Here is a 144,179-nt window from a genome sequence, read left to right on the forward strand (position 1 = left end):
TTTCTATTTTGTTAAATGACCATACTTTCCCCTGTAAGAATATTGTCAGTTTTGCTGGGTAGTTGATTCTTGCCGGAATATCGTATTCCATTCCTTTCTTTTTTTCAGTGTGGATGCATCCAGATCCTGAGTTATCCTCACTGTGGTTCCTTGGTATCTGAATGATTTCTTCTTGGCAGCTTGTAATATCTTTTCTTTGGTCTGATAGTCCTTGAATTTGGCTATAACATTCCTGGGTGTTGTCAGTTGGGGATTAAGTACAGGAGGTGATCTGTGGATTCTATCAATCTTCATTTTTCCCTCTTGTTCAAGGATTTCGGGGCAGTTTTCTTTAATAATTTCCTGTAATATAATGTCCAGGCTTTTTCTTTTGTCATGGTCTTCTGGTAGGCCAATAATTCTTAAATTGTCTCTCCTGGAGCAATTTTCTAATCCTCTGTTTTGTGAATGAGATGCTTCATATTTTCCTCAATTTTTTCATTCTTTTGGTTTTGTTTTATAGTGTCTTGCTGCCTTGTGAGTTCGCTCGATTCTAGTTGTTGTATTCTGGTTCTTAAAGACTGGATTTCACCCTTAGTTTTTTTGGTCGTCCTTTTCCTTTTGGTCGGATTTTCTTTGGAGGTAGTCTTTCATCTTCTTCACCTCATCTTTCATCTGCTTTGCCTCATCTTTCATCTCCTTTGCCTCATTTTCCAGCTGGTTGATTTTGGCTTTCAAGACACTATTTTCTGTTTCCAGATGACTTATCTTAGTTTTTAAGTTCTTTTCCCAATTGTCTTCAGCCTCACTTAATTGTGTTTTGAATTGCATTTTGAGTTCTTCCAAAGCCTGTATCCAATTTGCTGGGATTTCTGATTTTTCCTTTGCTGGGTCCTCCCCCTCTGTTTCATTTGTTCTTTGCTCATTACCTGTGCAGAAGCTGTCTATTGTAATTTCTTTCTTCTTTCTCTGTTGTTTGCTCAAGTTTACCCCTTCTTTGCTCCCCGTATTTGGCTGTGCTCTTGCTCCTCTCATTTTGTTTTGGTTTTGGGGCTGTCAGTCTCCCCTCTTGGAGCTTTGTCAGATATCTTGTTACAGTCTCTAGGGGAGGAATGTTAGCTTCCCTGTCCTCTGGAGGCTTTTGATTGGATTGAGTTCAACTGGGCTGGGATGTATGTGGTATGAAGCTCTGAGGCTCTGAAGACTCCTAGAAGGCTGGGCCACCCAGGCTCTCTCCAGCTGCTTCTCTGCTGTCCACAAGTGCCTTTGCCTGCCTCCCTAAACTCTGAGGAGTTCTGATGAGATTAGATTTAACTGGATTGGTCTGGATATGCCCCGAGGCAATGGTGAGACTGGAACCCGATGGAGGGACCCAGCCATTGTCCATTTCTCCCTGGCTTCCTCCCCACTGTCCAAGCTGGATGCTCCGAGCCTGGTGCCCCGCTGCTTACAAGGTAGACTCTGCAAACCAGCACCTTTGCCCGCTCAGAGGTTCCTGCTGCTGCTGGGGGCTCAGCCCTCTGGGTTGTGGGGGGAGGGGTCCTGGGACCTACCCTCTGCCTTCCCCTTAGCCCGGAGCATTCTCGGATTCTGGCTTTTGGGGGTTGTACCTTTTGATTTGAGTCTAGAAGGAGGGTTCCCCGCTTCTGTCCTGTTGTTCAGATTGAATTTCGGTGCCCTAGGAGCATTCAGTCTGTATTGGTCAAGAAAGGGTCTTCCACAAGGTCTGAACTTTTGCTGCTTGCTAAGCTGCCATATTGACTAACTAGTGGAACTGTGGTGGTTCTTGCCTAGATACCACATAAGAATTTTTATCACATCCTATAGTTTGCTGTTAATAGGTGGGAGAAGGTGACTGATGTTTCATAATGTTAGCTGAATCATCTATCAATCTTGGGAACACATAACCTAGGCAGTGAGATATCAAAAAATAAACTCCAAATACTTCTAACTTTTAATTAAGGTAAGCTTTATATTTTAATGAAGTAAGCATGATTTTTAAAAACAAGTAAAACAAAGTTACAAATATATTGGAATATTATTTTAAAAGTTTTTAGTAATGACTATGCATAGCTTTTTACAAAAGATGTCCTCCTTTCCCTCAGTCTATATTTTATGGCTATTGGAGGATAACTAGCATTTGCTAAAATCAATAAATATATAGTAAATATAGTAAATATGAGACCAGAGAGAAGAGATCATTACCAAAATAAAAGACCAGGAAATATTTCATATTTGAATTGGGCTTTCAAGTATACTGTGATATTTAAAATGGTTGAGGTCTTAAACTGTAGTGAGTTAAAATGGTGGAAGATATAAATTGTGATAGATATAAGAGAGGGTGAGTAAATTTGACGGCAGAAAATATGTTTCACTACAGTGTCTTGGATTTTAAATCAAATATAAGGTGGTCGCCAGGGAAATATTCCCAATTATTCAAATACCCAAGTCAACTGGGTTTTATAGAGATTTTAATTAATGCAAATGTGGAATTAAAGAAAAGAGAGAGAGGGAAAGGAATAATTATGAAGGACCTCAAGCCAATATGGCCTAGACCTGAGTCTTAAGAGAGAGAATCAGTCAGTCAGTCTTTTAACACTCACCATAAGGTCTGCCTAAACAAGGATTCTAGTGACACCAGGCCAGCTCCATCTCAGCTGACTTCACCAGAGAGAGCTCCAGCAAGACCTCCTTAGAGATTGTTCTCCAAGTGCTTCCCTTCTCCAGAGCCTCTCTCAAGAGATTCTTCCCAAGAAATCCTCATCAGAGATCCTCCAAAAGGAATTCCTCCAAAAGGATATCCTCTCAAGAGATTCTGCTTTTTCTTATATAGGGGTTTTTCTCCCATGTCACCTCCTCTAAGTCCCTACATCTACCAATCACTGTAGACTCTTTCCAAAGGACTGCCCATCTAAATTCCTGCTAAGTTGATCAATCTCCTCAGTAAGTCTGAATCAGAAAAATGCTGCTGTGTCGGCCAATCTCCTCAGTAAGTCTGAACAAGAGAAAACACAGCTGAGTCAACTAATCTCATCAAGAGAAAACTTGCCCGACCCTTTTAGGTACCTAGCATCCCATTGTATCAATTCTAAAAACAGGCCTGGCTCAAAGAACTCCTTGCCTTATTATAAGCATGGGTCCAAGTACTTTCATTGTTTAGCAAGGAGTTTTCTCTCCTAAAGCAGTCTTAAGTACGGTTGGAGTAGAGGTCCTCCCATTTCTGATCCTGGTGAGTTCTCACATCAAAATGGGGAATGTTTCTCAGTAGGGAATTTGTTCCAATTAAGAATTCCCCTATGGGAAATTTTTAACATTCACAAGTCTGAGAGATTTCAAGATTTACAATATATAGAAACATCACAGGTTATTAGGGAGAGAGTGTGATTAGGAAGAGGAAGCTAAGAAAGTTCAGGACATGTAAAAGGGACAGAGAATAAGTCTAGTGTGGCTAGAGTGCAAAATATGTGGAAAAATATGAGGTAAGTCTGGAAATAAACTATGCTTATATATTTTTGCTCATATTAGTCCACAAATATTTTCTGCCCTTAACCTCAGATAAATTAGTTCATTCACTCTCCCTTCCTGAGAGTTACAATCATCCTCTCATTTTTTGCACAGCCTCCATTAAAGCAATCCTTATAGCTTAGAAAATGGCCTCATGTTCTAAAATTTTTATATAGTTACAGTTATGTACACAGCTTGTTCATGTTAACAAAAATATCATAAAATTGAATAAAATCTGTTTTTCTTCATACCACTTATACAACTTAGCCTGATAACTTAAGCTACACACACATACATATATAAAATGCAGAAAAATTCATGTGCAGTTTATATGTACCCCCATCCATATAACCCCTCTTAAATCACTGCCTTTTGGTGGAGGAAAATGAGGGGAGAACTAACTTAAATCCAAAAGCTAAAGACTTTTACCCCAGAAACCCTATAACACTCAAAGATACCAGTCTTGGGGATGAGTTTATAATAGATCAATACCAAACTTCCAATACCAAACTTCTAGTCCTTGAACTAGAGACTGCAAAACAATGTAAGGGAGTGGGAACAGAAGACTCTTTGATAGAGAAACCTCATCCAAGCAGTTCTCAAACTGAAATTAAAACAAACACAAACCTTTCCTCTGAGCAAGCTGTTAGCTCATAGACAGCAGTGGTCCAAAGTGATACAGTGCTAGTTAATAATAGTGGATTGAATAAGGGTGGGATAACTAAGGAGGTTATGGTAGATTGCACTATAACATCTACAAAACCTGAAACATCTACTAGTTATACAAGTGCATTACAAACTCTGGGACAAGAAAGAAAAAATGATAATAGGAAATCTGTGTATGTAAACACCATAATAGCTAATTTACAAGAAACTCCAGAACCATATTTTGGGACAGAAGTGGGAGAACAAAAGCACAAACCTCTCACTGATATAGAGGCAAGTGGATCTGTATTGAAGTCATTCCCAGAAGATACCACCATAGAGGGAAAGGTTTCTATGTCAACAGATTCACAAGAGGGAGTAGATACACAAGAACCTGATCCAAAAGATATGGTAGAACCTGTGCACTCCAGTAACATAATAGCAGTTCTGCAGGAAGCAGTAAACCCACAAGAATCAAATTTGTCACCACAGAACACAGAATTAGAGCATATTACTGGGCAACAGATAGAAAAAGGATTGGGCAATAACAGAAATCACTGAAATAGGGTCAGACCAAGACACAAAACCTGGGTTAACAATACCTGACACAGAATTACAACAGGTCACTGAATGAAAGCTAATGAAAGACCTGAAGAGTACAGAAAGCAGTGACCAAGAGTCAGACTCAGACCCAGATGATACAGTACCAAATGGTACAATAATAATTGACCAAAACAGTGGAAGAACAGGAACCCTATGAGTACATAAAGCTCTATGATAAAATTCACAAAGATTTAGATGAGTGGGACACAATTAGCATAGTGAACACCTGAATTCAGAACAAAAAAAATTTTTCTGATTCTGATTCTGATGAAGCAATTGAAAACATAGCAAACTCTTTATCAGTAAAGGAAATACTGTATATTTCAGGAGTCAGTAGTTATGAAGAATTTTGTAAGAAATATGACTTAGGGGACAGTGACACTGAATTGGAAGTAATATGATAGAGAACTTGGTACCAGGACTGGTTTGAGTTCTATAGGGTAGCAAACAACACAAAACCTTATAAGAACCCAGATTGGTACTAGGCATAAGATCTGACACATGATCCATGAAGAAACTTTAATAAAATCAGAAAAACCCCTAAGCCCATAATGACAATTGCTGGCTAAAAAAAAAAAAAACTGAGACAAGTCCATAAACCCCAGTAAATGTAGATAAGAAATATCCAAGATGCTATTGGAGCATCTTACCCAAACAAAATTATTACATGAAATCAAAAACAGAATAATACACAAGACAGATAGTATAAATTTGGGTTAGTTAGATCAGGGAGGATTAGTGTAGCCTATGAAACACAGGAGAAGCAGTTCCTTGCAGAACCTGGAAGTTTATTTGGGTGGATTTAGAATCCCTTAGAATTATTAAACCTATATATAAATTTGAATCTCAAGCCTAGACTAAAATATCATTAACCTCTACATCCAACCACATGGGTATAGAATAATCACCTTACAATCACACATTAAGAAAGTTACCTAACATTCATTACATTAAAAAAAATCTCACTTGCACATATGAGGATGGCACAAACATCCTGTATAAAGTTTCAATCACATGCATCAACATATTTACTCTTACATGCACGCACACATTAATCTTACACACACGTGTGATCCTGTAGTTCTGGATACATGAGATCATCTTTCAAGGTGAGATGACAGGCAAGTATGTATCCTGGAAAGGAGAAGGCACCCAGGACCTGTGAAAATCTTCAAGCAATACCAAAGGATGGAACATACACGGACAACTGGAAAGAAGTTTGAATCAAAGACATTATGGGGAATAAACTTCAGGAAAATGGGTGACGTAAGATTAATCGCCGATCACATTAACTTCACATATAGGGAAGTATATCCACATATACATTGTAATAAATATGCATCCACCATGACATATCTAGAACACAAACAAATTTTATACTGATATTAGGGGCTGTGCCATAAATAAGGACAACCCATAAATTGTATAACTGTAAATAAATCTCTAATACCAGAGGATGTATATGCATATACATATTTAAATAACATGTGACATATGTAAATGTATACAAATAGTAGACATATATATATACATATATATATATAGCATAATAATGATCTAATCCAGTAATATAGATAGAAAAGAGAGTTAAGATACTAACCATTAATAGACAGGGACAGAGTAGATTAGGGTAGAAAAGGGAATATTGTAACTAGAGAGATAACATAAGGACAGAACAAATCAGATTTCATTAGATATAAGTTAACATATATATATATATGTATATATGTATACATATATACCTATAAATGTTATGAATTGTTACATTGGAATTAGCATTATATAAGGCATAGGATAGTTCAATTTTACTTAAGATTTAAATTTTATATTGATTGCAATAGGAATGACTTTGCATTAAGAAATTGTTATATTGTAAAAATTTTGTTGGTACATAATCCTAACCCTCTTTCCACAACTCAGTCTTAGCATAAGATAGGAATTTATATTAGCAAATAGACAGATTAGGATATGATTTATTATTTTAGGAGGGGGGATGGGAAGGTTAGATGGGAACAATAAGTAGCATAGATAGATTAGAATAGACATAAAAGAGAAGTAACTGGTGTGGGACAGGGTGGCACCACACGAACAACAGGAAATGGAGGATTTGTGATAGAGGCTGGCACTAGAGAAAAAGTGCCAGACTGAAGAGTATGTGAAATTGATCACCTCGACAGGGGAGTGGCCCCAGGAGTGGATTCCAGAGGAGGAGGAGACTCTGGCTTGGAGAACAGTGAGGGTCTCTCGGTCTTGAGAAGCCTAAGAGAGAACGTGGGAAAAAGACTTTCTCCTGAGGGTTACCCACTTTTCCTGCTGGTGACTGGAAATCTTTCCTCCCAACACTTCCCAGTTGAAGGGACTTTCTGAAGAGAAACCCGAGCAGACTTTACCTCAGCTCCTGTTGCCCAGGGGTGAATGAAGCTGACTTTCTCTCAGGGGACTCAGGCTGCCAAGACCTGAATTCCCTCCCCCCAAAAATTGAGGTTGGAGGGGAAAGGGTTTAGATAGAGACAGGGACCCCCTTTTCCCACATTCCTTTTCCCATTCTTCCCTGCCCGTTATTCCTTTTGTATTACCTGACTGAGTTGTCTCCCCTGAACCCCGCTTTGAGAAGGGGGTTCTCCTCTCTCCTTCTCCATACTGAAAGTCCAAGCTTCCCCAGAGGTATCAAAACTTCCCTTCTGTTATCTTGTTTTTGATACAGTTTGCACAGTTACTAAGGACCAAAGACAAATCTCAAAGGTGCAATAGATTGTACATGAGTTAGAGACAACTGTTCTTGTCAATTAACATTCAAAAAACTGTCCATGACCTTGACTATAAAATATATGACTAATGAGCACTCAAATATTCAATATCACTTGATGTGTAGGCAGTTTGCTGATAAGGCTCAAAATCAAGCAGAGCTTTTTTTTTTTTTTTTACTGCATATGCCAGAGGAATCTAATGTTAAATCAAATTGTCACCAAAGACCATTCTGAGAATTATACACGGAAATAGGGATTTGTATCAGGATGGAAAATGCTTGCAAGGAACATAAGAAACAGGCCTGCAGGTAGGTATATGTTCTTCATCCAAAAATACTAGGGGATGGGTTATTGACAGTTCCTACATTCCTCTTTTATCTCATTTGGAGGTTCATTTTTTCTGGCAGACACTGGAGTGTTTTGCCATTTCCTTCTCCAGCTCATTTTATAGATGAGGAACTGAGGCAAACTGGATTAAATGACTTGCCCAGGATCACACAACTAATAAATGCCTGAGACTAGATTTGAATGCAGGAAGATGAGTCTTCTTGGTTAGGTCCAGCACTCTATCTACTGAGCCATCTAGCTGCCCTTATAATTAGTACATGATTAATATAGGATTAGTATAGGACAGGAATTTTTTACTTAAGTACAGATAATCCTTACTCGCTTCCTTCTTTTCTTCCCCCCCTCCTAACCTTCTTTCCTTTCTTCTGTATTATTTTTTATTATTCAGTTCCCATCTCCCACTCATCACTGAACCATTCTGATGAGAAAAAAAAATGAAACAAAATCAACAGACAAAACAAATACTTGTAAAAAACCTCTGGAACATTTTTCATCCATAGGCCTCTACCACTGTTCTAAGAGAAGGCAAAAGTGTTTCATCCTCTCTTTTCTAAAATATGGATTTTTCATTGGAAATTCATCTGAATTCAGCTACCTTTCTTCTAAAAAATAAATGCTCTTCTTTCAGTTCAACATGTTCAGTCTAAAACAATATACAAGCATTGGCAGTTAGTTTATTTTTAAAAAGTAAAGGTGCTTTCATCAAGACTCTGGCACCTATTTGCAGTCCTCTATTTTCCTAGATTTCCTAAATTATTTCTCTTTCAAGAAGCAGTTTATTTTTTTTTCCTAACTGAAAGTGCCTGAACTATTATACATTTACCCATGTCTGAAATAGTCAATTCAGTGCATTTTATTTTTATCTCACAAACAATGACCCTGGTTGAAGCTATATCAATCACCCTGGTTACCAGCAACTTTTTGGATTAATCACCATGACCACTTTATCTGAGATCTTTTGAAACCATTCAGCTGGAGTAGAATCTCTCTAAGTCTCTGGAGAGTCATTGGCTCTGGGAGGCAAATATAAGCTTCCCAGATCTTTTTCTGGAATAGAATTTGGCTATATAATCCATTCAATCTAATTTGACAGTGCCTAATGAATGCAAAGCATTGTGCTTAGATCTAGGGCAAGAGAGACTTTAGGTAATATGTGTTTCCTGTCCTCATGAAGATTATATACATATATTCACACTCATGAGCATATATATGTATGTGTATATATTATATATACAAGCTTGTTTATATGCATATTGCATGGGTGAGTATATATACATATTATATACATACATACATGTGAGGAGGGGTGTATGGGGTGCTCAGGGAGGAGAAATATCTTTGGTATGGAGGGCTTGTCGTGCCCTCCTAGGGCAGCTCTCCAGCCTCTGACCCTCACCTGACACCCAGCTCTCATTTGTGGCTCCTAGTAGCTGCTAGCATGCGGCAGCGTCCACACCCCGGGCAACAGCTTCGACAGGCCGGCTAAACCTTGTGAGGGTAGCCATCGGGTCGTCGACCCCTGGTGAACCAGGGCTTTGCTCACCCAGCATGTGAAGACTGCTTCAGCGGAACAGGCGGAAGAAACCAACAAGAAGGTTCAACGGCTGAGATGGCAACGCAGCGAAGCACTGTGGAGTGCTTAGGGCGTGTTGGAGCACAAAGGACAACATGGCCATCCAATGCAGCTGAGGAAGTCTCCAGGTGTAACGACTTTTCGTGCCACTGGACCCAGGCTTCCAATGCCGAGAGAGTGGGACTGTCTCTGTGCACTGACTTTTCCACTTAAATCTCCTTCACGCACAAGTGTTTTTGTGCACACTCATCTACATCACAGATGAAAGCACACAAAGACAATCGTCATCCTTGGTTACTGAGAGACTACAAACTGAACTGAAAACATGTGAGGAAGTGAAGAAGCATTTATTAAGAGCTTAATGTATGCAACGAGAGAGAGGTGGGAAATACAGGGCATGTTCAGGAGACAGAATAAGCCTATTTTGACTAGAGTGCAAAATACGTGGAAAAATATGAGGTAAGTCGGCAAATAGATTATATTTACATTTATTTACTCCTATTAATCTATGGATATTTTGATTCCAACTTCAGCTGTTAGTTCTAAAATATTTATCCTTTTTCCTGATTTTTATAGTCATCCTCCCATTTCTTATAGTATATATATATGTATGTATGTATGTATGTATGTATGCATGTATGCATATGTATATATATATATATATATATATATGCATATATATACACACACATCCCTAAAATATAGAAGTTTGTTTCTGGTTCCACTTTCTCAAGGCCATTCTTAGTTATTACATTTAATACCTTCCCTATCATCCCAAAATGCCCAGATTATCTGGGGAATTTGAGGGAGAGTTCTTTCCTTTGCCATTGCCTCATGACTGGGTCCCACTCGCTTTATGAACCCAGTGACTAGTACAATATTTCCACGTAACCACTTAATATCAGATTAGTTACTACAAAGAAATATTTACTTTCAAAGCTATAGCAAGAACAGGGGGCAGCTGTAGCTCAGTGGATTGAGAGTTAGGCCTAGAGACAGGAGGTCCTAGGTTCAAATCTGGCCTCAGCCACTTCCTAGCTGTGTGACCCTGGGCAAGTCACTTGACCCCCATTGCCTAGCCCTTACCACTCTACTGCCTTGTAACCAATACACAGTATTGACACCGAGATGGAAGGTAAGGTTTTTAATTAAAAAAAAAAAGAACAGGCATACAAACATTTCTCCCAACATTTGGGGGTTATTACCCTAGTGCACCTCAGTATTTGTGGAAAGGAATTCATTTCACAGGTTAACTCAGTTCCTACACACCATTAGATCCACTCAGTTGAGGATCAAAGTCCCATTGACTATCATTCAGAACTCTTGCTTCTCAGAGTTTTGCTGATCAATGAGTTACAACGTCTAACCCAGACTCCTGGTCTCCCAGATCAAAAAGGTTCAAACTCAAGGTTTGGAGATTCCATCTGTGTACCTAGAAGTGAAAAGAATAAAATCTGAAAAGGCAGTGTGAAGGAGCCGAGGCCCATTATGATATGAGATCACCTGCAGAGAATGGACTTCTTCAGTCTCAGATGCAGATGCAGTAAAACTAGAAGAATTGTTTACTCGAACCATCTTAAAGAAACAGTCAATTTCAGCTAAATATTCAATAGAAAAAGGTTACTCCCAAACACATGATAGGCAAGCAGAATATTCATACATATTCCTTTCCTCCCATCTCCTAGAACCAAGTCTCCAGCTCTTCCATGTGAAGAATGTCATTTTAGGTGATCTGGACATGTACAAAGCCTCCATCACATCTGTCTTAGAAATAAAAACATATGAGTGTATTCATAAATGTGTATGCATATATTCATCTTATATCTAGATCTGATAGCATTCCCTTTTATAAAACTCTTACAGGATTTCAAACAGTTTGGTAACATAAATTTCATTCAAACATCCAAAGCTGCCATGAGAACTCAAAAGAACTTTTAAGTAGTTGTGGCAACATTCAATTTGAATCATTCCAAGAGTTAAAAATGAAGAGTTTCTACTAAGAGAAATACTTTCAAGATGAGTTAGACATATCTACCTAGTTTCTTTAAAAATAAAGTTCATTTTTAAATAAGGAGGAAATATAGTAAACTTTGACTTTTTTTGAAGCAGAGTCCACTAAAAAATGGACTATGGTGATTTATTAAAAGAGATAAAAGTTATTCTGGATATAAATAAATATGCAAATATGCTTATATACTAAATGTACACATATATTATATATGTCCTTTTTCTGTCCTATAATGCCATATAAATATACTCAGTTATTCTCTTATACTTTGAATGATTTATCCATTAAAGACAAAAACCTTTAACACAGAAATTTCTATTATTAATTCACTGCTTCTGGAACATCACATTGGGCAGAATCTTCTATTAGGAAATTTTAGCATTTGGTTAATTACTAAGTGTTTGGAATCATGCTATTCTCTCTGTGTTGGATAATTGCTGCCTGGAGATGAATGCCTTGATAGCTCTGCATGACTGCCTAAACCTAAAATTAGAGATTTTCAATCAATTCCATCTCTTCAATATAGTTTTGTAGTTTGTATTTTTTCAAATACAAGTTTTATATGAAGTGCTGTCAATGGGGACATAGTTCCTGATTTTGTTGTCAATTTTATGGGTTTATTTAAAGGGATAATTTTTCCCCTTAAAAAGTGCTTCAGCATCCTATGACTGGTGGATTTACCATAGACAAAATGTGACTGGTATTTTTCCATACCCTGATACCTTCTACTCTTCCTCAAAAATCCTTCAGCAGAGTAATGGTATAAGGGTAGAATAAGGGTAGAAATTCAGCAGGACTGAATGTGCAAAACTTTTTTCTCTTTAATAATCATTGTTAGAGGTGATTATTCTAGCCTTTCCCTTTCAATATTCCAGCTCCCAGAATGTTGCCATTTGCTCTAGAGCAGTGATGGCAAACCTTTTAGAGACAGAGCTCTAGGCCCCACCCCTGCCCCACCTCCCAGACCAAGTTCCATGCCCACCCCCACCCCTGAGATGGTGTGCCATGCCCCATCCCAACATGCTAGGCTTGCCACTCCCCTCCCTATCCCAAACAAGGGAAGGGAAAAGCACCCTCACTGGGTTGCTGGGCAAAGGGCAGGTGAAGTAGGGAATATCCTCAGTGAATGTAGTGAGGAGGAGGAGAGTGGCCCAAGTGCTCTGCTCCCCTCCAGCTCTACCACCTGTGAGTTGCCTACCCTACTCCCTATGTGCTCCCATTGGGCTGCTGAGCAGAGGGGTGGCCTATGTGAAAAATGTCATCAGGCACAGTGAAGTGAGGGAGGGAGCAGTTCTGCCTGAGTCTTTTTGCCCCTCTAGTAATGAACTCTGGGGAGGGAGGGCTGACCAAGTGCCCACAGAGAGTATTCTGTGTGCCATCTTTGGCACCCCTACCATGGGTTCACCATCACTACTCTAGAGTGAAGAAAACAGAGTAAACAAGGAGAATATCACTTTTTAGTACTTTATACATATTGCTTAATTTGATCCTCACTACAGCCCTGAAAAGTAAGTGATACTATCATCATTTTTGAGATGAGGAAACTGAGGATAACAGAACTTAAATGAGTTTCTGAGCAAATAAGTATCTAAGGCAAATTTTAACTCAAATCTTCCTGACTCCAGGACTAATATTCTATCCACATGTCATTTAGCTGCCTCTAGGTAGAATGGATAATAGAATCAAGTAAAGGATTTTTAAAAAAGTTTTTAAAGTTATCTTACACACCATAAAAAGAGAACATTTCAATGCACATCACATAATCAAAAAGATGATATTGAATGGAACTATGAATTTCCATATCCTACTTCTTGTTTTTTTTTTAAACCCTTACCTTCCGTCTTGGAGTCAATACTGTGTATTGGCTCCAAGGCAGAAGAGTGGTAAGGGCTAGGCAATAGGGGTCAAGTGACTTGCCCAGGGTCACACAGCTGGGAAGTTGTCTGGGGCCAAATTTGAACCTAGGACCTCCCGTCTCTAGGTCTGGCTTTCAATCCACTGAGCTGCCCCCTGGTTTGGTTTTTTAAAAGCATATGACTATTTCATCACAGCAGTTTAATTCATCACAGCAGTTTACAAACTGTCCTCATTGTGTGTGTTCCTTTTGTTCTGTGGTATTCTGTGCATTTAAAAAAACATATATTACATGGTCATTTTTTTAGGCATCGCTACTATTGTTTCCCAATTAAAAAGCAAGAGAGATATGGAGAAAAAATTGTAACAGATAAGCAAAGGCAAACTAAATTAACCCCCATAGTGACTGCATCAAAATTCATGTCTCTGTGGTATCCATCACCTCTATGTCAGGAACTAAGTAACAGGCTTCATTATATATCCCTTGGAAACATAATTAGTATAGTCATTGATCAGAGAACAATGCTGCTACGTTTTATATAAATTGTTCTTCTGACTCTATGTCATTCTGTTTATACTATCTAGAATTGTTTGAAGTTGTAGTATGTATCATTTGTGATACATTTTATAAAATATGCTTGGCTCAATTGTTTTTCATGTGGCTAGATGTCCCTTGGGTAATCTTATCTCTGAGCATGATATTCTCTTCTCTGAACAGCCAAATGTATTGTTAAATCAGCAGTTTTGATGGGTTTGAGGAAGTGTGGAAATACCAAATAAGAGAATGTTTACATAGTAAAGGAATGTGTTAAGAATGTGAGCTCCCAGGGGCAGGCAGGCAGGCGGCTTGAAGGTCATTTAGGGAGAGATCATAAGGGGTATAGTAAATAACTTCATCAATATCAACTTTCACACTTCTAGGAGTTTTTCCTCTATTTTCTGTACATGGAATGTATGTAACAGAAGGGGTAACATGCCAATGAAACAGGTGGCTAGTTGCTTACAGGAAGACTGTGAATTCCTGCTTCTTAACCAAAGAGTAGAAGAAGGAGGGGTTAGGGCTGTTGCAAAAATGTATAAAAAGAAATTATGAACTTCTCCCAGGGGAAGGTGTTCAGCTGTACCCCTTGAGTGTATGCCTGTCTTCTCCTTCCCACCCTCAGGAGAGTGCAAATAAATTTTCTCTGAAATTACTTTTATATTGAGACTCAGTCCCTGAATTTTTGTAAGTGCAATGAGTAATCTGAAATCAACTATTACACCACATTATTACATAATTCAATTACATTCATATACCAGAATGTTTTCAGTCATGCCCCAATTATTTGACATATCTCTTTAGATTCTGGTTTTTTGTTTTTCATTTTCCCTCCTTTTTTTGTCTCCCTTTCAGAATCAAGAAATCTGTTCTGTGAAAGTTTTATTGAGGCTAAGTAATTTCCAGTCAGGTTTTGTAATAGAGGGGTTTTATGTGGGGGGAGAGAAGTTAAGGTTCATAAGGATTAAAGCTTTAACAGAAAAGTAAATCAGGGAAAATCCTAAAAACTAATTAATTTCTACCTCCAACCATTCCAAACTTAAGGTCCTCACGGACTGTCTTCTGTTCATTCAAAACCAGACCTTCCTTGTCTCCTTATCTATCTTACCTCAAATCTATCTAGCTAAAACTATTTCTAATTATTAGTCTTATATTATTCAGTACTGCCTCTTTGTAGTGTTCTTATTGTCTCTGACCTTGTCCTTTTGCCATTGTCTCCATTATCACCAAGTCATTATCATTATTGTTGTTGTTGCTGTTGTCATTGTGTAGTTGTCACCTTGATCCTTGTCTCCTCATCCTCCATCAACCTCTTCCCGTGCAGACATGTTGTCTGAAGCCTCTTCTCCTGCTGTCATTTTCTTTATGTGAGAACAGTGCACCCACAATGTCTTTTCTTGTACTCTGATTGCTGAAGGTGTTGTCATGAGTGTGTGGTAAGGCCCCTCCCAAGTTGGTTGTGTTGCACTAGTCCTTTTGATGTATACTAAATCTCCTGATTGAATGTTGTGTAGTGTGAAGTCTAATGTCACCATTTGTACTGATGTCCCCATTTCTTGTAGTTCTTTGACCCTGTGTTGTAATTCTCTGATATAGCAAGAAATTTTTATGTCTCCCCCTAGCATAGATATAAAAACTGGTATAAAAGTCTTTGCCTGCATCAGAGAATGCATAGAGAATCTCATAAGGTGAAATGTATAAGTCCCCTCTAGGCTGAGTCCTTAGGTAGAATAAAACTATTGGTAGAATTTCTGGTCACTTCAAATGGGTCTCTGTACACAATTTCTCTACCATAGATTTTACTTCCCTGGTCATTCTCCTGTCCAGAGCTTTGTGGATGATAAGGAACATGGAACTTTAGTGTTATCCCTAGATTCTTATAGATCTACTTTTAAAATCGAGACCATAAAGTGACTCCCTCTATCAAAATCAATTCTCACGGGTATCCCAAATCTTGGTATGATCTCCTTCAATAGAATCTTTACTACAAAGCTTGTTGCAGTCTTGCTAGATGGAAAATCTTTGGACCACTGAGTTAGCTGGTCTAAAATCACCAAACAGTATTTGTAACCTCCTGCTTTGGGCATATTGATATAATCTATCTGTAGATGTTCAAATGGTGTAAAAGGTAAAGGACATCCCCAAAAGCTTTCTGTTTGAAACTTTTTGGTTATATTGTTGGCACAATGGACAAGCTGAGCAAACTTTTGATGCAATACTGGAAATAACAGGAGCAACCCATGTTCTTTTGACTGTATCTATAATATCCTGTGTCCCAAAATGGCCTTTAGCATGTATGACCTGACAGATATGGGTGTAAAATGACCTAGAGAGAATAAGTTTTCCTACTGATGCTACCCAGATACTATTTTGCTGTGTGGCTTTGAAATTCTGCTTTCACTTTTGGACTTCTTTCTCTGTGTGGGTTTTTTCTAGATCTGTTCCCTCAATGAAAGAGAGATTCAATATGACTTTAGGACCTTGTTCTGCAGAAAATCCAGCTTCTACATCAGCCCTGTGATTTCCTCTGGCTACTGTTATAATTAAAATAGTGTTTGGCATAAACTTTTACAGATAAAAGAGTGGTTGCCTTAAATTGTTAACGCAGAAATATGGTTTCAAGACATTGTCTTGAGTTAAATCAAATATAAAGTGGTCGCCAGGGAAAAATTCCCAAATATGAAATATACCCAAGTCAGCTGGGTTTTTATGAAGATTTTAATTAATACAAATAAGGAATTAATGAAAGAGAGAGAGTAAGAGGAAACAATGAGAAAAAGGGCTAGGCCAGCCCAGGCCAGCCTAGGCCAGCCTAGGCCCAAGCCCTAAGAGACAGATCACTCAGTCTTTAATCCACTCACCACAAGATTTGGCCCAAGCAAGATTCTAGTGTTCAGAGAGACCCAGCTACTCCAACTAGTCCGAGCTCCAATTCAGCTTTGGCAAACTGAATTCTCAGAGGCCTTTTCTGACCTCCTTTTAAAGAGAATTTTCTCTTATGTCACCCCCCCCCACAAGTTCTCATATCTACCAATCACGGTAGACATTTTCACAGGAATGACCATACTTAATTCACACCTTCTTTAGTTCTCAACTTCTTTGGGTAGACTAAAACTTCTGAGTAAGTTCACCCCTCTTTGCCCCTTGCAAGTTTGCAAGTTGCCTGACCTTTATAGGTACTTAGCACCTTTTTATACTAGATCTAAAAATAGATCCAGCTTAAGTTTTTTTAGCTTTACTTTAAGTATGGGTTAAGTACTTTTCATTGTGCAGTAAAGAGTTTACAATTTTATCTTCCCCTAAAGTATGGTTAAGTATGGGTGGAGTAGAGTTCTCACATTCCTGACTAGGTCCCTTCATTGTTTAAAATGGGGAATGATCTTAACCAAATCTTCTGAAGTAAGAGAATTTTTAGGATTCTTCTGAGAATTTTTAGGATTCACACTACAAAATTCTTATTTTGTGTATGGGTCTTGCAGTGAATCACTGCTAGCTCTTTAGGAAGTTGTAAAGCTTGCAGCAGCTCATGGATAATCTGTGCATTAGCCATTGTTCTATGTGCATTAGCCATTGTTTTACCACTAAGTGTTAGGAAACCATGCTGAAGCCATAGAGAAACAAAAGCATGATATATGCCAAAAGCATATTTAGTATCTGTGTATATGGTTGTTTTTTGGATCTATGCTATGGCAATTTCACAGATTTTTTTCAATGTTATTAACTCTGTAGCCTGGGCACTAAGGTTTCTGGGTAGTGAAGCAAATCATAGTGTCTCAAACTCACTAACTACAGCTACACTGGTGTACCTTACCTTGTATGAACCATCTTTGAACAATATTAAGTCAAGGTTGATTAGGGGTATGTGTGAAAGATGTTCCTGAGGTATTTCTGCTAACTGCACTACAATCTCACAGTCATGTAATGGTTCCCCTTGCATAGGTAAGTCGGGTAACAAAGTAGTTGTTGCATCTTTTAAGAGTTATACTTTCATTCCCCAATAATACTATCTCATACTTTGTTAACCTCTTATCAGAGAAAGCTTGTTTCCTGTGTTTTAACACAAGAGCCTCAACTTTGTGAGGGCACATAACCATCAGTGGACACCCCAACACAAATTCAGCTGCTTTTGAGATTAGCAAGGCTGTGGTTGCAACTCCCCAGAGGCATAGAGGAGCTCCTGCAGCGATGGGACCTAACTGTGCTGAATAGCATGCTACAAGTCTTTGCAAAGGGCCTAAACATTGGGTAAGCATACCAGAAACTACACGCTCTTGGACATGGAGAGTGAATGGTTTTGAATAATCCAGGATTCCTAATGCAGGGGCAGATAGAAATGTTTCCTTTAGCCTTGCAATTGCCTGGAGATGTTCTGGTTTTACCTTTAGCAGTTCTTTTTCACTATCCCTTGTTAATTCTGTCAGTTGTTTTGTTATCTCCTCATATCCAGAAATCCATTGTCTGCAACATCTCGTATTGCTCTGAGTTGTTTCTTGATCTTAGGAGCATTGAACTTTTGTAGGTCTGCTATTCTCTTTTGGAAAATGTATCTGGATCCCTCTGATAATTCAAATCACAGATACTCCACCCTTGGTAAATACCACTACACCTTTGATTTTGATATTTTGTGACCCCTCTTGTACAATTCCATCAAAAGATGTTTGCTATAATGCTGACATGCTTTGTCTGTTGGTGAAGCCAGAAGCAAGTCATCCACAAAATGTTATCAATGTACTTTCCTTAAAATGAATGTTTGCAAGGTCTTGAGTTAAAATTTGGGAAAATAGTGAAGGACTTTCATAGAACGCTTGGGGCAAATGCTGCCAGATTATCTGGATCCCTTTCCACATGAATGTGAAAAATCTTTGGGGACTTTTAATGGATTGGAGTGGAGAAGAAAGCAGAACACAAATCAACTATGGTATAATATTTTTCATGACTAGGAATTGCAGATATTATAGTAGCAGGAATTGGTACAATAGGGTGCTTTTTAATTACATAGTCATTCACTGCCCTAAGATCTTGCACAAATCAATAGACCACTTTGCCATTTATATTTAGCTTGGGCTTTTTCATAGACAATATGGGGGTATTGCATTCAGAGATTCAGGGTACTATTATTCCTTGCTGTAAAAGGGACTCTATAATTGGAGTAATTCCTTCTGTGACCTCTTTGCTCAGTGAATATTGTGGGATTGCTAGTGGTGGATCTTCTTTAGTTGTTAAAATCAGGTACTGCTGATTTTAATAACCTCACATCTGTGGAACTGGTAGCCCATAAATCTTCCAGGATATCTGTTGGTATCTGTTAGATATGATTTCCTTCTCCCACTTTACTTCTTCATACAAGAATAACACTGGGAATAAGTTCAGAGATTCCTCAGGAAGTTCCAGGGATATGTCTCCAGTTGGGGCACACAGTATCATTGCCCTCAGTTTATATATGTTCTTTGGGAAATTTGGCATAAGTAAGAATGACTGTTTCACACTAAGAAGTCCCAAAGATGCCATTCTTGATGGTAACTTTTTTTCTAGTTGAGGTTTCTCTGATATACACACAACTTACATTGTTCCCACTGCTTCACATTCATCAAGAGATTTTTGCAACACAGATTTCATAGCCCCAATGTCCAGCATACAGTCGTACAAATGGCTCCCCACTTTTAGTGTTACATGGGGTTCAGTACTGTTTTGTGGGAAGTGGACCAGGATTACATGTGCCAGTACTTGAAGAATAGGAAAACTAAATTGCTATTCCTGTTCTTCACTCAGTACATCATCATTATTATTATCTTCTTCCCTTATTTCATTTTGTAAATTCACTACACTTTCTATTTCTACAAATTCACTTTGCCTATAGTCAATTCTACTCCCCTTCAGAAAACCTTCATAAGGCAGTTGTTGCTCCATTGGGTCCTTCTGTTCATCAATCTTTTGGGAGTTACCATTAACTACTTGTGAATATTTGGGTCTTGCACCTGACTTAATATAAGACTGCATATTTTCTATGTCTGGGACTGGTGCAGACTCTTGGAAAAACCTATCATTAAATTGGTTTAGGTAATTTGGTCTTCAATAACCATATGTGTTGTTGTTGTAATTGTTGCTATTGTTGCTATACCCAAAGTTTCTAAATCTAGTGTCCCAGAAATTATTGAGACCTCTGTCTCAGGTTCCCCTATAGTTTCCTCCATAATTTCTAAAATTCTGCTGAAATACCTGTCCCCATAATCTGCAGTCTCTCATTTTGTGACCAAGCCTCCCACACAAGTAGCAACAAGGGGCTTGGTTGTTGAACCCTCTAGGTGAGTTGTAACCTGATCTGGGTGGTCTAAACTCCCTAACCACTGCTACTGTTTTTTACTGCAAGTCTGCTTAGCTTAGTTTTTATTTCAGTTCTCTCACTTCTCTTTTCAGATCTTGTATTATTTTTTTTTCCTTTCATCATCTTGTTTGTCTTTGTCATTTAGGTAAACATAGTTAGCCACATGTCTAAGTTCATCAAGCTCCATATCATCCCATTTTGGACAGCTAGACATAAAATAGTTTTGGATTAGAGGGCATGCATTTTTAACAAATTTTCTCCTGATGTGACTCACATCTTTATCTTTGCATATGTCCAAACCTATCCAACGTTCCACTAAGTCAATGATCTTGTCTAGAAACATGAATGGGGTCTCTCCCTGATCTCATTTAATTCTTTCATATTTAGACCATGTCCCTGATCTCTTGGAACAGTCTTTCATTATTTGTATAACTGCTTCTCATGCCCTGATCAATTCCCTGTATCCTGCAAAAGAATTTGCCACCCAATTTGGGTCAGGAATAGATTAAGAATTACATGGTTAACTATGATCCAATAGGGTAGATTGCAACTACCCATAGAATCACAAGGGGGGATTATTAGGAGTATTATTAGGTTTTTGGATTTATTATAATTATTATATTATTATTATTTATTATATTATTATATATATTAATTATTATATTATAATTTATTATAATTTATATATATATTATAATTTATTATAATTATTATTATTATATATTATATATATTATTATATATTATAATAATTATTATTATAATTATAATATGGATTATAAGTAACAGGAGTAAATCCTATTATCCTTTCAGACTGTCTTGAGCTCAGCTTGGAGTTTGGATCTAACACTTCTGCTAGAATTCTCAGGTGGATATAGAGTGGGAAGTTTCCAGCTGTTGCAGGGGACTCTCTCTCTCTCTGAGCTCTTTGGGCTAAGGAAGGTACAGAAGGCAGTTTTTCCTTAGCTCTCTGGCAAATTCCTTGTGAAACTGGAAGAGAGAGGTGACTCTTCGGCAGTGGCTGAAGTGAAAAGACTGACAGAGAGAAGAAAAGATCTTTTTTCTCTGATCTCTGTGGGAAATCAGAGAGAGGACAACCTTTGACCTATCAAGTCATGTAGCCATTCCTGACTCAACCAGAACCAACTTTTGGCTAGGCTGGCAGTATAGTAGTTGCAGAAAAACAGAAAGAGAGGCAGTTGGAAAAAGGATTTTTTTTGAATACGTGATAAAAGAAAAAATAACTTAAATAACATTAAGATAATACTTCAGAGGAAAGGTATAAAGACAATTTATTTTCACATACCACTTTAGCAGATGACTAGCAGGCAGAAAGAAAAACTGAAATGATGGTAATAAAAGGTTAAAGAAACACATAGCAATAGTCTATCTATCTTCCAGACCTGACAAAAATAATATTCTTTAAGGATTTTCCACTGCTTACTATATTGGCTATGTTACCACTGTTGACTAAAAGCAAGAATTTCTTAGCCTGGCATAGCAGCCTCTCTACAATTAGAGTACAATTTGCTTTGTTTCAAAAGATTCCCCTTCAAAAGCACTGTACTCAAGCAGGTAGGGACTATTCATTCCTTGACCTTGTTATAGTCTTTCCTACCTCCAAGCTTTGTTCATAGCTTCTCCTGATACCAATACTTGGAGGTAATACTCAGACATCTCTTAGTTTTTTGATCCCCTCCTATGTACTATACTTTGATTTGTCTTGCCATTTATTTGTTGTTCTAATTTTTTTTCCATCTCTGACTAAACTATCTGTATTAGGTGGTTCCTTTACTGGGTTGTTTATGGTAATTGGAAGTGCTGGGCAAACACACTGAGAAATAAGGTAATGGGAAGACAGAATTCTTTCCCTCCTCCCCCCACACCAATTTCTACTGTCTTTTTCAGTTGTACTCAAGCTGGGATCAGAATAGGTAAGTTGACTGAAATTTTAACAGATAACACTCTCTAAAATACCAAAAACCCGGATTTATTTCAAAGGAAGGAGGAGTAAAGGGAATTTGGATAGGAGAGAGGGAATTTAGGATTTCCCTAATCTATTATAAATCTCAAGATGAATAAAGTTGTATTGTCTTTAAGAGGGATATTATTAACAGTTTTCAAAGGTCTTCAAAGCCAAGTTCCAAATCTGTCAAAGAAAAATCAATAACCAGAAAGGCAGAGATCTCCTTTAGCTCTTTCTCCTAAAGTCCCAGGAAAAGGAGTAAGAAACAGTTTGTGTCTCCTTGTTCAACTGCCTTCTCTAGGCCATATTCTTCTCTGGAATTTTCCTTGATGGACAGATCTTCAAGCTTCCATTCATTGCATCTGCTTTTCCAGGTTTTCTGTAGCATTAATCTCTTACAATGACACTAAACTATCTTCATCACCATGAGAATCTCACTTAATCTAGATGAACTTCAGGTTTTAATCTCTAATACGTCCAGTACTTACCTAACAGTATTGTTTTAATGATCAGATGAGATAATGCATATGATGGTTTTTTTTTAAAGTACTATACATTAGCTCCTGCTATTACTAGTCTCATTAATTTTGACATTCCTAGCAATTATACAGATTTTAACTCATCTCAGCCTACCATTCCTGTATGACTCTTGATCATGTGTTCCTAATAGTTCACCATAGTAGATCCACCAAATTTTCAAAAGCCCTTCCTCACTAACTATTGACATCACAAAAGTACCAGTGGAACACCATGTCCACCTGATATCCCTCATTCTAGCCATGTAACCAATTCATCTATTCCTACTATACAATTGCTTGATGATACCCTTCACTCCTGCTCTTCAGAATTTTTATACATTGCAATATACCTACTATCATTTACTCTATACCTCCCTATTGCCTTCTGTTTGATAGTCATCTTTAGCTCTTCAAATGTAGTAGCATTTCAGGTCTCACTGCCATTTAGCAACACTGTTAAAATTTTAGTATTGAAAAGATGGACTTCTGCTTTCAGTGGAAGTTTGTAGTTAGTAAAAGAACTTTGTAAGTTCTCAAAAGCAATCTAGCCTACTCTACTCTACTCAACTCTATGTCCAACCTGTCATTCAGCTACACTTTCTATCCCAGAGATACATATTACTGGACAATAGAATTTTTGCACTATAGAATTTCTAACCAAAAGCATGTTGAAATCTGGGTAATAGTCCTTCATCCTCTTTGTTTTTACTGTATGGATCACCAGGATAAACTCCTTTGTGTGATTAAAGATTTCTTTCAAGAGGTTCTATAATATTCTAGGGCCCTTGTGGTGAACCTATGGCACATGTGCCAGAGGGGGCACTCAGAGCCCTCTCTGTGGGCACATGCACTATTGCCCCAGCACAGAGTTCGCAAGAGTTTGTTACTAGAAAGTCAGAGGGATGAGGAGCCTGGCTGGTCCCCTCCCCTTTCCATGAGCCTGAGAAAATCACCCACCCCTCTAACAGGGTTCACCATCACTGTTCTAGGGCTTGATATAGTCAGCACAATGTCATCTACAAACAGTAGCGCTGAAGGATCGTACCACCCAAAGGGACTCTGTGCTGGATCTCTTCTATTATAGTGATGAATGCTTTTGTTTTGCATACATATCCCTAGTTTATATCTTGGGATCTTATTACCAGATGTTATTGAACAAGGTCATTCCTGTTCTATTTTTTTTTAACAGGTACAGCTGTTTTTATTTTTCTTATAACTTTTGAAAGAATTCCAGGAATAACACAATAAAATCTGCTGTCTTCAAACCAAATATTTACTATTTTTATTAGATTGTATTGACATTTTTCAGATGGATGACAACTGGAAAGCCCAGGTTTAAGAACTCAGAAAACAAAGTCTTCCAAACTACAAGAATTCCACAGGGCAATAATACTCTTCCACCACAGCTGCACAATATATGTCTGTACCAGACAGATGCAGTATAAATCAACATTATCGAGTATTCACCACATCATCAATCTTGAGAATGCTTCGGACAGTTTCAGTAGCTAGGGTCAGAGCACTGACAGAGAACAACAAAGGCTGAACTACTAGCTCCTCCAAAATGTTGGAAATTCCACTCTTTCGGACATTAATGCCTGCAGTAGTCTCTCCTTGAGCATGCCGATTTCTTAATTCTGTTACAGTGGAAATGGGATTAAGGCCTGCATTTTCAGCCAAAGTAGATGGAATGACTTCCATAGCATCTGCAAAAGCACGGACATAGTATGACTCCATCCCACTCAAAGTGCATGAATATTCTGTTAAACGCAAGGCCAGCTCTATCTCTGGTGCACCACCTCCTGCGATCAGTGCTCTCTTTTTTACCAAACAGCGAATAACACATAAAGCATCATGAATTGAACGCTCGGCTTCTTCAATCACCAATTTGTTAGATCCACAAACAACAATAGTAACTGTCTTTCCAGGGCTTGTGCAACCTGTAATTTTGAGCAGCTTGCCAGAACCGTTTAAATTGACCTCCTCTGCCAGTTCAGCAGAACCAAGCATTTCAGCAGTAGACTGGTCAATATGAGCAACTGGTTTGGTTCCAATTGTCTTACAAATAAATTCAATGTTCTCTCTTTCAATTTTCAAATTTTCAAATTTCAAAAAACAAAATTTTGTTTAGGAAATGTAATGCAAGATCACTGAGGGCATCCCTTATAATAGATTTCTGTATAAGGAGTACATTACATCCAGATTTCTTAATCTGCTTCACTAAATTGAGAATATAAGCTCTCTCTTCCCGCAGTACTCTGTCCATTTGAGCATAGTCAGAAACTACAATTTGATTATCCATATCTGTTTTAGGAGCTGATAAACAAAACTGAATGAGACCAATCTTAGCTTTCTCAACTCTGGTTATGCCAGTATTTGCCACTTTCTGAGTTAGGACCAATCCTTCCACCAGTTCACAGTCGTCAATTGTCCCACCAAGTTTCTTAACTATTTTAATGTCTCGAAGATCTACACTAGTAGCTGTTGTTGGGTCAATCACCTTCATCACAGCATCTACACTCATTGGAGAAAGCAGGCTTGAGTACTGAGATACAACCTTTGAGTTTAGTGAAGTGGTTGCCCTATTTAGTAATGTTTCTCTGTCACTCAGTTCCACTGGCTGTGACATTTTAGTTAAGACTTCAACACCTTGATGCACAGCTTTTTGGAATGATTCAGAAATGATGGTTGGGTGAATCCCCTTTTGAAGAAGTTTGGTACAAGAGTCCAAAAGAGATCCAGCAATGATAACAACAGATGTGGTACTATCACCAGCTTCAATATCTTGTACTTTTGAGAGCTCCACCAACATCCTAGCTGCTGGATGCAAGACCTGCATTTGTTTCAAAATTGTAGCACCATCATTGGTAATAGTCACATCGCCTTTTCCATCTTGAATCATTTTGTCCATTCCTTTTGGTCCAAGGTTAGTTCTAATAGCATCTGTAATCGCTTTGACTGCAGAGATGTTGCTGAAGCGGATCTGGGCCGGTTTGTCCCGATCCTGGTAAGCGCCTCTCCCTCGATTGCCAGAACCTCCAGTAGGCCCGTTGTTCCTGGGACCCATGTTCTCCGGCATAATCAGTCAGACTCGGCGCAGTTCTGTGGCAACTCAAGAGCCCTGGATGGACGCGGATTGTGTCTGACCCGTAGACTAAGGGTGAGGGACCAACACTTCCATGAAGCTTCCAGAAATCAGTGCCTGCGCCTGAGCAGAGGAGGGCAGAGGTGGGCACAACGGGTTCTGCCTCAACCTGTTCTATTTTCTAATGAATTTCAATTGATGTTGATTTATATGAATCGTAGATACCTTGCTTTAAGAAATCCTGCTACGTACATTTTTTTTTAAAGTGCTACATACATTAAGTAAATAGAAGACATTTTTTTAGAATTGAATATTGGGTTTGAAATATTTTAAGGCAAATATAGAATGTATTAGAGCTTTTAAAAGATCATTTAAAAAAAGTTTTGGTGGGATGGGACAGTTGACCTGCTCTCATCAAAAGAGAGGATATAAAGTAATATTTATTATGCAGCAGCAAAGATGATAATGCTAATTCATATTTCTACAGCACTTTAATGTTTACCTATAGAGTAAAGGAGAGAAATATGGTTCGCATAAATAAGCTAGAGCACATTGCCACTGCATACTGACATATGAAGAATGTTATAAGAGATAAGAGAAATATGTCATCAAAGAAGGAGATGAATTGGTTACCAAACATTTACCTCTGGAATTTCTTATGATTCTGATTAAGGTATCTAGCATGTCAAGTATATCCTCCATGGTGGATTTATGGAAAGATATAAAGGGAAATTACACAAAATGGGTAGCTTGAGAATCAGAGGGCTTGGGTTGAAATCTTGCCTCTGACTGTTACTAGTTCTGTGACAATTCAGTCAGGCTCTTTGGGCTTCAGGTTCCTCACCTGTAAAATGAAGAAGTTAAATTAGGTCATCCTTGGAGATCCCTTCTAGCTCTAGATCCACAATCCTGTGTTCCTAAGGTAGAGAGAGATTGCAATTTATACCAGTAGAACACTCACGTGAATGCAAGTTCCTTGAAGGCAGTAACAATTCCCTTTTTATTTTTGAATCCCCAGTCCAGAGCATAGTACTAGCATATAGTAATTGCTTAAAAAATGTGTGTTGACTGATTGATTGATAGGATCATATATTCATAAGAATGAGAAAATCTAAGCTCAGAAAATGCTTTCCTCAAAATAGCCCTATGAGGTAGGTTGTCCAAGTATTATTAGCCTCATTTTGAGGAAATTGAGTTTCAACATGGTGAAGTTGCTCACCCAAGGTCATGTAATATAAACAGAGCTAGAATTTGCATCCAGATCTTCAGGCTTCAAACCCTGGGCTTTACTGTAGCATTTCATTGTAAATTGAAACTAGTTTTTATTTCTTAAGAATTCTAAAAGTCTACTGAGTATGTTGATGTTGAACAGTTGCTTAAGGCCCATTTTGGCTCACTTCTGACTTCAGTGCATGAGATTGCCTAATTATCTATTTAAATCTAAGGACAGCTGAATGTTACTGTGCTTATCTCTTGACAAATGTGCAGCATCAGGGAAGTACATTTACTAAAACTGTGTAAAATGTTCATAAAAATGACCTTGGGAGTAGGCAGTAAGGATTCATTTAGTTTGGAACAGATGGCCTTTTTTTTCCCTCTGAACAATTGTGTTTATTGCAACTCTTGCTTTATTGGAATGCTGTGACTGCAAGGCATCTGCTAGTATCTGGAGGTATAAACTGTTTGAAAGAAGTAAATGCCTATACATTGTTTGTACTCAATTTGGTGTTCCAATTCTGAATCACAGTGTTCTCACAGTAAAAAAAAAAAATGTACTGGATGTAAAGCAAGAACAAGTACAATGAAAACTACTTTCCAGGTCATTCCAATGGTTTTCTCATCATAGTTAATGGCTAAGTTAATCAGATGAGTTGCTGTTCCATAATTTTCACCTTATCTGACTCTTTGTGATCTTATTTGGGGTTATATTGGCAAAGATACTGACGCAGTTTAACATTTCCTTCTCTAGCTCATTTTAGAGATGAAGAAACTAAGGCAAACAGGGTAAATTGTCTTGACCAGGATCACAAAGCTGGTAAGTATATAAGGCCAAATTTAAATTCAAGAGGGTGAGTTTAACTTTGAGCCCAGCAATCTATGCACTGCACCACCTTGCAACTTAGAACTCAGATTACTTGCTAAGATTAAGCAACTCACATGAACTATTTTTTTCCAACCATGATATACATGTCAAAAGCTTTTATTTGCCACTTAGAGCTGGTGACATTTATTTGGGAGGGATAGACTAATATTGGGAAAACCCTTCCTCTGATAGCTATTAGATGTCTGACTATGGACTTATGATTTATTCCTTTTCAGCCCCTTTGCATCCCAGCAAAACTGGAACATTTATTTGCTGTTCCCTATATGTAACATTAGGTCTACTCTTTAGTTGCCTTTGCACAGAATATATCTCATGTTTTGAATAATCTATTTCCTCACCTGCATCTCTTAGAATACTGAGCTTCTTTCAAGGCTTAGGTAATGTGTCAACTGCCACAAGATGCCTTTCCCAATATCTTAAGGTTACAAGGCAGGGATTCAAGCTTTCTCCCCACCCTCTTCCATTACCTTGTATTTATTTTGTATTTAGTTATCAGCATATATGTATTATATATAATATAAATGCATATAAATATACCTCATGTAGAATATAAGCTTCTTGAGAACAGAGATATTTTCTTCTTTTCTCTCTCCCTTCTTTCTCTTTCTTCTTTCCTTTTCTTCTCTCCCTCTCTTCCTTTTTCTTCTCTCCCTCCCTCTTCCTTTGTTTCTTTTTTTATGTTTCCTTTTTCAGTGTTTCACTCTCTTTTTCTGTCTGTACACCCCTAAGCTTTAGGGACAACCTGTGCAAAAATACAAAAATGGGAGGAGTATGCTAAATGAAACATGGCAAGGAATCTACTTCAACTTGAGCTCCAGAAAGGTAGTACTATATAAAAGGGATGAAAAAAATCTATTAGATCAAAGTTGTAAAAACAATTTATATCAACGTATAAAAAAATCATCCACTAAAATTCTTATTGCATGCTTCTGTGGAATGTAGATAAAATTCTTGAAGTCTATAACATCAGAGCATAAACTATGGACAGTCCTTCCAAACTGGAAAGGCTTAGAGTAAAAATCCTGTGAAAAATTACTTCCAATCTAAGAAACAGCTTGAGTTTAAAGATTATCTAAAATTAGAATCCATCTCCCGAGACAAACACAGGAACTATATGAACACAACCACAAAACACTCGCCACACAACTAAAACTAGACTTGAGCAATTGGAAAAACATTAACTGCTCATGGATAGGACAAGCCAATATAATAAAAATGACCATCCTACCCAAATTTATTTATCTATTTAGTGCCATACCCATTGAACTCCCAAAATATTTCTTTATTGATTTAGAAAAAAACCATAACAAAGTTCATTTGGAATAACAAAAGATCAAGGATATCCAGGGAAATAATGAAAAAAAAAACACAAATGATGGGGGCCTTGTAGTCCCTGACCTTAAACTATATTACAAAGCAGCAGTCATCAAAACAATTTGCTACTGGCTAAGAGACAGAAAGGAGGATCAGTGGAATAGACTGGGGGCAAGAGACCTCAGCAAGACAGTATATGATAAACCCAAAAATCCCAGCTTTTGGGACAAAAATCCAATATCAGATAAAAACTGCTGGGAAAATTGGAAGACAGTGTGGGGGAGATTAGGAATTGAACAACACCTCACACCCTACACCAAGATAAATTCAAAATGGGTGAATGACTTAAACATAAAGAAGGAAACCATAAGTAAATTGGGTAAACACAGAATAGTATACATGTCAGACCTTTGGGAGGGGAAAGACTTTAAAACCAAGCAAGACATAGAAAGAGTCACAAAATGTAAAATAAATAACTTCGAGTACATCAAATTAAAAAGCTTTTGTACAAACAAAACCAATGTAACTAAAATCAGAAGGGAAACAACAAATTGGGGAAAAATCTTCATAAAAACCTCTGACAAAGGTTTAATTAATAAAGAGCTAAATCTATTGTACAAAAATCCAAGCCATTCTCCAATTGATAAATGGGCAAGGGACATGGATAGGCAGTTTTCAGATAAAGAAATCAAAACTATTAATAAGCACATGAAGAAGTGTTCTAAATCTCTTAAAATCAGAGAGATGTAAATCAAAACAACTCTGAGGTATCACCTCACACCTAGCAGATTGGCTAACATGATAGCAAAGGAAAGTAATGAATGCTGGAGGGGATGTGGCAAAGTAGGGACATTAATTCATTGCTGGTGGAGTTGTGAACTGATCCAACCATTCTGGAGGGCAATTTGGAACTATGCCCAAAGGACGATAAAAGAATATCTACCCTTTGATCCAGCCATAGCACTGCTGGGTCTGTACCCCAAAGACATAATGGACAAAAAGACTTGTACAAAAATATTCATAGCTGCGCTCTTTGTGGTGGCCAAAAACTGGAAAACGAGGGGATGCCCTTCAATTGGGGAATGGCTGAACAAATTGTGGTATATGTTGGTTATGGAATACTATTGCTCAAAAAGGAATAATAAAGTGGAGGAATTCCATGGAGACTGGAACAACCTCCAGGAAGTGATGCAGAGCGAGAGGAGCAGAACCAGGAGAACATTGTACACAGAGACTAATACACTGTGGTATAATCGAACGTAATGGACTTCTCCATTAGTGGCGGTGTAATGTCCCTGAACAATCTGCAGGGATCTAGGAGAAAAAACACTATTCATAAGCAGAGGAAAAAACGTGGGAGTAAAAACACCGAGGAAAAGCAACTGCCCAACTACAGCGGTTGAGGGGACATGACAGAGGAGAGACTCTAAACGAACACTCTAATGCAAATACTAACAACATGACAATGGGTTCGAATCAAGAACACATGTGATACCCAGTGGAATCACGTGTCAGCTATGGGGGAGGTAGGAAAAGAAAATGATCTTTGTCTTTAATCAATAATGCTTGGAAATGATCAAATACAATATTATTTATAAAAAAGATTATCTAAAATTGACCACCAGATTATTAATTTTTTTTTATTAATGACATATATTAAAGAGAGGTCACAATATGCATTGTCAGAAGGAGTAGACAGAACTGAAATCATGGATCCATGATTTATTGAATAAATAAATCATAGGAAATGGGATAATCCCTTAAAATATTTGATAGTTCATAGGGCTTTACTAACATATTTTCTATATTTATATTTTTGTTCATGATAAGCTAATATTTCTAATTTTTCTCAGTCTCTTGAAAATAGGCAACACAAAGCAGTGTATGTTTGCATATGACATTTCAATCATGGCAAATGTCATATGCAAACATACACTGCTTTGTGGAGGCATTGGAAGGAAAATAAACTTATTGTCACCTTGGTAGAAAGATACAAAAGTCCTCCAATGAGCATGCAATATATTTAGAAAGAGAGAATATGCAAATTTTTGCAAATAAAAATTATTTACTAGTTAAAAACTTCATATCAACAAAATGTACTGAAAGTGAATTGTATACATGATCAGGGGACAAAGAATAAATTTATCATGATGAGTTAACATCAAAGAAGGCTCCCTAGAAATACATTGATTTGGATATTGGAGTTGATGAAAGGTATTTTTTAAAAAGGAATTTAAAAACCTTAGAATAATACCCTTAGACTCAGCTGGTTTTGTTTCTAAGGAGGTCAGGGGAAAAGTAAAAGAGCCTCTATGTTCCAAAATATTTATAGTAGCTCTTTTTATAGTGGGAAAGAATTGGAAATTGAAGGGATGTCCATCACTTGGGGAATAGCTAAATAAATAGTGGTATATGATTATAATGAAATACTAATGTGCCATAAGAAATGGTGAGTAGGTTAATTCTTTTTTTTTGAACTTGGAAGGACTTACATGAAATAATGAAGAATAAAATGAATGGACTCAAGAGAACAGCTATAGAATTCATATTTAGAGAATGACTTTTGAATTTCCATCTCCAGAGAAAGAGCTGATAAGTAGAAACATGAAAGACAATTTATATATAAATATTTTTTGTCTAGTGCATGGAGGGGAAAGAAGGGCTGTGATATCTGAGAATAAAATCTATTAAAACTTAAAAAAATTTTAATATAAAAAGGAATAATAATAAATTGCTTTAAAAAAGTATCTATGGTTCAAATAATGATATACTTTTACCCAGAAAACTTACAGAATTGTTCTAACATACACATATCTTTGGTAGATATGACTCATGGACAATGGTCTAGGGCCACACTTAAGCATCAATAAGAGGACAGGCTTGATTGCCTTTAAGAAATTTTATATTTCTTTTAATGACTCCTGCTTCTCTCTGAATGAAAGTTCTATCTTTTTATGTATTTCTAAGCAATTTCTTTCAAGTTCTGAACTTAATTGCCACAAATATTACCATGTAGAAAACATCCCCATTACATATCACTTACCTGTTTAAAATATAATAATAATAATAATAATAATAATAATAATAACAGCTAAGTAATAGGACAGATAGAACATAAGATTTGGAATCAGGAAAGCCCAAGGTTTTAAATCTCATCTCAGATACTTATTAACTGTTTGACCTTGGGCAAGTCACTTAACCTGTGTGTCTCAGGTTCCTCATCTGTAAAACAGAGATAATAATAGCAATCGTAAGGTATTATTATGAGAATCAAAATAATATATGTAAAATGCTTTGCAAACCTAAAAGGATTATATAGGTATTAGATATTCTTATTATTCATAATAATAAATCTCTCATGTTACTTTGAAAACTTGTTTATGCTTCCTCCTGAATTGTCTTCTTGCCTATAATTTTTTTTTCTTGGCATCAAAAAAGGGCTAACCATCATTCCAACTCCAATTTAAAAACTGAGGAAAAGGAAAAAAATATATAGAAATAAACATATTCAGGTGAAGTGAATCCAAACAGCAACCATGTACAAATATAGATAGATAGATAGATAGATAGATAGATAGATAGATAGATAGATAGATAGATAGATAAAGATATATATGTATATATATATATATACACATATAAATCTTTCTGTCCCCTTGAGTCAATCATCTCACTATTAGAAGGCTGGTAACATGCTTCATCATCAGTCTCTGGAGACCTAGTTAGTCATTTTATTGTTCAAAGTTCTTAAGTCTTTCAAAATTATTTTCCTTCACATTGAGTGCTATCTTTGCTTAAATTTCCCCCTAGTTCTGTTCACCTCACTCTGCACCAGCTATTACTATCCAAGATTCTCTGAAAGTGTCTCTCTTATTATTTCATTGCACAAAGATGTCATATTTTTTCATATGCTTATTGTTCAGCCATTGCATAAATGATAAACACTCCCTTAAAATTCCAATTTTTTTGCCCCTTTCCTCTTTTTAATCCTCCCTCTCAAGATCATGAAATTTGTTTTTCTTATCTTCCTCTTAAATACTTTTTGTTTATAGTGGGAGTTGTCAGGTCTTTTATGATCCTTTCTGTGGTTCCTTGTATTTTCTAGCTTCTTTCATTTTCTTTTCTTTGACCTGGATGTGCTGGATTTGGAATAGGTTTGGAGTTTTAATTCTGGGATTTTTTTCAAGTGGCAAATCTGTCTTCACTTTGCTTTCTGACTCTGATCATTCTAGGCAGTTGTCATTTTTTAATTTCTTGAAATACAATGTACAAAGGTAGACAGATGCCTCAGTGGATATAGTATCAGGTCTGGAGTTGGGACGACCTGGGCTCAATCTGGCCTCAGGCACTTCCTAGCTGTGTGAAGCTGAGTAAATAACTTAACTGTTTACCTCATCTCTGCCTGTTCTATATTAAGAGTTGATACTAGGACAGAAGGTAAGAATTTTTTTATAAAATAGTGTTCAGACTTTTTAAATCATGGTTTTGAAGGGGTCCATGATTTAAAAATCATTTCTCCTTATCTGTGTAATGTCAATTTTTAAAATTTTTTAAATAGCAGAGACCTTATATTTTCTTTTTTTCCGTTTTTTTTGTTGTATTTTGATATTTCTTGATATTTCGTGGAGTCACTGATTTCTGTATGATCTGTTCTAATTTTAGGTAATCTGTTACTTTAGTAAGTAAGGTACATTATTTTCTCTTCTAAGCTAGTTATTATGCTCCCAATTCTTTCCTCCTGGGCTTTTATTTCATATCTATAAATCTCTTGCTTTATTTCTTCTAGGTTTTCATGTGGGTTTTGATGATTTTTTTTCCTTTTAAGTCTCTCTCTGCATGTATTTGTTATGGAGTTATTTTCTTCATCTAGGCTCTACTTTAAGGTATCTTTAAATCTATAATGATTTGTTTTATACTACTCATTTTTTGGCTTAATCCTCTTTCAAGCTTCTTCTTTCCTAGGATCACTTCTTCCTATTATACTTTTGGGTGAGGTGATCATCTCTAGTTGATCTCACCCTAGATTTCCTGGGTTACTATGCTTGCCTCCTGATATTAAAAATACCTGGATTTTGAAGGTTCAGAGAACTAGATCTTCAGTCTTTTACCACATCTTAGTGTATAGACTGCTTAGAAACTTGGAGCTCCTCAAAGCCTGAAATGTCCCACTCTGCATTGTATTGTATTGCACTATTTGCTACCACCTCTAGGGACTTGTGAACTCCCTTCTATTTGTTTCCAATGATTCCCTGGGATATTTTAGTTAGGGGAGGGTTCATTTTTTTCTGCCTTTGAACACAGATCCATGCAGTCTCATGCCAATGTTTCCAGAGAGTCTCCAGTCTGGTTGAGAGGCTGCAACCCTGTTTTCCTGAACTGGCACTGACTTGCTTGAGATTCACTTTCATATAATTTTGGGGATTTTGGCTGACTTTTGTACAGTTCTGGAAATAGTCTCTGTATTTTCTCATTGGATTTCTTTTTTTTTTTTTTTAATTCTTACCTTCCATCTTAGAATCAAAACTGTGCATTGGTTCTAAGGCAGAAGAGTGGTAAGGGCTAGGCATTGGGGGTCAAGTGACTTGCCTAGTCACATAGCTAGGAAGTGTCTGAGGCCAGATTTGAACCCAGGACCTCCCATCTCTGGGTTTGGCTCTCAATCCACTGAGTAATCCAGCTGCCCCCTCTCATTGGATTTCTTAATCATTGGAGTATAGTATGTGATAGCTAAATACTCTGCCTTCTTTCATCTTGGCCAGAAGCCAGTTGTTGTTATTGTTGTGGTTGATGAGTGGCATTGTATGGCTGTGATTCATCCTCCTGCAAATAAATAAATAAACAAACATAGATAGATAGATAGATAGATAGATAGATAGATAGATAGATAGATAGATAGAACCACCCAAGGGTGAGGAATTAAGTCTCTCTTCTTATCCCTCATTTTGATTCCCCATTGGAAAAATTATAAAGGTTATGTTTCTTTGGATATACATAATAATGGGATTTTAGTGCTAGCACAAATATAAAGACCATCTAATCTTAATTTGATTCACAGATTTTACAGATGAGGAAATTGATACCCAAAGAGGTTAATTGACTTGGCTAGCTTAATGGCAGAGCTGCTATGAGAAAGCAGGCCTTCTGACCCCAGTGTTCTTTCCTTATATCATGCTACCACCTAAAATACCTTTTTTAAGAGTATAGAAAGCCATGTCCAAGAATCAGTGAAAAAGTAGCAAGTTCCTATAGATTCATTGGATATGTATAATAGCAAATTCAGTTTATTTCAACTACATTTTATATGAAATTATATACCTTTGGGGTCTCATAAAGTCTGAAAACCATAGAGATGAAAGAATCCTGTATAGAACTATTTCCTATAATAATTTTAAGTCTTTACCCTAGCATAATACACATGTACCATGCCTATTTATCCTCCTCACTCTTCTTCCAAGTAAATGTTGTGATTGAAGAAAATTGGGCACAGACAGGAAGAAATCACATTGGAACATAGATCATCGGGGGAAGGAAGAGAGGGAGTTGCATGGAAGTTTGAAGGAGAGACAGTTGGAACCCCAGCTGCCTGGAGTTCATTCTTCTGCCTGAAGGTGGTTTGAGGGCAGACCCCTTCATCTCCTCTCTGGCCATTACCTTACTACTTCTGTGAACTGAAGGAATAGTCAGTCTTGCCCAAAAGAGACCCTGGCAGAGATATTGCCATTCTTTTTCTGAGAAAATATTTCATTTCTTTTTTTTAAGAGACTTATCCAAAGCCTTCAATCAATCTTACAATTCAAAAGAATAGGGAAACCTTTTCCCCTTTTCCCCAACCTCACCACTATTCCCTTCTCCCCAAAAGAATAAAAGTTCCTTTAACTAAGGAATTGAGTTTGAAGGATTATTGTTACTAGAGAGAAAAATTAATTTGCCATCTATGAAGAAACCTTCCATTAAGTTGATGGGTGAAGAAAAGGACAGGAAGTGAAGAAGGAAGGGGCCCAAGATTCAGCCTCTTTCTTTTGCTTACTTCCTGGTGTAACTTTTGATTTCCCAATTACATTTCACCAAGTTCCCTCTCTAGTACAATGTGAAAAGTATTATACTTCTCATGCTAATATAATGTTTCAGAACCTACATAATCAGAATAACCTTGTTTATCTAATCTTGAAGAAAATAGATCCATTATAGGGCTAATGTGGTTTATGGAACATGTTGGAATTGCATGCACTGGTTGCCGTAGATTCTGAAACAACAGAGAATGAGCCAAACATGTTTAAGATGTTAGGTATTTCCTACTAGAAACAGTCAAGGATAGTTCCTGCTTTAGGTTAGATGGTTCCTGAAATAAAGGGCTCAGGGTTGCAAAATATTTATGAATCAATTGTGACAATCCACCTAGACTTCCTAGAGCCTTAAAATGTTGAATGACTAAGGTTTTTTACACTCAATAATTAGTTTCTTTTTTGCTTTTCATATTAATGGAGAAAGAAGTACTGCCAGACATCCTATGAACATGAATGTTCTAACTAAGGTTCTCAAGCCATAAAGCTACGCTACACTTGAACAAGGATCATAGATTTAGAGCTGGAAAGCATGCTAGGAACCATTTAGTCTAATTCCTTAATTTGACACATATAAAGCTAAAAGAAAAAGTAATTATCTTACTCAAAGTCACAAAGACTGTAAGTAATGAAGCCAGGTCCTCCAAAGTCAAATCCAGGCATCTTTCCAATATATCACACAGCTTCTACTATAACACTGGACTCTCCCTCTCCTCCCTCTCATACTGATTTAGGGAAAATGCAGCCTCCCCTCAAACAAACAATCCTTATTTTAGTTTCTGTGGACACTTTTCTATTGTCTTGATCCCCTATCACAGATACTGTTTAGAATTTGATACCCTATACTAGCAGATGTTACTATAGCCAGATCATAATGGAAGACTGTAGGTCATAATTTGCCTACTTTGAAAACTGGAAAGATTCAGAAGATTAGAGCTGAAAGGAACCTTAGAATCATCTCATCCATTGGTCTAATTTAATGGATGACAAAACCGAGGCCCAAAGATGCTGAATACTTTATCCAAGATCACAGAGTTAGCATTATAAATTTTCTTGCTTTTATTAATGTCTCTACAAATCACTACAGTCAGGAAAACTGTAAGTAAGAGACTGGTGCCATTCTATTTGGCTTTGAAATGTCTGTTTCTGGGTAGATACTCAAGCTAAAAGTAGGGTGTCACTTCCATAAAACAATCTTCTTCCTCTGTATCACAAAGGCTTCTGACATAAGTGACAGTTTATAATAGATCTGAAGGTTTAATTTCATTATGAGTCACAGTGAGGAAGCTTTTTTTCCTCTTAAAGATTAGTCCATTTGCTAAACATTTGCAACTTTTTACTATTTAAAAGGGCCTCTATTTAATTTTGATATATTTGAGCCCATAACTCTATAGTATGTCATTAACCCATTTTGTAGGATAAGTTCCTTAAGTCCAGCATAATCTATTTTAGGGACATTCAATGCAAAAGTCAATTCAAGAATAATCATGGAAATAACTATGGAAATAAGATGAAAATTTGTGCTACGAACTCATTCTGTCTTGTCAGTTTTCTTCACAAAAGCATTTCTTTAACTCGGGATTTTTGCTTTATTCTTCTTTGTCCTATCTTAGAGATTTTTCATGAACATCTTATCTATCCTATCACCTTCAATGTAACACATGTTAACTAAGAGCTTTAATGAGATGTTAGTCTGCCCATTGCTAATGGATATTACTAGGTGTTCCTATTGACCTGGAAAGGTATAAAATGATGCTGATGATGGTCTCCATCTGTCTCTATGGGCAAGTCAAGCTAAGCCTAGATACATTCATTATTAGAAGAGGGGCTACTTGCCAATGAATGTTTGGCATCATAGTAAATATCATGGGAAAGTAACAATCTGCCTAAGTGATGGGAATTCCAACCAAGATGAAATTATGTTATTTTTGAAGTGTAGCAATCTACCCAATGAAGTTATTGGATGGGGAAAGGAGGCATCTTTACTATGTTAATAGAAAAGAACTATGATCTAGAGAAGCTATCATATTAACTTTCCCATAACTAAATATTCAAAATGAGAAACATTACAGCATAGTCAATATGAGGGCTTTTTTGTTTATGTATGCATATTTGTTACAAGGGTTTTATTTTTATTTTCTCTTTTTTTCAGTGAGAAGGAGAAGAAGAAGAAATAAATACTTGCTAATTGACAGTAAAATTTATTTGGAAAAAATTATTCAACACAAAAGATTTCAAAGAGTTGTCCTTGAGACCCTTTTTGAAGTCTGTGAGATCAATATTATTTTTAAAATAATATTAAGACATTTTGATTTCTAAAATAGTAAATATCAATTGATATAACTCCCATAAACAAAAGCTTTTTGGGGTCCTCAATAACTTTAGAGACTGTCAAGGAGACCCCAAACTCAAAAGTTTGAAAACCACTGACTTGACCTTCTCCCTCCCACTAGAAAATGGGCAAGCAATATATCTAGGTCCTCTATTTGTGGACTACAATCATACATATCTTCAAAAATTCTTGCTTAATTTCAGAATGTATGACCCTCTTTAAAATTAAATATAAAAATTTGGGCAAGTCCTAATTGTCAGCACAAATTTTAATAAGTACTCCGATATCCTTATAGCTCTGGATGCTTTTCTTCTGCTCACATTTGTCATCATCAGCTACATCAACACTTTAGTTCTATCAGATATAGTGGGAGAAAATATTGTGGGTTGATAAAAAAAAAATGGATCTTGGCTGGCTAATGTTTTTGTTTTTCTTTCCATCAATCTGTAAGGTGATATCACAATGTTTTTTAGACAACAGCTGGCTAAATTCTTTTTCTTAGAACTGCTATTCATTGAATTCATTGGAAACCAACCAAGTCTTAAATAAAGCATGCCACATATTTTCAAAGCTTATTATAAAACAATGGCAATGCAGGATCTATTCCATCAATTTTCTTAATTTTTAAGAGAAATCTTTTATTGGCAAAAGGGTTCTGGATTCCATTTAGTCACTAAAATCAACATTGAGATTAAATTGTATGACAGGGTAAAGTAGTGATTTTCCAAGAACAATAAAATCTTGTTTCTCCTGTGGACAACACCATAATTCTACTCCTTCTCTACTGTCCCCCAGGAATATCGGGAGAGCAATTACTGCTTTCCTGTTAAAACCACAGGCACAGTGTTGCAATATGCATAATGAGAACTGATTTTCTTGACCCTTGATTCAGGAAAGGAAATCAAAGCAAAGCAAAGGAGAAAAAAGATAAAGCAAAGAAAAATGCTTTGTAAAAACTCTACTGAAAGTGGAAATCATCTACCATGTCTAGGAAAGTGTGATTAACTTTCTCCCAATCCCAGGAAGTAAGAAAGAAAACAAGCATTCATGATGTTTTTATTTATATACCAGGCACTATATAATATGCAAGGAATACAAATATAAGTAAATAATATTGCATATTTTCTCTGACTTTCTTTTTCCACCCTCTCAGTTAAGTAGTGGAAAAAATTTCTTCTCTTCATCAGTTTGTCTTTTTAAATTTTCTGTGCCCTTTTCTACAAATAATTCTTTCCTTCATTTTCTTCAATATTTATCTCCCCTCTCTATCTAGTCTGGACTATTTTTAGTCCATTATTTCTTTAGTCTGTGCTCATCATAAATTTAAGGCTTCCAGGGTACCTATTTTGGGTTCCCTTTTATAAACAGGTTTTATAGTACTACTACCACATAGATATTTCAACCTGCTCCTGTTTTCTGTTGTGCCTTAATCTGTTAAATACCAATTTCTAAAGATAATGGAATGTTGTCCACAGGTAGGAATTTTTCTGCGTCTCTGATTATGCAGTTTGTTATTGACTTTTGACCTCTTTGTGGCCATTTTACACCTATTTGCCATAAAATCTCCTCTCTGGGCCCATGTCCTCCCCTTCTTATGGGTGTATGTCAGTTATACTCAAGAGTTTTGATTCACTTTCTCTTGAGGTGAGATAGAGGGTTTGCCAACCAAATTTCTCCATTAGTAGTTCCCCATACTACCTAAAGCAATGTATCCCCCTTTCCTCTTGTTTCAGTCCCTCTCTTTGTCTCCTTACCCCTTATCCTATAGATTCTATTCTTCCTGAGAAAATACAGAAGTAATTTTCTTTTCATTGTTAACCTTTGACTTCATTAGGACACATCAAATATCTTCTATATCTTCTTCATCCCCTCTCTTCTCACTTACACAGCCTCACATTCTGTAATATAGTACCAGAAAAACATCAATTCACTTCTAGGCAGGGTTTTGTGATATTTGATCAATGATGTTTCAGATCTATTCCTCCATCATTAATTACATTTGACTTCTATTTTTATCTTTATCTTCATGTGTACCATTAGAAAGAAGTCTCTTAATGTACTCTTTGATGTTGTTACTTGTAATAGAGAGTTAGTCTGGTGGTAAAGAGAGAGAGGGAGAAAGAGTAGAGACCTCCCCTCTCAAATTGGGGTTCAGGAGGAGAGACACTGCTGTTTAACTTGGCCAAGGGAGAGGAGAGCAGGAGTGTGTAGTTTCCCCCTTTAGCCTCCCCTCAGCTATGGCTGCTCAATCCCAAAATGCCTCTTGACTTCCCTCTACTACTAATATATAGAGGTTCCCTCCTCTATGAGAGAGAGAGTTATCCTCCCCTCTCAAGTTGAAACTGTTTCCCACTCACACTAGAATCAGTTGGGAAAACATCAAACTTTATTCTAACTGAATAATAATAACATAGGGAAATGTCTGTGGGAAGGGTTTTTGTGAGGAAAGAGGGAAAAAGGCATGCCTATTCTAGCTACCCTTACCTCCCTCCTCAAGTTGGGGAACCCAGACCTTGGCAGCCTTAGGCCCCTAAGAGATTCAGGCTTGGACAGCCCTGGTCTTGGTCCACAGGCACAGTTCAGACCCAGGGCACCAGGAGATGTGAGGTGATCTTGTCAGCTGCTTGGCTATCTTCTCCAACTGCCCCTTCAGTTGGCAATTGGTGGGGAAAAGGATTTCCAATCACCAGGAGAAGAAGTAAGTCTTTCCTCAGGAGCAAAGTCTTGACCAGACCTCTCCTTGGCTATCTCAGGATTGAGAACTAAATGCCTCTCTGACAGAAACTCTTGCTCTCCCAAGATTCCAGAACATCTCCTGAGCCCCCTCCCCAGCTGTGGCTGAGACTCCATCAATTTCCCATACTGTAACTCCAGTTCTAGGGTTTGAAACCTCTCACATCCTAAAGGTAATGACAACTATAATAACTGCTAGTATTGTAAAGATTAAAATTTAGGGGAGACTGAGGCAGGTAGAAATTAGTTTCTCTCTGCAAGGAGTATTATATTTTAGAGGTTTTTAAGGGTTGAGAATTTAAGAATATACAAGTAAGAAAAGGCACGTGCCTGGTGGGCCATGAGGCCCACCCAAAATTTCACTCACATCATGAGACGCGTCTGTTTGCCAGAGGAGACAGGAAGTAAAGAGACCCAAAAGCCTTTGCAATCAGGTTAAATACCCCATCTCATTCTCAGCCCAGGTGAGGTTACAAAGCATTCTGGGGAAGTGGAGCAAGGGCTTCTGGGGATTGAAGTCCAGAGTTCAAATCCATTTTTACAGTATTTCAATGCCTCTTTAAGAAAGATCTGCAAAGAACTGGGAGAACATTTTACACAGTAACAGCAATATTATACAATGATTATCTGTGAAAGCTTGGCTACTCTCACCAATGTAATGATCTAGGGCAGTGACAGTGAATCTTTTAGAGCCTGAGTGCCCAAACTACAATCCTTATGTCACATGTGAGCCTCATGCCTTACCCCAGATTGGGGAGGGAGGAAGTGCTCCTAATGAGCTGCTGGACAGAAGGGCAGGTCATGTGAGAAATGTTCTTAGATGAGAATGGGGAGGGGAAGAGAGTAGCTCCTTCCAACATGCTCCAGAAAATGTACCATAGGCTCACCAACATGGATCTAGGGCAATCCTGAAACACTTATGAAGGGGAATGCTATCCACCTCCAGAAAAAGAACTGTTGGAGTCATCTTTCATATAAGTATATTGATGGTTTTATTCTAAGGTTTTGGTTATGTATATGAGTGCTCTTGTAACAATGATCAATATGGAAATTTGTTTTGCATGGCAATAAAAGTTAAATTCAATAAAAAGAAAAGTTTGCAAAGCATTTAACATATGTTCAAGGTCTTTATAAATCTTCAAGGTAGTTATTATTATTATCCAAATGTTACATGATTTACACATTCATCAATGGATTCACATAATGTAAATTTTTATTTTCATCTTCTAATTCCTTCCCAATCATCATCTCATTCCTCCACCAAATGAGAAAATAACAAAAACAAAATTGTCACAAATACATAAAATCAAGGGAAACATTTCTAAAGCAGCCATTAAAAAAAAAGTCTTCAATATGCACTCTGCGACGATAAGCACTGTATCTGGAGGTCTGCTACATTGTTCAGTGTTCCTTAGTCTTTCAAAATTTTAGTCTTTACAATATTGTTTTGATTGTACTAATTGTTCTCCTGACATCCAGTCACTCAAACAGACAAAAAAATGACAAGCAAAATCAAAAGAATGAAAACAGAAGAAAATATGAAACATCTTATTCCAAAATCAACTGTCCTGGAAAATAGATTGAGGAGAGAAAATATAAGAATTGTCAGATCTTTTTGTCAGATGGAAAGTAATGATCAAAAAAAAATAAAAGGTTAGACACAAGACTCTAAGAAATCATTAAGGAAAATTACATGGAATTTCTAGAATTAGAGAGTAAAATAAAATTGGAAGAATCCAAAAATCACCACTGGAAAGTCTCCAAGATGAAAATTCACAGAAACATGATAAGTTCCATAAGACTCAAGTTAAGGAAAAAATACAATAAACAAGAAAAATTAATTTAAACACTATGGAGCTGATGTCAGAATAACACAAGACCTAGGCAGCTTCAAATGTGAAGAATGAAGGGTGTGGAACACAATATTTCAAAAAGCAAAAGAGCTGTGTCTATGACCAAGAATAATATACCCTGGAAAAATCAGCATAATATATGGTGGGAAACGAACATTTAATGAACTAAATGAGTTTCAACTATTCTTGGAGGGAAAAAAAAGAGAACTCAGAAAATCTAATCTACAAGAACAATTAAGAAAGTAAACATGAAAAACCAATTATAAGGGACAAGACAGGGACAAATTGTTTAATTATTATATAGGAAAATATTTTTATAACTATTAAGGATCACATTATTACTTTGATAATGTGAAAGAATATATATAGATAGAAGACTTGAGGTGGAATTGAATATAATGCAATGAGCTAAAAGTGAACAATTATATTAAAAAGACAGGAATGGAAGAACTGTCACAGAGAAGTGGAGAAAGGGCTATACAGGAAGGAACCCTGACTTTAGAATATCTGGGTTAGAAAGGAAACAACATTTTATCAAACTCCCCTTATTAAACAAATGTGGTACTGAAATCCAAGCCAATAAGAGCAAAAACAGAGAAAGAAAACTATACACTAATTTCACTAATGAATATAAATACAAAAATCCTAAATAAAATGGTGGATAGACTACAATAATAAATCAAAAAGATTATGCCTCCTGAACAAACAAAATTCATACCAGAAATGCAGGGATCATTTGCTATGAGGAAAGGTATCAACATAATTGATTATATGATATGATATGATATAATTGATTATATTAATAACGGCAGTAATCAAAATATAATTATATCACTAGACGAAGAAAAATCTTTAATAAAATACATTCATTCCTATTTTTAAAAACACTGGAAAGCATATTTATAAATGGCATTTTTCTGAAAATGATACAAAACATCTACCTAAAACCATCAGCAACTACCATTTGTACCAAATAGAAGCTAGAAGCCTTTCCAATAAAATTGGGAGTGAAATGGGATTCCCATTATCACTAGTATTATGGAGTGAAATTCCAAATACAATCTCTCAAATAGAGGTCTCATATGTAAAATATAAAGAGAATTTTGTCAACTTTATAGGAATAATAGTCATCCTCCAATTGATAAATGGGCAAAAGATAAACAGAGTTTTCAGATAAATTAATCAAAGTCAAAGATAAGTATATGAAAAAATATTCTAAATCACTACTGATTAGGGAAAAGAAGTTGATGGAGTATAAACAACAAATTTCTGTAGACTTGATGAATACAAGAAAAAACTGGTTCTGTGAAAAGGCTAATAAAATTGAGAAACCTTTCGCTACCCTGTTTAAAGGGAAGAGGATAGAAAATCAAATCAATAAAACATCAAATGAGCATTGTAAATTCATAACAAAACTGGAAGAAATAAAGAGAGTAACCAGAACCTATGATCTACAGTTTTATGATGACAAAAAGAAGAGAGAATTATTTAAAAAATAAAAAATACCTAAACTCTCATAAAATTGAAGAGAAGTCTTAAATAACCTAATCTCATAAATGGAAACAGAAAGGAGCTACTAAAGAGAGGGGGAAACTACTCATTCCTTAAGGATTCATGGGCAGACCCTATCAAAATTTTAAAGAACAATTATTACCTACATCATATGTAATTCTCAAAAATCAAGAAAAAAGCACCATATGTAAATCTTTTTATGAGACATATATAACCATAATATAATAAGAATAAAACACAGAGGGAACATGGTAAGCCAAAATCATTCCTCAATATTGATTAAGTTTTTTTAAAAGACATCCTGACAAACAAATGACAGCAAGTTATCCATTAAATCATACTTTAAGACCAAGTTGGGTTTATGCCAAGGATACAGAGATGTTTTTACATTAGGAAAGCAATCAGCACAATTAATTACATTAAAAAACCCCAATACCCCAAACCACAAGCTTAACTCAATAGATACAGAACAATGTCTTTGACAAAGTAGAAAACAATTATCCTAAAAACTCTAAGTATATATATACCTTTCTCTAAAATAAAATAATAAATATCATATTCAATGGGGATATAATAAATTACTTTCCAATAAATGTGAGAATAAAGTGAAGGAGACTATTTCCCCTCTTTTATTTGACATAGTTCAGGAAATCATACTTATAACAATAAGATGTAAGAGAAATAAATGGCATAAATATAGGTAAAGAGGAGATAAAACTACCCTATTTCCTGAGGGCATAATGGTGTAGTTGAACAATTCTAGGGAATCAGCAGAGATCTAACTGAGATAATACCTTCAGCAAAATTGCAGGCTACAAAATAAATCCTCAAAAGTCAACTGGATTTATACATAACAATTACAAAATCCAAAAAGAAATATTAAAAATAGAAAGCCCATTTTAGTAACAAAAAGCCATACACACACATATATGCGTATATATGTCATTTAATTTTCTTTTGAATTTTCTTCTTTCCATTTCTCCTCCCCTTCCATTTGAGAAAGCATCATAAATAAAAGTATTACAAATATGTATAGCAAAATAAATTCCTGCATTAGCCATTTATAATTTTTTTTAGATACTTCAATCTTCACTTTGAGTTTTATCATCTCTCTATCTGGAAGTCCATTGTGTTGATCACAGTTCCCAAGTCTTTCAAAATTTTAAGTATTGAAATAAATTGCCCCATTCCAGTCCTTACTGCAGTGTCAAATTAATCTTCCTAATATGCAAATCTTACTATATCACCCTCTGCCTTTCAATTAACTCCAGTGACTCTCTATTATCTCCAGGATCAAATATAAAATCATGTGTCTGGATTTCAGTGTCCTTCATAACCTCACCTTTCTTGCCTTTCCAATTTTCTTACACTTTATTCCTATTCATGTAATTTAGGATCCAGTTTTATTAATTTCCTTGATGTTAATTGTACATGACACTCCATCTCAAGACTTTGAGCATTTTCACAAGCTATCCTCAAAGCCCACTTTCCTTCCTTCTCACTTCTTTCTTCTAGCTTTCCTTGTTTCCTTTAAGTCTAAGTTAAAATTCCCCTCACAAGGTCTTTCTTGTCCTCCTTAATTTTAATTCCTCTCTTTGAGATTATTCTTGCTATATACATATATATAAAGGATATGCATGTCTCCCCCAAATGAACAGGGAGGTCTTTAAGAGCAGACTTTGTTTACTTTATTTTGTTTTGTTTTGTTTTGTTTTTCTCTCTCTTTGTGTCTTCAAAGCTTATCATAGTGGCTTGATACATAATACATGCTTAATAAATGTTAAATGACCAATTGATTGGTTTATAGACTATGGACAACATACCGTTGGAACACCAAGGCAAAAAAAATCTTTGCATAGATGAAAATTGCAAAACTCTTTAGGGATAAAATAGTCTCTTTAAGGAATATTATTATATTGTTAGTGGCAGAAGCCATGAGTCAGAGAAAGCTGTAAAAATTTAGTTTTTATAGTAGCAAAAAAAAGGTATTCATTTAGCAAGAAATTTCTAGATTTTTTTTTAAACCCTTACCTTCTGTCTTGGAGTCAATATTGTGTATTGGCTCCAAGGCAGAAGAGTGGTAAGGGCTAGGCAATGGGGGTCAAGTGACTTGCCCAGGGTCATACAGCTGGGAAGTGTCTGAGGCCGAATTTGAACCTGGGACCTCCTCTCTCTAGGCTTGGCTCTCAATCCACTGAGCCACCCAGCTGCCCCCCATTTTTTTCTTTATCTTTTAGTATAATGCATTTATTTTTTTTTAGAATTTTTTCAGGGAAAGTTGTGAAACCTTTTGTTTAGAATAATAATTTCTACAAAGGGTTTTTATTTTAACATTTATCTTGAAGTAATGAAGATATTATGGGTAGTCCTGCTTAAGTTCATGGAAATTCCTTCAAAAATTCATGATATTAGCAATTTCAAAGACAAATAGATCTTCCATCAGTATTAAGAAGTTATGCTGGAAAATATTAAGTTATTGAAAAAAAAAACTTGAGCCATGTTCTAGTTCTTGAATGGTTGGCAAGATGTTTGCCCTAACCTTCAGGGCATGACTTATGTTCATTCATTAAAATTAATTAAATAAAAACATATAAATGTGACTTTAAAGAACAGATATATACTATATCACAGAAATTCTTGCTTCCTAAAAGGTCAAGAAAGAAAAGGAAAAAAATTCAAGTATCCATACCTTCTTTTTGGCATTCCACCACTACTATCCCCAATATTCCACCCCAACTCCCATCATGACTTTGATGAATTGTATCTCTTGCTCTTCCCAAATCAAAGGTGAAAAAAACAAATCTCAAACAATGCTACATTAAGACACAGAAACTGTCCAACCCTTTCAAACTGAGAATACCCCCCTCTTAAAATCCTATTTTTTGAGGGCATGCCCTTCAATTGGGGAATGACTCAACAAATTGTGGTATATGTTGGTGATGGAATACTATTGTGCTCAAAGGAATAATAAAGTGGAGTAATTCCATGGAGACTGGAACAACCTCCAGGAAGTGATGAAGAGTGAATGGAGCAGAACCAGGAGAACATTGTACACAGAGACTGATACACTGTGGTACAATTGAATGTAATGGACTTTTCCGTTAGTGGCAATGCAGTGATCCTGAACAACCCAAAGGGATCTAAGAGAAAGAATACTATCCACATTCAGAGGAAGATCTGTGGGACTAGAAACACAAAAGAAAAACAACTGCTTGATTACATGGGTCAAGGAGGATATGATTGGGGATATAGACTCTAAATGATCATCCTAGTTCAAACATCAACAACATGGAAATAGGTTCTGATCAAGGACACATGTAAAACCCAGTGGAATTGTGTGTCGGCTATGGGAAGGGGTGGAAGGAGGGGAGGGAGGGAAAGAATATGATTCTTGTAAACATGGAATAATGTGCTAAGTTGAATAAATAAAATTTTCAAAAAATAAATAAATGAATGAATTTTTAAATCCTGTTTTTCAGGATTCAGGTAAAATGAAATGTTGTCCTTTAAAAATGGCTACTCTTCCTCTACATATTTCACAGTATGCCAAAGATTTAGTACATTCTGACCAAGAGAGTTTCACCTTTAGGCATTTATTGCTCCTTGTCAAAGAGAGTTAACCCCCCCCCAAAAGAAATTATTTAGGACATCCTTTTTCAGGAAATATAATTAAATATATATATGTATAAATATAAAATATATAATTTTATTTTGATTATGTTAATGTGCTCCATTTTGTTAAATATTCTTCATCTTTATCCCCAAATAGTTACAATGATTGCTGACACAGTCCCAAATGCTAAATTATCTTTATATCAACCATTATAATCTGTGTTTCTGGATATTTCAAAAGAAACCAAAAATAGATCAAGCAGTACCTTATTTATTCTGTCCTAATTGCAAATCAAAGAACTGTTCCCTGAGAAGAAGCCTGTCTCAGAAATTACAATTGCTTTATGAAAGTGACCTGTGCCAGCATCAGGAACAGATAGATTCGCAAATGAATTCTACCAAACATTTAAATTGGCACTGATACCTAAGCCAGGAAGATAAAAAGAAAATTATAGACCAATATCATTAATAAATATAGATGCAAAAATCCTAAATAAGATGCTAGCCAGAAGACAACAACATTATATCGCATAGATTATAATTGTGACAAAAAAGGATTTAAAATAAAAATACAGAGATAGTTTAATATAAGGAAAACTATCAACATAAATATTTTAATATCAGCAGCTATGCAAAAGTTAAACAATATGATATCAATAGATGCAGAAAAAGCCTTTGACAAAATATAACATTCCTATTTAAAACATCAAAAAGCATAGGTTTAAATGGAGTTTTTCTCAAAACGATATGAAGCATCTTCCTAAAACCTTCAGTAAATACTATTTGTAACAGGCAGGAACTAGAAGCTTTCACAATAAGATCAGGAGTGAAACAAGGATACTTATTACCAATATTATTTAACATAGTATTAGAAATGCCAGCAATAACAATAAGAGAAGAAAATAAATTGAAAGAATCAGAATGAGAAAAAGGTAATAAAACTATCTCTGCAGAAAATTTGATGGCATACATGGAAAATGCTAGAGATCCAGCTAAAAAGTTAGCTGAAACTATCAATAAGTTTAGGAAAACAGCAGGGTTTTAAACAAATTCATATAAATTGTTGGCATTTTTGTGATGGAATTGTGATGAAATGCTATGGTGAACAGACTAATTAAAAAAAACTTTAAAGAACTACATGAGAATGAATAGTGAAATGAATAGGACCAAGAGATCATCGTACATAATTGCAGATTTAATATTTTAATTAATTGGGAATATTATATCCAGAGAATGAACTGACAGGTGGAAACAAAAGACATAATTTGTATGAACAAGTCTTTTTCCCCCAACAATGACTTCTGTGATGTGGATGGGGGAGGGACTAGGACACTTGTAGATATTAGTCTATTAATAAATTTTTTTTAAATAAAGAAAGAAAAAAGGGGAAAGAAGGAAAAGAAAATGGCTTGTTCATCTTCAAAATAGAACACAGAAAGCTTCATTTCAAAAGATTGTTGGTATAAATTTTCAAATATCTTTGCCTAATAAAGAAACTACAATAATATTGCATGAATGAAGTCATTAGGGATTGAACCAATGCTTTTCATCTTCCTTACTCAGATTTTTCAGTAAGTATAAACCATTGCTATGGTCAGCTAAGTGGCAGAGTGGATAGAAAGCTGAACCATAAGTCAGTAAGACCTATCAGGAAGTTCAAATCCAGTGTCAGGCATGACCTTGGACAAATCACTTAACCTGTCTGCAAAACAAATTTTGCAGTTATTTCTCTACCAAAGTAGCAAAAAGAAAATTTGCCTCACTAGTCTTTCTAATAGTTGCATTTTAATGCTGTTTTAAAATTATAGCATATTGTCTTGATGTTTGGGTTGCATAATCAATACATTTCCTTAGAAAATTGTGAAAAAGAAGAAAATTTCATAAAATAAATCTAGCTTAATACCATTATGACATTTTTTTACTTCTAGTAGTATGTTCTTGCAATAGTTACCACCTGAATCTCATCATCATTATGAAGATTGATTCAGTTTTGATACTCACTACCTCCTCAGCACTACCTCCACTGCTAATTAGAGAGCCAGAGTACAAAATAATAAACTACAGCCTTCTTATATAGAAGACTCAGAATTTGAGTTAATTCTTCATTTCCTATTAACTGCTATGCTTGGTTGAAATTCAATATGCATCATGCTTCTGCACTTGGTACCTCCTGAACACTACCCAATCTCCTTCCCTCATCCTTTCCTTTTGAACTTCCTTTTGCATATTGTCTTTGTCCATTAGACTGTAAGTTCTAAGAGTATAGAGACTCTCAGGCTTTTCCTAATTTGTATCCCTAGTGTTCAACACAATGTCTGGCATATGGTAGGTTTTTTAAATAAATGTGGATTTCCCATGACTATGATCATAACTATAATCTGAGTGTAAGGATATGGGGTTCTAATCTAATATAGTAACCATGTGAAAAGACGAGGACAAATATGTAGATATTGTAGAAGTAGATACAACTGGTTTGTTATGCAGAGTGAATGAAAATGAGGAGATAAGGACAGGAGTGACTTTAGAGTGTAAATAAGTTCATTATTGGATATGCTGAGTGTGAGGTGTCTATAGGAACCATCCACTTCAAAATGTATAGCAGGTAATTCATGATGGAGTTCAAGAGAGAGTTCTTGGCCTTATTTTGGACTTTGTTTCACACATAGCTACCAAAATAATCCTCATATTCCAGGTCATTTTGATCAAATATTTCAGTGACTCACTATAGTACAGTTCTGCTACCTTTTCAACAAATTTGCTTTTTTTGATATGTTTCTTTGTGCCTCCCAAATTATACTGATCATGTTTTGTAACTTTTTGTAGCAGTATACAAACAGGAAAATAATTTTCTAAATGGGCAGTTTAATATTCTTTATAAATATGATCTGTATATAAAACCCTACCAAAACTTCACTGGCTTAGAATGAAAGTTCACTGAGCACATAATTAGGATAATGGCAAACTTTACAAGGAATATAGGAGCAGAACACAAAATTATATAATACTTATATGATTAAATTATAAGGATCCTAAACCCAGTCAAAGTTATCCTTTTCTATAAGGATAGGAGATAGGAAACCTTAGAACATTTTCAGGTGATGTATCCACAAATAACAAATAAACATGCCAAACAAAAAAAAAAAGATAAGAATTTAAAATGGTGCAGATAAAACAATTACAAATGAAATGTGAGAACTGTCAAATGTCTTTGTCAAATTGCTAAAGGGTTCAAAACAATATTTCTGACAAATAGAGGGAAAATCCAAGAGGGGAAAAAGGAGAGCAACATAATCCCAAAGCATATCTTACCTTACATAAAATCGATCAGAGTAACTTTCAGAGCTCTTAATGTTACAACTGTTCAGTTTGGATTTCTTTTGGTCCTCATTTACAGTGCCTAAATGGTAAATCCTCAGTAATGCACAATCTTAGATTTTTTTCTAGGAGTACTGAGAGGTCAAGTGATTTAGCCATGGTGAGATTACTAATATTTGTCAAACACAAGGTTTAAAGCAGGATCTTCATGCTTCTAATGTCTTCTACTCCATATGCAGCACTTTCAAAATTTGTATTAATAAAGGAATAAGAAGCACAAAAAAGCAAGATGTGGTTGCGTTAATGTTGAATTATATTGATTGATGGATTGATGAATGAAAAGTCATCTTACTGTGTCTGACTGGTCCCATCCCAGACTGCATATACCTTCCTAGTCATTCACCTGGAAAATGAGGAGCCTCACAACACGGATATCTTAACATTCTTATGATGATTTCATCCTCCAGTTTCTGTCTTTTTGTTCTTACTCTGGGCACAGTAATCAATTCATTATTATCACTAGTATTGAAAAGGCTATGACAGTCTTGCCCTATGGCTCCATTCACCAGTCCTATGACTGACCAAAGCAAAACCCTTTCCCCTGACCACTACTCTCCAAAATAAGTAGCAAATTTTGAACTATGCCCAAAGGGTGCTAAAAGACTGCTTGTCCTTTGATCCAGCCATAGCACTGCTCAGTTTGTACCCTAAAGAGATAATAGGGGAAAAGACTTGTACAAGAATATTCATGGCTGCCCACTTTGTGTTGGAAAAAAATTGGAAAATGAGGGGATGTCCTTCAATTGGGGAATGGCCAAACAAATTGTGGTATATGGTAGTGACGGAATACTATTGTGCTCAAAGGATTAATGAACTGGAGGGATTCCATGTGAACTGGAAAGACCTCCAGGAATTGATGCAGAGTGAAAGGAGAAGAACCAGGAGAACATTGTACAGAGACTGATACACTGTGGCACAATCAAATGTAGTGGACTTGTCTACTAGCAGCAATGCAATGACCCAGGACAATTCTGAGGGACTTATGAGAAAGAACACTATCCATATCCAGAGGAAGATCTGTGGGCAAAGAAACACAGAAGAAATACAATTTGATCACATGGGTCAATGGGGATATGATTGGGAATGTAGACTCTAAATGATTATTCTAGTGCAAATATCAATAATATAGAAATAGTTCTTGATCAATGACACATGTAAAACCCAATGTAATTGCGTGCCAGCTACAGGATGGAAGGGAGGGAGCTTTGGGGGGGGGGAGGGAAGGAAAGGGAAAGGACATGAATCTTGTAACCATGGAAAAATATTCTAAATTAATTAATTAAATAAAATTTTCCAAAATTTAAAATAAAATAAAATAAGTTGCATTCCTCTACTAGAAATCTTCTTGGGGACATAAGGTGTTTCCCTGTTTTGTTTGTTTTCCTAGCACCTAGCATCTAGCATCAAATCAGGTACAGATTAGGTACTTAAATATTCATCCATTCATTCATATGTCTCACCTAGAATGACAAAAACAAAGACTAACCAAATAAAAACTGGGAAAAAACTCCCCTGTAAAATGAAAAAGGGTCAGGAAAACTTTTGAAAGTAGAATCCAGCAACACATTCCCCATAGGAACACAGCTAATCCAAATGGGGTTAAAGTGAAATGTTCCCTAAGATTTACCACTTTACTTCCAGACCATGAAAAGTAGGAGGGTCACTCATGAAACTGGACAAAGCAAATAGTAGGCACATGATAAATGTTTATTCCCTTTCTTACTCCAATTGAAGAATGAAAAAGTAAAAGGGAAAAAAACCCAAGTCTAATGTCATGTAATCCTCACAACAATCATGGGAGGTAGATGCTCTTATCCCCATTTTACAGTTGAGAAAACTAAGTTTGACAGATGTTAAAGAATCACACAATCACACAGTAAGAGACTGAAGTTGTGTTAGAGCTCAGATTTTCCTGGTGGCAGGCCCAGGGAGCTATCCATTTCTTCACCCAGCTGGGTCTTGCAATGAGGAACAATTAGAGGAAGAAATAAATGGTTATCTAATACATGCAGTTTTCTTCATCAGAATGTGAGCTCCTTGAGGGCAAGTTCTGTGTATGCTTTTCTTTATAGCCTTACTACTTAGCACAGTGCTTAATAACTGCTTGCTGTTGTTGCTTGTAAACCCATATGAATGCATTTTAAAAGACCTCTGTGAAATGTAATTGAATGAGGGCACTAAGATCAATGCCATTGATAGTGAAAGTACAAAGTACAAAAAAAAAGGGGGGGGGGTCTGAACAATTCCACCTAAGGCTTATGACCAGCAGACCAGAATGGACAGAGAGAGGCAGTGAAGCTACTTCCAAGTGAATCAATTCTATTTTTTTAACTTAAATTTTAATTTAAAATCTTTTCCCTGCTGTGGCTAAATAAAAATCCTTGGCTAATTATTAATAAAACCAAACAGATTTTGTGTCTGTTTACCCAACTCTCAATATGATAACTGTGATGCTACCATATTGGATTCCCATTTCATAGATGGAAGACTATTGTCCCCCTTTTCCTATCATCATCTTGTCTTTGAATTCTTCAGGTGACTCCTTTCCTTAAGAAGTAGTTATTGGAGGAGCTAGGAAGCACAGTAGATAGTGCATCAGGCCTGGAGTCATGAGGACCAGGGTTCAAATATGACTTCACACTTTCTAGTTGTGTGACACTGGGCAAATAACCGCAATTACCTAGCCCTTGCTACTCTTCTGACTTAGAACTGATACTGACAGAAGATAAGGATTTTTCTTTTAAAAAGAGCTACTTCTTGTTCATCACTAACTTGCCTTCTTGCAATATCACCCATGTGCTCCTAAAGGGAGACTTCTTTTTTTCTGCTTTCTTTATGAGTAGGACACTTCATACTTATTTACAAATATAAACTCTGTTTCTCCAAAACAGTTTTATATGAATATAAACTACATGTTTATGAAATATTGATTTATAAATAATATCATAGAGACCTTGCATATTTCTATGCAAGATGAGTCTATAATAGAGATAAAAACAACTAAAACTCTACCTGGAGTTTGTAGTTACAAAGCAGAAAAAAAAGAATAAAATCAAAGAACCTCAACTGAAAAAAAAAAAGTCCCACAATCTCAGCCCTAAAGAAGGGGGCAAAATTTCCCATTTAGATTTACTGAATATTTGTACAATTCATTTAAGAATCTTACTGGAGCCTGTGCACATACACTCTTATCATTTATTAAGATAACCTCTTACCAAGGAGCTGAAGGCTAGAGTGGCTGGATTTCACATGGAAACACATGCAGAAGCAACAATGCCACTGAGTTTTTCTAGGAAAGCCCCAGTCATTCCAGACCTCATACTATTTCTTAGAATTATTATAGAAACAAAAGACAAATTTAGCCATGGTCTGAGGGGCTTTTCCTCAAGGTCACTGAGCACTTGGTCTCTTTTTGTATTACAGCAAGTAACATTAGCTTCCCTCCTGGTAAATGTTGATAAGATTCTTTAAGATTGCAATTGAGCCATGTCTGGCAGTGTGAAGGCACCATAGATAGAGCACCCAGACGGGTGTCAGGAAGATTCAGTTCAAATCTGGCCCCTTATTCTTACTAGCTATATGACCCTGAGCAAATCATTTAACCCTGTTTACCTCTATTTACTCATTTGTAAAATGAGCTGGAGAAGAAAATAGCAAACCTTTCCAGCATCTTTGCCAAGAAAATCCCAAATGAGGTCACAAAGAGTCAGGCATGACCAAAAGAACTGAACAAGATACACGTCTGCTCCTCAAGTAGACAAGGTTCTCTAGATTCCAGTCTCCATCTATCTTTCCAGACTTATTTCCTTTCTCCACACACTCTACCTTCCATTCATACTGATCTCCTTGCTCTTTCTGTTCATAAACTACAGTTCTCATCTTTGTATGATAGTCCTCTGTGTTGCAAGGAAAATATTTTGTAAACTGTCAAGGGCTATGTAAATTTGAATTTTTATTTCCAGATAACTGACCAAAAATGTAGTTTATGTCTCACATGGCCAGGTTCTGCCTGACAATGCATATAAACTTACAAAGCTTGAAAGCATAATGCCAGGGATTGTATTGAAGAAAGACTAGATTCTACTCATGTCCCCAAATGAGAGATTAAAACTCTCTGCATGATTGAAAGCAGTTTATGGCTGATGGAATTAAAAGAACAGATTGAATTGTTTAATATATCTCAATGTTCATGTGGTGTGGAAAATCCTCAAGCTAGCAGCTGCTTAACTCAGCAGGAAATCAAGTCAAGCATAGCTAAGAAAGCAAACTTTGAAAGATAAATAATAGTCATTGCCTTTTTTTAGAATATCCTTTTTTCCAAGCTTTCTTGGTATTGCTTACATAATAATACCACTAATTATGATATTATTTTAATAAATTACTCAACAAAGTAATTAAAATATCATAACTCTAGATTTTACCTCCTTTGAGTTTTCAAAAATTTCATTTCTAACTTTCAGTCCCTCTACCCAAAAAAAGGGAAAAGCAAATTCATATGACTACAGTGGAATCAAACTTTTTGAAGTTGAAAGGATGTGAAGACATAATGAATGTGGTATCTGCTTACTGGGAACCATCAGGCCACAACGCCTTGACAGAGTCACACATGGTAGCTGAGGAGACCACAGAGTGGTCCTTGGCAAGATGTGATTGCCCACCCAGTCCCCCTTTTATATGACCTCTTTCATCAATGCCCCCTTACCTATGAATTGACATGATTATTATTCCCCCTAGTCTCAAGAGGAATAATGCAACAGCAAAAACACCTGTACCCTAATTCCCCAAAACATTACCAAAAAGATCAGACCCTTAAACCCAATCCCAAAAAGACTATCATGGGTTAACTTTTTTTAGGTACCTAATTCCCAGCAAAACCACAGCTACAAGTCAAGGCCAAAACTTTCCCACTCACAGAAACCTATTCTCATGAAGCCAGCACACAAATCAATCATAGGGGTCCATATAATAAGTACAAGTACATCAAGCTTCAATATGCCTCAGTGACTCGATTACACAAATCAGTAACTCAGGAACTCCCTAGTAAGAACCCTGAGAAATGACCAATCTAATATTAAATTTGAATTGTGTTCCCAGTACCCCTCAACCTCAATGATATGATTGTTGAATTGTCTTTTAATAACTATTGATTAATTATTCCATTTTATTAAAATCAATAAGTAATTTTCCTTGATTGTTTATAAGCTCAAAACTTCACACAGTGTAATGAGAAAACTAAGCCACCTGTGATGAAATAATTTATCCTGTATACTGTCTGTAATCACAATATGAGAATATAGAATGTTAATCACTGTGATCAAATCAAACAAATCAAAGTGATTTGTTAAAAGTTAATGTATCACTTTTCCAATTATTTCTCTTTGAACATGTGTGTTAGGTAATGTATTTGAGTGCAAGAAAATGGGTATAAAAATAAAAACCAGGCATGGGAATGGTAGAGCAGCTATCAAATGCAAAGCAGTCCCATGGCCATAATGATTAAGCTATCTTCTGTTTGGTTATTTTTTTGACAGATTGTTCACCACCAGTTGGGAAACCCTGGAGTCGTGAGTGAGGCTGGACCCTGGCAGCTGCTCTCCTAAAACAGCTGAATTACATCACTTCAATATTGTGCCTTTTCTCTGATACTGTCACCATTCTAATGTAGGATTTCATCACCTCATGCCTTGATTACTGAAATAATCTGCTAATGGGTCTATCTACTTTATCTCTCTGCATTCCAATCCATCCTCCATTGAGACACTAAAGTAGTTTTCCTAAAATTTTGCATCTGATCATGTCACCTCCTATTCAGTAAATTCCAGTGACTCCCTATTACTTCCAGAAACACACACAAAATGCTCTTTTGCATTCAAATCTTTTCATAACCTAGCCCCACCATTCCCCTTCCAGTCTTCTTACACCTTACTTCCCAAGTCATGCTCTTCAATCCAGTGATACTGGCCTTCTGGCTTGTCCAAGAACAAAATACTCCAACTGTTGACTCTGGCCATTTTCTCTAGCTGTCCTCAATGCCTGGAATATTCTCTTTTCTCTGTGCCATCTAGTGACCTCTCTGGATTCCTTTTAGTCTCAAATCAAATAAAGCCTCATCTTTTGCTATAAGCCTTCCCCAACTCCTCTTAATTCTTGTTTCTTCATTTTGCATTTGTTACATATCTATATCTATCTATCTATAGGGAGATATATAGATAGATCGATAGATAGATTTATCGATAGATAGATAGATAGATAGATAGATAGATAGATAGATAGATAGGTAGGTAGGTAGGTAGGTTGGTAGGTAGGTAGGTAGGTAGGTAGACAGACAAATAGATTTATATAGGATGTGGGGAGGGGCAGCTAGGTGGTTTAGTGGATAGAGAAGCCTGGATATGGAAGATCCTAGGTTCAAAAATGGCCTCAGATATTTCCTAGCTGTTTAGCCTTAGGCAAGTCACTTAACTTCAATTTCCTAGCTTTTACCATTATTGGGTCTTGGAACCAATAGTATTAATTCTAAGATAGAAAAAATTTGGAAAGTTCTAGTGAAATGCAAACTTGAGTCAGCATTGTAATATGAAAGTTATTAGTACTTGATATGTAGATATGAGATTGATGACTATATAAATTATGCATGGGGGTGGTAGTTAAAGCTTTGGCCATGAAAGGGCTTGTCAAAGAAAAAACTGCTGAGTAAAAAGGGAAGAGTTATTGGTTCATGACACAGGGGAGTCATTAGATAGACAGGAGAAGATTGAGAAGAGTGTGCCATTTTGAAAAATGTCACCAGGTTAATACAAGCTTCAATACAAAATAACTAAAGAAATAGCACTTCACAATTAAGCCATCCCCTTCACAGAAGCTGCTAAATCAACCACAGATGCTTTTAACAATCAATTTCTGCACAGCTGGCCAGACTGTTAATCTATGTTGTTTGCCTGACTAGATTGTAAAAACAGCTGGAAATGCCAGATTGACAACTATGTGGTCTGGTGTTTTTTTATAGATACATTCATGGCTTAGAAACTCTCTGAGAAAGAATCAAAATAATTGAAGATTCTTTTGATATTCTTTTCTTTTTCCCACTGAACCAATTCAAATCCATAATTCTTTACTCAGCATCTCCTATTACATATAAAGGACCAAACAATTTCAACATTTTCCTTATGTATTTTTAAACCAAAAAATAATATTCTTCCAGTGTAACACCTTAAGAAGTACTAGCTCATATAGCTTTTGCTGTGTTCTACTTATAAAGCCTTAAAAATAAGATTTTTAGATCATTTCTCAAGAATTTTTTAAAATGCAATTAAGAGAGATCCTGTAAGATGACATCTTTTTCCATTGCCCATATTCGTTTGTGTTCTTTATTCTTATTCTCATCTACAAAAAAAGGGATTTTAATATTTCATCAAGGCATTCAGAAGTGGCTGGGTTCTTAAAGGTTTTACACTTAAGTTTCAAAGACTTCTGAGCCGTTAGTTCCTATACACCTGGAATGACTCCAAAAATAAGTGAGAAAGCTTAACTAGACTGGGAGTTGGACAACATATACCAGGTGATAAATGTTTTTTTTTTTACTATAGTGATTTATGAATGTCTATCATGGCTAGAGCTAGATCTATTTCTTGGTATAAAGATATAGATATTTAAATATAAATTTTAGGGGCATGTGTGTTGCTAATTAGATTATATATGTCCCCATGGCATTGCCTAGATGGAGCTCAAAAGGAGGTATGAGTAGGGATCTCTAGAGTCTCTATCACCCAACAGTTCAAGGGAGTTTTTGATGACTGCCAAGAGGTAAAGAAGGAGGTTGGGTCCAGGGGTTAACCACTTTATTATTCTCTACATAAAAAAGGTACCAGATCCAAACTCTATCTCTCTGCCTCCCCTCCACCAAAATGTTAGTCTAGGGAAGATAAATTTTAATTTTAAGCTAAACTGATTGCTCTCTCTCATAATGGGGAAAATGTAACCCTCAGTTTTATAACTGAGACTTGGTTTTCTTTTCAGTGAAGGCCAATTTCACAATAAATACACATGGAAAATAATCCATTTATCCAAACTGATAACAAAGAGAAATCAGAAAAAGCATACAGATAAGAATATACCAAAAAATACAGAGTGAATGAAAGACAGAGACAGAGAGAGCAGCAGATCTCACCCAAGGGAAAATTCCCTCAAGTTTTTAGTGTGATAAGTTGGTGATGTGACATGACTGAGATGGCAGCTCCCTTATGTATCAACTGCCAGTTTCTTTTTAGAATTGCTTGCAGGGACCTCTCCCTAAAGAGAATCTAGAACCCCATGTTTTCTCTCTCAGACTTAGAAGCCAGAAATTCAGGTTCTCTCTTCTAAGCTCTTGCCAATTCTATTCCTCATGTAGGTGAGAAACATACAATAACCCTAGGCAAAGCAGCTAGGTGGAACAGTGGACAGACCAGTGGTCCTAGAGTCAGGAAGACCAGAGTTCCAATCTTGCTTCAGATACTGGCTGTATGACCTTGGGTAAGTTACATTGACCTCTATTTTCCTCAGTTTCCTCTTTATAAAAAGGAATAATCATAATGCCTACCTTCCAAGGTTGCTGTGAGGATGACATGACATGATATTTCTAAAGCACTTAGCATAGTGCCTGGCATTTACTAAACACTGTATAAATTCTAGCTGTAACTATTAATCTCCACAAAGGTGGAAAGTCTTTTTTAAATTGGTTTTAAGTCAATCAATGGTCATTCAAGAAATATTCAGTGCCTAAATGTGCCAAGCACTGTGGTAAGCATCTAGGGATTCAAAGAAAAGTAAAAGAGTCTCTGCTCTGAAGAAGTTCAGTCTAATGGAGAAAGGATGTCAGTAACTATGTACAAACAGACTATATTCAGGGTAATTTGAAATATTCAATTGAGGGAACACATTAGTATTTAGGTGCATCAAGAAAGGCTGCCTGTAAAACGTAGAATTTTAGCGAGGACTTGAAGAAAGCCAGGGATGATCGAAGGTAGAGATGAGAAGGGAGATAGCACTTCAGGAATGGGGGACAGTTGGTGAAAATGCCTAGAGTCAGGAAATGGCATGTCATGCTAGGAATAGCAAAGATGCCAGTGCCCCTAGATCTCAGAATGTGTTGGGGAGAGGGGTGGTGTTGTGAAGTGCAACAAGACTGAATAGGTAAGGATGAGGATATGAAGGGCTCTGAATGCCAAAAATTTTAGATTTTATACTGTAAGTGATGGGGAGTCACTGGAGTTTATGAAGTAAGATGGGGCAGGTTGACATAATTTGACCTTCACTTTAGAAATATTACTCTGACAAATTAGCAGAGAATGGATTAGCATGGAGAAAGCCTTGTGGCAGGCACACAAAAGAGACATCTAATGCAATTGTCCATGCATGAGGTCATGAGGGCCTGTACTCGAGTCCCTGTGGTATCATATGAGAGAAGGGAACATATAAGAGAACTGTTAAGAAGATGAAATTAACAGATCTTGGTAGCAATTTGGATAAGGAATATGAGAGATAATAATAATCTGAGAATGATACCTGGTTTGGGATCCTTGATGATTAGGAGGGAGGTAGTAAACTTAATAGTAATAGGGGTTAGGAAGAAAGAGTGGGGGAATTATGAGTTCAATTTTGAACATGTTAAGCTTAAGTTGTCTACAGGACATCTAGTTTGAGATAGCTAATAGTTGGAGATGCAAAATTGGAGGTCAGCAGAAAGATTAGGCATAGATAGTGTATTTGAGAATCATCAATATAAAAATGATAATTGAATCCCTAGTGGTAATGAGATTACCAAGTAAAATACAATAAAGGGAGAAAAAAAAGGCACCAGACAGAAAGAACCCTGTGGGACACTCATGGTATAGCAAGAATGTCCTGAATAAATATTCAGCAAAGGAGAGTGAGAAGGAGAACTCATATAGTTAGAAGGAGACCCAGGAAAGAGTAAATTAGTATCCTTGATGAGAAATTTCAGTTAAATAATGAAGTTGGAAGGAAGATTATAAAGTGTGAGGAGAGAAGATGGATGTATCTATTGTAGATGGCTTTCTCAAGGAGTTTATCCATAAAAAGGGAGGGCAATAACTAGAAGAGATAGATCAAGTGAGGTCTGTTTGTTTGTTTATTTGTTTAATGGACATGTTTATAGATAGTAGCCAACAGATAGGGAGAGATTAAAGATAAGTGAGAGAGTAAGCATGATAAAGGAAGAAGATGGGATGGAATGGGATTTATCACTTGTGCATGTATAGGGATTTGCCTTCCTAAGAAGTGTCACCTCTCTATGTAAAATAGGGGATAGCAAAATTCATTTGGGTGAGGAAAGCTAGATGGCTCATTGAGTTGCAAGATGGATCAAGAGTCCAGAGACTGTAGGTTCAAATCTGACTTCAGACACTTCCTAACTGTGTGACCCTGGGTAAGCCACTTAACCCCATTTCCTAGCCTTTAACATTTTTCTGCCTTGGAACCAATATACAGCATTGATTCTAAAATGGAAAATAAGGGATTAAAAATTTTAACAAGTCCTCTGGGTGATGTGAGATGAGGAAGAGATGGGGGTGGGGAGAGGGTAATCTTTGGTTAACAGCCTCAATTTTTCCAGGAAAATATGAAGAAAAGTTTTCAGTAGAAAGTGTAGGGGAATGGGGAGCAATGGGAGGTTTGAGGAGCTGTGAAGAAGTTTGGAAAAGCCATTGTCATGAAGGAGTTAGTAAGCTTCCAGGAATAGGATCTTAGTAGCCATACTGTATGTACTCTGACCCAATCAGTCCTCTTCCAGAAAACCGTGTACAGTTCTGAAAAGTATAGTTTAAGAATATCAGCTGATATAGTTTAAGAATGATTAGCTGATGAACCAGAAAATATTGAGGACACCTAGAATGGTGAATGGTCCTGAGTCATATAATATGAAGATCACTTGAAGGAACTGGATATAACTATGCTAGAAAAGAATGATTTGGGGAGAAGGGCTGCCTCCCCCAACATGATGTCTTCAATTTAATAAGGGTTTACATTTGTTCTGTTTATTCCCATAGGGCAAAATGAGGAACAATAGATAGAAATGACAAAGAGGAAGATTTAATTTCCAGGGGGAATATTCATAATTGTTTGCTGATCAGCTGTTTTTAGTCAAGTCTGATTCTTCATGACTCCATTTGGGTTTTTCTTGACAGAGATACTAGAATAGTTTGTCCTTTCCTTCTCCAGCTCATTTTACTAATGAGGAACTAAAGCAAATAGGGTTAAATTACTTACCCAGAGTCACACAACAATTAAGTATTCAAGGTCAGACTTATAGCCTGGAACTCTACCACTATGTCATCTAGCTGCCCATCACAAGAGTTAAAGCTACTCAAAAGTGGAATGGGATGTTTCCAAAAGTAGCGAGTTTTTCCATTTCAGAAGTCTTTAAGAAGAGGCTAAATGACCACTTGTCAGGTATGCTATAGTGGGAATTCTTTAGGTTTTAAAATGGACTAAAGGGTTATAAAGCCACTTACAACTCTCAAAAATCTATCATTCTGTAATAATAAAAAATTGTCTTGGAAAGTTGAGGCAAAAAAAGAAGTAGTAATATTTGTGAATTTGCTAGTTATTCTTTGATCTTTAGCTTGTGTTTAATTTTTAACCATGAAAGAAATACTAACAGAGAAAAGTCTCTATTTCATTCCAGTGTATTGCTTGTTACTTTTTTCTACCTTACCTTGATTGTTCCATTTATTTCCTCATGCAAATTCATCCATTCTGTCATGTATTAAGTCCACATGGATTAATCACAAGCATATAATTTTCCTTCTGCTCTCATCTCTGTCCTAACGGCAACTTAGGAATACAACTTGCTACACCTGTACTTTTCAAAGACTATAAATGAACTTGGACTATAAATAACTAAATCAACACTGGCTGTTGCATTTAATTAATGCCAAGCAGTTGCTCACTAGGTGCTCACACTGAGCTTTCACGCTGTTTGTGTCAGCAAAATTCTTCCTTTGAAGGCTCCAAATATTCATACTTAGTTTGAAGGTTTGAAAAAAAGGAACAGATACCCTGCCCACTAATCCTTTCAAATAGCACCATAGAATTAAAATTTCCATTCCTTTATACAAACAAAGTAGGAAACTTTATAGCTACATAATTCAATTCAATGAACATTAATTAATCACCTACTACATGTGAGATAGTGTGCTAAGTACTGAGGATGAAAAGACAAAAGGAAAAACAGCTCATTCTGCTGGAAATATGATTCAATATCCATATCAAGTAAAAATGTAACAATTTCAAGTATGCTAATGTGTTAAAAACAAGGGACATTTGGAGAGGTTTCCCCTAGCAGGTGACACTGGGATTGGGTGATGAGAGAGCCTAAAGCCTTCAAGAGGTGAAAGGAGGAATTTCTTTCCAATAATGCAGGACTACTTGGGTTAAATCTCATAGTGAGTTTCAAGAACACAGTTCAGTGAGTAGATCAATTAGGTCAGATGTCAATTCCAGTTGTCCTATGATTTGATTTACTTTGTGTACTGCATATATTTACTTAAAATTCTATCTAGACCTATGTGACTCAAATATTCATCTATGCAATGGTATATGTGTACCACTTAGAGCTTAAAATTACATCTGATAAGAGGGAGTATATTAGGTATCTATTATGTTCTGGAGGACTTGCTATGTAAAAAGAGTTAACTCAAAGGAACCTCCTCTCCCCTGCCCTCAGGAGACAATATTCAGAACCTTGGAAAGTGTCTATTCTAAAGAGTTACTGTGAGAAGCTAATACAGCAGGATAACAAAACACATTGCTGTACTCAACTTTCAATCTTCTTGAATGATGGAAATGGTCCTGAGAAATTGGGTTTTCATATTTCAGTACCTACAAGGAACCTAGTAATTATGAATTCAGCTAACCTCTCTAGCTAGGTAAATGAAGTGGATGGATTGCTAGACTTGAAGTCAGGAGGAACCAAAGTTCAAATTGTTACTCATATTTGCTGGCTGTGTGGCTGTAGGCAGGGCACTTAATAGTCTGCCTTAGGTTCCTCATCTGTAAACTGGAGATAATAATAACACCTGTTTTATACAGTTATTGTAAGGATCAAATGAGAAAATATTGGTAGATATTTTGTAAACGAGCACTATACAAATGTCAGCTATAGAATATAACTATAGATAATATGGTTTTGTTCCATGCAAAACTACATTTTTTCTGGTAGGAAAGGTTTCTTTAATAGTCTACCTGACACTAGACTATGAAGTCTTGAGAGCCAGAATTCTGCCTTTTTCAGTTTCTTTTTTAAAAAAAATATGCTTTTTGGCATTTAATTTTTTTTATCAGTAGAAATGGGCCCTTTCTCCCTCCTTCTCCACTTCTAATTGAGAACAAATGATAGGGGAGCCACAATTACAAACCTGCATTGTCAGCAAAACAGATTTCTGCATTAGTCATGTTCAAAACAAATATGCATTTAAATATACATACATGAATATATGATTATATTTATATATATATGTATATATTAGACATAAAACTTATCCTTTCCTTCATCTACTCTCCCTTTAAATCACCTTCTCTCCTGTCTCCTTCCCTTCCTATTTCCTTATTTAGTTTAATGTATTTCTTTACTTAGCTCTGTGTGGTATAAGCTTTCTCTTTGCCTAGTTCCAAGAAAATGAAGTTCAAGCATTAGCCTTTCTTCTACTTCCTCTTTGTTTTTAAATAAAGACTTCAATGTGTGAACCCTGATCATAGGAGATAATTGCCCTAAGCTTCTTTCCCATTCCTTTCCTAGGGTATTCCTCTTCCCCCTCCCTTTTTATTTTTCTTTTAAGATAATTCAGACATAATAGAACCACCCCTATGTCTTCTAATTATTTTTCTATTGTGACCCATGAGCATGAAAAGTTTCAGAGGAGACACATGTATAATTTCTCAATATTAGAATGTAAACTGTTTATCCTTGCTTAATCCTTTATAATTGTTAATTTGTATTTACTTTTTTTTAATTAAAAATCCTTACCTTACATTTTGGAATCAATACTGTGTATTGGTTCCAAGGTAAAGGGGCCATAAGGACCAGGTGGTGGGGATTAGGTGGCTTGCCAACCAGAGTCATAAAACTAGGAAGTGTCTGAGGTCAAATTTGAACCCAGTCTCTAGGCACTGTGCCACCCACTTGACCCACAGCCCTGGTCTTTTAATCAGAAATGCTTAAAAGTATTCTATTTCATTAATAATTCATTTCCCCCAGTATAGTTGGTTTTATTGGGTATGTTTTTCTTGGTTATAAATCTATATCCTTTATTCTTCTGGAATATTGTTTTCCAAGCTCTCCTTTCTAGTAGTGACTGTAAATTGTGTGTGAACTGGACAGTAGATGTTCAATACTTCAATTCTTTCTTTTTGCCTGCTTAAAAGATTCTTTTCTTTTACATAGAAGTTTAGATTTGGGCTATAATGTTCCTAAGAATTTTCATTTGGGGGTTGGTTTCTTTTGGGAGGGGGACCAAAGAATTCCTTCTATGTATAGTTCAGTTAAGTCTAAGAGATTTGAGCAGTTTTAAGATTTCTTAAAATATGATATCTATTTTTGGTAGCTTTCAGGTAATTAAATGATTCTTAAATTCTTCCTCTGATCTATTTTCCAGGACAGTAGTTTGAAACACCTTATGTTTTCTTCAATTTCAGTCTTTTGGCTTGGTTTTAATTTTTCTTATTGTTGCATGAAGTCATTTACTTCTATTTGGTTCCTTATAATTTTCAGCAAATTTCCTCCTTGAGTAAGAGTTTGTGTTTCATGCCAGGATATTAATTTCCTCACCAATTCTTTCTTCTATAACTAACTTCTTTATTTAAAAAAAAAAAAGCATTTTCAACTCTTAAAAAAAAATACTCTTGCTTTATGCTTTCCAGGAATTCTAATTGGATTTGTACCCAAGCTGTCTTTTCATTTGAGGTATAGCTTAAAGATGTTTGGGAGTCATTTTATTCTTCTGTGCCTGTGCTTTGATTAACCCTGTTATATGATATCTTCTATGGTGCAATTTTTTTTCAGACCACCATATTTGCTGAATGCAGATGATGTTTGGACCAGTATCTGCTCATTTCTGGAGTAAGGGTCTGTTTTGCTGCTTTCTTGGGAAAGTTACTGTTATAATATTCTAGGCTCTCAGGGAAAGTTCAGAGTGGTGGCCTTCAAGCTATCAGAGCTTCCAAAGTGGTCTGAATTAGGTCCAAGACTGATTACTTCCTTCCGTTAGCTGTGCAAGTTCCTGATATAGATTTGTATCTGAGCATACCAGTGTGCCATAGGACTCAGTAACTATTAGCCAACTGGAAAGCCCTTTTTGTTCAGTGTGACAGGAATGCAAACTTTCCTTTAGTCTGGGATTCTTACCCTGATTATTCCTCTTCTGACTTTACTCTGGACTAGAAGTTGGAACTGAATCCCTGCTCTGCTCATTAGAACTAAGTCACACTGCTACTGCTTCTTTCTGAACTTCCTCTTCTCCATGTACACAGTAACTGAACCCTACCCTAGAATGCCACTCCTGAGAGCATGTCTCCTCTTCAATCCACCCTAGATCTGTAATCCAGAACTGGGTAGTGAATGACAAAGCTAATAGTACTTGTTCCCTGGCATGGTTCTTGGAACTCCTCTTGCCCTGGTATACAGCTTTTACTTTGTGCTGGAATTTCCTGGCATGGCCCTATCCCTAGTCCATCATCCTCTCTGTTTACTATTCTTTCTTGGACTGGAAAAGTGACTCCCTATGGCTTTTTCTTCTATTTCCCTAGCAAGATTTGGTCTGGACCACTTTATAGACCTTTTTGGAAGAGCTTGGGGATAAGCTAAACTACTTCTTACTATTCCACCATCTTAGGTCTGTTCCCAAAGATTATTTTTTATTGATAGTTTTATCCCCTGCTGGGGTAACACAGTGTGTTCTACATAATAGTAAATGCTTAATAAATGATTGTTGAATGAGTGAATGGATGCTTCTTGACCTCTACTGCTATTGTTATTCATCCAAGAGCCTTAAGGAAGGAGTCTTCCTTTTATGTTGATTTCATTCTTAGTCAAATAGATAGCAAAATCAATATATACCATAGTTTATAGATCAAATTATAAACTTCAGGGGTGGGTTTTAGATCTTCCAACCTGGTTGGCAAAATTTCTTTTGAGTCCTTTGATTTTATGTTTGTTTTTTTTGGGAATGTTATAACAACTGAGCAGAGAATTCCCTAAGAGTTCACTTATTGTACTTGCTTGTGACAATAGGAAGAAAGTGAAAAGGAAAATATGTCCTCATAAAAGTCCACATGAAAAACCCATTGTGAATCCGGAAGTCTTTTTTGCCTGTCCTGAACTCAAAGCTGTGGAGATCATATTCAGCTGAAGATTGTGTTACAATAAAAGAAATACTTGCATTAAGTAGAGAAGTTTCAGGGATTTTTATAGTTCTGAAGCAAGATATTTGATAGGCTTCTTTCATACACTGATGAGCAGTGTTGGCTTAGTGAATAGAGAGCTGCTCTTAGAGGCAAAATATCTGGGTTCAAGTGCTGCCTCTGACACATACTATCCATGTTTCACTTGCAAGTAAATTACACTCAGTGCCAGAAATAACTTTATAAGACCTAACAATCACAGATAACTACAATTCTTTATTGATAGAGGGAACTCTTCTTTACCAATAAAATCATCAGTCTTGCAAAATGAGGATAATAGTATTATCTCATCTAACTCACAGGGTTATTGTGTGTTTAAATGAGATAATATCCATAAAGTGCTTAACATATTGTAGATACATTCTTGTTTCCTTCCTTTTCTTCCTACTGGTTTATTCCTAGGCTATTACATATGTAGTTTTTGCTTTGAATCAATTTTCTCTGTCCCCAAGTTGAGAGGTCCAGCCTACTTTCCTTATGAAGATGCCATAAGCTCTTTTGCTGATGGTGGCTATGTGGAGAGAAAGAAGCAACAGTAAAGAATAACCTAGGAGGTAGACAATCCAAAAATCACTTCTCTTTGTGTTAAGTTTGATTACATTTTACTATGCATATATTTGAGCTGGAAATTCATCACAGCAAACAAAATAGTCCACTCATATCATGAAATCTATTTCAGTGAAATTGGAAAACTTTCAGATGTCTTCACCTTTCCTTACAAAAATTCTTCTCATAGTTCCTCTCTATATAATACAATAAATATTTTATCACATGGTTAAAAAATTAGCTTAAAGCAAACCTGGCCTCTTTCTCTAAATTTCCTATTCCATATCCTTCCTAAATCAGAGAGGAAAATTTCTTTTTATTAATTAATTTATTTTGTTTGTTGGTACATTAAAGTTCCCAGGTGTCTCATTCCTTCCTCCTCTCTCTGTACCATAAAAGAAATCACCTGACCAAATAGGATCTTTCTTGTTTTTGTTTATTAGTTCTTTTTCTGGAAATGGAAATTCACAAATTGTTCTTCAAATATTAAATCTGTACATATATATATAAAGTTATTTTGATATTATTCATTTTGCCCTTCATAATTTCATGTAGATCTTTCCATTTAAAAAAAATAATCTTTTCATCATTTCTTAAGGAAACTGTTTCTTAGGAAAACTTATGAGATAATCTAAAAGAAAGGCCCATGTTCTGTTGACAAAGTACCTCGAGGTAGGGGATGAGATCCATAATAATTACAGACTATATTTTTTTGTAATTAGCCTTCAATTCAAATATGCATGGAAGTAGTAAAGAGGTAATGCAAATGAGATATTAAATTGTGCCCCAGGCCTGGAGTCAGGAGGACCTATGTTCAAATCTAGCCTCAGATACTTCCAAGTTGTATGACTCTTGGGAAATCACTTAACTAGAATTGCCTAGTCCTTACCACTCTTCTGCCTTGGAACTGAAACTTAGTGTTGGTTCTAAGAAAGAAGTGTTAAATATTATGGGACTTTAACTGATATTCATGTCTGCTTTCAGAAGAAGGGACTGCTAATGAGCCTCTAATCAGTGTCAAGGAGCACAGGATCAAGTATCAGTGCCGAGGTAGAGGACAGCAAGTCCTGAGCCTGGACTTCCCTGTTTTCTGTATTTAAGATATGATACTAAAATACAACTGTTTGGCTTTAACTCTGACTTGCTATTACTATGATTGCCAATTTAAATCAGACCAAGGGATCATATTTCCCTTTTTCTCAGACTTTTGTCCCTTCTTTCTTCTTTAATATGGAAATGTCTTTAGTTGTGGCTGATGGTAGGTAACTGCAATATAGCTGCACATGTCCTATGTGCTCATAGGATAAAAGTTACCTCAGTTAGACCTTGATGGATGGTGAATCAATGACTTGTTATGATTTTAATTTATACTTATATTTATGTTTACATATGATTTTAATATATTTTTATTTAATTTTCTATCTTCTCTTATTTGGGGAGAATTGATCATATACCTTATAGCTTAGCCATGCATCCTGCGTCAATTCTGCTATTGTTGGTATATATCCTAAAAGTCCAAAGTCTAAGATCTTTTTAAAGTAATTTTAGGATAAGATAATTGCTGATATCCTAGACAGGAAAGAACATCTTCCAGAGAAGATGCTGTAAGGATGCTTGCAGAAATTAATTACTACCTTAGGAGATTCAAAGTGAACCTTTGGATATAATGAACTGAACTGAGGGTCAGGGAACCCTCCATTTATCCTGATTGTAAACAAATTCCAAAAAAAAAAAGTAATGCTCCCTAAATGGCTCTTTGCCAATGCACCTATCAATCATTTTTCTTTCTCTCCTATTTCTTTTTAGTCCTCAAATTGTAATAACTCCCTCCAGGAAATGTATAATATCTTTTGTGTCCTTATGCTCCCTGGTGAGAAAATCCTAATTGTACAGACTCCATATGTGGAATGATTCATTGGAGGAACCAGCATGTTAATCTCCTGGACAACTAAGAGCAAGGAGACTTCACATGCTGGTCTCCCAAAGAATCAGAGGGGAAAGGGAATTGTGTGAAGTAAGATTATCTGGGAGACCTCTAACACAGTCAGCTTCTGGAAGATTTACCCCAGAAGACCAACACAGGAATCAGAGCCACTTGTCTGACACTGCGTCCCAGAATCCCCCAACAATGGTGCCAACATCCCAGAGCAGGCTTAACAGGGCAGATGTTTGAAAGCCATTGACCTATGATAAGGCTTGGGAGGAACTATGGGTTTAAAAAGCCAATCAGAGAAGCAGAGAACTCCCTCTGGGTGGGTCTCTGAACTGTGTCTGGGCTCACTCTTGCTTAACTTATCCCTTGATCTCTGACAAGTCATGACTTGGAGGCTGGATTCAACAGAGGATTGGATTTTTACCTAAAGTTAGAAATGCTGAAACTTATTTCTTTCTTTATTTTACTAATAAATGCTTATAAATCTAGTAATAAATCTCTAGATTAATTTTAATTTATGACATAAGGTAAGGTGTTTTTAATGAGATATTAAATTAAATTTAGTACAACCAAGAATAAAATTCTACCCAGTTCATCAAATGTTTCATTTTATCAATCAAAGGTGTTATAGCTAACATGCAGAGGTATTTATCACAGGCCTGCAGAAACCAGCAACACTCTGGAGTAGAGCTTGAACCAGATTAAAGCATAATTAGAAAATAGTTAACAAAATAAAAATACAAGAATATTTAGATAATATTACATTTTAAAATTAGATCAATATAGAACCTGCAGGGATTCTTAAATATGTATTAGTAGGCTCCATTTCTATTTGAACTTAACATGGCTGATGTAGTTTATTAAAGGCTGGTCTTATAAACAGGAAGACCTGGGTTCAAGTCTGGCTGATTACTGTAAAAATAAATTGGTGATTTATAAAATAAAATATTTAGATGGAAAAACTGTTCCAATGTAGGTTCAAAACTTTTCAAAATTGTTTAACTCACCAATCAGGTTCAAACTGTTTGGATACTTTTGATAGAGGTAATCAAAATTATCCTCAGTGATGAAGTGAAGCTCAAATGTGAATTTCCCTTCAGGACCAGGTGCAAGGACCTTAAAGAGACTCTTATTATAACAATAAAGTATTTATTGACATATATAAGGATAAATAAAGGATTTCTAATTCTAAGGGATTCTAAATCCACTTAAATAAACTCCCAGGTTCTAAAAGGAACCGCTTCATCTGTGTTTCACAGGCTACACTAATCCTCCTTGATCTCACTAACCCAAATTTATACTATCTAAATAAAAACTACTGCTAATATCCTTATAAATCTTAACTTCGCCTTCAAATCATAAAATAGCAATGTTGCTGGTTGAGTCTCAACAAGAATCCAGTTAGGACTCTTTTTTCTCTTCTCAGATATAAACCAATCTATAAAATCATAATATATAGTCACTAGTATTTCCCAAGTCGGGAAAGGAAAAACACTGAGCTCATTCAGGTCTTTCCTTCAAACAGAGAGAGAGGCAAAGATGTTACCTCCTCCATCCCTGAGAGAGAGTCTCTGAGAGTGAGTCTCTGCCAACTGCCAGAGAGCAACTCCCAACTACCAGAGAGTAATTGACATAGAAAAAATGAGTGTAACTATCAGCAGTTGAAATTAACATGCTCTCTCAGCTCTTCTTCAAACTCCAATTCTTTTCTCATGCAGCCACTTTACTTCTTATCTCTAAACTAATAAAACAATACTTACTTTCTAATATCATTCTTACATTACACAGACTAACTATGATCCTTAAAAAGTCACAACTTCACAATTCCTTTAAAAATGGCTTAATATAATAAATTTCAGAATACTTTCATATCTGCATTGATAGAGGAATTATAGGGAAGTTCCAGAAATTGTTGAAATCACAGGTTCCAACCAGAAAATTGTATGAGTTATGTGTGGTTTCCCTAAAGTTTCCCTAACTGGTTTGGTTTTCAAAAATATAAGAGAAAATCATCAACTTTCTCAAAGGGTAAGAATTATTTTATTTGATGTTTGATTTTTTTAAACCCTTACCTAAGGATTTAAAAGGTAGAATCAATATCACATATAAATTCCAAGGCAGAAGAGGGGTAAGGGTTAGGCAATGGGAGTTAAGTGACTTGCCCAAGGCCATACGGCTAAAAAGTGTCTGAGGCCAGATTTCAATGAAAGACCTCCCATCTCTAGGCATGGCTCTCAATCCACTGAACTACCCAGCTGCCCCATGATGACTGATTTTTAAATTACAAGAAAGTAGATAGATAGTTTTCTTGCATGGTTCCTTGCATATAAAGAATACATAATAAATTATTCTTTGCTTGATTTTTCTCCATCCTTCCCCCCTCAGTCACAAGAGAATATTCAATAAAATAAATTGAAATGAAATAAATCCAGTCTTAGAGATCTTTGTCTTAGAAAGCAGTATGTAAGGGGTGGAGAGAAGAATCAAAATGGCATCATTGTCAGCTCAGGGACTCATTCCAATATTCCCTTTGAATATCTCAATTTCTCTATCTGTAAAAGGTTGATAATAATACCCACCTCCCAACTTGCTGTAGAGATCAATTAAGATTAAGATTTGATACCATTTTGTTTGTCCTATATTAGGGAACCTGCAATCTTAGGATCATGGTGACTTTGGGTAAACCTCATTGTAGGGTTTTTGTGCAGCATTCATCTAAATAAGAATAAATTGGGGGGGGGTGATTTTGATAAAAGTGAAGGTAGATTCACTAAGTCTGAATTTTTTTTTTAATTTCCCTGGGAAACTAACAGTTCATGATTTAAAATGGTTCATGCATTTTAGTGAAAAAATATTTTGAATTTACATTTTAACATTCTTTAAACAATTTTTACTGTCTGTCAGAGTCTGCTCCTGACAGAAGCAACTTTTGACCTTATAGCGAAGAAAAAAAAATTTTTATTACTCTATTAGAAAATATTAGAATAAAATATTTCTTATTTTATTTTTAATTATATGTTTTTAGATTTCCTATGTATGTGGAATTTGAATAAATTAGCTAAATTTAAGGGATGTATAAATGTTGTTCCATGAATTTATTATTGAGAATACACAAAACTTCCAATATTAAACTGAAGCTTTGCTTTTTAAAAGTATTGCCTATTAAATATATTTTCTTCACCTTAAGGAGCAAATTCAGTATTCTTGCAGTTAAATGGAATACAAACCATCTTCTTGAATTTTAAAATCTGATGTTGGCCACACTTTGATCAATTTATTTTCCCCATAGTCCAGCAGAGCATACTAATTGAAAGGAACTGGAATGTTATTTTTAAAATGCTGTCACAATTTCCCATGGTAGTGGAATGAACTTTTTCCTCTACTAAGGAAGGAGGGTTTTTTTTTTTCCAGCTTGTTTGCTATAAGAAAATGTTTCTGTCTGAGAAAATACCATGTTCCCATGGTGATGTGTCAGTAGAATCATAAAAAGTATGTCATCTTAAATAGAATCATTAGATCCCATTTTAGAAAATAGAATTTCAGAAAAGGGAAAAAAGTCATTAAATTCAAGTTCATGATGGAAATCATTAAAGGAGACATGGTAATAAAATCTAATTTTAAAATCTAGATTAAATTTAATTGCCATTACAACCATAATTTGGTAGTTGGGATAGGAAACTAGATCTATCTATAACTGATAACTTCTGTTCTCCTATTATTTTTAATAGCAAGGATGTCTGTGTTCAGTGAAAAAGAATTGCCTTTTGTTAGCCTGTGGAAAGAATCCTATCCTCTTTTTACTTTATCACTGAGAATAGAAATGTAACCTCTGAAACTTAATTACTAGGAATTGAATAGATGAGTATCTTTGTTTAGATCAAATAAAGTATTAATTTTCACAACTAACATCTTACTATCTATAATTATATTTACCATTTTTATCACCTTCAATATAAACAATGAAGTCAGCATCATAAAAATGAAATAAAATGGAGTACATCTCATAAAGGGATTTAATGTATAAGTTTGCTTTACTGGCAAAACCTAAGTTCTGTACAGAAAACTCTCACTTTTCCAAATATTTGAACAATATTATGGGGAAGGAAGGAAGGTAGGAAATCATATGTTTACAAAATTAACTTTAGAATTTGGTCTAGGTCTACAATTGCTTCTTTAAAAAACACAGAATGATGTTCCTTCAATGACTTTCTTTCTATTCCAGTCCTTGTTTTCCTAGAATCCTTACTACTCAAGCCATCTCATAGATATTTGGTTTGTTCTCCAGGCCCATATTTCTCCACCTAAGTCTCCTCTGTACAATAATCTGAGCCATGTATATGGGTCCTCCACCTTATTAGTCAAGTTTTTCCACTTAGCTCACAGATAGCCCAATTCAATTGGTCTAATTGATTTACTCCTCTATGATTGTACTGAGTGATTATCTTTCTAGGATGTAAAGACCAGTTGAATTCCTTATAGATCTTTCTCACAGACTCCTGTGGTTTAGTATGTGCTAACTACACATGATCTCTCCAGATACAGAAGTGTCTTCAAGCTGATTAGTAATTAGACATTTTTCCTATGCCAAAGGACCCGCCAAAACATATCTGTAAAGTTAAAGGCCAAACACTGGCCTTAGGAGGAGAAAGGTCTTGCCATTCATCATAGATTTGAACATGTTCTTAGTCTAATCCTTTCTTCTCTACCACCAGTTTGACAGGTCTCTCACATCAATTTGACTTGAATAGAAAAAGAGCAAAGCAATAACATGAGTTACTGAGAAATAATCAGGCTACTATGTTTTACTCTTTAGAACTAAATCCATTTTAAAATAATCTCAAATAACTATATATTCAAGGACAAAAAAAATCCCCCCCATTTTATTTGTAGAACAGATGTTTACTTAGAGTTAATGGATATCACAGTTCTCATATAATTAGAATTTTTCTTTTAGAAGACAAAAGAAAACACTGGATATTGCCAAGGAGGAGGCAAAATGTGAGCATGAGACCCTTTGTCCCAAAAGTGAGTAAGTTATCTCTCTCAAACAGATTAGTTGAGTTTGGTTGAATGATTTTTTTTTTACCCCTAGAAATCCTTGAAATAAAAAAATTAGAATAGCTCAAATTCCACTTTAATAGCATAAAGATAACTGAATCCTAAATTAAAATTACAAAGCTAGTTCTTGCTATAAATAGTTTATCTGTATTTTAGGAAATTATTTGATGTCTCACTGTATTCTTATGAAAGAATGAAATGTTTTAGATTAGAATTGAAGGGTTCTTAACCTTTTCTAAGTCATTAATCCATTTGACAATCTGATGAAGCCTTTCTTTGGATGCCTTGCCTTTTCTTAAATGTAGTAAATAAAATATGTAGAAATGCAAAGGAAACCAAAAGTTAGTTAAAACAGAGATAGAAAGTATATAAACTTCCTGAAACCTAAAAACTCATGGGTTAAATGAAAATGCAATTCAACAGAATCTTATTTGGTTGTATGGACATACTCAAAGAATAGTAAATGTTGGGGTGGGGGTGGAGCAGCTGGGTAGCTGGGTAGCTCAGTGCATTGAGAACCAGGCCTAGAGATGGGAGGTCCTAGGTTCAAATCTGGCCTCAGACACTTTCCAGCTGTACGACTCTGGGCAAGTCACTTAACCCCCATTGTCTAACCCTTACCACTCTTCTGCCTTGGAATCAGTATTGATTCCAAGATGGAAGGTAAGGGTTTAAAAAAAAAGAATAGTAAATGGGATATCATAAGTAAAGTGTTTTGCAAACCTTAAAGTACCATATGAATGCTGCCCTTTGAATTAAAACATAGTGAAGTGAGCCAAACTTGGGGAATAGTTCATACAATGACAATAATGTTGTAGAGAAAAATAAATTTGAAAGGCTTTAGAATGATAAAACATGAGTCCAGGGGACTAACGGACATTCACCTCCTGCCATTTAGGTGATTAATATAAAATTGTGAATTTTAAAACTATTCCACCCTAATCAGACCATTCTTTAGAAGATCTGATTTAGCTATTTCCTGATTAATAACAATGGAGATACTTGGAATAACAGAATCAGGTCTTGGAAACTCTACATTCTCCACCCTACTCAGTTTAAGAATATTTTGAAGGTCTGCATCAAACTCAAGATTTAATTATCTGAGGAGATGGCCTTCAACAGACATGTGCAAAAAAAAGGACAGACCTCTGGGCTGTCCTAAGTCAAGCTAAGTCCTCATTGGTACAGATGAGATGCAGAAAAGTGATGTAAAAACATCCATAAGGCATATCATTTCCTGCTTCTTTCTCTTTCCCTGGAGAGACAACTCTGGCTAGCAGTGTGCTAAGCTTTCTGATATCTTGGAGTGTTGGGTGGTGAGTTTTGTCCTGGAGCTGAATTCAGGTTCAGGCATCTTAGCTGAGCCCCTTTGGAGGTTGCTGATTCCTTCCTCCTTCATGCTCCAAACCCTACTCCCTTATCTCTTGATCTCCCATCTGATTAGTATCTGGAGGGGAAGAGGGAGAGAAAAAAACTACTTCTTCTTTTTACTTCTTCTTAATCTTCTCCACTATCAATTAAATCACCATAAAATTTGGCAGCTGACTTGGGTATTTTATTATTTGGGATTTCCCTTGACGACCACTTAAATTTACATTTTTTCAGTCTCAACCATAATTTCACCCTTTACAAAATGCATAAAGAAACATATGTTTTTATAAATGAACATAGGAATTCTTTTTCTGTAATATGTATGTTTGTGGTGAAGGATTTTTTTTTTGTTTTGAGTATTTTTTTAGTGGAAGAATACTGGGAAGGATGGATTAAAAATTCAAATATGATAAATAAGTATATTTATTTTTACACTATAGAAATGTCTTCTTTTTCTATATAATATTATTATTGAGATTTAATTTTAGCTTTTACATTGATGGCAACCATGAAGGGATATGTAGTTCTTTTTTAGGGTAATAGATTTTTAATCATACACTATTTAGGTTTAGCATAATTATTAGAGATGCCAAAGGCCTAGAATGGGATTCTTTGGCAACCTGAAGATTATTTCCCTGTTCTCAAAAATATTATGCAGCTCCTCCAAATTCCCAGACTTCAAGATGCTATTATCCACTAAATTGGAGATGGTTGTACCCAGTTCCCCTACTTTGGTAACAGCCAAAGCATTTCATATTCCACCAACATAATAATGACCTTCTAAAGTCAGAGTCTGACCACTGTTTGCATGGACATTATCAAGATGAATTCCTTATCAAAAACTTTGATGGCACAGGGATTAATCACTTTGATGTTTATCTTTTTTTTTTTTTCATTCACCTGCTCTGTAGCTGCCAGGACTTCATGAGGTTTGCAGGGGTCCTGATCTCAGATACCTGGTCATCTTTGTTCTTTAGGATAAATGCCAAACTAAAAATACTTGATGATATAATAAATAACCATACTTTCTAGATGACTAGTCCTTCTGAAACAATGCCCTTCATGTTGGTACCTAAATCCAAAGCTTCTCCTGTAGCCATTGCTTTATTCAAGTAAAAGACCATTCCATAAGGGATAGTACAGAAAATGATCTAATCTTACAGCGCTATTTAAGACAACCTATCTTCATAAATGAACAAGACACAGTGTATACCAGATAGGTTAGTGTTGCAATTGGAGATCAGTGACATGCTTCTCTGGTCAAAGCCCATGCATAAAAGGCAGAAAACATGCTGCAGAAGAAAAAAAAAGCATGGTGATAGCCCATGGCAATACTAACCATACCTATCCACCTAGTGTTGCAGTAGAACAGGGTCATTTCTTGGATTTTTTTTAAATGCATTCAAATTAAACTTTCCTTAGAGAACTAAGAAGAAAATAATTATCTAAGTAGAAAGTTTTTTTTTTTTTAACACATCTTATTTAAACTATTGAGTCTTTAAGAAGCAGCAAAATCCCTTTGTTGCCTTTACTACAGCTGAACAGCTGGCAAATTTGTAGCCTATTGTACATGTAATATCAATAACAAAATGACTATTATTACATAAAATGGTCAATAAACAAAGTGTTAATAATGCTATCAAGCAAATTCTCTTAAGAAAATTTATTACAATATGACCAATGAAACTTACACATGGTCAACCCTAAATAAACAACTTGAGTTCCCTAGTAACACAAGCCTATAACATGGTGTATTTGACAATGATAATGAATAGGTATAAAGTGACAATGAAACTTGGAAAAATTCAAGGGCATAATACTTGCCAGGGTTACATATTGTACAAGCTACTGAGTGCTTTTTATTCATAGGGTTTCAAGTTTAAATTTAGTAATGTTGAAATATATGCTCTCCGAATCTTTGAAGTAGTGAAATATCAAAGAATATTTATTTTGAGTCTTGAATGGCTCTGATAACTCATCATGGTTGGTACTCTAATGGTTAAAATTACAAGCCATCTACAATTTTTATACCCTTGTATTTTATAGATATCAATAGGACTAAGCATCAATAACCATTTTTTCTTTCAACATTTCTTTGACATTGTCTTCTATATGACTTCTAAACAATATTCTTTTTTAACTAAACTTAGTTTTTTAATATATTCTTAGTAACCGCCACCACCACACCAAAAATTTTTAACTAAAAAATGCATAAAAAAGATTACATGCAAAACCACAAACTCCACATTTTTACAACTTGTTTAAAATGTTTATATATGTATCCTAATATAAACATTCTCTGCTTTTGAGTTCCCTTTGGATTTGTTTTACTTGGATACTTTTTTCTCTTTATTTTGAGGCTGTTATTTTTTAATGTAATCATTATGTATCATTCTTATTCACTTTTTTACTTCCTATATTTCCCTTATTTTCTTTATATTTTCAATATTTGTCTTTTCAATAACATAATAAAATTCATTATATTCCGATATCATAATATATCTAGCCATTTCTCTAATTCATTATATTTTTGTTATTTTTAGTTATTTTGTCATAACAAACAAAACTTACATGAATATTTTCATATATATATGTAAATATATATACACACACACAGCTTTTTGCTGTCTCAGTAATGCCCTTAGGGCTACCCCTAGTTGTGAGATCAACTCTTAATATATATTTCTATCTTGCTTTCTAAAAAAAAAAAAGAAAATCCACAGCTTCTCTAACAATGTAATATTAGGTCTATTTCTTTATGTTCCTATCAGCATTTAATTTGGTCATTTTATCTGGTTCTTAGTTGACATATATTACCAGACCATGTTTTGCTAGATTGGTCCTTAGGCAGCAGACATAATGTTGCCAGGACCATACTCTTTCCAAAATAAGTCTTTTCAACTTGGTTATACCCAGTAGAACTTGTGTTCCACTGCCACAACCCCTCAGGGATCCTATGATGAGTCTTAAAGTAATGCTTTTATAGAATATTTTTGCTCTCTAAGCCAATGTTGCCCCACTCTTAAACAATTTCCTATGGATAGATTTTAGCTTACTCATGCTTAATTTTCCTATTATGTTGGAAGATTATTTAAAACTAAATTTCTTAGGGGACTATTTTTTAGGCAATAAAAATATATTTAACTATGTGGCTCTTTCATTATGGTACAGTCTTCATCCCATTTTCCAATTCTTTACAATACAAAACATGAAGAAACACAAAGGAAAGGAATAATGTATGAAGATGAAAATGCTGTACTAGAGAAGCAAACATAAAGAGGTGTAAATTTAGACAATTAACTATGTCTAAAGTTTTTGAAGTTGCTTAATTTGTATATGTCTCTCTAGCTTTATTGTAAAAATCCAAAGAAGGATACTTAAGCACATAGCCCAGTGTAATTTGTGAACTGAATTAATATTGTAGCTTTATCAGAACTTTGGGTTTTGAGTATCTAAGAGGGTAAATATATATTAGCTTAGAAAATTACAGTGCACTGATTAAGAAATAGATCAGTTGATCAGTGTTGAATAGATAAAGCACTAAACACATAGTAATAAATTACCATAGTAACCTAGTAATTGACAAACCCAAAAATCCAAACTTGGGGGAATTAGATTTCACTATTTGATAAAAACTGCTGGGAAAACTGGAAAACAGTATGGCAGAGACTAGGCAGAGACTAACATCTCATGTGATAAACCCATAAAGTGAAAATGGATATGTGTTTAGAAATAAAGGTTCTTACCACAAATAAATTACAGTAGCACAGAATTAGTTTACCTCTTAGAACAATGAATAAGGGAAGAATTTATGACCAAATAAAATATAGAGAACTTTATTAAATGTAAAATAGATAACTTTGATTACATAAAATTAAAAAGGTTTTATACAAATAAGTTCAGAAGGGAAACAAAAAAAATTGGGAAATATGTCTCTGATAAAGGCATTTCTCAAGAGAATTGAGTCAAATTTGTAAGAATATAAGTCATTTCCCAATTTGTAAATTGTCATAGGAAATGAATAGACATCTCAGATGAAGAAATTAAAACTATATTTAGTCTCATGGAAAAAAAATAAACCAAATCACTATTAGTTATAGAAATGAACATTAAAACAACTCTGCTACCTCATTACTATTAGATTTCTCAATATGACAAAAAAAGAAAAAATGTTAGAGTAGATGTGGTATAATTGGAATATCAATGCCCTGTTGGAATTATGAATTGATTCAACCATTCTGGAAAGCAACTTGGAGCCATGTAGAAAGAGTCACAAAATTATACATTCCTTTTGGTTTAGTAACACCACTACTAGATCTGTATTCCAAGGAAGTCATAGAGAAAGGAAAAGGACTGGTGTGTACAATAACATAGTAGTTCTTTTGCAGTGGCAAAGAATTGGAAACTGAAGGAATATTCTTGAATTTGGGAAAGGCTAAACAGGTTCTGGTAGATGATTATGTTGGAATACTATTGTGTCATAAGAAATTATGAATAGGATGATCCCTTCTCAAAAAAAAAAAACAAAAACAGAAAGACTTATATGAAGTGATGCCTAATGAAATGAGGAGAACCAAGAGAACTCTGTACACAGTGACAACAATAATATAAGATGATTATCTGTGAATGACTTAAATATACTCAGCAATGAAAGGATCTAAAAGAACTCAAAATGACTCATGATGGAAAAGGTTACAGATAAAATCTGAATGCAGCTTGAAGCATACAATTATTTGCTTTATTTCAAGCATAAGTTTTTTCTTAGATGAGCAATTTGTACTCATATGTATGGAAGTAGGTACATAATAACACACACATAACCTATATTACTTGGTGTCTTGGGGAGGAAAGGGAAGAAGAAAGGAAGAGGAGATCACGTGGATGGCAAAATGCCAGAAAACAATTAATTAAAATTTTATCTACGAAAAAATAATAGTAATTGAGAAAAAGGTCACCTCATGATATTTAGTTGTATGATTATGGAAATTCTGCCTTCATTAGAAACACATTTTCCAGGAAGTTCATTCATAAGTACTTTTTCTGTGCACAAGTACCTATAAAGAACTGATTGGAGTTTATTTGGAGATTTATTTTAGGTTAGCAAGATTTCCTGGGATTTTTTTGTTTGTTTTTTGAGGGGTTTTTTGTTGTTGTTTTTTTTTTACTTCATTGGAATATCAAAACTACAATCTTTGGGGGGAAGCTGGGTGGCTCAGTGGATTGAGAGTCAGGCATAGAGATGGGAGGTCCCTGGTTCAAATCTGGCCTCAGACACTTCCCAGCTATGTGACCTGGGCAAGTCAGTTAACCTCCATTGCCTAGCCCTTACCACTCTTCTGCCTTGGAGCCAATACACAGTATTGATTCCAAGATGGAAGGTAAGGGACTAAAAAAACAAAACAAAACAAAAAAACCTACAGTCTTTGGGACCAAAAAGTATAGAGAGTTGAGGATTTAAGTAAGTATGGGATGACACAGATATAGAATCCATTTTGGTTATAACCTACATTAAGTGGAGTGTTTTCTACAAACAATGCAATCTCAAATGTGTTCTGTATAAGCACATTAAAGTACACAGCCAATCAACATTTAATTTTTATCATGAATTTAATAGTCAGCAAAAAATGAACATATAAAACAAAGGGGGAAATCATAACCAGCCTGTATATCCTTTAATAAGTTAAAGTGAAATGAAGTGACAAAAACACAGTACAAATAGGGTTCTTGAAACAAATGTATTATTGTTGTTATTATCATATTTTTTCTAAAATGCTTATTTCTTTTTATTCCCCCAACTTATAATAGACCAGAGCATTCTGTTCTATTGCCATACTTTTATAGATAAAAATAGACTACTTTTGCTTTCTTAAACTAATACAGATCTCTGATAGAAGTTTCCCTCATCAAAATTCTATATCAATAAAATCACAGTGTCCAGTCTAAAATCAAAACTCTAAAACCCTTACTAACAATCAGAACTATCTAAAAGTAGGATGGGTTGCTTTAGAAGGAGTAGATTTTCTCCCTCATTAGAAATCTTCAAGCAAAGACTCGGAATGACTATTTTCATGGGCATGATCATGTGTTAGAAGAATTATTTTTCAGGTATGGGTTAGACTAGAAAGCAATTGAATTCCCTTAAAAAAAATCCTTCCATCTATTAGCATCACCACCACTCCCACTACTACTACTACTACAAATGACATTAATAATATCATTTATATAGTGCTTTAAGGTTTACAAAATGCTTTATAAATATTATCTCATTTTATTTTCACAACACCCTTGAGGAACAGGTTCTATTATTCTTATTTTATAGATGAAGAAACTGATCCATACAGTAAGCTAACTTGACCAGGGTCACAGGGTCACATAGCTAGTAAGACTTACGCAAGATTTTAATTGAGGTCTTCCTGACTTCTAGAGCCAGAACTTTATCATTTATATCATATAGCTGGCATGAAATTCTGTGATAAAATTTTAGCATTTTAATCCCAAATATTACCAGGATTTACCCACATCTTTACCTCTAAGAGTCCTTTCTAATATCTTTTATCAGACAAGTTGCGACTTTACTTTTTCCCCTGTGAATATTATTTTTAGGCCAGAGCTTTTTGTTTTGTTTTGTTTTTTTTAAAGAGAATGTGGCAGAATAGAATCCTACAATTCTTTTTTGACAAACATTTATATTGTCAACACTATCTGATGAGGATTTATTGAGAGGAATGATTGAAAGGGAAATACATTTGTCCTGCATTAGTAACTGCAGAGGTCTAATGTCTGCCTGGGGAGAGACAGGGGAGGAAGGGGAAGCTAAGTGGATTGAGACAGGAGGCCTATGTTCAAATCCGGATTTCAGACTCTTCCTAGCTGTGTGATCCTGGGAAAGTCACTTAACCCCAATCCTCTAGCCCTTACTGTTCTTCCTTCTTAGAGCCAATACACAATATTGATTTAAAGATAGAAAAATATGGTATTCCTTTAATCCTTCCAGATCTATAAGAATGTCTCATCACTTCTCCCTATCTACTCTCTAAGACCATACCTATATCTGAGATTCATATATACTTAAGCTGCATTTAATTAGGTCTGATGCATGTTGAGATGAAACAGGAATCATAGCAGAAAAAAAATCACTAACATACTAAAAGCTTCTCTGAGGAAGAACAAAATACACCTTCAAATTTATGTCACTGGAGCACCACTGAAGTAAAAATGTTTGTCAAAGGAGTAATATGTATAGATCTCTGTACTACTGACAAGAATAAGTTTTTTGAAATTTCACTGGATCAAAGAGGACATGGCAGCTAACAAGGGGTAAGAAGACTGGAAAAGCATGGCAGAGAAAGATTTTGAAGGGCTTTACACCAAAGAGAGGAGTTTGTATTTATTCCTAGAGGTAAAAGGGAAGCATAAGAGTTTTTTGAGTAGTGTGAAGATTGGATTTATCTATTTCCCGATTTTAATGATGAAGATATTTAGTCTAGCAAAATCGAGGGGGGGGGGGGTAATTGTGACCATTAAATTATTCCACCCTACTTAGACCATACTTTAGGGGAAGATAAAGTTGTAATCTCCTGATTGAACAATGAAGGTACTTTACTCTTACCTTATAGTGAAGCTAATAAGATGGATCTCTAAGACGACTCACGTTGTAAAATGTGCAAACTGTCTGGGCGCATTTTGGATGGCGAGGCGCAATGCACATTTGAAGAGTTGCTCTAACCAATCAGTGGTCTGTCCAGCATTCAGCTCCTCTCATGGCTCTTGTGATCTTTACATCCTGGATGTCTCACCGGCATACAATGATGTAGTCAATGAGATGCCACTGTTTTGATCTTGGGTGCATCCATGTTGTTTTATATTTGTTTGCCATTCTGAACACAGTGTTTGTGATGGTGAGTTTGAACTCTGAGCATTTGCTGAGTAGCAGTAGGCCGTTGTTGTTCATTTTGCCCACGCCGTGTTTGCCGAGCACTCCTTTCCATCTTTCATGGTCCTGGCCAACGCGGGCGTTGAAGTCTCCCAGTAGTATCAGCTTGTCATTTGTGGGCACTGAGTGCAGGACGGCACTCAGGTCACAGTAGAACTGCTCGATGGTCTCCTCTGTGCTGGTCAGTGTTGGGGCATATGCGCTGATGATTGTGGCATACCGGTCTTTGCTGAGAGGCAAATGGATCTTCATGAGCCTCTCGCTGATGCCCACAGGCAAGTCTGGCAGCTGTTTGAGCAAACTGGTCTTGATGGCCAGGCCAACACCGTGGATTCTGTCTTCATTTGAGGCTCTACCTTTCCAGAAGAAGGTGTATCCAGTGGTGGGTTCGCTGAGTGATCCCTCTTCTGGTAAGCGTGTTTCACTTAAGGCTGCAATGTCGATGTTATATCACGCCAGTTTTTTACCGATTAGAGCAGTTCTTCTCTCAGGTCTTGGGATATTCTCTCTATGAAGTAATGTTCTGATGTTCCATGCTCCTAGTAGGAGTTTCTTTGTATTTTTTTCTTTGATTTCGACCACTTAAAGGGGATGACCTGCCAGCCGCGGTGTGCTGACCGGGTGTTTGTAGGGCAGGCAATGTTTGGGACACCTTTTCTAGTCCCCTCCCTTGATTAGGGTGAGCAGTGCTGTCCTAGAGAGGGCTGCTCAGTCGCCCAGGATGCTGCCGAACATCCCTGCTGCCCACAGGGCCGAGCGACCACTGGTCCGTGGGCCGCCTACGTGCAGGATCGTGACTACAACTGCCCGTGGTCACCTCCACCTGTTGCATCATCACTCCCCCATCGCCGCAGGTCTTGAAGAGAGTGGACGGGGTTAGGATAGATGTGTGTGCACAAAGATACTTGTGCATGAAAGAGATTTAAGTGGAAAAGCCGATGCACAGTGACAGTCCCACTCTCTCAGCGTTGGAAGCCTGGGTCCAGTGGCACGAAAAATTGTTACGTCTGGAGACTTCCTCAGCTGCATTGGATGGCCGTGTTGTCCTTTGTGCTCCAACACGCCCTAAACACTCCACAGTGCTTTGCTGTGTCGCCATCTCAGCTGTTGAACCTTCTTATTGGTTTCTTCCATCTGTTCAGCCGAAGCAGTCTTCACATGCTGGGTGAGCAAAGCCCTGGTTCAGCAGGGGTCGATTACTTGATGGCTACCCTCACAAGGTTTGGCCATCTTATTTGCAAACATTCCAGTCCTGCCTGGACAACAAGCTGTCTGCCAAGGGACCACTCACTGGAAGCTCAACCAAGAAATGGAACCAGTTCAGAGACGCAGTGAAGGAAACATCAAAGGCAGCCCTAGGCCCAAAACAACGCAATCACCACTACTGGTTTGACGAGAACAACATTGCTATTGAAGACCTATTGAGTTAGAAGAACAAAGCCTTTATGGAGTGGCAAAATAACCCAAACTCTGCTCCTAAAAAGGACAGATTCAAGTCTCTCCAAGCCACGGCGCAGCATGAGATCAGGAAGATGCAAGATCGATGGTGGGAAAAAAAAGGCAGAAGAAATCCAGCGGTTTGCTGATATGAAAATCTACAAACAATTTTTCAGTGCCCTCAAGACTGTCTATGGGCCATTAAAACCCACCACCACTCCCTTGCTATCCTCTGAAGATGACACTCTCATAAAAGATAAAAAAGGCATCAGCAACAGGTGGAAAGAACACTTCAGTCAGCTTCTTAACCGACCCTCTTCAGTTGACCAGATCCCCCAAAACCGCTTCATTGAACAACGTGACGTCCTTCCTTCAATAGAGGAAGTCCAAAAGGTCATTAAACAAATGAGTGCAGGCAAGGTACCCTGTAAAGACATGATCCCAACCGAGGTGTACAAGGCCTTAAATGTAAAGGCTCTCCAGGCATTCCACATAGTGTTGACCAGCATATGGGAAGAGGAAGACATGCCCCCAGAACTCAGAGATGCCTCCATCATAGCCCTATATAAGAACAAAGGTTCACGAGCAGCCTGTGACAACTACAGAGGCATCTCACTACTCTCCACTGCTGGAAAGATCCTCACCCATGTTATACTCAACAGATTCCTGTCATCTGTTTCAGAGCAAAACCTGCCTGAATCACAATGTGGCTTCCGACCAGATCGCAGCACCATCGACATGGTCTTCACAGTGAGGCAAATGCAGGAAAAATGCCTTGAGCAGAACCTGAGTCTCTACATTGTCTTCATAGACCTGACAAAGGTGTTCGACACAATGAACAGGGCTGCATTGTGGGTGATCCTCAGCAAACTCGATTGCCTAGCAAAATTTGTCAAACTGATCCAGCTCTTTCATGTTGACATGACAGGGGAAGTCCTATCTGGTGGAGAGACTTCTGATAGCTTCAACATCTCCAATGGCGTGAAACAAGGCTGTGTCCTCGCTCCAGTACTATTCAACTTATTTTTCACCCAAGTATTACGACATGCTATGATGGATCTAGACCTGGGCATCTACATCAAATACCGACTAGATGGCTCACTATTCGACCTTTGCCGCCTGACTGCAAAAACAAAGACAACAGAGAAACTCATCCTGGAAGCTCTTTTCGCAGATGACTGTGCTCTCATGGCCCACCAAGAAAATCATCTCCAAACCAATGTGGACAGGTTCTCCACTGCAACAAAACTGTTTGGCCTGACTATCAGCCTCAGCAAAACAGAGGTGCTGTTCCAACCTGCACCAGGGAGGCCAACTAACCAGCTGTGCATTACAATCGACAGCACGCTGCTTTCTAATGTCAACACTTTCAAGTACCTAGGCAGCACCATTGCCAACGATGGGTCCCTAGACCACGAGATCAATGCCAGGATCCAAAAGACCAGCCAGGCACTCGGGCAGCTGCGCTGCAAAGTCCTCCAACACAGAGGTGTAAGCATTGGGACAAAGCTCAAAGTGTACAACGCAGCGGTCCTCAACTCACTCCTTTACGGTTGAGAGACATGGACACTGTACCTGAAGCACATGAAACAGCTGGAGCAATTCCACCAAAGCTCCCTCCGGTCAATCATGAGGATCCGATGGCAGGACTGAATCACCAACCAGGAAGTCCTCGACAGAGTCAACTCCACCAGCATCAAAGTCACGGTCCTCAAAACCCAGCTACGATGGTCTGGACACGTCATCCGCATGGACCCACAGCGAATACCAAGACAGGTATTCTATGGTGAACTGTCAGCTGGACTCAGGAAACAAGGCCGGCCGAAGAAAAGATTCAAGGATCAGCTAAAGTCCAACTTGAAGTGGGCTGGCATCACACCAAAGCAACTAGAACCTGCTGCCTCTGACAGAAGCAGCTGGCGAGCCCACATTCACCATGCCGCCGCCACCTTTGAAGATGAGCAATGTCAACATCTTGCCGCTGCGCGTGAACGCAGACACCAGGCCACAACCGCACCTCCTGTAGCAACTGGCATCCCATGCCCCACGTGCCACAGACTGTGTGCCTCAGCCTTTGGACTTCAAAGCCACATGAGGGTACACCGTAGATGAAACTGCACAAAGACAATAGTCATTCTCGATCACCGAGAGACTATCACTACTACTACTACTACTATAGTGAAGCTAGAACTTTAAGTTAAGTCTATTTTAAGATCTTAATACAAAAAGGTGTTAAGTAACTATAAAGGTTAAATTAATCACAAAAAAGGTTAAGTAACTCATTAAAGGTAAACTTAAAGAAGTGTTAAGTAACTCTAAAAATATAATCTAATCAAAGAAGATGAGAACTCTAAAAGTATGGGCATTTAGAGGAGGGGACACAAGGGTCAAAGATCTATATATTGTCTCATTTCCTCTCTCTGGTCCCTTTTGCATGGAGAGTTGGTTGATAGCAGCGTGCTGGGCCTTTCAGCATCTTAGCGTGGCTACAAGTTATTGTCAGGTTAGGTGGTGAGTTTCTGGCTGAGTTTCCCTCCTTTACTTTTCCAACTTTATCCTCTTAAAAGCCTCTAATCTTCAGAGACCTAGAGGTGGGAATTTTAAACTCCCCCTGGCACAGGCCAGGCAGGAGAAATCCTATATCCTCTTCCTTCTTTCTCCTTAAATTCCTTCCCTCTATATTAATTAAATTAACATAAATTTCCAGACTGATGGGTATTTTATTTGGGATTTCCCCTGGCAGCCAATTAAATCTAGATTTTAAGTCACAACCCTAAAATTATCTTCATAGTCAGCCTTGGACTGTAATAGGAAGAGATTTATTTCTAGGTAACCAAAAGTAAGTCAATGCAATAGTCTAAGCTGAAGGAGTAAGTACCTGTACCAGAATGTGGCAGTATTCACGTGAAGAAGAGGGCTTACTGTAGAGATGTTGGATAGAGGAAATAGAACCATAGATATCTGTATTTACTGTAACTGAAGCCTGAATTCTTTTACCTGATCTTAAGGCCATATTTCATTCTATTGATTGTCTTTCCAGGTGATTTACCTGCCAATGTTTAATGTTTTAATTTGGCTTCTAATTCTCCTGAGATCTTTTGTAACTTCAGACTTTTCTCTTTTATTTTCACCTCTTACTTGCTTTGGAATCTCTCTTCTTTGGTGATAGTATCCATAGCAACTCCATCTCAAAGAGAATTGGGCTCTTCTCACACTAGGCATCACAGTTCACTAGCTTTGGGTTTTGCTTTAAGTAACTGCAAGAGGATCAGGGTGATGGTCAGCTTTTGCTAGGCTCATTCCTTCAAACCCAGAAGAATACCACAGAGTCACTGACACATACATATCTTGTGCCCTTTCCCTCTCTTTCTGTGTTCTCTGGTCTACGTCCTTTGTAGGACAGAGTGCTACCCCATGTCTGGTTAGTTGAACCAAGGTGCCAATGTTGCCTGTTGCCTGCTATAACAGTCAGTCTTGGTTCTAAAGGTGGTCCACCTCCAATTGCCCTTGCCTAGGCACTGCAAACAATCCCTCCCAAATCACTGGCCACATTTCTAGGCCCAGTGGGACTAGGAGGTTCAAATACTCGCCTTTTGTCCCTCCCTGGGGTTCAGGTGACACCAATTAGCACAGGAAAGCAGATGGCCCCTGCAGTGCTATTGCCCAAAGGACCAAGGAAGAGTGGATGTAGTGCTAGTAGTGCGCTGCGGCAGTGGGGGGTGGGGGTGGGGGTGGAGTAAAGCTTTGACTCTGAGACAGAAATCCAGTATCAAAGACAGATCTATCTTTAAAACTACAGTATGTGTGGCAGCCTGAAAAGTGCTGCTTTGGGAGTATTGGGAGTGTTCTGGGAGGGTAAGTGCAAGTTCTGCACCTCCCAAGGCCCTTGGGTGTTACCCTCCAATTTCCTAAGGAGAATTCTGTGGGCTTCCTGAAGAGAGCTGCTTCACTCTTGGCTACTTGCGGCTCTTGTACACAGGACATGCAAAGTTTCCAGATTTCAAGGTTTGGGAGGCAGTTGTATATGCTCCCGCTAACACCAAGCACAATGAGAGCAGAGAGCAGAGAGCTGTGAGGAAAAGAGCGGGCAGCAGAATCAACTGGTCTTTGCCTCAGAATTCCAGATGGTCAAGTGGAACTCGAAATGCCTTTAGCATGTCTAGAGCTCACACAGTCACCTGTCGTAGTCAGGCTGAATGTGCCTGCCACACCTCCTCACCTTTTATAGGGAATGCGCTCCCAGGTGCGGAGGCAGACAAGCTTCACACCTTGCAAGTCAGATCCCCCTGGTGCTTTCTTTGCTTGTCCCTTTGCTTCCAGGGCCTGGATCTCTAGAGCAGACACTCTTCTGAAATGACCTTTTCTCATGCGGACTCGGTCTCCCAAGGGCACTAGAGAGCCAGGGAATCATTACCCCTTTCTCATGTAGACCCCTGGTGGTGATAGAGAGCCAGGGAATTGACCAGGCTAAAATGGAAGTCTATCCTTTCTACACTGAGCACATGATTTTTCTTTTCCGCCAGTCACTTCCTCACCCCACCAGCCCCATCCTCCTCAGTGCTCCTATCCTCTAGGAGCCCAACCTGTGGAAACAGGCAAATCTGGATCACCCCCAAACACCATTTCTGTCTGGACTTGTGGCCAGCTTTTGGGAAGAATCGTGCAAGTCCTGGCTTTAGCTCCACAGACTTTTGGGAAGGGAATGCTTGATAAACGTTGGGGTACTAGCAATATTCTGGCTGTCTGATTGCATGTATCACCCTGGAATCTAGAAACCCCAAAACTTATAGCCTAGTAAGATTGAATGACCCCCAGTTTGTTAGCTTAAAGGTGAAAAGCCCCAAGTTTGACCTTGTCACAAGAGAGTTTCTCCTAGAGGGGAAATTCTAACCTCAGACTAACCTCAGAGTCTCAGACTAACAATAAAGTAGTTTAGGTGCTGAAGACTAATGGCATCAGGTGTTAAGTATCTCTTTTTGTCCCACAGATTTCTCCCTTTTGGCCAAAGTCCTTTACCTAGGTAGCCCAGCCCTTGGCTGGATCATTCCCTTTTGTGTCCTTTGTAAAAAGTTAGTCACCCTCTCCCCCTTATTCCTGTTGGGGACTCCTCATTTTCCTTTGTTAACATTGTAAAGTCAATCAACTATCCCGCTCATCCTCAGTCCCCATGTTCCCCCAGAAAGATATTTAAGCTTCCCACTTTAATGGCTCTTTGGAGTTGTCGATCTAGCACTGTTGGCTCTCCCGGGGTCAGTGACCAGAGTGACCAGGGTCTTGGGATTCTGCATGGGTATAGTGGACAGCTCTGTGTGGAGGCCTGGAGGAAAGCACTGAACCCCGTTCCTTAATTAAAGAGTGGTTTTTCTGACTATTTAATAGTTCTGTGTTTTCCCCAATTAACACATGGCATGTGTTACAATTGATCTTCTGCCCCTCACTTTGTGCTGAGGTTTAGTCTGAAGTATCTTTGCTGTCTACCTGGCTCATCTAGAACCCCAGACAACAATAACTCCCCAATGTCAGGACATTGATCTGCAGTCTCCTCAATTTTGCCTCCTCTTTTTCTTCCTTCCTTATGGGTTCCATAGTTGACCAGGGTGAAGGGTGTTAACTTGGAAATAACACAGAACTATTAAATAGTCAGAAAAACCAAGTCTTTAATCAGGATAGGGATAAGTCCAATTTGGCCCTTTACTCGGAGTTGGCACCACAACCTTTTCAGGGTGCAAACCCTGGACTCTGGGGATGTTATCCCTAGGGAGCATCACAACACTAGATGACAACTCCGAGGAACAAAAGAATTTGGGGAACCTATATACCACTCTAGATGACCTGGGGGCTTGGAGTGAAAGGGACAGTTGACTGACTTTACAATGGTAAGAAAGGAAAATGAGGAGTTCCAAAGAGGAATAACAGTGAGGGGCTGATGCCCTACAATGGACACAAAAGGGAAAGACTCAGCCCAGGGCTGGGCCTGCTCAGCAATGGACCTTAGCCCAGGGGGAGAAACCATAGAGACAAAAGGGATTAGCTGCTCCCACCCAAACTACCAAGATGTTCACTGTCTGGTGAAGTGGGACCTTCCCTCAGGGGGAAACCTCTCCTGTGACAAGGTCAAAACCGGGGGTTTCTACACTCAAACTTAATAAACTGGAGATCTGTAGATTTCCATGTTGACAAGAGTTATCCTCAGTGCTTAGGGGTGTCAATGTGGAATCTAGAAGTCCCCAAACTTGTAGCCTAGAAAGATTTAGTGATCCCCAGTTTACTTGATTTAAAGGTGGAAGACCCCATGTTTGACCTTGTCACATGACAGTTACTCCCTGAGGGAAAGTGCTACTTCACTGCCTCTTAAATTAACAATAGACTTTAATATGTTAAGTATCTCTTTTGTCCCAATGGTCTCTCCCCCTAAGGCCAAAGTCCTTTACCAAGGTGGCCCAGCCCTTGGCTGGGTCTTTCTCTTTTGTGTCCATTGTAAAATGGGGTGTTCAGGGAGGGGTAGTATCTCTGGTATGGAGGGCGTGTCATGCCCTCCTAGGGCAGCTCTCTAACCTCTGACCCCCACCTGACACCCAGCTCTCACTTGTGGCTCCCAGTAGCTGCTAACATGCGGCAGCAGCCACACCCTGGGCAACAGCCTCGACAGGCCAGCTAAACCTTGTGAGGGTAGCCATTGGGTCGTGGACCCCTGGTGAACCAGGGCTTTGCTCACCCAGCATGTGAAGACTGATTCAGCGGAACAGGCAGAAGAAATCAACAAGAAGGTTCAACGGCTGAGAGGGCGATGCAGCAAAGCACTGTGGAGTGCTTAGGGCGTGTTGGAGCACAAAAGACAACACGGCCATCCAATGCAGCTGAGGAAGTCTCCAGGTGTAACAACTTTTCGTGCCACTGGACCCAGGCTTCCAATGCCGAGAGAGTGGGACTGTCTCTGTGCATCAACTCTTCCACTTAAATCTCTTTCATGCACAAGTGTCTTTGTGCACACTCATCTATCCACAGATGAAAACGCACAAAGACAATTGTCATCCTCGGTTATCGAGAGACTACTACTGACATGGGCACTGTACCCCAGAAACCCAGGCCAACTATTATCAGGGAACCTCCTTTGCCCTTGCATCCTTGTGACTCTTAACCTAGAAACACCCAAAGACCCCACCCAGGGTCCTGAGATGTTTACCCACTTTTGTTCTCTAGATTTAAGATGGACAAAGAGGTGAATCTTTATGCCTCCAGGCAGATCCCAGTCAGACTCCCACTCCACCAAATGCCTGAGGGACTAACACTCTCCAAGTCACGCCCACACCAGGACATAGCATCTAAAGAGTATATAAACCCTAGAACTGATGTTGGCTGGGGGACAGCCTCTCCATCCATTCTGTCCTCCCAAGGAACTGCTCCCCATCTTACTGTTCTACCTTGCTATCCTCCTGGCCACTCTCAACATTACTTCCTAAATTAATGAATCTCTTTTTTTGTTTTTAAGCTAAGTTTTGGAGTCATTGCATGCTTGCAAAAGGTAACCTTCCCGAACCCCAAGGGTATCCTTCATGCCCATAACACTACTACCATTGTAAAGCATTGGCCCTTCACTGTTATTCCTGTCTGGAGCTCCTCATTTTCCTTTATTACCATTGTAAAGTCAATCAACTGTCCCTCTCATCCTCAGCCCTCATGTTTCACCTAGAAAGGTATTTAAGCTCCCCAATTTTAATGGCTCCTCGAAATTGTCCAATCTAGCATGGTTGTGTCAACATGGAAATCTAGAAGCCCCCAGTTTATTTAGTTGGGAGGTAGAAACCCCAAGTTTTGACCTTGTCACAGGAGAGTTTTCCCCCTGAGGGAAAGTCCTACTTCACCAGAGAATGGACAATCCACTTCAGGTGGGAGATAAACCCAACCTGAAGAAAAGTGATTCTTTGGCACAGTAGGTAGCACATCAGTCTCACAAAATGAAAGTCCTGAGTTCAATCCTTGGAAGGAGGGTGTGATATGCTGCCAAAGGCTTTTGGGGACAAAGAGTCACTTGACCCCAGATTGGGTTTATCTCCCATCTAAAGTGGATTGTCTACATTTTCACGCCAACTTGACAGTTGGCTTTCCCAGAGGTCACTGTCCAGAGTGACCAGAGTAAAATCCTTGGACTCTGTAATTGTTAGCTCACAGCTCTGTGTAGTGGCCTACTATTGCAATGAACTCCTTTCTCTTGATCAGAGTTATTTTTGACTATTTAATAGTTCTGTGTTTTTCCCAGTCAACAGGGATCATTTTGATTTATCCTATAGCATAGCATCAGGCCAATTGGTATAATCTACAGAGAATATGGGGAATTATGTTAGGGAAATGAAAAGGGTGCATGGAGGGATGGCAGGAGAGTGGGATGGAAGTAACATGCCTTTGTCAGAAAACAGCCTGGATGAGGAGAATGAAAATTTTCATCTTGATAGTAAGGGAAACTTCTGCTTATTATAGGAAGAGATAGCAATAGGAACAAGAAGATATTGATTTGCTTGGTAGAAAAAACCAGAGGGGGATGAAACCACCTACTCCCAAAGAAGATGGTCACCTTTTTTGTCATATAGAATCTTAATGAATTTTGAAGTTCAATAACTTATGTAGCATCCAAAGTTGGGAATGATTTTTGTTGGAGGTTGAACTTGAGACCAGGTCTTCTTGGCTCTAATCCCTATTCTTTTTCCCATCATTATTGCCTACCTCTCCATGTTTATTAAGAGCTTCCTTAACCTGGGCTATTTTCTCTCTTCTGCCTTTGAAACAACTGCCCCAGGAGAAAGAAAGGGAAAGCATCTGACCCCACACCTCCCTCCAGTCAGGGAAAAGAAATCATTTAGGAACAAAAATATAGCATTAGTGGAAGAAACTACTTGTTGAGTGGAGAGAGGATTTGGAGGTCTGGAAGGCTTTGTACCATGAGGGCATAATATTCTTGAAAGTGTTCAAGTGACCAGTGTCCATGAATTACTAGCCTAGACTAGAATTAGAGGCACAGCAGAGAGGAGGAATAAGAATTACAGGGAGAATCTCTGCCCAAAGTTTCTCTAAGAAACTTCAAGTTCCTGAGATATGTACAGAAGTGTTCTGAATTTAGGATGGCATGGGCACTGTACCCCAGAAACACCAGTGGACTATTATCAGGGAAACTCCCTCAATCCCTTCCATCCTAGTGACTCTGAACTTGGAAACACCCAATGACCCCTCCCCCCAGGGTCTTGAGATGACTATCTACCCTTGAACATCCTGGAGATTTAAGATGGACAAAGAGATGAATCTTTATGCCTCCAGGCAGACTCCAGTCAGATGACCATCTCACCCCACCAAATGCCTGAGGGACTAACTAAGTCACATCCACACCAGGACATAGCATCTAAAGAGTATATAAACCTCAGAACTGATGTCCTCTGGGGGACAGCCTTTCCACTCATGCTGTCCTCATAAGGGAACAGCCTTTCCACCCATGCTGTCCTCCCAAGGAACTGCTCCCCATCTTGCTGTCCTACCTTGCTATCCTCCTGGCCACTCTCAACATTACTTTCTAAATTAATAAATCTCTTTGTTTTTAAGCTAAGTTTTGGAGTCTTGCATGCTTGCAAAAGGTATCCTTCCCGAACCCCAAGGCTATCCTTCCAGCCTTATAACAAGGAGAAGAGGCATTCCCCAACCAACAAAAGCTCTAAGGACTTGAGTGGGCAGTTTTCAAAGGAAAAAAATCCAATCCATCAATAGCCATAAAGAAAAATGGGCTTCAATTACTAATAAGAGAAATTAAAACTAAATCAACTGTAATGTCTCACCTCAAAGCCACAAAAATTATAGTTCTCTGAGGATTGAAGGGGTTAGGCTACCAAGAACTGGAGGGAATGAATGAAAAGATTGTCTTAATGTTCTCTCTGGTAGAGTTAAGAATAGTATGGCCCTTCTGGAAAACAATTGAGAAGTATCAGCCAAAGTTGCTAAACTACTTAATTGATGACTTAATTTTGCTGATCCTAGATACAGAATGTTACAAGGGAATCACTTTAAAAGACTGATATATATTAATTTAAGGTCGCCAAGGAATCAGCTATGTAATTCCTAAATGAAAAACTCAAGTCAGCCGTCAGCTTTTTTTGGAGTTTAATTACAATAGGAGTAAGAAAGGAATTAGAGATATAGAGAGAGAGAGAAAGGGGAGAGAAGGGAATAGGGCTTAAATACCCCTTCTGTTTAGGCTGGGCCAAAAGGCCCAAGCCCTTAGATAGCTGGGGCAAAGAAAAGAGATCAGTCCCTATTACTCACGTGTCCAAAATGGAGAAACAGTCTCAGAGGCCCCCACCTTCAGCTTCCTTCAGAGCAAGCTTCCTCAGAGCCCAGGAACCACACCGCTCAAAAACTCCACAACTCCTCGAGTCTCCAGACCCTCCTATCTTTAAGGAAACCATCCAAGTTGCCTCCCCTCAGTCCTCACATCTACCAATCACTCTTCATCAATTTCCCTGTCAATGGAGGCTCTAGCTTAACCCAGGACCGCCCAGAGGTTTCTGGCTTTTGCACATGTCTGTTGAAGGTCATATTTTTCAAATGATTAAATCTTTACTCTTTTGTTACAGCCCTTTCTAAATCCTGTTAACTTGAGTAGGGTAGAGATTGGAATAATTAAATTTTGATCTAGGCTGCAGCCCTTACTCAATCCTATTAGGACTGAATAGGGTGGAGATTTATTCCAAGTATCTCCATTGTATCAATTCTAAAATCAATCAAGACTCAAAGAAATTCCTGTTCTATGCTTAAGCATAGGTCAAAGTCCTTTCCATTGTTCAGCAAAAGGTTTTCTGTCCTAAAGTAATCTTAAGAAGGGAAGAGAAGGAACCTCCCATGCCAATGGAGTTCCCATTCCAATAGACTATCAGTAAGAAATTTTCCAAGTATGAAATATCCCAATGGTGAAATTTCCAACATTTATAAGTCTAAGGAAATTTGAGGTTTACAATCCCCCCTGATGATCATTGGGAGACTAGTCTCCCCATTGATCATTTAACATAATCATTTTGTAGTTCTAAATTCACTTCTAACTAAAGATATACACAATATTCAATTTCTAAGAGAAATTAGAATAGTGAGAGAGGAAATAGAAAAGAAAAGAAAGCAAAACCAATGTTTGCTAGGCGCATTGACAGAAAACCAAATTAGGGGCAGTCCCTTTTGGCATAAATGTTACAATAAATGTTCAATCAAAAGTTCAGTCCAATCAATCACATCCAAAGTTCATTCTTGATCTTCTTGATGAAGTGTAGGTTTTTGGCATCTTTCTGCAACAGTTCATTCTCTGGATATAAAAGTTTCAAGCTTCTTTCTTGAAGATGTTTTCTCGAACAAAATCAAAATCTTTGAAAATTTTTTATAACAGTAAAATCTTAAACAAAAGTCTTGGATTTTTATAAAAATAAAATCTCAAACAAAAAAATTCAAAAATTCTTAGATTTTAAATTAAAATACAATCCCCCTGAAGTAAGTATTTAAAAAAAAATTATCAAGTTTAGCTCAGAATGCAATGTTCAGTTATGGGGGTGTATGTGTCAATTATCAAAAGAATAGAAAAATAATCAAAAACATAAGAAAAATTCAAAATAGACCTTGTATAGGTCCAGTTTAAAGTAATTTCTATCCCACAAGTATGTAGGACAGAATGCAGTAATATTTCACTTAGCCATTTGTAGCCAAGACTACAGGAAGTTGCCATAATATAAGAAGAAAAGAATTAGAATTCTATTTTGATGGGGAAATGTCATTCCCTTGTCTGATTTTTTTCCTTCAGAGATATAGGGAGCCAGCATGATAGTCAAGCTTTATACTTGTTTGAGTACTTCAAAAGGAGTGTAGATACAAGGAAGTCCTACGACTTAAACATAAGTTAAGTGTCGCAACCTTGAGTCTCACTTTAATATTTCATGTGTGCTCTATTGGCACTATTCAGGTTTAGTCTGTGCTCCTTGTTTTTATCCCTTTTCCTGGAATCAGACACAAACATTAATCACAGTCCTATAATATTTTATCAATAAATGGCAGGTTCCCATAGTTTAAAGCTTTTAGGCATATATTGATATTATAGCAAGAGTATATATATTAACTTGTATTACTGCAGGGAAAAAATATTAATATTAATTATGTGTACCTTCAGTACAAAAATGAGAAAAAAAATCAAATATTCTGATCAAAAAATAAAAGAAAAGAAATAAGAAAAAATAAGAAAAAAAATCAGTAATTCAATATATTCTTGAGAAAAAAAAATCAGCATCCATTTGTCTATGGATTATTATCTCCAATTCTTATGATAAGATAGAGTCACAATTCATATGATAGGATAGAGTCAACCAGTCTCAGCAGAAGATGCTTTCTTCACATGTGAGCAGTCAATACAAGAGTCTCTTTCTCCAATCTTTATAGATGTTGGAGTAGTTAATAATATTTGGAATGGTCCTTCCCATGAAGGTTCAGTTGCTCCAGTTCGCTTGAAATTCTTGATATAACCTTTATCTCCTGGGTTCAGGTCATGCAGAGAAAAGTCTAATGGTCCGGCTTGTACTGCAGCTCCGGATTCATGAAGTTCACGTAGTTTGTGCTGTAACTCCTGTATATAGGAAGCAATAGTAATATCTCCCCCTAATAGCGATATATAAGCCGGGGAGAAAGGCTTAGCCTGTATAGGCGGATGTCCAAAAAGCATCTCAAATGGTGAAATATGTAAGTCTCCTCTAGGCCTGCTTCTAAGATAAAATAGGGCCAGAGGGAGAATTTCAGGCCATTTTAAATGGGTCTCAGTGCATAATTTGCCAATCATAGTCTTAAGTTCTTTATTCATCTTTCCTACTATTTGGAGAAGAGAAAAAAAAACTGAAAAAGGTTAATTAATATCAACAAAATCAATACAATCTAAGAAGAATCATCTTTATTATACTGGGAAGTTCCCTGGGCACCCTCCTGAAGGGCACCTCTCTGAGGATCATTAGCACCTCGAGTAATTTTTGGACGAGCGCCATTTCTCATATATTGTTGAGTATTATCATTAAAATTTTCTTCAATTTGAGCATTGTCATTAAATTCCCAATTCCTATTTCTATAATTCTGGTTTCTAAAGTTCTTATTTCTATATTTATTATAGTTATTTCCATAGTCATTATTATAATTTCTAGAATTCTGGTTTCTATAACCATTATCATAATTTCTATAGTTATTATTTCTAAAACCATTATTAAACTGTGTATTCCTTCCAAACATCTTAAGAAAGGTTCTACATTCCATCATTTTGTGGCCCTTCTTCTCACAGAAGTGGCAAGTAATGAATTGATAATTGGATTTCTGGAGAGGGGCAATTGTCGTTGGTTCATTATCATGCCCACTTTCTAATTTAGTTATCCTATCTATTACACATCTCATTTTTTTCTTCATTTCCTCCATGTCATCATTATTCTCTTTCTCCTTTTCTTCGTTTCCCTTAAAAACATATATAGCTGTTTTTCGCAATTCTTCAAGGTCCATATCTGACCATCTTGGGCATTGTGTTTTAAAATAATTTTTAATTACTTTGCAAGAATTGTTTACAAAGATTCTTCTAACTTGTCTTACACTATTCTCTTTATTTAAGTCCCAATCTAAGTATCTGTCCCCAAACTCGATAATTCTGTCCATAAATCTGGAGGGTGTTTCGTTTTCCTTTTGCTTAATTTTTTCCAGTTCCATCCACTTATCTGTACTGTCCGCACATTCCTTCATGGCCGTGAGGATGGCCTCTCTACAACGGTATAGTTGTAGATAGTCCTCAGGATTATTATAGTCCCATTCGGGATCCTGAGATGGCCAATGTGCTGCATTACGCCCCCGGGTTTTGTTGACATGAGCAATTATTTTATTTTTTTCACGTTCACTTAAAAAAGCCTGTAGTAAGCTCTCAACGTCCTTGTAAGACGGATTATATTGAAAAAATATGTCTCCCATCTTTTTTGTTACTAGAAAAGGATCTTGCTCATATGTGGGGATATTTCGTGTAAATTCATTTATTTCTTGGGGAGTAAACAGTATCCTATGTCTTAAAGTCACCACATCCCCATTTCGTCCTATTTCAGGTACTTCTCTTAGAGGAAACAGGCCTCTAGTTGAATTTTGCACCTGTGGGTCAGTTTGACAAGGACAGGTTTCTCTAGGAGGACAAGATCTCCCTTGCATTGGAATTTGGTTTTCTGTAGGAGAAGGAACATGAGAAGCTGGGATTGCAGGGGAAGGGTTTTGGGGATTAAATTCAGACAAGATTTGCACTACACGAGAGAAGCAGTCTGTTAACTGGGCTATAGGGAAGGTGTTTTCCATCTCTATTTCAGGGAAGGAAATTTCCTCATTCAAAGGTTCAGAAACAGGTCTGTTTCTGGTAGAGTGGTTTTTTGCCAATTGATCCTGTAAGAAACTTTTTAGATCTTCTAATTGGGCTTGCATTTTATCCTCAATTTTTCCTATTTTATCTTCCATATCTCCCATTTTATCCTCAATATTTCCTATTTTATTCTCAATATTTCCTATTTTATCCTCAAGTTTTTCTATTTTATTCTCAATATTTCCTATTTTATCCTCAATTTTTTCTATTGTATCCTCAATTTTTTCTATTTTATCCTCAATATTTTCTATTTTATCCTCAATATTTTCTATTTTATCCTCATTTTTTTTCATTTTATCCTCAACATTTTCTATTTTATCCTCATTTTGTTTTATTTTATCCTCATTTTGTTTTATTTTATCCTCATTTTGTTTTATTTTATCCTCATTTTGTTTTATTTTATCCTCAATATTTTTTATTTTTTCATCTCTAAATATAGTATTGAGGAGTACAAAAATGACAGTACCTATTAATATAAAAATTTGGAGGTATCCTTCATTCCTCAATGCCCCTACTTCTTCAGCTGCCATATAATTGTCAAAGAATGTAGTACCCATTTTTATATATATATTTTGTAATTTCACAAAACACGTGGGGAGCAGGGCAAAGCAACAAACTTTCCACAGGGTTTTTTTTTTTTTTAATGCAGGAAGTTGTTCCTTAAGGGAAAGGATATTTAGAAACAGTTCTTCCAGCCAGGACTTTAGAGTCCTGTTGCTGAGATTTAAAAACAGCTGTTTTCTGTCTATCAGAGTCACACAGCTGGGAAGTATCTGAGGTCCGATTTGAACCCAGGACTTTCTGCCTCTAGGGCTGGCTCTCAATCCACTGAGCTACCCAGCTGTCCCTTAAGATTAAAGGGAAGAAAAAGAAAAAACTGCTGATTCCAATTTAACTTAAGGAGAAAAGAGAAAAAGTTTTTTATACTCACGTGTTCTAGCAGCTGTGTCTTTAAGCCAAGTTTTTTGTTAAAAAAAAAGGACTAAGTGGTGAAACAGTATAGTAAAAAGGCAAGGAAAAAGTTTTATTGAGAGGATTCTTTAGACTCCAGTGTGGTCAGCCACAATGTTACAAGGGAATCACTTTAAAAGACTGATATATATTAATTTAAGGTCGCCAAGGAATCAGCTATGTAATTCCTAAATGAAAAACTCAAGTCAGCCGTCAGCTTTTTTTGGAGTTTAATTACAATAGGAGTAAGAAAGGAATTAGAGATATAGAGAGAGAGAGAAAGGGGAGAGAAGGGAATAGGGCTTAAATACCCCTTCTGTTTAGGCTGGGCCAAAAGGCCCAAGCCCTTAGATAGCTGGGGCAAAGAAAAGAGATCAGTCCCTATTACTCACGTGTCCAAAATGGAGAAACAGTCTCAGAGGCCCCCACCTTCAGCTTCCTTCAGAGCAAGCTTCCTCAGAGCCCAGGAACCACACCGCTCAAAAACTCCACAACTCCTCGAGTCTCCAGACCCTCCTATCTTTAAGGAAACCATCCAAGTTGCCTCCCCTCAGTCCTCACATCTACCAATCACTCTTCATCAATTTCCCTGTCAATGGAGGCTCTAGCTTAACCCAGGACCGCCCAGAGGTTTCTGGCTTTTGCACATGTCTGTTGAAGGTCATATTTTTCAAATGATTAAATCTTTACTCTTTTGTTACAGCCCTTTCTAAATCCTGTTAACTTGAGTAGGGTAGAGATTGGAATAATTAAATTTTGATCTAGGCTGCAGCCCTTACTCAATCCTATTAGGACTGAATAGGGTGGAGATTTATTCCAAGTATCTCCATTGTATCAATTCTAAAATCAATCAAGACTCAAAGAAATTCCTGTTCTATGCTTAAGCATAGGTCAAAGTCCTTTCCATTGTTCAGCAAAAGGTTTTCTGTCCTAAAGTAATCTTAAGAAGGGAAGAGAAGGAACCTCCCATGCCAATGGAGTTCCCATTCCAATAGACTATCAGTAAGAAATTTTCCAAGTATGAAATATCCCAATGGTGAAATTTCCAACATTTATAAGTCTAAGGAAATTTGAGGTTTTATACGATAAACCCAAAGATCCCAGCTTTTGGGACAAAAATCCACTATTCGATAAAAACTGCTGGGAAAATTGGAAGACAGTGTGGGAGAGACTAGGAATAGATCAACACCTCACACCCTACACCAAGATAAATTCAAAATGGGTGAGTGACTTAAACATAAAGAAGGAAACCATAAGCAAATTGGGTAAACACAGAATAGTATACATGTCAGACCTCTGGGAGGGGAAAGGCTTTAAAACCAAGCAAGATATAGAAAGAATCACAAAATGTAAAATAAATAATTTTGACTACATCAAACTAAAAAGCTTTTGTACAAACAAAACCAATATAACTAAAATCAGAAGGAAAACAACAAATTGGGAAAAAATCTTCATAGAAACCTCTGACAAAGGTTTAATTACTCATATTTATAATGAGCTAAATCAACTGTACAAAAAATCAAGCCATTCTCCAATTGATAAATGGGCAAGGGAAATGGATAGGCAGTTCTCAGATAAAGAAATCAAAACTATTAACAAGCACATGAAGAAGTGTTCTACATCTCTTATAATCAGAGAGATGCAAATCAAAACAACTCTGAGGTATCACCTCACACCTAGCAGATTGGCTAACATGATAGCAAAGGAAAGTAATGAATGCTGGAGGGGATGTGGCAAAGTAGGGACATTAATTCATTGCTGGTGGAGTTGTGAACTGATCCAACCATTCTGGAGGGCAATTTGGAACTATGCCCAAAGGGCGACAAAAGAATATCTACCCTTTGACCCATCCATAGCACTGCTGGGTCTGTACCCCAAAGAGATAATGGACACAAAGACTTGTACAAAAATATTCATAGCTGCGCTCTTTGTGGTGGCCCAAAACTGGAAAACGAGGGGATGCCCATCAATTGGGGAATGGCTGAACAAACTGTGGTATATGTTGGTGATGGAATACTATTGTGCTAAAAGGAATAATAAAGTGGAGAAGTTCCATGGAGACTGGAACAACCTCCAGGAAGTGATGCAGAGCGAGAGGAGCAGAACCAGGAGAACATTGTACACAGAGACTGATACACTGTGGTATAATCGAACGTAATGGACTTCTCCATTAGTGGCGGTGTAATGTCCCTGAACAACTTGCAGGGATCCAGGAGAAAAAAACACCTTTCATAAGCAAAGGATAAACTATGGGAGTGGAAACACCGAGAAAAAGCAACTGCCTGAATACAGAGGTTGAGGGGACATGACAGAGGATAGACTCTAAATGAACACTCTAATGCAAATACTATCAACAAAGCAATGTGTTCAAATCAAGGAAATTTGAGGTTTACAAGAAGAGAGTAAAGAGGAGTGAAAGGATTGGTGTAGTTGGGTGGGAAAGGTAGGTCTGATTGAGGTGAAGGTGAGAAATCAAGAAAATAAAACGTGGTCAATTGATAAACCAGCAAATGTACAATTTTTAACTCTTTTATTTTCTGTGTCTCAGAAATTTGAGCATTCAGGGCCAGGTAACTTGGATAAGGCTGAGATCAAGAGCGTGTATTAGCAAGGAGCTTCAATGTCCTAACTGGCTCTTATTTACCTGGAGGACCTTAATTGTGTCTCCTCAAGAAGTCAGCAAGGTGAAGGGTTGAGATGTTGAAGAAGGGATATTCTCTTGGTTTGTGAGTGGGCCTTCCCGACATTAGGAGTGTGACTCATTGATAAGATTGGCAGAAGCAGAGGCTCTTGGAAGAGGAAAACCTCAAAGCCAGACAATTGCAGAGAAATGAGTTGTAAAGTCAAAGAATGGCCAGAGGCAAGATGAATTGAAGGTCTTCTGTAAGCTGAGATGCTTGGAGAGTGACCTGTAAAGCCACAGATAAAGCTTTCTTCTGTCCTAAAGTCAGAGGTGGCCATGGACCTGTCTCTGGAATCCCCAGTGGATGCCTGTATACCATTGCCTTCCTTTGTTTTTGATTAGTGTTATGGAGTATGACTATGTACCCCTGGGGTTCAGGAAGGATACCTTTTGCAAGAAAGCAAGACTCCAAAACTTAGCTTAAAAACAAAAAGAGAAATTTATTAATTTATAAAGTAATGTTGAGAATGGCCAGGAGGATAGCAAGGTGGGACAGCAAGATGGGGAGCAGTTCCGGGGAGGACAGCATGGGTAGAAAGGCTGTCCCCCAGACGACACCAGTTCTGGGGTTTTTATACTCTTTAGATGCTATGTCCTGGTGTAGACATGACCTAGAGTATTAGTCCCTCAGGCATTTGGTGGGGTGGAGTGGTCATCTGACTGGGGTCTGACTGGAGGCATAAAGATTCATCTCTTTGTCCATCTTAAGTCTCCAGGATGTTCAAGGGTAGATAGTCATCTCAAGACCCTGGGGGAGGAGGAGGGTCATTGGGTGTTTCCAAGTTCAGAGTCACTAGGATGGAAGGGAGCCAGGGAGTTTCCCTGATAATAGTTAGTCTGGATTTCTGGGGGTACAGTGCCCATGTCATTAGCAGGACCAAATTGGCAGTGGGGCAGTAGGTACTCTTGGTTCCAGATGTGGTCTACTTCCAACTCTTATGGGGTTCCGTTGTGTATCCCTGGGGTTCGGGAAGGATACCTTTTGCAAGAATGCAATACTCCAAATTTAGCTTAAAAACAAAAAAAAAAGAAATTTATTAGTTTAGGGAGTAATGTTGAGAATGGCCAGGAGGATAGCAAGGTGGAACAGCAAGATGGGGAGCAGTTCCTTGGGAGGACAGCATGAATGGAAAAGCTGTTCCCCCATGAGGATAGCATGGATGGAAAAGCTGTCCCCTAGAGGACATCAGTTCTGGGGATTTTATAGTCTTTACAACAGATGCTATGTCCTGGTGTGTGCTAGACTTAGAGTGGTAAGCCCTCAGGCATTTGGTGGGGTGGGGTGGTCATCTGACTGGGGTCTGCCTGGAGGCATAAAGATTCATCTCTTTGTCCATCTTAAATCTAGAGGACTATCAAAGAGGTAAAACATCTCAGGACCATAAGGGGGTCATTGGGTGTTTCTAGGATGCAAAGGCAAGGGAGTTTCCCTGATAATAGTTTGCCTGGGTTTCTGGGGGTACAGTGCCATGTCAAAAGCACCTTCTTCTAGAGATTGCAATAAATCACTTTCAAATCACTGGCAGCATTTCCAGGTACAGTGACAGCCAGTTTCAGACTCAAGGCATTTGGCATGCTGTGGATGGCTCCCAAGGTCCAGGTGGTGCCAGTCTGCACTGGGATGCCACATGACCCCTGAAGCCTGTTGCCCAGTGATCCAAGGAATGGTGTGTGCTGTGGTGGTGGGTCTGGGGAGAGTTTGGGTGGGGCGGTGGAGTTGCTGTTACTCTCCAAGAAGTCCTACAGTGGCTGAACCATCTTTTGAACCAGTGTGTATGGAAGCTCTGAAAACAGCTGCCTTAGGGAGATAATAAAGTATGTCCTGGATGACTGAATGTGTATACCACACCTGCCAAGACTACTTTGGACAGCTCTGGGAGAGCCTTCCAATTTCCTATGGAAAAGTCTTTGGGCTTCCTAAGAGCAAGTTCCTCCTCTCTTGGCCATTCTGTGCTCTTATACAGAGAACATGCGAGGTTTCCAAATTTCAAGGTTTCCAAGGCAGCTGTAGCTGCTCCTGCCACCACCAACCCCAAAGAAAGGCAGCAGACCTCAACCTCTGCCTTGGCATCTGCCCATGCCTGGACTGGGAACAGCCTTTACCATAGCAAAAGCTTACACAGCCTCTATTGTAGACACTGAATATGCATGAATGCCACTGCCTCCTTGTACTTTCCCAGTCAGAGCCCCAGAAGTTTCTTTGGCTCCAGGGCATGCATCTTGGGATCAGACACTCTTCTGGGATGTCTTTTATGCTCCAGATTCCCAGTGGAGCTAAAGAGACCTTAAGGAACCATCTCAGCTAAAATTGGCAGCATCTGCCTTTTCCTGCATTCAACATATGGGTTGCCATTTATCTCCCTTCCTTGTCTTCTCTTCCTAACTCAATCATCCCCATCTCCTTCACTACCCTTGTCCCTCAGGAACCTGAATTTATACACAGGCTACTTTGAGTCACCCCTAACCACCTTCTCTCACTGGACATCTTGCTTGTCTTTGCTTGCAAGTCCTGTCTTCTGCTCCCCAGCCCTTTGGAAGGGAATGTTTGATAAACTTTCAGTTGTATGTGATTTCATCTTGGAGGTTCTAACTGACGCTCTTTCCATATCTCTGTGTTTAAATTTAGTCATAAGTATCTTTGGCTCCTACTCTGACCTCCTCCAAACCCAGGGAAAGAACACCCCCACACCCCAAGAAATTGATTGGTCTGCAATCTCTCCTACTTTGATTCCTCTTTTTCTCTCTTCCACACAGTTTCCAGGCTGGATACTTAACCTCATTGCTTAGCTTTCAACTGTTCTAATTATAGGCCATGGGACAGTTAATTAGTAGGATCTGCTGAGAATATCCCAGGAGAGATTCCTGGTCTGTGTTTGTGATGGCCAGGGGCACAGTAGTAGAGATGGTATGCTTTGATAGGAGTGGGCCTGGTTGAAGTACCATAACTTTGTCAGAAGCAACTTCAGTGAGAAGAATGAAAATTTAGATCTTGAAAGTAATAAGCAGAATAATACTTATGAAGGGAGGAATAGGGATAGGGATAGGGAATAGACTATCATTTACTTGCTAGAAAAACCTGGGAAAAGATTATTCCCAATGAAGGTAACCACCTTCTTTGACATTTATATTCTTAGAGAATTGCCTAGAATAGTCAAAATTCATTGACTTGGATAGGATCATGGCTTAGCAATGAAGTCAGATGGAATTTAGACTTGAGCCCATGTCTTCCTAGCTCCAAGTACTTGTCTTTATGCATACTACTATAGTTTTCCTTAGGGAAATTTTAAAAAAGGGTTGACAATCAAATATTCAATTTTTTTTTTATACTGGAACCAAAAATTCCTGCTGCCCCACTGCCAATTTTTGTTAGAAGTTTGGGTGAGCATAATGAAAATGCTGATCCTGAAGGTTCAGAAATAATTATGCCTATCAAAGGGATAGGGAAGGGACTTGTACCTTTGGAGACATCTAGGTGGCTCAGTGAATTGTGTGGCAGACCTAGAGGAGAGAGGTTTTGAGTTGAAATCTGACCTTAGACACTCAGTTCTATGATCCTGGGAAAGTCATTTATCCCCAGATACCTAGCCATTAAAGCCCTTCTGTTTTTGGAACAGATACTTAGTACTGATTCTAAGAGAGAAAATAAAGGGAAAAAATGGAAAGAAACTTTTGATGAGGAAACACTTTCTCTGGTTTGGGTGATCCCTTTCTTTACCACTTTCAGTCAGCATATTTCTAAGAGCATAGGAAAATTTGATCACTTGCTCATGGATCATAATTCAGATATTATTATTATTATTATTATTATTATTATTATTATTAGAACACAGATCTTCCCACCCCCATGGGAGTTGAGTTCATCCACAACATTACAATGCTTTTCTAAAAAATGATGTCTTTAATGGGTATTATTTAAAAAGGGGGGGGGGAGGAGGCAATCAGGTATCCACGAACAAACCTTTCTTAAAAGCTTGCCATATTCTAGACTCTCTGCCAAGCTCTAGGAACACTAAGATCTTTTTCTCTCTTGCTTTTTTTTAGTTATTTAATTCTTCCTTCCCCCCAATGCCAACTCCCTCAGTTAGTTAAGTAGGATTACCCCCTCTTTCCTTCAATAACTTCAGTTCATTAATTTTTAAAATATAATTTTCTTTTCACTTTTCCAGAAGGATTATTTCCCTCCTGCTCTTCAGTATTCATCCTTTCCTCTGTTTTGATGAGATTGAAGAAATGTCAGTCATCAGAGAAATTGGCTACTCTTTCAACTTGTTGGAGAATGACCTGGAAGTTAGGAGAACAATACAACTTTAAAAATACTTTAATGACTATAAAATTTTGAAAGAGTTAGGAATTCTGAATGAACACAATGAATATCCAGATAGAAAGGTGATGGTTTTAGAATAAATATTGAAACACAGTTTTTAAAAGTAATAGTTAATGCTGAAATCTGATTTGCTTGACAATACATAATTGTAACAGTATTGTTTTTGCTTTCTCAATCATTGGAAGATTGATAAAAGGGAGAGAATTAGGAACTGAAAATTAAATTGGACATATATGTGTGTATGTAAGACATCTCTGAAGAATCAGTTTTGCACAACCTCAGAGTAGTGTAAGATTATTAATATATTAATATATATAAATTTATATATATAAATAATATAAAATACAAAAATTGATTAATAGATTAATATATTAATAATTATCAATAATAAATTAATATCCAATTACTTCAAATATTATATTCTTATAAGAATTTATTAATTAATAACTTGAAGAAAAATGAAAATGATAGCATTAGCAAAGGGAGAGTTGCCCAGACTGCCAAAAGTGGGAAGATAGCCAGGAGGAGAGTACAGGAAGAGTCAAAAAGGCAAGGTTACAGCAAACTTTTATGGATGCTATGTGGATGAAGGCAAAAGTATTCTGGGAGATGGAGTCCAAGGGTTCAAGATTTCTAATTACACAGTAGAATTATGATACTATAAACTTCTTCCCAGAAATTTGAAGCCTACTTTGAATGAATCTGTAGACAAGTGGCCAAATGAATACCTTCTAAGAAGTCTCCCTTGGAATATGTTGTCTCCTTTGGAGAAAGTTCTGTGATGTTTTCCCACAATATTTCATCCACCTTTGCAGTACAGTCCTATGGGAATGATGGTAGTAGCGTTGGCCTCTGCGTTTTAAGCATTGAGGCCCAGGGTTATGGCGTGGGCAAAGGCTAGCTGAAGGACTGACTCGTTTTACCATGGTTCCAGCTCTAGCTCCAGATTTAGATTTAGCTTTAGCTCCAGCTCCAGCACCACCAAGAATGCCACAGGCGAAATCAATGAGCAAAGTCCAGAAGCTAGGGGCTTTATATGGTGGCAAAAGCTCTGATTGGTTCATTCCTTCAACAGTATTCACAGCTAGTCATTGCATTAATAAAGTGTCAACCACAGGTTCACACCTTGAGGACAGAACTCCCTGCCTCTGAAATAGATATTTCTTGGCAAGGCATTCTTAGATGATAGGTACATTTTCAAAATGCTGTATTGTTCTATTAATTAAAGAAATTCAAATTAAAACAACTCTGAGATACCACCTTACACCTCCCAGACTGGCTAATAGGGGTGTAGTAAAGCTAGGGCACTAATACTCTGTTGGTGGAGCTGTGAACTGATCCATTCTGGAAAGCAATTTGGAACTATGACCAAAGGGTCATAAAACTGTGCATACCCTTTGACTTATACTGACGTGGTCATTGTTTATATTATTTTTCTTCATTGTCTTTACTTTCTGTTGGTTCATATGTCTTCAGATACTTCTTTGCTTTATGATATTAATTTATTCTTAATATTCCCTTTCACTTATGTAACTCAACTTGTTTAGCCACTCCACAAAGAATACTTACTACATTTCCAGTTTTTGCTCCTACAGAAAATACTTCTATAGATTTTGGTTTATGTGGGAACATTATTTTATCATTGACCTTGATGGATGTGTGCCTGATGATAGGTTGTCTCTATTAGTCATTTGGAGAAGTCTTTCTTATGACCACTTGGTTGTGTGAAAAGGGAATTCTTTGTTCTCCTCCTCTATTCTGAATTTACACTTGTGAAAGGGAATCCTTTATTCTATTTGTCTATTTTGAGTTAATACTTGGCTAACAATAATTTAAGTACCCCTATTTAGTAATTCCCAGATCATGAAGACAGGATTAACTCTCCTTCGTCTACTTTTGAATTGAATCAACAAAAGTTTGAACAACCTACTTGGCACCCTAGGTCCATGAGCTGCAAACCTCTTAGAGAGCTCCACCCTTTCAACTCAATCAGCCAGAAAATGAGAATTCACACCCTCAGAAACTCAGTCTACCAGGAATCTGTGAATCCTTTTGATAAGAAATTATACCTCCAGAGGGCAAGAAGTAGATCTCACAGACACTGCCAGTGCTAGACAATTAGGAAACTGTGATTGGCGTGTGTGAAGAGGGGACGGGACAAGAGATCACCATAAAAGTGATGAAATCCTTTGACTTGAGGCTGATCTTCTAGAGGCAGTCTGGTGGAGAAAGTCTTCTGAAGATAGTCTTACAGGGAGCCTCACTGGAGACTTCGGCTTGGATCTTGTCTTCAACTTGGTTCAGACACCTGGCCTGCTATGTGGGTGAGTAAAAAGGGATAACTGTTTTCTGGAGAGACTAATTTCCATCTTGGAGGAGGTCTTGGTGGTTACTCATCACCAGCCCTCGTGGCTGAGGACTAGTATAGGTATTTTCTCTAACCTCTTTCACATTTCTCTAATTTATTGTTTCCCCTCTATTTTGGTAAATGAACTTCTGACTTGAGATATAATTATTTTGGCAGCCATATAATTTCAAGTCCAACCATTTAATTTAACTCTTATAGTTATGACCTATTTTTCTTCTATATTTCTAGTGGTATGACTTTTAACATTCATGTCTGATATCTATTTGGAAGTTATTGTTCATAATGATATAATATAGTTATGTAATTAATACCTGTTATCTAATATTTGCTGGACCATTTTCCAGTTTTCCCACCAATTCATATCAAATAAGGAAATCTGCTTATCAAGTAGTTTATAGTTCAGGTTTTTTCAAACACTAGTTTATTGAACTTGATCATTTCTGATTTTTCCTTGACTCCCTTGTTATACTGATTAACTTACCTGTATTTTGAATAGCACCAAATGGTTTCAATTACTGTTGCCTTATAAAATAATCTGAGGTTTTAAAAGTGTTGTTTCCTCTTTATTTGAACTGCTTTTTAATTGTGATTTCTTTGATATTCTAGAGTTTTTGGTCTTCTAGATTCATTTAAAAATATTTGCTAGAGCTGTAAAATATCCTGTTGGTAGGTTGGTTAATATAAGAAATACTTAAATACATTTGTGACCTTATCAATGTAAGAGTTTCTTCTAGTAATGTTAAGTAATAACTTTGGTAGAACTGAAAATAGAAAACAGATTCTGATTACCACAGATCCTATAGCCTTCATTATAAATTTCAGGATTAAAGAATATCAGATGTAAAAAAGACTATAATACCTAAATTCTTCTACAGATTTATTCTGAAATTTTCTTTTACATTGACTTGAATATAGCTCCGTAATATATTTTTTTTAACGACCACTTTAGAAGTGACATGTGATTTGAATATTGAGAGAACATTGCCATATTGGTCTGACACAAAATGTGGAGGTGTCTGATGAGATCTGAGTGGGTTTTATTTTCTTTAATTTTTCTTTTGAGACCATTATGTCCAGTAGAAAACAATCTGTCAACTTTTCATTTTTAATACCTTCTAAGATAAACAGATTTCTTAATAAAGTAGTTCTCTCTAATATTATTTTTAAAGCTTTTATATTGTCCTTGCCTATCTCCATAGATAATTTAGATTACATTACCAATATATACATAATTTATATTATGTAATCATATTACAAAGATATATTTATAGAATATTTAAATTATTTATTAGTTATAATTTAGAGATATAGTCTATATGGATCATTTAAATTATAAAAATATGTATAGATCATGTAAATTATATCGATAACAGACTTTCACTGTCATGTAGAAGAATGTAAATTATAGTAAGGTTAGATCCTTGCCTGTGTTATACACAACAGACTCCTATCATCCGTTTCAGAGCAGAACCTGCCTGAATCACAATGTGGCTTCCGACCAGATCGCAGCACCATCGACATGGTCTTCACGGTGAGGCAAATGCAGGAAAAATGCCTTGAGCAGAACCTGAGTCTCTACATTGTCTTCATAGACCTGACAAAGGCATTCGACACAGTGAACAGGGACGCATTGTGGGTGATACTCAGCAAGCTCGGTTGCCCAGCAAAATTCGTCAAAGTGATCCAGCTCTTTCATGTTGACATGACAGGGGAAGTCCTATCTGGTGGAGAGACTTCCAATCGCTTCAACATCTCCAATGGCATGAAACAAGGTTATGTCCTTGCTCCGGTACTATTCAACCTATTTTTCACCCAAGTATTACGACATGCTATGATGGATCTAGACCTGGGCGTCTACATCAAATACCGACTGGATGGCTCACTATTCGACCTTTGCTGCCTGACTGCAAAAACAAAGACAACAGAGAAACTCATCCTGGAAGCTCTCTTTGTAGATGACTGTGCTCTCATGGCCCACCAAGAAAATCATCTCCAAACCATTGTGGACAGGTTCTCCACTGCAACAAAACTGTTTGGCCTGACTATCAGCCTCAGAGGTGCTGTTCCAACCTGCACCAGGGAGGCCAACTAACCAGCTGTGCATTACAATCGACAGCACGCAGCTTTCTAACGTCAACACTTTCAAGTACCTGGGCAGCACCATCGCCAACGATGGGTCCCTAGACCACGAGATCAATGCCAGGATCCAAAAGGCCAGCCAAGCCCTCGGGCGGCTGTGCTGCAAAGTCCTCCAACACAGAGGTGTAAGCACTGCAACGAAGCTCAAAGTGTACCAGTGGTCCTCAGCTCGCTCCTGTACGGTTGTGAGACATGGACACTGTACCGGAAGCACATGAAACAGCTGGAGCAATTCCACCAACGCTCCCTCCGGTCAATCATGAGGATCCAATGGCAGGACTGAATCACCAACCAGGAAGTCCTCGACAGAGCCAACTCCACCAGCATGGAAGTCATGGTCCTCCAAACCCAGCTACGATGGTCTGGACACGTCATCCACATGGACCCACAGCGAATACCAAGACAGGTATTCTATGGTGAACTGTCAGCTGGACTCAGGAAACAAGGCCGGCCAAAGAAAAGATTCAAGGATCAGCTAAAGTCCAACTTGAAGTGGGCTGGCATCACACCAAAGCAACTAGAACTTGCTGCCTCTGACAGAAGCAGCTGGTGAACCCACATTAACCATGCCCCCACCACCTTTGAAGATGAGCGACGTCGACGTCTTGCTGCTGTGTGTGAACGCGACACCAGGCCACAACCGCACCTCCTGTAGCAACTGGAGTCCCATGCCCCATGTGCCACAGACTGTGCGCCTCAGCCTTTGGACTCCAAAGCCACATGAGGGTATACTGTAGATGAAACTGCACAAAGACAATAGTCATTCTCGATCACCGAGAGACTACCATTACTAGTTTGGAGATGAAGCCTAATGGAGGTATGGGCTTAATAAAACAATCATAATCACTAAAGCAAATCAATGTGCTCCTAAATGAGAAAGAAAAGATACAAGAATTATTGCCTATGTATTATATCTATTATAGAGTTCTACATGCATCAGATATTTTATAAATAATTGGTAAATAAAAGTAGTTTTAAAGCAAATCTCTACTTAAATGCCATTAAATGGTATTCTTAAATCACATATTTATGAAACAGTATAAGATTTGGCACAATGAAATAGGGAATACACAGACTCTGGAAAAATGTCATTGTGTGTTGTGTTTTCATTTTAATTTGTAATAGATTTACCAGGTTATTAAAACCTGCTGATGCAAAAGCTACTACATCTAAGCTCTCTAAAATGCTTTAATGGTGGTACTAAGATATATAAGTTCCTTGCCTTCAAGGTGGTTACAATATAATAGGGGAGATAAGACAAGGACACAGATAAAGATAATCAAAGCACAATATTAGGAAATAAATTGAGTATCATAAATTAAACAGTATAGAGTAGTGGAGGAAGCCTGAGATGTAGTGTGAATAGACATAGGTTCAAGTTGTGGTTTTGCCATTTACTATCCATTTGACATTGGTTGGGCAAGCCATATAATCTTTCCAAACCTCAATTTCCCATATTAAGAGAGAGAGATGCTATCAAAATTTTTAATGTATTATGAAAACTCACAAATGAGAGAGAATACTTATGACTAAGAAATTTGGGGGGTATAAGGATTTTAAAGGTATTTTAAATGGAAGATGAGGCATGTAAGAGGCTCCTGATTTTCAAAAGGAAACATGGAAATTGAGTCATAATGCAGATTGTTGTGAAAAAATAATGCTTATAATGTGGAAAATACATATTTGATGTCATGCATACATGGATATGTATATATGTGTATGAATAAATACCTGGTGATAGATTCTCTGTTTTTGATTTACAACTAGCCTAATTCCATTTTGAGAGTTTTATCACCAGGTTGGCATTGGAATGCTAAATTTTTTTACCATATCATTTTATTAAGCTGGAATGGTATTGCATTCATACCAATAAAACTTTATATCCCTGAGTTATCAAAGTAAGCATTATGTATAAATATTATACCATAATTGAATAGTCACACTTCAAATAAATCATTGATGTGACCAACAATAGGTCATAAAAAGAAAAATACAGCTATAAACCTCCAAATCATTCAAAAAATGGCATTATTCTTTCAACCAAAGAGATAAAAATCTGAGGAAATTAATATTCAGCCTGTGGGCAGATGAATAACAGAAACATTCAATCATTCTCTTGCCTCTGCTCTGTGGTCAACATGAAGATCTGTTAACCTATTGGAAAACAAAACAAAACAAAACAGCTTTACCTTCTATCTTATAATGGATAAAAGTATTGGTTTGAAGTGTAAGAGAGAGGCAATTGGGTGTCTGTGGCCAAATTTAAACCCAGGACCTCCATCCTCCCGGCTTTACTATCTATCCACTGAACCACCTAGCTGCCCCAACATCTATTAACCTTTAAGGGTAGCCTGAATTATTTTTGTTTGTTCCTAGGGTCACCAGTATTCTTCAAAGAATCCTGAGTTAGGGACATATCAAAACCTGGAGTTGGCATCTTTATTTCACAAGAACTCAGAAACAAATGCAGGATGCTCTGGATGCTAAGTCCAGTCTCCTTTTTGTGTCCCTTTTCTCACATTCACTTTTCATCTCCTTAAACCTATGCCTTTTTTCATCTTCTTTAAAAAAAAGAAACAAGAATAAACCAAGAACAAGAGTGGTGATCCATGTTAGTAATAGTCATACATGCTATAGGGGAGACTGAGGCTGGTAGATCACATAAGTTCTGGATATCTGAGCTTCAGGAATGTTAAAGCCATTTGATATCAGCACTATGTCCAGAACCAATGTTGAGCATTCCTGGAGTGTTCCCTTCTAGTAGTACCAGGCTGTTCAAAGAGTTGGCAAACCAGTTCAAGGAAGAACTAGAATGGTTCTTCCTTGGCTAAGGAGTGTCTGCTGCTCATCCAGCCTCAGCAAAGTAGGGTGACTCTTTGCTTTAGGTAATTTCCTTTATTCCATCTCATCTGGGCATAAAGCTCCAGAGTTAATGGGTTGGAGTTTTCCCCAGGAACAGTAGTTCCCTGGCCTTCACATATAGGCACTTATATCTGTAATGCAGCGATCTTGTTAAGGGTGAAAGTAATCCTTACTCATACTACAAAACATTGCTTTTAGGACAAGAAGATGATCAGAAGAGAAAAAAAAGTGAACCAACCATATAGTTCAAGTGAAGGATAACAGGACAGCCCCAGTTTTGTATTAGAATTCATTTCATAAAACACTTAAAAATGAAAAAGACACAAGTGAAAGCATCCCAATCAGTTGGAAGGAAGCTTTCTGTAGCATGTATGGAAAGACATGGACAAAAATCACTTGAAATAAAAAATCCTGTGTGGTTTGCAATCTGTACAGGTGAAGAGAGTACCAACCTGGATAAGGTTGTGTGCATTCAAACATCAGACTATCCCCAGTGCCTAGACCATTTGAATTGTTTAATACCTTTTAACTAAATCTAACATTTTTTATTCTGAACAAACACCAAAACAAAAAAAAGCAATATTTGTATATACTAACTAAAATAGAAAAAGAGGATTATATGGAAAACTGGGAATCTTTTAAGTTCAGCTTATTTTCTTCTTAAAAATAAATTCAGCATATTTCTTTCAAAGTTGTCCTTCTTGTCTGTTTCCTTCTGAACTTCTTTCTGTAACCTTCCACAAATGAAAATAAAAATACATTCCTTGTAAGTAACTTTAATATAATTTTAAACATGTTTTTTTCTCATTTTAACAGGATTTAGAAAGCCATTGCAAGGTCAAGGATAGAGGGAGATGGTCTGGAATATGCAGGCTATTTTTAAAATTTTTTTATTAAAACCTTTACCTTCTGTCTTGGAGTCAATACTGTGTATTGGCTCCAAGGCAGAAGAGTGGTAAGGGCTAGGCAATGGGGGTTAAGTGACTTGCCCAGGGTCACACAGCTAGGAAGTGTCTGAGGCCAGATTTGAACCTAGGACCTCCCATATCTAGGACTGGCTCTCAATCTACTGAGCTACCCAGCTGCCCCCTGCAGGCTTTTTTCAAAAGTTGACATGGGAAATGTGAATTGATATAAGCAGAGGTGCTACAAACTAATCTATGAATTGCTAGTGTGGGGAAGTAGAAAGAGCCTAGGATTTGGTGGCTGAGGCCTTGGCCTTACATTTCTGCCCTTCTACTTAACTTCTAGTATGTACCTTCCCCTCTCTGAGCTTCAATTTTCTCTTGTATATGATTTGGACTAGATGGCTTCTAATCCAATGAAACTGTGATTGCATAGTATAAGGGCTAGGAGAAGGAAGGAAGGAAGGAAGGAAGGAAGGAAGGAAGGAAGGAAGGAAGGAAGGAAGGACGGAAGGAAGGAAGGAAGGAAGGAAGGAAGGAAGGAAGGAAGGAAGGAAGGAAGGAAGGAAGGAAGGAAGGAAGGGAGGGAGGGAGGGAGGGCGGGAGAGAGAGAAGGAAAGGAGGGAGGAAGGGAGGGAGGAAGGAAGAAAGAAGAAGGAGGTCAGTTGGGTTGGAACAAAGGATCACGATGGGGGTATAGTGATTGACTCCACTTGATTGTTCTTTCCTCCCCTTCATGGGTGTGCTAGTCAAAATTAAACGTTCTCTCAAGAGCCTGTTGTTAAATTTTCAGTGTAAGTATTAACATTCCGGAAATCTGCAAGTCATAAAAAAGGGAAGAAGAAGAGTAGTGGAGTTAAATGATCAGAGAAAGGGAGAATATCCAAAAATACTTATTGCCCAGAGAAAGACTCAGGGAAAGAAAAGAAATGATGGAATGTGATGGAATGCCTATTTGGGCATAGCTTCTCCATGCATGTGCCCTAATCACACATTTCTATATATTTACCACTCTACAATATGGCTATAGTTTGTCAACTCTTTCTACTGATGCCATACATCTTTGTGGAACATCATGCCTCAAGTCTATGAAGGAGTGGAAATATAAATTCTACAGCTACTTTTCTTTCAATATATTTTAAAGGTCCTTGATTTAAATTAATTTTGTTCTTTGTTCAACTAGTAAAAATAGCTATATCACTTGGGGATTGTGAGCTATGGAACTTTGAATATGTAGTAGCTTCTCAGAGGCAAAGTACATATGTAAGTGAGAATACTTATAGGTACTATATTTTTAATAGAAGTATTATTGTTAACAATAGCATTCTATAGACTGCTGGGTCTTGGACTATAAAACAAAGGAGTTGATCAATAGTTTTTTTGTTAGTTTTTGTTTTTCCCTCTCCTTTTCTCCCCAACCTTTTCCCCAATCCATTGATTCAAGGACAACCTTCAAGGAAAATACAAAGTTCAAATAGGCAGCTTGAGGTTGGTATTTATTTATTTTGCTTTATATTGTGTTGGAGTCCAGGGGAAAGAGAGAAGAGAAAGATCCAGTCACATTCTTTTTGCCTTCTTGGTAGTATAGAGAATTTATGATGTTATTATCTAAATATAAGCCAAAGGGCCTTTTTCCTCCTTTTTCCTTTTTATTTTTTTAAAAACACCAGTTAACTGTTCTTCCTTTGAATGCCTTCTTGAATCATGACCTAACTGCCAATATGGAGTCCTGCTGAAGAAACTGATGAATGAGTCAACAGAGAGATTGCAAAAAAACAGTATATCTATAAAATACATAGAATTGAGTGAGGAGTTCTGAAAGGCAAAATATAAAAAAAAAAAAAATAGGGACTGTCTGTGCTCTAAAACACCTGGAGTCCCATTTGTTTCAAACAGCCAGACCCTAGGGTTGAAGGAACAGATGTCACAGCTAAACTAAGGAATTGAGTAATAGTCTAGTTAAGTTTTCGCTGTATTTTAATGAGTTTGGGGACAGCACAATGTCCTTCTGACTTATAAATCTCATAAATATCATGCTGTATATTAGATGATAGTTTCCCCACTCACATTTTTAACTTTTCCTTGTATGGCTAAAGAAAGAAAACAGTAGATTCAAAGTTGGCTGCCTAAGTTTCATACAATATTTTTCATCTGCAATAAAAATTTTTCCCAAGGTAAATAAAAAGGCAAGGACATCAGACTATAGTTTTAAGGAAATCATATTTAAGCATGGAAATATATAAAGGTTGGAATAGACACACATAAAGTTATATAAAAGATAGTGAGGCATTGATAAAATCAAGTAAAACAATTTTAAAAAGCAATCTGAAATTTTCTTCCAACATATGAAATCATCTATATTTTCATATTCATTGGAGGTGGGGTATATTCATTTAATTGCCAACACTCTCTGCCTTTACTTCCTTTCCTTTCATATCCTTCTGGGTCCCTCTAAAACTCACTCAACTGAAAGCCTCTCTCTAAGGTTAACAATAATTTCTTAATTGCCAAATCTGTTAGCTTCTTCTCACTTTGAATTAGTGTGAATAATGAATCCCTTGAGGTGATCCCATGTATTTGAATTTGCACTACTTGAAGTTATAATTATGTAAAATATGGTAATTGGTTCTAGCCCAATGTAAATATTCAGTGTAAATTCAAATAATTTGAGGACTTCAGGGGATTCATTTTTCCAACTAATCGAGAACTAGCTACTTTCTCTTTTATACATAATATATTTTAGAGAATCTGGTCTACTTGTAATTCCCCATGCATGACATTCAATCTGCTTCCCTCATGCTTTTGAACTGGTTAGTCCCCATGCCAGCATGTTCTTTCTTCTCACCCCTCTTACCTCTACTTTGTAGAATCCCTAGCTTCCTAAACATGGGTCAGGTCAAGAATGACCTCCAACAGGAGACCTTTCATGGTCACACCAGTTGCTAGTACCCTCACCCTCAGAAAGTATTTTGGTTATATTTTTTATTTACTCATCTATATTCCTATTGTTCTTCACCTCTCCCAATACAATGTAAGATCTTTGAAAGTAATGACTCTTGTTTTTGTCTTGGTGTCCCTACTGTTTAGCTGAGTTCCTGACAAAGTATAGATGTCTATGTGTACTTATTGAATGAATAAAAAAAGAATAAATACCACCTCATTTAGGATAAGTTGATTTAATATTAATCTATAGGTAGAAACTAATTTAGGCTTTAGGAAAGACATTCAGTTGAAAAGCCCTCAAGGAAATGTCCAGCCATTGGTGAATTGATACCAATTCATTCATTTAATGAATGAAAATTTATTAAAAATCTAATATATGAAAGGCATTGTGCTAGATCATTGGGGAAGGGAGATTGATACATATTTTGGATAAGAAAATAGTCTCTGTCTTTATGAAGATTCTAGTCAAATATCAAAGATGCCTGGAAGTAAAGTAGTGGAAGCATTAGATTTTTGTGATAGGGAAGACCTAGGTTCTAATCTTTCCCTTGACCCAGCACTCCAAGTCTCAGTCTCCTGATTCACGAAATAGAGATCATTATGTTTACCCCTCATGTATTACTGTGAGGATCAAAGGAGAGGAGCTATATAAAATACTCTGAAAACCCAATATTATCAGTTATTATAATACTTAAACTCATATAAGGATAGTATACAATATTATATAAGTACATTAGAGTGTTTTATGACTCTTGTATTATAGATGCAAATAGCAAGATCCTATCAATAGACAAATTATTTCCTTGGAAGATATTGAATAATTAGGGAGGTGAATTAATTCTATCAGGATAATTTCATGTTTCAGGATGCTTTTGAGCTACTCTTTCTAGTATACTAATGAAAAGTCTCAGGCCTTTTCAAAATTCTCCTTTTTTTCAGGATCTGGATAAATATAATCTTGATTTTATTTTGCTTTCCCATAAGAAGAGACTAATGCTCTGTCCTTTAGGGATAGTGAGTTCATTGCCTAAAAACTGAATGTAAATGGTTTTGAAACAATGAAGTATGGTGCCCACAATCTCATTATTAGCCTCTTCTCACAGCTGTCCCACTCTCTGATTTAAAAAAAACAACAAAATATACAAGCATAAGTCAACTGTTGGGTTTCATATATTTCTCAAAAATCATTTAAAGGAACAACCAGAGCCAGTATGAGATTCTATTGGTCACCTAGGTGAATTATGCCAATCTCTAACTTTCCTTTTACCACAGATTGCTCTCTGAATAGGAGTCACCTGGTTAGGGGAAGACACTGGTTCCATGCCAAGGCCTCTCTATGACAAAGCAGTTGTCAAGACAGGGAGAAAATACACTTTTTCCTTGAATAAGGAAACAGTTTTGTTCCTTTCCCTATGCCAAGGGAGGGATTCTAAACATGAGAATCATTCATTCCCCTGTGCTTCCAAACATTTCACTCTTTACCCTGACTGATACCAGTAAAATAGTCCTATTCTCTTCCATTTCCTTGGGAAATGCACTTAAAAACATTGGTTTTAGTCCAATACTTCTGCCTAGAACTAAAAAAGAAAAACAAACAAACAAAAAAAAGTGAACAACTGGACCTATGAGTTCATTAATATAGGTAACTCGTTTGAGAAAAATCCTTCTATCATTACAGATTATCACCTACTCTATAATGAATTGTTTTAATGGCTTAGGCCACTGAGAAATTAAGTGACTTGCTAAGTGTTATACAGCAAGTGAGGGAATTAAATGAACCATACTGACTCTTGTAAAATTTAAAATTAAATCTTAATAATAAAAATATTTTATTTTGGAGGAGGTTTATTAAATGATCATTAGAAATCAAGGAATAAAGAGGATACAAAATAAAAAACACATGCCCAAGACTGGTTAGCCATTTTCAAAATCCCCACCTTACCACAATCACCACTGATTGCAAGCTAAATAGGAGGAAGAGCCTCAATGCCCACTCCCTTTATCCTCTGTCTATAGGAAGTACATAATGACAGGATGTCAGTGGGCTCTTGGGATATGTAGTTCTTTTTTAGGGTAACATATTTTCAATTATACACTCCATCTTGTGACTCAGTTCTGGAGCTAGCTCAATTCCCTTTCTATTCAATTGTGAGCTTACTCCAAATTTTGGTTTGTGATAAAAAATTTATTAAATTCTAAGATTTGGGGAAAAACCTTATGGAATTAGTTGGACCTAGTCCTTTGTGACTGGGAAACCAGGCCACCTGTACCTACTATTTAGAGACCCCTAATCAGCTACTTAAGTTATATTGACCCAAAACACCAAAAAATCCCAAGATTGATTTGAGTTTTCTCATAATTGTTTTATCTCAAGCAACCCATATGTCTTATATGAAAAATGATCCCATACTGATCAATCATTTATTATTTCCTCTTCCTTTGATTCTTTATAGATAGAGAGGAGTAGAATGCCTCTTTTTCTGAATTCAGAGAATTGTACCTTTTCAGTCTCTTCTTCCAACTTGGAAAGTTCCTAATCTTTTTTTCTTTAATTAGAAATCAGATATTGTTTCCTTTTAATTAATCGGTTTTGTTATTGTTTTTAATACATAAGTCTGTCTTTCCCTGTATTCAGTGTCTAGTCATTTAATCCCAATTGCCTAGCCTTTGTCCTTCTACTTAGAGTTGCCACTAAGACAGAAAGTAAAGCTTTAAAAAAATTCTTTGACATAATAAATGATGAGAATGGTAATCATGAGTTGTGCAGTTATAAAAAACTTTCATCTCATTTAATCATTATGGAATCTGTTAGGGTATGTGAATAAATCATACCCATCCCAAAGATGAGAAAACAATACTTGGGGGTATGAAACTACTTGACAAAGAACCACCCAGCTACTAAGTGGCAGAAGTGAACTCATAATCAGTTCTTTTAATGATACAAAGTCCTCTGTCCTTTTCACACCTCACAAAGAGGCATCTTAGTAATGTGAAGAGTGAATCAAACTCTCTTTGTCTATCAATCAGCGACTTTTAAGTTAATTGATCAAAAACTCAAGTACCCCTACTTAGTACCTTACCAGTCACTAAGTATGAGAGTTCACAAGTCACTTGCTAGAGTGGCTGACAACTCCAGAGGCCACTGCCCTTCCCCTGGGCAGTACTAGGCAAATTGAAAGACTTCAACCACAATGTTACTTTAGAACCTTCATATTAGGAAAAAGAAAACTTAAATTTAAATTCTTATAATAACACTTTTCTATTTTTTTCTTTTTAAACCCTTACCTTCTGTAAAAATGGTAAGTGCTAAGCAAATAGGTTTAAGTAACTTGTCCTGGGTCTTACATCTAGGAAGTGTCTGAGGCCTTATTTGAACCTATAAGGGTTAAATTAGAAGTTTTGAAAAAATAAGAGAGCAGCTTTTAATAACTTTAGTTTTAATGAGAATATAGTAGAGTTGTAAATTAACATTATCCCTTTAAGACCAAGAAAAGAAAATTTCTAGCAGCTTTTAACAATTAACAATTTAGTTTTATTAAAATAGACAGTAAAAGAATATAGTAAAATGAACATAGTAAAGGAGGGAAATATAGGAACAAGGTAGAAAAAAGAAATTTTCCTAATGTCTATACTAGTTATCCTATAACAGCCTATAACTACTATTTATATCTACCTATAACTGCTTATAACCACCACTAATAACAACCACCCTACAAAGTTTCAACCCAATCAGTGTTTAATCCAATCCCAATTAGGTCTGTCAATGAAGACCAACCACCTCCCAAAAAGCTCAAGAAAAGAAAAAAATCTAATAACCCAAACCAAAAGCCAAAAACCCAAAGGTCTTCTAAAGTCTAAAGCTAAAAGCTCTCTAAAGGCTAAAGCCCTTTCAATAAGCTCAGGCTTGCCTTTTATATTTCAGCAACTAAACACCAACCACCAACCCACACACTCCCAGCAGCCAACTTCCCCACAATGGTCAGAACCTAACTGTCAGTAATTGACTCTCACCCCCACCACCAAATGACGTGTCCCTTTTCCCCTTTTTTTCCACCTCACTTCCTATCTCTATGGTTCCTCCTTCCTGTCTCTATGGTTTCTACTTCCTGTCACTATGGGCTGGTTAATCCCTATACATCTCTATGGTAAGAGGACCTCCAGGTCCCCTGTTAACTTGAAAAAGGAATGAAGAATTACTTTTTACAAACCCAAGATTGGTTCTCTATCCACTGAGCATTTGATTTTTAGCATTGTTTTAAAATAATATACATTTGAGTCAGTCAGTCAACAAAAGATTTATAAAGCACTTACTATGTGCCAGGCTTGTATCAAGCCCTAGGAATACAGATACAAACAAGCAAAAAGATAGTTCCTGCCTTCAAGGATCTTACATTATAGTGGAGAAAATAACACATTAGAAAATAAAAGTGGAAAAAAGAGAAAGAAGAAAGAAGGTTCCCACCCTGAAAGCATGATAGAAAAATGGAGATGAGTACAACCTGATGGGAAATGAAGCAGTCACTGGCCTGGATGCCTTCCTTAAATGAAGGTTTTGAGAGGAGACTCTTCACAGCAATGGGATGGGGAATCAGGGCAGGGGACAGATAGTTGAGGGTACTTCAGAGGTATAAGTTTGTGAGTTCCAGGGCTGACATGATCTTATAGAATAAGAAGAATTCCGGGGTCTAAGTCCACAGAAGTATAGACTGCTCACACATTTTTTTTATATGTATTAAGTTTTGGAATATATTGCAATTTATAGCTATAAAGCATTTTGCAAACCTTATATAATACTTTACTAAGTTACTATTATTTGCTGCATTTATTGTTTTTATTAGCCTAAAGTTACCAGGCCCCAGTCTGGTGATAATTTCATTTCCACTGCACTACTGGAATATAAGAGCTCACTGGGAAATGCTGAACACTTAGACTGGGATGGAGGTGGTATGTAGGTACATACCCTTTTCCATTTAATCTGCATCAACACTGACTTAAATCTAGAGAGTCCACAAAATAATAAATCAGCCTTGATTTATGGCCATTGCCAATTTATGAGATGTAAATTTTCTTTCTTTTTTTTTTAATTTTCACAATGAAAATTTTAAGCTCTCAAAAGCTGGTTATGGCTGACTCCAAAATACCCCTGTCTCAGTCCCATCTATGTATCTTTCTATTGCCTTTTGGACATTCTGAAATTTTTGTATTTCTGAGATTAGAATGTTATTTGTTTCATAGCCATAAAGCATATATAAAGGAAATATTTTAAATTTTAATGAAATGTGTAGTAATTTGAAAGAGATCAAACAATCAAGATTGGGGAAACTCAATAGTTTTAGAATTCCTTGACTCCAACATGAATCTGGATAATAGCACACCAAGTTAGTCCACAAGTTAAAAATTCAGACAGATACTGCAGATAGACAATGATAAGGAACATTCATTAAATAGTAATAAATTGGGCTGGGCTGCATTTGGGAAATGCTTTCAATCTGCTTCCCATAGCAAAACTCCCGTTCTAACTGTATTATGATCTGACATCACACAAACCTATATATCTCTATTCCAAACCAATTGATTATCTGAAAATTCTATATGACAGATACTTATCACATTTGGGAAAACATCAAAATCAACTATAAAAGGGATGATTGACATGGAAAAATATTCAATTTCTATGGACGACTGGGTTCAAAGCCCAAATGGTCATTGGAACAGAATCCATTTCCCATTAGGCTGTGTGCCATATTATTTTTATATATTAGTGAAGAGGAGTTTATTAGAGGAAGAGATGGATAATTATATTTTCTGTTTATGGATATGTAAAATAATTGTTAGTGCCCGAGGCAAGCAAGTCAAGCAGGAGTTTCTTGGAGATGGCATGACTACAATGTCTAGAGGGCCTTTGTATGCAGAGTTTTATATCCCTCACCTAGAGGGAGAGAGATCAACTGTGGACCAAATATATAATGATATCAGGAGTGATACAGACTATTGGTTATTAGGCATCAGCTCATCTTCACACTGGTCTTTGATTCCCAAACTTATGAACAGTTATAAACTCTTGAAACTGTCTAGATATACCCTGTCAGAGCCATGAGTCTTGGACGGGCTGGAGTCTCAAACTACTCCTGAGAAGAGAATAAAACTATACTCATTTAGGACCGTTGCTGAGATTATTTTCTAGTGCTTTATTATTCATTTCTATCCTAATTCAAAGTTGTATAGTTTGTTTTCTTTTGCCTGAATATGTTAACACAATCAACAATAGAAAATCAAGAACTGAGTTATTTTTTAGAAGTTCCACATTTTGTTTTGTTTTTTTAAATAGCATGGGGCAAAGTGAGCCAGAAGTGTGACTTACCCTTGTCAAATCTGCAAAATTTAAATCCTAATTCATAGTCCACAGCTGCTTGGAGAAGAGATTGCACTAATTCTTATCAACCTATCTTTGGTTTATCATTATGAACTTGACCAAAAAACAACAAAAACAACCACATATAAAGAAGATTAAAGAGAGAGTATCCCTATTTGATACAACTTGTTCTGTTTTTTTAAAATATATGATAAATTTAACATTACAGTTCCAAACCTGTATTGTATGTCTTCATCTCTTAATAACTTGCTCTACTCAATGTATTCTCAATTTTTTAATTTTCCCTTTCTTTTTTCTTTTTATCAGTACCATTATCCACCCTATGCACAACTTTCCCCTCTTATAAAAGTCTTCCCTAGTGACAAAGTATAATAAAGTAAAATAATTTCACTTTTTCAATTTCTTTGTCTTTCCAAAGAGGACTAGTGATCGACCTTTTCATTTTTCCTTTCTTTCTTTTGTAAGAAAAACATCCTTTCACTTTTGCTGCAATTTCTTGGTTATGGGATTTATTTATTACAAGATTCCCCAAATGTTTGCATCTTTTCCTCCAAAACTGACTGTATCACCTCAGTCACTGGGCAAAGACCACATTTTGTAAGTATTAATAGCTTAATGTTTCAGATATTCTACAAACTGTCTCCTCTTCTTTCTCTTTCTTCTTCTTCTGAAAGAAGGTACATAAAAGTGAGTACTAGGTTTGTTTGTTTTTAATAATTCACAAGTTTCTCTGACCCTACACTTTTTCCCCTAGCAGAGAACCTTCCAGTTAAAAGTATTTCTATAATGAGCTAGGGTTCATGTGACAAACAGTCTATTGCCAGGACAATACTTGAAGTCTGTCTACCTTGACAGAACCTTCCAGAGTTTGTGTTCTGCTGGTGTAACATCTGATAATTGAGGATCATATCCATGCTATGATGTGTACTCAGAGTACGTCCTGAATTCTTATGCAGAAAACAATAATTACCATATAGATTGACTGAATATTTGCCTCAATATATATTTTACATTTCTTTCCTTAGACCTAGAAGGAGGATTTTGTTTCATAATTGATATTCAAATACTGGTGTTTAAAGGATTAAAATGAGTGAAAAGATAGGACATATGTGGCATTAAGCTGACTTGTAAGGTCTGAAGCAGTTTTTAGCCTTCTGAACTTACAAGCTCATTTGTAATTCTCCTTGGAGGAATAAGAGATTTCCTAAAATTTGGCATGCTTAGCTTATGAAATATTTACAGAAAATTTGCATTTCTTTGACTTAAATTTGGCACGGCTACCTTTGCTTGGAGCTTTCAGATAGAACAATTTTCTTTTCAGAAATGTACATTTACATAGTAACTTTGGTTGTTAGAAATTGATCATCCGAAGGTTACTACCTTTATAGTACCATACACCAATTTGGCAAGAGGGAGGTTCACCCAAAGTAAGACTGGAGGGATGATTTCTACTTTGCCTGTTTTCTTCAATGGCAGAATTGTGTATAAGACAAGTCAACTTTAAACTCAGCCTCATATTACTTCTCATTCAAAAAATATCCTTCTAGAGCAGGAAGAAGGTCTGAAAATTTAGACAACTTGCTTGAAGTTATACAGAGAGTAAATGTCAGAGATTTGAATCAAGGTCTTCCAACTCTGGAGATACTTCCCTTTCCAAAGTAGGACAGATCTCCAATGATGTATGAGAGATAATTACCCCTAACCATGTAGCATGAAATCTAATGACAATGTACCATCTAGCACACTTCCAGATGTTTCTATATAGTTAGCTTTAATGTGTAAGACCACAACAAAGCAATCATGGGAAATAAACATATGGGGTACAAGAGATAGACCTCTTTATGTACTTGGGTAGGGGGAGGCTTTCTGCATCTTTTTAAACAATGATGTGAACGGATCCAACAGTTCAGGAGGGCAATTTGGAACTATGCTCAAACAGTTACTGTGCATACCCTTTGAACAATAATGCCACTTCTGACTCTGTATACCAAAGATATCATAAAAAATGGGAAATGTCTTACTTGTGTTAAATTATTTGTATCAACTCTTTTTTGTGTGTGATGGCAAAGAACTGGAAATTGATGGGATATCCATCAATTAGGGAATGGCTGTACAAATTTTGGTATATCTTGATGATGAAATGCTATTGTGCCATAATAATGAGTAGGCTGAGTTAAAAAAAAAATAGAAAGATCTACATGAATAGATGCAGAGTAAATTAAACAGAATCAGGAGAACACTATACACAGTAACAGTAATATTGTATGATGATCAACTGTGAACAATTTAACTACTCTTTACAATACAACGATCCAGGATAATTCTGAATGACTTATGACTGAGAATACTATCCATCTCCAGAGAAATAATTGTTGGACTAAGATACAGATGAAAATATTTTTTAATGCTTTGACTGTAAGAAATTTTCACACACACACACACATATATATATATAATTTACTTATGGCTTTACTTGGGGGTTTTGGTTCTATATGAGTATTCTCTTACAATGACCAGTATATTTTTAATGGTAATGCATACATATCCCAGACCAAATTACTTATTTATATGAGGTGGTAGGGAAGAAAGGGGGGAAGACAATTGGGATCTTATAATTTTGGAAAATATATCATGAAAATTGCTATTATATGTAATTAGAAATATAAAATAACTTTGAGTAAAAAATGACTGAAAAAAATCAAGGCCCAAATAGTAAATATAAAATTTGAAAATCAATTATTTTATATTGTGGAAAGGAAAACTGAAGCAAGTTCTGGACTGTCTACTACTCAGGTAGTACAAACAGCAGTTGGAACATTAGAAAGAAGATATTGACAAGAATGACAGTTGGTAGGGGGAGGGGTAATTGGGAGTGGCAATTGGTCTCCAGATTCTCTCTTCCTGGCCCTCAGACTAGAAGGAGCCTCTCTCCCTGTCTCTGGATAGAAGTTTCTCTATTCCTGATTTTTCCAACTGTGTGCTCTACCTGGATTCCTGTGATCATGTCATCAAACAAAAGGATTTAAGGGGAGTGGTTTGAACTGTAAGGTTGGTCTTTAGGGGCTTCAGTCTAAAGAGACAGGCCCAACCAGCTCTGAAAGTTAGAACCTTTTCTTCCTCTTGCTGTCTACTGTTAAGACTTTGAACTTAAGAAAACTAGCACAGATTAGCATAGATAGGAATAAAAGAAACCCTCTACCAGCCTGCGAGGCCTGGCCTCAGCTCAAAAGCTGAGAGAGACTCAAACCGAAACTAGGGAAATGCCGATTCCCTTTTCCCTGATTCCTCCCCAATCCAAATTTGTTATTAAAATTTATCTTTATTTAAATAACCACAGTCGGATAAGAGGACTATTATTTCAGGGGAACATAAAGGGAGCTGAACTCAAGGACAGCCATTCAACCCTAAACAGTCCTTATTGGACCCCTACTGGGCAACCTTGGTCTGAGGGGAGGCTTGTCCCTCAGGGGGTTCTGTGCTTACCTGCTCTGGGGTATCTTCAACATAAATCAATAGGAAAGACAGCCCCTCAGGCCATCATAGGTGGCCCATTTCTCGGGAACCCCAATTTTCAAATATAACCTCTCAGCAGGGGTATCTCTCATCTTTTACTTCACCAGCAGCCATATTACCTCTCTCCCTTCAACTCCTCATTCCCCTGTTACAAAACCTTCAGTATCTCCTATTCTTCAATCCCCTACATTTCCCTATAAATATTACAATATCAAATGAATAATTAGGATAAACTTCACAAATGGGACAACTAGGGAGCACAGTGAATGGAGTACTTTATTTTCATAAAAACTAAGATTTAAATTGTTGTTCAAGAAAAAATTTTCAAGGAAAGAAGCTTGTTATCTCTTTAAAATCTAGAGAATGAACGGTTTGCAAAAAGATGCCTGCAAAATCTACACTGCATCAAGAAGATCCAGAATGGACATTGGGGTGCAGTTGATTAAAGTGAAGGGGGTTGAATATTTATTTTGAATGTATACTCTTAGGCAAAAGGGAACTGCCACCTAATTGGTTTTTTGTCAATGCACCCAGCAAAACATTGATTTTGCTTTCTCTCTTTTCTATTTTCCTCTTATCTCTAACTATTGCAGTTTCCTCTTAGAAGGTGCCATTTTATATGTACCTATCTATAGTTAGAAGATTTTTAGAGGTACAAGATGATTATGTTAAATGATCAATTAGGGAGACTAGTCTACCAAAGATTATCAGGGAGGATTGTGAAAATGGGATTAACTCCACCCTACTTATTCTTTAGATTTTAGTCACCAGGAATGAATACACCCCCACTTAAGGATTAAGTAAGGATTAAGGGGGAGGAAGGTCTATGACCTGCATGTTCTGGCAAGTGACAGATCAGAAACAACTGACTGCCTTGGGAAGTCCGAAGCCAAGTTTAAGTCACAATTGGTACACATAAAGGTGGACCATAGATACAAGAAGAGACACAAAGGACTGCCTTTAAATTTGGTGGTCATTTCCTGTGAGGGGGTTTTTGCCTTTGAATTTAGCATTGAAGGAGCTCTGGCTTCAGATCTCAGACTGCTTCTCTTTGGACTGACACATGGCGAATAAAAAGATTCACTTCCTTTCCTTGGCTTTTATGGAGACACTAGCCTCTGGAGTGGCTCCTTATTTTGGAAGAGGCCTCCTGGCTGGAAGCCTTGTTAAATTAATCCTCTGGGCCCCACCCTTGCTGGGGCCTCTGAATCCCTGCCTGGTTCAGACCAGGTTGGAGCAGCTATTTCTCTCTATCTGTCTGTCCATCTCTCTCTCTCTCTCTCTCTCTCTCTTTCTCTCTCTCTCTCTCTCTCTCTCTCTCTCTCTCTCTCTCTCTCTCTCTCTCTCTCTCTTCTCTCTCTCTCTCTCTCTCTCTCTCTCTCTCTCTCTCTCTCTCTCTCTCTCTCTCTCTCTCCCTCTCTCTCTTCCTCTCTCATTTTCTTTACTTTCTTCTCTCTATTTGTAAATAAACTACCATAAAAACCATTCTGACTTGAGTAATTAATTGGAATTTAGTAATTAAATTCCTGGAAACCAAACTCTCGAATTTTCAGTCCAATCATAATTTTTACCCCTTACAATCCCAGACCTGGAATCAGGAGGAGCTGGGCTCAAATTTAACCTCAGAAATTTCCTAGCTGTGTAACCCTGGGAAAGTCACTTTACCCTGATTGCCCAGCCTTTGCCATTCTTCTTTCTCAGAATTGATACTAAGACAGAAGGTAAGGATTTTTTTTTTTAATGCCACACAAATACGTGGTTTTGGATTGTGGTTTTTCATGGCCACTTATGAATATCAGAGCAGCTGAGAGGGTTATAATAATGTATATATTGTGTGTGTATGTGTGTGTGTGTAAGGGAGTTGCCCCAGTGAAATTGAAAGTCTGTCAGCTGAGATGATCAAAGAAAGACAATAAATTGTGAAGGGGAAAACTTTTAGTGAGAAAATAGACATTCTCTACCCTAGAAAGTGGGGAAGGGGTAAACTTCCAAATCGCAAAACCAGCAAAATAAAGGGCCTGCCTCAGGGGCACCAAATGCTTTTCAGTTTTACCCTAATAATCATCTACTAAAGATTCCCAAAGGAGAATGGGAAGTGAAAATGACTGAATAGAAACTAATTACCCAAAGGAAGAGAGTTCTGAGAACCAAAATTTTGATAAAAGGAGAGGCTTCTACTTCCTGAAGATGACAAAGGATCTCAGGACTGAAGCTTTAAGGGACTTCAATGGGAAGAATCTTCTCCCTATCAAGAGGGTATCTCTCTATCCTCCCTATTAGGATACTCATTGACCTAACAGCTTAAAGACCTTCACAGGACTCCTTCTGTAAAGAATAATTAACTCCCTCTACCCTCACCACACCACCAGTGATAGGCTGGAACTGAAGGTGGTAAAAAAGACTAGTTGGATAGGAGTGAGCCCTGCAAAGAGCAGCCCAACTGAAAAGTTGAGTACCTCCTATAGAACTTTGTGGAAAACCCTCTAAAACTATCTAGGACTTGTAGTTTCAGAGTTGTATGCTGTCCACTTGTGTTTCCTATATGTGTACTTCATAATCATGATTTAAAAACATTTTTTTATTTAGAATATTTTTCCATGGTTACATGATTCATATAATCATGATTCTTTCAGCCCATTCCCACTCTTCTCTCATTGAACTCTGGATGTTTTTGTGAAAGAATATGGCCTTACTTAAGGGGAATTTTTTTTAAACTAATGCCATTTTTGAAAGAACTGAATCTAATGGTTGATTAAGGGGGGAAACATTAGTAGGGGCTCATACACTATTTTCTAGGGAGATAACCACACACAGGATTACCCCTAAAGCCCTAGGAGTAACAACTACCAACCCTCCCAATATTCAATTGGCTAATAGGGTGATTTGATTGATTAAACCCTGGTAGAGCATTACACTTATCAGCTGTATCACTTATCTTCTGTTTGGCATTCAAAGCACTTCATGACCTAGCCTATTTCTACCTTTCTAGTCTTCTTATAGCTTATTCTCTCCAGTGCTCCTGGTCTCCTTGCAGTTCCTCTAACAAGACACTCCATTTCTCAGATCTGGGCATTTTTACTGGCTGTCCCCCAAGCCTGTAGTGCTTTTACTCCTCATCTCTACCTCCTGGCTTCCATAGCTTCCTTCAAGTTCCAGGTAAAATTCTGTCTTCTCCCCAATGATATATTATATTCCTCCTGAAAAAGCTGTCTCCAAAAATATACTCTGTCAAAGATACTTATATCTTTTGTTTTTATCACCTTCATTTCCATATATACAGATATATATATGTATATATATATATATATTTATCTATCTCTCATCTATTTATCTACTAATCAGCTCCCCTATCCAGTAAACCATTCCTATAACAACAATTATTTTTTTTAAAAACATCTTAAACAATACAATATATCGAATTAGCCCAATGAGTGTATTCCAATCGACCAAAAAGTATTTAAGACCTTACTGGGTGCTAAGCACTGAACTAGGCAGTGGTGATACAAGTACAAAGAATGAAACAATCATTACTAAGTGATGAGTTTACATTCAAATGGAGGAGAAAACACATGCACATAAAAATATAGAGTATATAGGTAAAGTTGATAATGTGTGTGTGTGCATACCCAAAGCAGTTAACCAGAAGGCAGCTTGGAAGGGAGCTGAATAGCTATATGGAGAAGAGATTTCATGCGTAAAATGGTGCCTGAATTTTATCTTTAAAGTATTGTCTTACTGCAGTGAGGAACCAGTGGAAATTGTATAAAGTCAAGTTGTGATTTTGGGTTTTTCTCCAACTTGGGTTAATATCAGTATTTTTTCATCTCTTTAAAGAAAAGATAGAGCTAGTCCATGTAACAATTTTTAAAAATAGATCTAATGAAATTGAATAAAGGATTGTTAAATCCTTATTTTATTTTATAAATAAAAAATATTAGTGATAACACAGACATAGGTAATATTACCATTTGTGGTTAAAATTAATGCTGCTAATGGTGTATAAAGTGGATTTATTTTACCAAATACATTATATTTTCTGGTTGCTACTTCAAACAGGGCAAAGCATCAATATTAGTTCTATTTCTTCACCTCCTGGACCGTTCCTCAGATGGAGTTTCCATGTCTGACTATTATCACAGTTTGATTGTTTTTGACAAGAAACAACTACATTGAGTAGTGCCAATACCTAGCTTGTGATCATTAGTGAAGTGTCAGCACAGAGCTCCAGGGGCTTGGCTTTCTCAATGGTTATTAGTGGGAAGATGGAACTAATGATTTTGGAGGTATGGGGTAGTGTTCAGTATGAACTTGGATTCAAGGGAACTGAACTCAAATCTGGACTCTATAATTTATTGTCAATTCAACCTTGGACAAGTCACTTAAACTTTCTGGACCTTAGTTTTCTCATCTGGAAAATAATTGAGTTGGAATAGATGGACCCTGTGACTTGGATTTGAATTGACATGGCATTAGAAGAGCTGGGCTTGAATACCATCTCTGACACTTTTTCCTCTGTAACTTTGAAACCATTGACAAATCATTCTATTATCCTGAGTCAGTTTTGTCATGAAAAAAGTGAAAACATTCATTCAGTTTTTCCTGTGTTCAAACTACTGTGTAAAATTCTGAGGATTCAAATTCCTCTTAAAGAGAGCACATTCTCATGAAGGAAACAATATATAGTTCTGCTACAAGTCATGGAAAAGTCTCTAGCTCCACAGGGTGCAACAGCAGTACAGATTGGTAATACCTTTTCTTTAATGTCATTTAGCCTAGACTGTGATCTCCCTAAAGGTAAAGATTATCTTTTGCCTTTTTTTGTATTCCTTCCTTGCATATAGTAGGTGCATAATATTTACTGTTTAATTGATTTCCATTCATATCAGTTTCTAATGTTGAACCATTTGGCAGTGCCAAGGATTTTGGTAGCTAAAACTCCCTTTTCTGAGTCTTCAGTAAGTGTGGCTGCAACATTTGTAGAAATAAATTTTCCAATGGCAGCTAGGTAGCACAATGGATAGAGCATCAGGACTAGAGTTGGGAAGACCTGGATTCAAATGTGACCTCAGATAATTCCTAGCTAGTTGACCCTGGGCAAGTCACTTAACCCCAATTGCCTAACCCTTACTGCTTCCATTTTTCCAGTCTTCTTCCACTTTATACTCTCCAATGATCCTGGTGCTCCTTGTAACAAGATATTCCATTTCTCAATTCTGGGCATTTTCACTGGCTATTCCCAAGGCTTGTAGTGTGTTTTCTCCTCATCTCTGCCTCCTTGATTCCAGGTTTGTTTGTTTAAGAAATAATTTCCCAATTGCATTTCCATAGGCATTTCTTTCAAGAATGATGGCCATGGGCAATGTCTGGAACCACTCTTATTCCCAAGACTCTTGAGTTCAGAGTCCTGGACTATCTCTATTAATGTTCCAAGGGAAATGGTGGACCAGGCAATTTGACTTGTCTAATATATGCTATCTTCCATCTCTCCCTCAGGAATGCCATTCTGCTTCAAACTAGGCTTGATTGCTTGCTTTCTGTGTGATAGCTATTTGTCATCTTAGGAGAATGGCTGCCTCTTTCTCCATAAAAATTGTTTTCACAAATGATGGCCCTGACAAGGGCTGGACTGGAAGCAAGACTGGTGGTCTCAGGAGCAGGGGGTGGATGATACTCTCAGGACTTGTGCTTTTCTGCCAATTAGTAGAAGTCAATAAGCAGTTGTTGCTGGTAGTGATGAGTAAGAGGGAGTCCTCTTCTCCATAATGATTTCCTCCCTCAATTTGGCTGTGAGGAATGGACTGAAATCAAGTCTGGTGGTTTAGGGCACAGGTTTAGGTCTCTGATCTTCCTCTATCAAAGTATTTTTACTTCTCTGTCACATACTATCTCCTATCTTTTCCATTGGTATATCTTTGTACTTCAGTTTTTATAGTCATCTCTAAAATGGAGACAATATATGCCTACTCCATAAGGTTGTTGTGAGGAATGCATTTTTCAAATCATAAAGAGCTATATAAATGTGAGCTATGGTAGTGATTAATTAACTCCAAGTCCCTGATCAAATCCCTCTGCAATGATGACTCATTGGGAGAATATAAGGAATGATTGACCTAACCCTAGCATATAGAGACAGCATGCTGTAGTAGAAGGAACTGGATTCATTGCCTGGAATATTTCTTTCAATGACTAGCTGTGTCCATTTAGGCAGATCTCCTTGGGCTTTAGCTTTCTCATGTAGAAAATGAGGTTGTTCTAGAGGTAACTTTCTAGTTCTGTGATCCCCTAGAAAGCTGGTGGTAAATCAGGCCCTATTATGAAAATTAATCTTTATTTTGACTTTTAACATTTTTATTTTGGTTGGAAACAGGATGGGACGATAGAAGAAATTCTCTGCTTTAGGTTCATTTATGTTTGGGAATCCATGCCCTTCCCTGGGACTGTTTATTTCTCTCTGAAGCTAGTATCAGTGTCCAATGAGGTCAATGATGTCAAAAGCAGGTAGGACAGTTACTTCTTCAGCATTTCAACTAATCTGATCTTTTGTTTACAGCAAAGCAGAGGGGCTATAAAGCTTCTTGGGGAATAAAGCATAGGGTTTATCTATAAACCAGGACCTTGGATAACTAAAACCTTAAATGAAGATGGGCAAATGGCCTGGGTCCTTTCCCACGCTAATTTTCAATTTTGCCAAATGTTGTTTATTTAGATGGTAGCAATGCTACATTAATATCACCTTAATGGGATACCTGGTGGCGTTTGCAAGAAGCAAACTTTCTTTCACCTTTCTTTGTATGTCATCTACAAAAATCAAGGTACTTCTTTATATATAATTGCTTTTTAAAGGATCTTTTCCTCTAATGAATAGTAATCACAGCTTAGTAACAGAAGTAATCATAACACCTACACAAGAACATGTGAATGTAGAGATTTGCTTAAAAAATTCAACACCAGGCATCAATGAAATCAATCTGAAGTTATGTGTGGGACCTTTTAGCTTTACTGAATAGCTCTCCAAGGAAATGATCTGGGATGGGAGGAGGAGATTAGACAAAAGGCCCTCATTCAAAAATTAGTGGGGATTTTTTGAAAAACTTTAAATGTTTGCAATAATTTTGAATTGATTTATATTTTTGCCAAAGATATCTACCTATACCGTCAACACTCTTCTTCATTCTCCTTGAAAAATGTCTATTAACATGTTCCCCTCTTTTGTTGATTTCAATAGATGACTCATTATTAAAACAATGAAATCAAGTCTTTCCTTTTACCTCACAAGCAATCCTGGAGATGTTCACAATAAATTAATTGCAATGCTGAACACAGAACACAGACTGTTTTATGCTTTGCAAATTAGTAAGAAAATAGTCTATAAAATTGTGCTTTTATGTTCCGTGACCAGTCTCTAAGGAAACAGCTAAGTAAAAAATATGAATCTATATTCCTGATTATCTTGTTATTCAGTATAATAAAAACATAAAAAAATTCTTCTCTATCTCTCTCCTCTATTTTCTCTTCAAAGAACCACTGAATATACACATGTGTACATCTATGTGTGTTTACACATGTGCATGTACATAATACTTAAGCTAGACATTCAGCTCTTTTGTTATGTCTCACAGCATTTTCACAAAGTTATTGACTTCTACCTTTTGCTCATAGGCGGTGGAAGTGAATTTGCTTGCACAGATCATTGAAATTCATCTGGCCAACAAAAGAAAAGAAGATGTAGATCTATGTGCAAATTGGTAAGTGGAGACCAATTTGCAACAGGGAACAGGAGAAGATGGTACAAAGCAAGTGTTTTAAAATGTTAAATGTTTGTTTATATAACCAGAAAAATCAATAATTAATGACTGAATCAATGCTTAAAATGTGATTTTTAGAAATTAAAAAATGCAACAATGTGATTTATAGTAAGAATTTAATTCCAGACAAAAAGTCTACGCTTTGTAACCAGATTAGAAATGTAGACCTAGGGTAATAACTGAGTTATAATTTCAAATTTCTGGATTACTATAGTATCTTTAATTGTGTGTTACCATAATCTTAGGTGAGTGAATCTATTTTATAACGTATTTTATATCAAACCAATTCATGTAAGAGACTACAGTGACCACAGAGACCAGAAAGTCACCCAACAGTTATGGAGGAGAGGAGCCCTTAGAGAGCTCATGAGAAATGGGATGTACCACGTCAGAATAGCCTATAAAAAAGTCCAGGTCAAAAGAGTTCTGACATGTTCATGACCTATAAGTCATTATTATGTTAAGAGTGCCCCTGTCAGTCTTCATCCCAAGTCAGTAAGTTCCTTTTTTTTGCTTTTAAAAATCAGTCAATGTCAATGGTCAAGGTCTCAGGTTTTGAAATGGGAGGAAAACTGCTGGCCTCTAACCCTATGATTTCTCCATCATAATAAAGGCAAATCTTTATCCAGAAGCATCTTCCAGCATCTTATGTTACAACTATTAGATTGAGTTTTGGTTTGGGAATGGTTTTTTTTTTTTAAGTAAAAATGAAAGCTCTGATTAAATAAAGCACATAAAATTCATATATGTATATATACATATATATATGTGTGTGTGTGTGTGTGTGTGTAGATATACAGGCAGACAGAGACAGACAGACAGACAGACAGATAAATAGATAGATAGATAGATAGATAGATAGATAGATAGATAGATAGATAGATGAATGGATGGATGGATGAATGCTAATGGTGAGTAGAGGCAGGACAGAATTCAGGATAGGAAATGTCCATCACCGAAGAAAAACTTGGCTTACCTCAGTATCTTTTGCAAGGTTGGTTCTGAATGGTAGCATGTATCTATCCTAAGAGGAGATTTTTTTTTTATTTTTTAAACCCTTTCCCTTTGTCTTAGAATCAATACTATGAATTTGCTCAAAGGCAGAAGAGCAGTAAAGGCTAGGCAATGAGATTAAGTGACTTACTCAGGGTCACACAGCTAGAAAGTGTCTGAGGACAAATTGTAACCCAGGACCTTCCACTGCTCTTGATCCAATGAGCCACCCAGCTTCCCCCTGTTTTGTTTCTAGATTGGAAGACTTGAAATTATACTGATAGTTAGAATCAATTCCAAACAGTTTTAAAGCACTCCAAAACCACCAAATCAATTATATTTCAATTAATTCAATGAATTGATTTATAAGCAAATTGTGACAATTGTCTCAGGAGGAAGATGGGAATATTGGTGATGATCAGGAGTTCGAATGTTATGACTAATATATGCCTGATGGAAAAATATACTTATTTTCTCTCTTGTATTATTAATAATTATGCTATTAATTCCAAATAGACAGCATAACATGGTCAATAGCAAGTTTCACAATCAAGAAGCTCTGTGTTCAAGTCCTACCTCTGACACATATTGGCAATGTGACCTAGGGTAAATCTGTGCCCAGCCGTGAGATTGTAAATTAGAGCAGGTGACAATTATCTGCACTAGAAGAGGAAATTTTGGGGAAAATTTTTATGCCAACGAAACCATAGCATCTGTCACACACATACACACACATATGTACAATTATATAGAAGTATATACAGTATATAAAATTATACAGAGCTTTTGTAAGGAATTCTTTTGGTTGAAAGAGTTGAAAGAGAAAAAGATATGAAATTCAAACAGACAGTATAGGCTGAAATGTAATTAGAAGTAATCAAAAGGTTTAATTGACCTGTTTTTCTGCAATTAATCCATATGATCCCCAAGCAGTGAATATATAGACATCACTGTTCACTGGACCATTTTTAGAAGTTGTAAGAATTTTATTTAAAATGTCTTACAATGCTATAAAGAAAGGAAGGTCATTTAGGTGAAATAAATGATTACTTTCTCATTTCCCTTTTTCATCTGAGAAGAACTTCACTTCTTAAGAAATAAAATACAGTAGAAAATTTAACTTTAATATCATACAAAGTCACATGCTTTTTGGAAAATTTTAACTGCTTTCTCAAAGAAGCATTTCCTGGCCAAACATATATAACAGAATTAATTCAAATTGGGGTCTAGATGAACCACCAATAAACTGTTCTGTCCTCATCTAAAGACATACGAAAGGATGCAAATTCTATTATTTCTACAACAAGCACCTAGATCAATGGTTCTTAACTTGAGGTCCATGAACTTTTATTTTTAATATTTTGATAATTATTTTTCTCTATAATTTGCTTTCAATTGTAATCTCATCAATTCATAAAATGTATTTAAATATATAAATTCTGAGGAGTCCATAGGCTTCATCACACTTCCAAAGGAGTTCATGTCCTAATAATAGTAAAGAGCCCCTACTTTATATTGTCAGACTGATATCAGTGGCTGATAAAATGTCACAATGAAGTTTTAAAATGGGTATTTGTGGGTACTCAAAATATAAAAATGAATGAATCATAGCATAAATTAAGAAGCATCATTATTTTACAGGATTCTAAAACATCCCTGATGATTATATGACAGATGATATCAGTTAGAAATTATTTTCATTCAACACTGTTTTACATATATATATATATATATATGTATATATATATATATAATTTGATTAAAGGCTTTATTTAAATCTTCATGCTTTTCATTGTTTTTCATTCAGAGGAGTTCTTTCTGTAATCATTCTTTCAAATCATTCAACTGAGCTTCTCATTTGGGTTCTTTGTCATAGCAGGTGGCTGAAGTGGAAGTTCCAGGCTTCCAAGTTCACTTGTGAAAGGAAACATTTTCATGCTCTCTGGGAGACCTTATTTTTTCTCTTTTTTTCCCTAGCTGCTTCAGGGGCTGCTGGTGTGATGGTTACGTGTATAGTTATAAAATATATATTTTTTAATTCTTTGAAGAATTATATATTATCATTCTTCCTTTTAGATATGACTTCCTATCTCAAACTACTTGTCCATAAAATTATTTTAGTGAACAGCTCATATAATAAAGTTTTAGTGCTAGAAGACTTGAGAGTTAATATAGTCCAAGTTTCTCATTCTACAGATGAGGATAGTAGGTCTCAGACAAGTGAATTGTAGTACTTAAGGTTACAGGGTCTTTCCAGTTATTTTTTAAGATCTTCAGAGGAGATTATAGGAATTATATTATCTTTTTGGGGATACCACCTAGTACTTAATATTTTCTTTGACTTAATCAACAAGCTTTTATTAAGCATTTACTATGTGGCAGGCGCTGTGCTAGGTGATTAAAGATACAAAGACAAAACCAGCCCAGATCTCATCGCTTATATCTTATCAGGAACATAAGTGGTTCATGACTAATCTTGGTACTTAACTTTCTGGAAATTCTCCAGTTTAACCCCAGCTATCTGAAGTGAAAACAATGAGCTTTGACATCTCCTAGTTCTTATGATTAGAAGTGACAAAAAGTTCCAGAACCATATGTGCTTTGGAAAAAGCTTCACCTGTAGTGGAGGTGGTGTCAGCAGGCATCATGGACAGTCTCAAATAATTTCCTTATACTCACCAGCTACAATACAATGAATAAATCAGAGAACAATTGGTTGCATTCATAGTTGTTGACAAATGAGATGGAATTCCTCAGAGAAGCTTGAGTTTAGAAGGAAAATGGAGAACTTAGAGGGAGTATTTTTAACCTTTTGTGTGTGTTATAGAGACCCTTGGTATTTAGTTTAGTCTCAGAATAATGTTTTTATTTTTTATTTTATTTTTTAATTGAAAGAAATGCTAAATTTCACTTGGAAATTGAAAAATAAGAAATATATGTTTTTTTCTCATCAAGTTCACAGACCTTGAAATCGATGTATGCATCCTTTAAGAACCTCCGCCTTAGAGGCACTATGGTGCAAATCCTTCGTTTTACTGATGAAGAAACTAATATTAAATGTCAAAAGGGAACAAAATGTGTTGCTATGTAAGGAAATACCATGATCCTTTCTCCTATTACAGTTTATTAGAAAGTGAACTCCTTGAGAGAAGGGACTTGCCTTTCTGTTTGTATTCCCAGCTCTTCCACAGTGCTTTGCACAGAGTAAGTGGTGAATATACATTTGTTCATTCATCCTTGTACTATTTAGTTATCCAGAGATGAAAGATATCACAGGGGGATCAAGTTCCTAATACTGCACTTTCTTGAAAGGATTGTGTACTCAGGTACAAGAGTCACGAAGCAGATCAAGAAGAGGATCCTTAGCCTTCTCTTATTAATGCCCCAAGTGTTTCAGGGAGAGCTGTGAATATCTCTGAGCAGCTTGGAGAACACAGTGAACACGTGGCTGTCCTAGTGGCAAAGGCTTAGCATCCTTTGGGCACTATTTCATGAGAGCTGAGGTCTGGGATGCAGCCATGCATGCCCCAGTATGGAAATGTTTCATCCATGAACTTAAATGATAACAATGATTTGACTTTGGCATAATACACATTGGTAGTTATTTCCTTTTCTTTTGATGAAGCCCTGGGGTGAGTGGTGTTCACTGTGGTTGGCTAACTAGAGATCTTCCCAAGTACCTGGATGGGGTGCTAGAGTGTGATATACTGTACCCACAAAATAAGCTACTCCTCAGACACTAAGGCTACTAAAAGAATACTTAATGCTAAAAGAATACCCAATGAAAGACACTAAGGAGGCATTATAGCTACCAGCCTCTGTCACATCACAGGCATAGTTATAAACTGTCTCTGCACAATTCATTGGCCAGAAAGCTGGCAGTGGTTGGAGGGCATTCCAAGAAAATACAAGGTGACTAGACAGTAACCTGAGTAACTCTGACCCTATTTGAGTAATCTTGTCTTTGGCTAAAAGGGGATCTTTTTCTTTTTCTGGTCAATTGTATTGCTTTGCATTCAGTTTGAATATTAAATCCTGGCTTAGGAGCATTGGATACATTGGTACTTAGATCCAGGAGTTGTTTTTTGCCTTAGTGGAAAATACAAAGCAAAAAAATAGCAGCTATCTGAAACAATCAACTGAGTGTATATGTCAATGCACATTTTTTTAATGTAAAAATATTGAGTATTAAAAAATTTAATGCAGGAATACTTTGATTTGAGAACTCTTGAATTTTTCTGCTAATAACTATGTACAGAAATGAAAACTAGATTGTTATTTGAATTTCAGTTGCTGTGCCCTAATTTTAACGTGATAATGACCTGAATCACACAGCTTTCAGGCTGTTCATTTTCATCAAAGAATCCATCCTCCCTCCTTTGCTTTAATCATTAAAAACTAACCAAATGGTCAAGAGAAATAGGCACCAAGATAAATAGCCACATCTTCATGGTGCACCAGCACCCTCTAAGGGCCACCCAAGATAACAGATTATACTCTGTACATATAAGACCATGAACATAACCAATACCTATGGTTGCTGGTGGAGGGATTACATGCATTCATTCTGCACCTAGTATATAAAATCCTAAAAAGCAAAAGGTTATTTGTTTCTGTTTTTATTTTAATGGACACAGAACTTTTGTAGAAATGACTAAGAGAATGATAAATATTTGCTGGTACAACTTCAGAGAATCATTCTGGATATAGCTACTGGTTAAATTTATCAGTTTTTGTCCAACAAGATTACAGCAGAATCATAAGGGCCTTTACAGTCAGACTCTCTTGTGGGGATGTAGTAGAAAGAACACTTGGATTATGAGTCTAGAAACCAGGTCTTGGCCAGCTATAGGCTAACAGCAGCATGATCTTGAATAAGTCATTTAACTTCTGTTCACAGTTTATTCCTCTCCAAAATGTAGTATTAAATCAGAAGATCTCTCAAAGATTTTTTTTAAATCTGTAATTGTGTATCACATGGATGGTTGTTTTAAATGAATACAATGATTAGAATGCTTCCATGACAGGTAGACAAAACAAAGATATCTTTAATTTGGATGGTCTGTTGTTAATGGATTATAAGAAGTATCATTCTGAAAATAATTTTTTTATGGCTTGTAAACCTTAAAAATTTCACAGACTTATGAATGTTAAAAATTTTACTCCACATTGAGGAATCCTCCAATTCCCTACTTGAAATAATTCCCTACCAGATAGTGAGAACTCTACTTGAATGTGAAAACTCCTTGCTATGGGAGTATCCCTACTCCACCCCTACTTAAGACTGCTTTAGGGCAGAAAACTCCTTGCTAAACAATGAAAGTACTTGAAAACCATACTTATAAAGGAAAGGAGTTCTTTGAGCCATTGCTGTTTTTGGAATTGATACAATGGGATGCTAGGTGCCTATAAAGGTGGGGAAACTTGTAAACTACTTAGACCTAAAAGGTGAAAACTTACTCAGAGGTTTTCTGTTAATGAAATTAGTCGACACAGCAGCATTTTTTTCTGACTTATTAAAGAGATTAATCTACTCAGCTGTGAATTCAAAATGGGCTGTCTTTTGGAAAACATCTATAG

The 144,179-nt window shown here is 36.9% G+C and overlaps 1 protein-coding gene and 1 long non-coding RNA gene across 2 annotated transcripts; one reads left to right on the top strand and one right to left on the bottom strand.

Moving 5' to 3' along the window:
- Window positions 1-23,779: 23,779 nt before the first annotated feature.
- LOC100021352 (T-complex protein 1 subunit delta-like) lies at window positions 23,780-25,772 on the bottom strand. The gene is given in 2 exon segments (XM_056794803.1): window positions 23,780-24,701; window positions 24,703-25,772. Coding segments are annotated over 2 exon segments (1,626 nt in total). The 5' UTR covers window positions 25,684-25,772; the 3' UTR covers window positions 23,780-24,056.
- A 1,883-nt stretch (window positions 25,773-27,655) lies between these two features.
- On the top strand, window positions 27,656-75,591 carry LOC107649000 (uncharacterized). Its single transcript, XR_008911404.1, has 4 exons — window positions 27,656-27,724; window positions 57,117-57,246; window positions 59,975-60,096; window positions 75,474-75,591. It is a non-coding gene; the product is annotated as an uncharacterized LOC107649000 (long non-coding RNA).
- The last annotated feature ends 68,588 nt before the right edge of the window (window positions 75,592-144,179 follow it).

This window comes from Monodelphis domestica, chromosome 4 (assembly GCF_027887165.1).
Source record: "Monodelphis domestica isolate mMonDom1 chromosome 4, mMonDom1.pri, whole genome shotgun sequence".
In the NCBI taxonomy this organism is placed as follows: Eukaryota; Metazoa; Chordata; class Mammalia; order Didelphimorphia; family Didelphidae; genus Monodelphis; species Monodelphis domestica.